Source organism: Natator depressus, chromosome 3, assembly GCF_965152275.1.
Source record: "Natator depressus isolate rNatDep1 chromosome 3, rNatDep2.hap1, whole genome shotgun sequence".
NCBI classification, from domain to species: domain Eukaryota; kingdom Metazoa; phylum Chordata; order Testudines; family Cheloniidae; genus Natator; species Natator depressus.
This window is the reverse complement of record NC_134236.1, coordinates 166124288-166246682: the sequence shown is the minus strand read 5'-3', so window position 1 is coordinate 166246682 and position 122395 is coordinate 166124288. Positions and strand designations below refer to the sequence as shown.

At 41.9% G+C, this 122395-nt stretch overlaps 1 protein-coding gene across 2 annotated transcripts; it reads left to right on the top strand.

Moving 5' to 3' along the window:
* The first annotated feature begins 11593 nt into the window (after positions 1-11593).
* On the top strand, positions 11594-82843 carry CENPF (centromere protein F). Of its 2 annotated transcripts, XM_074949264.1 has the most exons (19): positions 11594-11731; positions 17485-17691; positions 20019-20215; positions 26547-26662; positions 27857-27948; positions 29671-29962; positions 32100-32302; positions 42844-42969; positions 47748-47876; positions 50154-50276; positions 53680-53815; positions 55461-59023; positions 67121-69430; positions 71478-71654; positions 73204-73365; positions 74902-75064; positions 76809-77282; positions 78481-78674; positions 81458-82843. In XM_074949264.1, exons 2-19 carry the CDS (start codon positions 17530-17532, stop codon positions 81665-81667), a joined length of 8829 nt encoding a protein of 2942 aa, XP_074805365.1. In that variant the 5' UTR covers positions 11594-11731; positions 17485-17529; the 3' UTR covers positions 81668-82843. The 2 variants fall into 2 exon arrangements, with proteins under 2 accessions (XP_074805365.1, XP_074805366.1); XM_074949265.1 differs by lacking the exon at positions 47748-47876.
* Positions 82844-122395: the final 39552 nt, after the last annotated feature.

The window sequence follows — 122395 nt, the reverse complement described above, 5'->3', positions numbered from 1 at the left end:
CACTGGATTTTATGACAACTACAATAATATAAATATTAAATAATTATACTTTTTCTTTTCATTAGTGATGAATTCAGAATATGATCATATGGTTTTCTGATATATAATAAAGCCATTTTAGAATGTTGAGAGACTGAGATTTAAAAATTGGTGGTTATATGTGCTTCACTTTAATTTCCACAAAATGTTAAGTATTGTCAGTATGTGACCAATTCGGCTTCATACCATTCCGAGTCATTGCAATCTATCTGGTCAATGATTCATGAACTAAGAGTGATTTAATCAATAGTCTGTAATGAACATCAGGCCAAAAAATGCATTTCTACATAGCTTCTATCATTTAGAGTTTTAATTCATAGAGACATGATTCCAATAAATACAAGTGACAAGTGTATTGAGCAAGTGATACCATTTGTCAAAAAGGTGAAGTGTGATATAGGGAACTGGTAGTGGGATTAAACCCTTTTACCTCATGATCAGTGATTTGAATCTGACCCAAATTGTTGTTAGTGACTGAAAGTTGTTACTGCCTGATGGCTCTTTTTATCTGGGGCCTATGTAAATTAGTTAATGGCCTGAGTCCACTTCTCAATGGACAGATTTCCACATTACAGATGGCCAGTTTGCCAGCGGTCTTAGCAGAAAGGCCGGTTAAGACTCAGTGGATTTTCAGACTGACTCACCCTCAGATTCCTAGATGTGGTCTGATAAAGAACAGCATTGAGGCACATTAATGGAATTGTGCAGGGAACTTCGAAACTGCCTACAGTAGATAAGTTTCAGAGTAACAGCCGTGTTAGTCTGTATTCGCAAAAAGAAAAGGAGTACTTGTGTCACCTTAGAGACTAACCAATTTATTTAAGCATAAGCTTTCGTGAGCTACAGCTCACTTCATCGGATGCATACTGTGAATGTATGCATCCGATGAAGTGAGCTGTAGCTCAAGCTTATGCTCAAATAAATTGGTTAGTCTCTAAGGTGCCACAAGTACTCCTTTTCTTTTTACAGTAGATAAATGATTTCAGTTTCCAGCTGTGGAGAATTGGGCATCTTTCATGATCATTAAATGATTTAAAAAATTTCATAGCAACATCCAGATCAAACCAATACCTTTTACAGATATACTATATGTTTTTAAAATAAATACACTATATATTTAGAGTTCCAGCTGAACTTCTAACTTGATCTCATCCTAAGCACTAGCCTGTCCCACCAGTGTTACATACTATACCAGGGATGGTCAAACATACTGGCCTTCCGAGCCCCATCTGACAATCTTCAGAAGTTCAAGAGCCGGGACACACCTGCTAGGGGCTGGGCCTTGGGGCTTCAGCCCTGCGGGAGGTGTCTGACGGGGCTCGGGGCTTCAGCCCTGCTCCTGCTGAAGCCTCAAGCCCTGGGAAGTGTGTCCTGCAGGGCTGAAGCCCCAAGACCCCCTTCCCCGCTAGGCACAAGCCCATACCCCAGCACCCTGCTGCAAGGCAGGGGTCCCGAGCACCCCCACCCATTCTAGTAGGTGGAGAATGGTGGGGGGGATGTGGCGGGCTCTGAGAGCCACACTTTAAGGGTAAAAGAGCTGCATGTGGCTCGAGAGCCACAGTTTGGCCACCCCGTACTATACCATAACTTACGCAATGCCTGGATACGCTATAGCAAATTAAAGTGAATGTTAAAGTGAAGACAGAGGGCCAAATGTTTCCCCCCTGCTGAAAAATCTGCGGAGAAGTGCTGAGAGAACTTTGGCAACTTGGTGAATTTAAGCTTCCTAAGAATGTTCCCCTCAGGGAGAGGGATTGCAAGCCTCAGAGAGGGAGCAAGGGATGTGGCCTTGAAAAAGAAGTCACAGTCAATCCCACAGATCCTGTAAGGAAGACCAGCCCTCTAGCACCTATATAGCATGGTGACTGGTGTCCTATCTTATGTAGCCAATCCCTGGGCTCCCCTCTCCTTGAAGAGACAAGTAGTAACTCCCACATAGATTTTCAATCAGAAATTGGCCTACTCCAACTAAACGTACCATGTAAAGCAACTGGTGTATGCAGCTACAAAATGTTGATATTTTCTCTGTTCTGCACTTTTACATTTCTAAGAACTCTCCGTGTGTACAGAAATCAGCAGTAATTCTCAGAGCTTGCTACAGACTGTCAGGAGAGACACATATGCTGTTCTCATCAAGACTTTATTTTTGTTCTTTCTTTTTCCAAGGGCAGCAGAGAATGGGAGTGGAGCCAGCCAGCAGGAGTTGAGGTAGCCAAGCCAGAGCATGCCAGAAGTGCTCTGCCCAAAGTGTCCAGATAGGAACAGAACCACATAAGGAGAATTGAGCCAGACAGAAAAAACTGGAGGAAGGACAGTTTTGGGTGGTGCTTGGAAGAGCCCCACCAGTTTTTTTCCCCCAGTCTGGAAAAGGTATTGTCAGGAAGGTATTGGGACCAGTAACATATCTAGTTGCTAGGAAGTAATACAAACTGTATTAACCAGGTGTACTAGATAAAAGGCGCAGAACAGGAAATAAATAACTGAAGTTAGAGCTGAAGATTATGTAATTAGTGTAAAGGGAAATGATTGTTTATCAGACTAGAGATGATGTAGGTAAAAATGTTACTGAAGGTGAATCACAAAATGCAGATGGAGGAACTGGAGCAAGAACAACTGCTAACCATGCTTATTATGCACCTTCCACAAAGCCTTTTTTTTTTTTAAAGTTACAAGAGTAAAGTGTAGTGTATATAGCTGTGAAAGTGTTATGCCTTGTGTGACAGAGTGACAATATATTGTAATATCCTGAACAAACCTGATGGAATCAAGATAAACTTTATCGAATTAAATTATTGAATTAGGGTTAATAACTTTGGCTTACATTGTATTAAAAATGCAATTGTGGATGTGTTATTGTGGTATTGTATGTACCTTCTCCAGTAGGGAGGAGGATGCTAATGTCCTGCATTATCAGCCTTTTGAAGCCACCCTCCTGGAAAGGTCCACATATACTAGTTCAAATTGTATTCTCCAGGGACTAACAGACAAAGAAAGGATTGTTGGATAAATAGCCTGGTTTTAACCTGGCACGGGGCCTTCTTCCTTATCCAGCAAATGAACAGGACCCCTGATCCATGGAGAGCCCCAATCCGTAGAGTAGGGTTGGAAGGACTGAAGCTGTGATGAACTTGTGGCCACAAAGAAAATTCCTTGGGTGCAGTGTTGAAGGACTACTCCTGCTAGAGCCCCTGTTAGAGCTGGGGTGATGTCTGGTGAGCTTATTAGCAAGTGTGTAGGATTTTTAATTGTATTTAATATTTTTTCTGTAGTGCTTTTACCCTAATAATAAAATTAGTCTTGCATAAAAAGAGCTATGTGGTGCCTTATAACTGTAGCAATTACACATGTTAACCATCTCTGAGGAGAAAGCAAGCAGGTGTCCTTGGACAACCTGTCTGCACTGGGAGTAACACAGTGAAGCCAAGGAACTGTGCAGCCTGGAAGTACCCCAGTCAGAAGGGGGAGAGATGTGGGTCTCCACCCAAGAAAGGCAATGGCTGGGGAACAGGAAGCCTAGGAGTGGGTGCCCTTACCGGACCACTGGGGGGAAATACAGGTGCAGTTGCCCTGAAATGTGACACCTTGTAGTGCACTTGTAAATTTCAGAACCACTCTTCCTGTGTTCAGAGTTCAGTTGCTAGTTTGTTGTTGGAGCTGAGCTCCTTATGGATTGTCAGATGATGTACATGCTGTTTGTTCACATGGAGACTTTTTTTCTCTTGTTTAGCTTTTCACTTAAACTAAAAGTCATTCATACCAAATGTCTCTATCTGCTCTTTGACTGGATTCCCACACAAAGGAACCAGAATCTGCTTACCTTTACACCTGTCACCACATTGACTTTTGTGTGGTTGCAGTGGTGTAAGTGGGCCCTAATTCTGCAACTCACAGTCTGATCCAGTCTCCTCTGCTGGGAGTGGACTGGAGCAGGGGACAACTCATAGTTGTTCCCCTACCCCAGCAGCTAGCAGGCTTGAATGTTATAAAGTTTGTATTAAAGTTTCTCCTTTATCTTAAATACCATTGACACCATTAAACAGAGTGCAGCTCTTATTGATACTGATTATTTTAGAATTCACAAGAAAATACGGTATGGGCCTAATAAAGATCCTTAAATACGGTATCTTTTTTTTTTTCTTCTAAAATTCCAACTTTATTTGCAGTTCAAGCATTGGTAATTTACAGCCCTACAAAAGAACTGAAGACTTAGCTGTATCATTTCATAATGTAACTGTCATAATTATTTATAATTTCATTCTCATACTAAATCCATGAGCGTTACTGAGGTATTCATAGCCTTGCTCTGCTAGCACTCATTTATAGTAACTCTGAACAGCATAAATAGAATATCTTTGTGGGTTTGCTCTTATTGCAATCACAGCATTGCTGTGGCCATGTAACTTGCCAAACTCCCCTTCTGACTGACTGGGCATTTTTAAAAAACATTGCTGTTAGGCTCATTATTACTTTCTTTCCAGAGCATAGGGAATCACCTAGTGGCAGCTGTAGAAAATTCTCATGATGTAGTTCATGTTACTAACATTTACATTATTGAGTTGCATTTATGTAATATATTACTGACAATCAAATAGAAATGCTAAGATTTTAGCAGGTGTTTGTGGGATAATACAAGATAAATTTTAGCTAAAAGTTACATCAAAGTTACAAGGGAATATTTTCCTATGTTCATAACTAAGGTTGTGAGTCTTTCACGGAGGTCACCGAAGTCACGGATTCCATGACTTTCCAGGACCTCCGTGACTTCTGCAGCGGCCAGTGGGTCTGACACCAGAGCCGCTGGGGGGCGGTCCCAGGGCCAGCTGCACCAGCCACTGCTCGGGCTACCTGGGGCAGCTGGTCCTAGGCGCTACCATGGAGCAGCGATCCAGGAGCAGTAGCAGTGGCCTGCAGGGCCCGGGGCTGAGCAGTAGTGGCAGGGCCCTGGGCCACCCCTTCCCCTAGCAGGATCCCGCCTTCCCCCACCCCCCAACAGCAGCAGTGGTGGCATGCCGGAGCCTCCCTCCTCCTCCGCCACCCGACCAACAGCAGCTGCAAGAGGTCCCTCCCCCCGAGCACCTAAGTTTTAGTCGGGGCATTTATATAGTACAAGTCATGGACAGGTCACGGGACAGGCCATGGCTTTTTGTTTATTGCCCATGACCTGTCCATGACTTTTACTAAAAATACCCATGACTAAATTGTAGCCTTATTCATAACTATTCACAGTAATTTTACCTAAAAGTTATCAGATTTTTCCATACTTTTTTAAAGTGAAAGCAGCAACCATAAGACCTTATATAAATGCTAAGTGGAAAGTTCCAAAACAAAGAAATACAAGTTAGCCCACACGGCAAAGCTGAATTAATCAAATCACCCACTATCACAGCAGTTCTCAACCAGGGGTCCGGGGCTGCCAGAAGGTTTCAGGGGCTCTGCTAAACTAAACCAGAGAGCAGGGTCAGTGTTAGACTCCCTGGGGCTCAGGGCAGAAAGCTGAAGCCCAAGCCACGTGGGGCTGAAGCCAAAGCCCAAGCAGCTCAGTTTTGCAGGGCCCCCTGTGGTGTGGGGCCACAGACAATTGCCCTGCTTGCTACCCCTTAACACCAGCCCTGGCTTTTAATCTACCGGATGTGCAGAAAAACAGTTATTGTGGCACAGGTGGGCCATAGAGGTTTTTATAGCATGTTGTGGGGCCTTAGAAAGAAAAAGGTTGAGAACCCCTGCCCATCATACATGATAGAAAGGCGCTATCATCTAGTGGTTAGATCACAGGCTTAGCTTCTAGTCCCACTTCTACACAATTCACTATGTGACCTTAAACAAGTCATGTCACCTCACTAACCTCTATACAGTAGAACCTCAAAGTTATGAACACTTCGGGAATTGAGGTTATTTGTAACTCTGAAATGGTCGTACCTCTGAACAAAACGTTATGGTTGTTCTTTCAAAAGTTTACAGTGGAACATAGACTTAATACAGCTTTGAAACTTCTATGCAGAAGGAAAATGCTCCTTTTAATCATCTTAATTTAAATGAAACAAGCACAGAAACAGTTTCCTTACCCAGGGGCAGCAGGTTTGTATAATTTTTGGTGGTGCCCAGAACAGGTCCAAGTCCCCGCCCCACACACACACACGCATACCTGCCTAAGGCTCTGGGAGGGAGTTTGGGTGTGGGAGGAGGTTTGGGCTGCAGGGTCTGGGGGGAAGTTTCGGTGCGGGAGGGGTGCGGGCTCTGGGAGGGAGTTTGGGTGCTGGGTGCGGGCTCCGGGCTGGGGTAGGGGGTGGGGTGCAGGAGGGGGTGCGGGCTCTGGGAGGGAGTTTGGGTGCAGGAGGGGGCTTGGGGTGTAGGCGCTGGGGAAGAGTTTGGGTGTGGGTGGGGTGCAGGCTCTGGGAGGGAGTTTGGGTGCTGGGTGCGGGCTCCGGGCTGGGACAGGGGGTTGGGGTGCGGGAGGGGATTTATCGTGCTGGGTGCGGGAGGGGGTTTGGGTGCTGGGTGCAGGCTCTGGACTAGGACAGAGGGTTGGGGGTGTGGGGAGGGGGTGTGGGGCATGGGGCTGGGCTGGGGATGAGGAGTTTGGGGTGCAGCAGGCTGGGGTGCGGAGCCAAAGAGGAGGACTCCCCCCAGCTGGCAGCAGCGAGCTCTTGGGGGAGAGGTCCCTTCCCTGGCCCCCCGCAGCATAACACTCACCCAAGCCCCCCCCCAGGCTCCTGCTCAGGAGGTCCAGCCAGGAAAAGCCCCCGCCCCTTGGAGTCGCCTGCTGGGGGGGGGCTATACGCCTCCTCCCTCCACGGGTGCAGCAGCTGCCTCAATCTGCCCCCGGCGATGCTCCCTTGTAGCTGGCAGTGGCTGGCAAGGGAGCGCAGCATGGAACTTCAGGGGGAAGCCACTCGCTGCCCAGGACAGGCAGGGACACTCGGAGGAGGGGGTGCATGGAGGCAGCAAGCGGGGCCGGGGGAGAGACCCGGCCCCACACATTGGTGAAGCTGGGTCCCCTGGGCCCTGAATTTGCTAGAGCCCGGGCACCATGGGCCAATACAACTTGCCGCCCCGTCCTTACCTTGTCAAATCCTTTTTTTTAAACTTTCCTTTTTTTTTTTCGTAGTTTATATTGAACACAATACTGTACTGTATAGTACTTGATTTTTGTGTGTGTGTGGTCTCTGCTGCCTGACTGCGTACTTCCTATTCCAAATGAGGTGTGTGGTTATCCAGTCAGTTCGTAACTCTGGTGTTCGTAATGCTGAGGTTCTGTTTTGCTAGGAAATTTTACTAATGCTGTCCAATAGGTTGTTTTCAGTGGTGCTAGGACTGAACTAAATACTACAATATACCAGATGTGGACATTTTTACTACTTAATGTGTGCACACAGTCTATATTAATACCTCCATTAGTGTTAGCAGCAGGGCTGTTTGGGAATACTAGGTGAGAAATTTGCTGGCTGAGATGCACCCAAAGGGTGCAAATGAACCATGACTCAGAATTATTTAATGTAGAGTGGACCTAGTCATGTTCAGAACCATTTCTGAAACTTATGGTTGAGCTTTGCTTGAACCAAGTCTTTTGGATACAGTGTTGGAAACAGTTTGTTCCTGTCTATTATTATTTATTAAGATAGCTCCCAGAGGATCAGCCCCCTGATGTACTAAACACTGCACAAACACAGAGAAAGATGTGGTTCCTGCTGCAGAGGGAAATTATACTAGCACTTAAACTGTTAACACCAGTGCAGCTGACCTAGCTGCTGATGAATGCAGAGTATGCCAGTGTAAACAAGGCGTCTATGACTCAGATTCCACATCTGTAAAAGAGAGATAACATTTATCCACCTTTGTAAAGTGCTTTTGAGAAAAGCGCTATACAAATGCAAAGTATTAGGCCTTGTCTACACAGGAAATGTTTTCAGTGTAGCCTAAGGTCTGAATTTAAACCAATATTGTTATAGCTGTACAACACCCTGTGAAGATGCTCTTATTTCAACGTAAGTGTGCCTTTTTCAGTTCAGCTTCTGTAGCTTGGGAAGGGGATTAAACTGTACTGAAAAAAGCCACTCATGTCGGAATAAGAGTGTCCACATGATGTGTTTTACCAGTATACTAAATCAGTGAAACTGGTAAAACTTTCCCACATAGACACGGTCATAGCTCATCATTCATCATAAGGGATGGTCTTTCATTTTGTTCCTGAACTCTGAAAGGCCTTACAGATCAATTAATTGTTATTCAAGCACTGCCCAGGGTCCATATACAGTATTCCAAACAACAACACAGCCTGAGGCAGTGGTATCAAGATGTTCTTGTTTTTTAATGTCACGTTGTCCCAAAGCAGCTTTTCCCTCTTAAAAAAAACTGTAGAGGATTGGATAAAATAGTTCCGTAATGAGACTCACTCCTGACCTTGGTGTTATAAACTTCAGAACCTACCTTAAAAGGTTTTACAAAACTAGTAACAATTGGTCTGTTTTACATGCATCACCAAAGTTTCTGTGGGCTGGAGCACCCACAGAAAAAAAATAGTGCGTGCTCAGCATCCACCAGCCACCGGCTGAACAGCTGTTCGGCAAGTCCCACCCATCAGCTGCTTGGGGGATCCAGCCACTCAGATGCTCGGTGGACCCCACCCATCCGCTGTTCAGTGGGTGGGTGGGAGGCACTGTGGGGAGAGGGCAGAGCAGGAGTGGGAAAAGGCAGAGCAAGGGTGGGGCGTTGGGGGATGGGGTGGAATGGGAGCGGGGTCTCGGAGCGGTGCAGGGGTGGAGCACCCACCGGAAAGAAGAAAGTTGGCACCTGTGGCTGCCTGCTAGCGTCAGCTGGAAACTTTTCAGACAAAAAAATAAATGCAGAAGTGCAGAAAAACCCTTAAGTGCAAATGATATTACTGAAAGGCCTAAATTCTTACTTGAGTTATATGGGAAAAGATCTCTTATGAGGTTTGGGGAAAAAAAATTAACTGATGTATGCGCAAGCTCAATTTCATAGCCTTCAAAATATGCTATGGTATACGTCTGTATATTTGAGGCTAGTAGTTGCACTGTAGTTGGTTTTTCAGTATAGTGGGAATTATTCTGAGTTTCTGTTTATAACAAATTTCGAATTAATCCTGAATTTGGTTTGCATCTTTTAACTGACTGTTGCTATACTGATTATTATTAGGATAATAATAATTAGAGGGTGTCTTTCTCAGGATAAGAATGATAGGATTTTGCTTTGTTTTTGCCATTTCAGGCCTATTCTGTACAATAGGTTTGTGTCCAATGTTATATGTTGTTGGTGGATGTAAGGGTGGGTCTGCTCAGAGGGATTAAAGCTAAGTGGACAAATTATTGGTTAAAGGAGGAGGAGGAGTGAATATAGGGGGAGCTGGTTGTAACCCCTCAAGTTAGACTGTCCAACACTTTCTGTTATAAAGGATTTTTGAGATCATTCCTTTGAGAAGTTCTCACACCTCTATTGTTTGCAGTGGTCTGTTAACATTCAACAGTGAGACTACCCTTAGCCTAGGAAAGTGCCTTTTCTTTGTCCCCTGAAATTCCTTTCAGCTTTTCCTGATGTACAAACAGTTAAAAATCAGCAGGCTTTTAAGAAAATGTTATACAAACATCTATCAGGGATGGTCTAAGCCTGCCTCATCATGGAGGGATAGACTAGATGATCCCTTGAGGTCTTTTTCTATTATTTCTTTCTTTCACTTGTGTTCCTCAATAAACTGTTGGCAGTAGGCTAAAAGAATAACCAAACACAACATTTGAAGGTTGGGCATATACATCCACCAAAGCAGTAGCAGCAGCAGAGTCAGATATATGGCAATGCCTGAGAACAGCCAGCTAAGCTATAGTGGCATGGGAGTTAAGGGGAAAGAGAGCTGATCAGCATGAGCTCCCACCCCTTTGGATCTCATACAACGCCTCTGGAGACACCATATGGGACTTCCTCCCCACATTCCTCTGGATCCTGCCAGACTCAGCATCTGGCCTCAGTAGTTCATTTCCTACGCACACACCTCAGGGACTACTATGTGGGACTGGAGTTCTGCCAACTGCAAAGGAGGGTGGGAAGGGAGAGAGAGATGGGCCACACTCCCCACAAACAACTCCTGGATTTAGCACATGGCTTCAAGTGCCCACCCCCCCTGCAGGGGTACCACAAGGGCAGGAGCTGCACCAGTTTCTTGGGGAACAGGGAGAGAGGGAGAGAGAGAGAAAGAAATACCAGTGTTGAGCTCAACTCTCCCCTTTGACCACACCCAAGACCCAGACAGCAGCTAGACCCATTGGTCCATTTCCTCCTCTGGAATAACAGCTTTCTCCTGTTGCCAGCTATAGTCCTATGTTGCTAAAGGTTAAAGTCCCACTGGTGATGGCAGGGGGATTGTTATAGTTGCACAATCAGATTTACAGTTACTTGTGCAACCTTAATTCAGTCCCCTTGTGCCTGAGGCATTACGATACTGTCCTTAATTACATGATAACACACAGTGTTTGTCACAGGACCCTGCCTCATTCACTGCACAGGATGGATGCACAAGGGGCAGAATTAGGTTGCATGAGCATCCTTAAACTTGGCATTTCTTAACTTTTGAGTGCTTGACTTTCCAACCTAAATAACACCATTTTAATGCATTTTTGTGTGTAATTTATATTAAGATAGCACCCAAAGACCTATGGGCCCATTGTGCTGGGTGGTGTATAAACACAGAAAAGACACACTCCCTGCCCTAAAAGGCTTACTAATTCAAAATACAAACAGAGGACAGGTAGAGGATGTAAAGTATGGTGAAGAGTTGGCAGAGTTTTCTTAGTAACTTGTATTGTGGAAAGAAAAGGAGGACTTGTGGCACCTTAAAGACTAACAAATGTATTAGAGCATAAGCTTTCGTGAGCTACAGCTCACTTCATGCTACTCTGAAACCTTATATTGTGGAGGTGTTTTTTTCCCCTTTAAATGGGGGTTAGAGGAAGGAAAGAACTGAGAAGGGAAAGGAAAGGAATAGGCACAGCTTTTCACCTCTCTAGCCAAGATCAGCAGGCTGGGGTTTGTAGGCACCATGACAAGCAGCTGATCTTTATGCAAGAGTCCCACTGAGGTAAATATGAGTTCGGACTGCAGGATCAACCCTTATGGTGTGGTGTGGAAAGGGGGTGGGGGGTGGAGGCAGATGTGGACAGTTAGAAGCACCGCTCACTATCGTGTCACCATATCGTTTCCATGCGACCTTTCTTTTTCCTGCCCCTTCACAGCACCATAGAACCCAGCCCTGGTTTTGGTGAGGGATCTACCCATCCCATTGGACATACTGGCTGACGTGTTGCTTCTGAACCTCCCTAATAAACAGCCATTAACGCCCATGCCCGCCGCGATTGCTGCCTATTTGCGCCGACAGCCCGCCCCAGCCAGCGCTGCAGCCTCAGAGCCAATCACACCCCACCCTCCTCCCGAAGCCAATGGAGTTTGAATTATTCCGAACAACAGCCAATGGAGTTTGAATTATTCCGAACGCACCAATCGAAGAGGCTCTGCCCTGCGGCTTGAGCCCATTGGTCCAACGGAGAGGGCTGGTGTGTGAGCGGCTGCGCTAATGGCCAATCAGCGCTATCCTGGGATGTGTGTAACTGACCGTGCGGCAGCAGCTTTTCGAACCTCGGCGCTGGGGAAGGGAGCGGGGTCCGGGGATCCAGCAGCCCCGGGCGCTGCGGTGAGTGTGGGGCTGAGGGGAGCCGGGTGCTAGCGGGCGGGCGGGCGGGCGCTGCCGTCTCCCGTTGGGGTCTGGAGAGGGGCGGGGGGTGGGGTAAAGGAGCGGGAGCCGGTCCCCGCGCAGGCAGCGGGGCTGGGGGGCGCCTCGGCCCGGCCCTTCTCTGCCTCTTTCTTGGTTCCCCCAGGGCGGCTCTCGCCGCTCACCTGTGCGGGCACCGCCGGGTCTCCGGCCCGCTGCCTGCGGGCGCTCATAGATCGCTTCTCCCCCTGCCTCTGGGCTACGGTTTAGGCTTCGTCCCTGGAAAGGCTCGCGTAAAACTGGCTCCTGCCTGGAGACAAGGGCGGCCGGGGGGCGGGAGGGCTCTGCCTTGCCCCAGCTTGGCTCTGCCCTGCTGTATATCGATCCCCCTCCCCGAGCCTCCCGCTGCAGCCCCGGCTTCAGCTGCGTGTGTAAGCGTGGCCCATAGCAGGCCGCTTGTGCTCGCCGGGAGTGTGCTGTGCTGGCCCAGCCTGGACAGGGCTCTGGCCACTAGGAGCAGATTTGGGGCGGGTACTCCAGAGCAAGTGCCAGCAGGTCACCGTTTCTCAAACCCCCTTGTGTACCCTCCTCCTTGGAAAAACTGATCGTTTGTGTGCAGATCTCTTTGCTTAGCATCTTCTGACTCCTGTTGCACTGTTTTTTCTTGTGACTGCTGTCAACTGTGGTGAGAAAACGTCTTTCTTTGTAGCAAATGGTGAGCAATTTGGCCTGCTGGTAGGATGTTATCATTTTTCCTAGTACCACCGTGGATGACTTGTCCAAAGTCTTTACAGGTTTGTATGATTAGGGCCAAAGTGCTGTTTATTAAATTGTTGAGGATTTCACTTTAGATCTTCATGGAAAGCCTCCCAGAATGTCTAGATCTTCTGGGATAAGACTCAGTGGTAGAGCTCAGGACACAGCTAATCTAGGGCATGTCTTCGCTAGGGTTTTATAACACATGTAACCCCAGCTGTGAGGCTTGGCTTAAGACTTCTCTCTGTTGCTTGCTGCTTGGAGTAGCTTCTCACCTCAGGGGTATGGGCCCTGTGGGCTCAGCTGCTGGCTCCGGCCCCTGCCTCTGGCCCAAGACCTGCCCTCCCCCGCCAGCTGCAGCCCCAGCCTTGGCCCCCTTACTCCTATATGCGTCCCCTCTCCCTACCCCCCTTCCCCCCATTGGAGCCACAGCTTTGGTCCTGGCCCCACCTCTGGGAGAATGCAGCGGGGGGGGGGGGAGGGGGGAGGAGTAGTGCAACCGTCAAAAGTTTAGGGACTGCTGTTCTATCCTATAATTTTCAGGCCTTTTTAAAAATTCCACAAAGCTGCATGGTCCTCCTCGCTGTCCGCGATCTCTGACAGAAGCATGGAACGCGCACAGCTCTGCACTATTTTCATAAGCATTGCAAGCACAGGACACATGATCCTCCAGTATTTCTAGAGCCATAAGAAGAATCGAATCAGTGGGGAACATGACTTTCTTGGAGGACAGATTGCTGTGGGACATAGTCAGAACCAATTCAAGGTGGTTGGTGATGTTCCTGTAGCACTGGTTCTGAGGCTGAGAAATGAGGATTAACTGGTGAGGTTGCATTGTAATTCAGGTTTGGGATGACTAGCAGTGGCTGCAGAACTCTTGGATGTGCAAGGCCACATTGCTGGATCTATGGGCTGAGCTCACCTCAGCCCTCTGGTGCAGGGAGACCAAAATGAGAGCTGCACTGAGAGTGGAGAAGTGAGTGGTGATTGTGCTGTGGAAACTTGTAACACTGGATTGGTGTTGGTCAGTGGGAAATCATTTTGAAGTCGGAAAATCCATTGTGGGGGCCCTTGTCATGTAAGTGTACAGGGCCATTTATCTCCTCCTATGCAGGACTATGACTCTTGGCAATGTGCAGGACATAGTGGATGGATTTGCAGCAATGAGATTCCCAAACTGGTGGGGTGATAGATGGCACGCATATCCCTGTTTTGGCACCTTGCCACAGGGTACATCAACAGAAAGGGCTACTTTTATATGGTTATGCAAGCATTGGTGGATCTCCAGAAATGCTTCACCAACATCAGTGTTGGCTGGTCAGAGAAGGTGCATGATGCTTGCATTGTTAAGAACACAGGACTGTTGAAAGTTGAAATCAGCTACTTTCTTGACTGGCAGATTACTATGGGCAATGTTGAAATGTGAGTAGTGATACTGGGGGGGACCCAACCTATCTCTTTTTCTCTTAACTCATGAAGCCATCCACCTCAACAGCACCAAGGAAAGATTCAGCTACCAGCTCAGGCATGTGTGGAATGACAGTTGAATGTGCTTTTGGTAGATAGAAGGGGCACTGGTGATGTTTAATCACAAGATTGGATCTCGGGACGGGGGACCCATGGTTTAGCTGACTGCTGTGTCCTGCATAATATCTGTGAAGCAAAGGGGGAAAAGTTGCCACTAGGTTGGCGGTGGAGTGGCTGACTGCTGAGTTTGACTAGCTAGACATGAGGGCTGTTAGAGTTCAAAGTGAAGCTATACGGCTCAGGGAGGCTTTGAAAGAGCACTTTAACATTGAGCCATAGTAATACGTTGTGTACTGTGTTCAACCTGGTCCTGCTGTTTTGGGGCCTTTTGGGAATTGTGTGGTGCTTGGTGTACATCTATAAATATTACACTGTCACCGATTCTATTAGTTGTCACGCTGTACAGTAACAAATCCGTTACTCTGGTGTTCTATGGGTGTGGAGAGGGAACCTTTCAAGGCTGCAACAGCAGCAGGTTCAGATAAAACACATAGGTACCATTGTTGATATATAGTAGAACCTCAGAGTTACAAACACCAGAGTTAAGAACTGACCAGGCAGCCACACACCACATTTGGAACCGGAAGTACACAATCTGGCAGCAGAGACCAAAAAAAAAAAAAAAAAAAAGGCAAATACAGTATAGTAGTGTGTTAAATGTAAACTACTTACAACAAAACAAAAAAAGGGAAAGCAGCATTTTTCTTCCGCATAGTAAAGTTTCAAAGCTGCATTAAGTCAATGTTCAGCTGTAAACTTTTGAAAGAACAACCATAATGTTTTGTTCAGAGTTATGAACAACCTCCATTCCCAACCCTGAGGTTCTACCATAGTCACATTGGAAAGTGCAAGTTACAATTCAGAACTCCCTTCCCTTGCTCCCTTAAAGTTTTAAATGAGATGTACTTACTGACACTTCATTAGAGTGCTTGTGCACAGCATCACTCAGAGCAACAGCCATGCTGAGTACAGCCTGCTAGGGGTGAAGGAATTGCTCAGTGGCATGAAACTGAGTTCAGGGCAACGCTACTGAATACTGGCACCATTTTCTACAGGTGGTGGTGATTTTTAGGTAATAGCTCGCTCCTGAGGGTAACAAAGATCTAGGGAGCACAGCTGCTGCTGGCGTTCTGAAGCTGTCCGCGTGTTGCTAGCCTGGGTACTGCAGTGATGCCTTCCAAAGTTATCACGGACTGGCATGGGAAAGCATCCTACTATGGAGGAAGAAATAAGGCTTCCATCCCAAACCGTTGGCAGAGGATTAAAACTTTCACGGAGATACTCTTCATTGCGCTGTCTCGGGAGGATACAAGGAACCATCCCTGTGTATGTAAACAAACTGCTCCACCTAGCCTCTCTTGCCTAATTCTACAAGGGGAATGAAAAGCAGATAATGCTACCTCTTTGTTATACCGCTTCCTCTCTAATATGAGTGAATTAATGAAGTCGATAGCTGTGCCCTGTTAAATTGGGGATGCCATAAGTACACAATTGTAATAGGAAAAACAAACGCTTACCTAAGGTTCCTTACCCTGCATTGGGCTTGCCTGTGCTCAGCTGCTGGGACTGACTGGGCTGCGGTGGAATCTCAAACAGGTCCTGGCTCATGGCATAGCTGGATCCCCCCGGTTGCATGGTTTTCATCCTTCACTTCCCCTCCACCTCCTTGTCCTCACTGTTCACACCAGGGGCCTGTAGCTTGGGCTCCTCTGAGTTATCCACGATGGTTTGTGGGGTGGTGATGGCAGATTGACTGCTGGCCTCTCTGGCCTTCTGATATGCCTGGTGCAGTTTCTTTGCTTTCACATGGCACTGCTGCTAGTCCCTGTCGCACCTCTTCTCCTGAATTTCCCCCATGCAGCCTGCTCATAGGTGTCCACATTTCTGTGGCTGGTACACAGCTGTGTTTACACAGCCTTTTCTTCCCAGAGGCCCAGGAGATCCAGTATCTCCTGTTTACTCCAAGCTGGAGCACATGTGGCTGGCATGTTCAGCTGGGCAGTTGCACACAGGAATAAAGAAATGCTAGGGAGTCAGTCAAGAAAAAGGCATTTCAAAAAGTTGCGGGACTTTAACAGGGAGGGGGTGGCATTCTGGTCTCTGATCCCTGGGCAATGGAGTTTGCAGCTCTGACTAGAGCAGTCATTGTCAGGCATTGTGGGACAGCTGCTGGAGGATTGTTAGTGCCGACAAAGGTAACGCAGCATCTATACTTGTTCTGCATTGACCTAGTATGTTGACCATGGTTCAGCGTCGCTTGGGGAGGTGATGTTACTGTGTTGCTGTAATGGGGCGCTTACATCAGTGGGAGAGACATTTAAGTGTAAATACATGCACAACTAGGTCGACAACTAGGCTTAACATCAGCCTAACTTGTTAGTGTACACCATACCTAAGTGCTTATTTTCATTTGGTAGTACAATAGCTTCTCAACAAAGAAAAAGTTTGTTAGTTATGAAGCACTGCAAATAACTGCCAGGAAAGCAGATATAGATTTTTCTGTCTTAATAATCTCAAAAATCTGATTACTTTATTTGCCATTACATCAAAATACAGTTCATCTTGAAGAAACAGGTAATCCTACAGCTGCATCAATACGCACAGCAGTTGAATGCATGTTTACATTTGAGTGCTTGCCTCAGGCTGGCAGAAACAGTGCTTACAAACTATTTTTGTACTCCGCTACTCAGCTATTTTGCTTTCCAAAAACTGTAAAACTTGTAAAGAGAAAAGCACAGCAGACACCTAAAATGAAGGTATAATTTTTCTCAGCAGAGAAAGCAAGGCTTTCAGAGTGAACACGTGTGTGTGTGTGTGTGTGTGTTTTGCATGCATAGCAACACATCAATGGAAAGATCTTTAGCAAACTGTTTTTGTGTGATCATAAAAATAACATAGTAGGAGGCATCTTTCTGAAATGCATCTCAAGTGTGGGGTCCAGTAGAGGTAAAATTATCCCTATAGGAGATGGAAGTCACTTTCCTTTTTCCAACTTAATTTAATAAGCTATGTCTCCACTAGTACTTTTGTCAGTAAAACTTTTGTTGTTCACCAACAAAAGTGCCAATGTGGGCTGCGCTGTGTCTCCCACTGACATAGCTACTGCTACTTATTGGGAGTGTTTTAATTATGCTGATGGGAGAATTCTCTGCTGTCCGCATAGAGCAGCTATATGGGAGACCTTACAGCAGTAATGCTGTAAGGTCTCTAGTATAGATATAGCCTAAGGAATCAGAATGTCAAATTAGAAGTTATGCTCCAGATATAAATTGCTAACCCTGGTTCAAGAGACCGGAATGGGATCCAACGTTGTAACAGTTTCATAGAGTAAAATTCTTTCGAGCCCTGTCTTAATTATTATGAAAGTGAGGAGTAATTTTAAAATAACATCAAAATTTTGAAACCTAAGCCTTTTAAAAATCAGTTTTAGTAATGTTCTCCTTGTGTTTCAGGTTCAGTGATATTCACTTTGTATTAAGGAAAAAAGCAGATATAAAATGAGCTGGGTTGTGGAAGAGTGGAAAGAAGGCCTTTCCACAAGGGCCCTTCAGAAGATTCAAGAGCTTGAAAGTCAAGTAGACAAGCTTAAAAAAGAACGGCAGCAAAGACAGTTTCAGCTTGAATCGCTGGAGGCAGCTTTGCAAAAGCAGAAGCAGAAGGTAATAGTTTTAATGCACCATGTAACTTTTTTAATGCAGTTTTGTTCTGCTCGTATCCATTCAGAGTGCTGCTGCAAAGATTCTCCTGCCTGTCACTTTGACCATGTCACCTCTCTTGGCACCCCTCTGTTCTCTATAGCAAAAAACAAGCTGCTTGTCTTCACTTCCAAGCTCCTTCATGGCCTACCCCAACCTAGGCATCCTTTTTTTTTTTCATTCGCTATTGAAATGTCAACTCCTGCATCCAATCGGCCCATAATACATCCATTTGTTAAATTTTTCAACAAGCACCTTTGTGCTTTCTCCCATGCTGACTGTCAACTTATGCTTGGGAGGAGCTCCCCATAACCATCCGCAAAGTCCCTTCATCTTCTTGCAAAGCCCTCCTTGCAACTATCCTTTGCTGTGATGCCTACAAAAACTTAACAGTTAGGCGGCGGTCTCAGTACACAAGCCGCCTATCCTAGTGACCAATGTTTTCTCATTGTTTCCTTGTACTCTGCCCTTTTTCCTTGTCTTGTACTTAAATTGTAAGCTCTTTGGGGTAGGGATCGTCTTATTGTTCTGTTTGTACAGCGCTTAACACGGGGGGGTACTGGTCCATGACGAGGGCTCCTAGGTGCTACGGTAATAGCAAACCATCACTTATACAATGCGTCTAGAGTGCTGTGCAAACATTAATCTTATGAGACACAGTGGAAAAAGTACAATTTTTTAAAAAGACCTTTATGTAAATTGTTTTGATTATACAGGATGCTTTGTAAAACAAATTTCTACAAATGGACATCTGTGAACACTCATCACTTCATAGAAAATTTTTATAAACATACCAAAATTGTCATGTTGATGATTTGCGCCCAGTTTCTCATATCAGATACTCACTGGTATTTTGTGAACGATTAGCTCAACTTATTTTGTACCCAGCAACAGGCTCATTCAGAATTTACACAAACTTGTCTGTATATGTGTGGTGGTTTTAAAGTACTGGAGTAAACTCTGTTACAATGCCTATTAAAAACTGCTGCTTTTATTTTCTTAGATTCCTAGGCCAGAAGGGAGCATTGTGATCATCCGTTATTTTATATAAAAGATCAGATGTCTCAGAACCTTCCAGGAATTATTTCTGGAGCATATCTTCTAGAGAAACATCCAATCTTCACTTAAAAATTTAAAAATATTATGTACAACTGTAATAATCCCTCATTTATGCATCATCAGCATAGTTTGAACCCCAAACCTTATCATTATTAGCACAGACTATCACTTGAGCTAAAAGGACTTAACTCTTTGGTATAGAGCCTCCAATTTAATCAGGGCTTTAGTGACAAAAAAGCCATAACACCTAGGTTTATAGCTGATCAGATTAATATTTGCAAAACATCAATGCTGCTATCAAAAAATTAACTTACCAGTAAAATGTAGACTACTCACTAACAGTTTTTTGTGCTAATAATCACTCTGAGCAGTGATTCACACCTGTGTAAAGTAGTGAATAAAAATTACACTAGCCCACTATCCAGGCCTTGCTATGTGTTCAGTCTTAAACTGTGACTGGCCTCTTGCTCTGGTAGTGCTTTTTTGGGACCATTCTACCAGGGATAGGAATGTATGCCGTATACTTTGCAAAGGCTGGAAATATCAAATCTGTTTTCCAATGCTACATAACACAACACAGATCATGAGAGAGAGGGATCTTGAAATTGCATTATTCTGATTACTATCTTGCATCCCTACTTCAAATCAGACATGGCTGCTCCAGCTGCTATCCTGAGGCAATGCAACTTGAGCATTGATTTCTAACTCTAGTCATTCAGGAAATACTGGTTGCTAAAACTGACAGATTTGAAGGGAGAGGGGCAAGATGATGATCAGAGTCATATCAGTTTAGCTCGTCTGATGATGTGCAAGAGCTGTAGGCACTTTACAGTCTGGATAGGTGTTTTTATAGCCAATAAACTCTCCCAAGAACTGGTGTGGGGCCACTGATTAGAGAAATCGTTTTAATATTAATACCTAGGTGGAAATTAACAGACTTGTGGTGACTATATTTTGATTTTAAATGTTACACAGGGAAGACTTTTCAAAAATGTGATATGGACATTATTAGAATAGCAAAATAGCTTTGTGTGTAACTGAAATTTTCAGTGCTGTCAGGCCTTTGAAATGTAGTGAATAAAAATATTCAAGTACTACTTTATAATAAAGCAGAAATTGTTTATTTTGTAAGTGGTCTCCACGCTTAACTCTGAATAAAGAGGTTTATTCTCAGGCTTGATCAAAATTTTAAAATAAGATTTTTTTTTTTTATAATTGACTAATCAAATTAGGTCGAAAATGAAAAAAACGAAGGAGCAACACTAAAAAGAGAAAACCAGAGCTTGATGGAACTGTGTGATAATCTTGAGAAAACAAAGCAGAAAATTTCACATGATCTTCAAGTAAAAGAATCACAAGTTAATTATCAAGCGGGACAACTAACTTCAAGTAAGAAACAAATTGAAAGATTAGAACAAGAACTTAAAAGGTGAGACCATACTGTTCTGCTTTAATTTAAGTGTGGCTGTTATCCCATTTAAATATTATTTTGCTTAGACATGTAAATGACTGTGAAATTACTGTCTTTGTCCACTTTATCTTATTTTAATTTAACTGTATTCCATATTTAAATAGAAGTTTGAATTTGTGGCCAAAATTTTCAAACCTGGGTGCCTAAAACAAGGCTCCTAAAGTCCCACCTTTAGGCCTCTGATTATCTAATGTAATGCACACCTGGAACTCCTACTGAGCTCAGTGGAATTCATAGGTACTCAGCACATTTGAATATTTGGCTCTTTCTTTGTTGGGCAAAAAAGTTTTGTTTCAAACCTGTTAGCTTAACAGGATTGAAAAAAATATATATACTTTTTTTGCCTGTCAAGATAAGGCCTTGTTAAATAAGTGACTAAACACTTGAAAGTTGTCTTGGCAAAATTCATCTTTTATAGCACAACTTGGTGGGTGTCCACATTTAATTTTCTCTACTCCAACAAAATCTTCTGCTTTCTCTGGCATTAATTATTTCTCTTTTTCAGAGTGACGTAAGTCCCCTGCCAGTATAGTTCTTATGGATGCACATGTACCTGTACCAGTATAAGCTGTCCCCTACCTTCAATCCCACAATGCAACTTTCCCTTCCAGAGTGACTGTCTGTCTGGTAGCACTCTTGAACTCCACTGTCCAGGGTGCAGCAACCTGGAAGTTGTCCTCCCCTCGCTTTTAAATGCCAATATGTTTCTTGTTCCCTGCTACATTTTCACTGAGTGTAGGTTCCTAGTTCTGTCTCATGCTGCTGTCTATTCCAAGAGAGGGGGTGCTCAGTTTCCTTGCATTGTGTGGGGAGGAGCATGGGCAGGCACATCTACAACACTCCTGATGGAAGAAGAATATTTACAGCAATTGGGTGAAGGCTATGGCAAAATTCAGCCTTGTCAGAGAGGAATTTCAGTGCTACACAAAGAAAAAGGAGCTGAGGCAGTAGTACCAGAAGGTGAAGAAAAGATGAATTTTGGAGTCACCTGCATGACCTGTCTCTCATAGTGAGCTGGCTACTATATTCTGGAGGGGCCCTACCTCCTCCCCGTAACCCTGTGGACACTCCACGTCCTGGTGAGGAGAAGGTAATCCCTCCCTGTAGTAATGGATGAGCAAGAGGTATCTGGCCCTGACCAGGAAGGTGGGGACAAGGAGGGATACAGCAAGGCAGGTGACAGCCAGGAGCTGTTTCATACCTAGCCGTGACATGCATCAATGTTTCCTCTTTGGGTGAAGGCAGAGTGTGATAGGTGAAAGTGGTTAATATCCCATTAAATAAACTATTGTTTGCTGATATGACTTGTGTGCAGACAGTGAGGTGGTATTTCCCATATATCCTCCGCATACCCCCCCATGATGGCTGCAAACAGTCAGCCATTACTCCACATTCCCCACTTTGTCAGTCATCCGTAACAGACACTCTGGTGTGGGTTTTTCCATTCTCAACCTTCCCAAATTGATCTGCCCCTCACCTAGTTTCTATCAGGAGCTGTACCCAAATCTAGATCTAGTGCCCACATTATATCAAATCTTCCTCTCAAAAAGACAGACCAGCATACAGTGTACTGAAAACGTCTCTTTAAAACAAGATTTTTTTTACTGCAAAGGTTCTAACTGCATCAACAGTAACAGGAGGCAGAATTGTTTGTAGTAAAGTCAATGAGAGACAATTGACAATAACTAGCTTCATTAAGTTGATATCTTAGGATTACAATTACATACAGAATCTATGTACATACGTTCTCTAATAACAAATCTGCACTTTAAGGCATTACATGTAGCTTGACAAAGCACTATAAACCATGAATTGAAACACAGAGTGCACTCTAGGCTTAGAAATTCAAGACCACACGACCTACACTTCCTTTCAGTTGAGATAGCACTGCAATGTTACTGATCTGATGGCAGTATATACAGTGTGGAAAGTCATCCTGAACTGCAAGTGCATACATACCACGTGGATCGGATACAGTGGGCACAAAGGGGAGACATGTTCAATTTTAAACGTTTCAAGGAGCAGTATGGCCAGAGAAAGGAAGCAAGTTGGCACGCCATCAGTTGGTGTCTTGCGGTGCTTTGAGGTACAGACAGAGTAGCCAGTTAATTTTTACACACAAAGCTTTCTGGTTTGTGGGCACAATTTCACAGAACTTTTTTTCAGGGAGTAGTATGTAAGGCTTACCCAAACATTATGTTGAAGATACGCTTTGGCCAGCCCACCATGGTATGACACATCCCCATGCCACTTTGCCAGGACCTCTGAGGGAGATTATTGCAGAAAACAGCATGACTGCATGCTTCCATGGGCATACTAAGGCCTCTTAAACAGCTCCTTCTTTGCCACTTTAGGATCATTTCAGGAAGTCATGCCCCTTGCTAAGTGCAGTTGTCTTTATTAAATGCTATCCTTTTTATATATCAGAACGAACCCCACCACCTCCCCAAGGCACTGGGTTAAGAAACCTGCCCTACTCTCCATGAAAGGTCTAGCACTCATTTTGCGTTAGTAATTTAGAGGCAATCCACATAGTTATGATGTACAAGGTAGGAAAATCTGAGGAGCTGCAACAATTATGTCATGGAAGGCCACCTCCCTTCCTCTCCACCTAACAGTTCTCTCTTTATCACTAACCTTGATAGTGGGACTCTCCTCAAGATTCTCCCTAACACCTGTGCAGATGTCTGGTCGCTGTCAGAGCCAAAAGGAAGTGCACAGAGAAGGACGTGCTCTGTGAGGTTATGCAGGTGTAAAAGTGAAATACAAGAGCAATAAGGCGGGGGAGTGAACAGCTGCTGAAGGAGTAGAGGGAGGACAAAGATGCAAAAAGAAATGCTGCTGCTGACCCAGCTGCTCAAATACATTGTTGATCAGGGAGCATTAAGGATCTCACTGAATTAGTTCACCCAGTCCAAAGCATGGATAAATATGGGGTGTTGGCAGGGATCATAGACACCTCATCCCCTTGTGTCAGTTCCTTCTGTATTCTACTCCCATGGACAACATGTTAGGGAACAAAGAACTTTGATTACACATACAGTCATCTGTGATGCACTGACATCTAGTCTGCATGTTGTACTTGTACCTAGTCAAGGTATATAGCTAGTAAAGTTATTTATAAGTAATCTTTTTTTTTTTTTAAATGTCTAGCATGCCATGGTGTTAATAAAGTACATACTTGAAAGTTGGTGCAACTTTCTTGTGACTCTTTGGTATTGCAGTGCTAGAAAGTAATACAACCAGAAAGGCTTCCATACCTCTCAAAAAAGTCAATACATGTATATTACAGAAGTGCTAGCCTTTATTTAGTCTAGAAATACACTACCTGTACTATACTGATGGTCATAGAAACACTGTTAATCTTCCATACTTCAATAACAAATTCCTTAAAAGTCATGTGTATCTCAAAAAACCCACACATGTTCTATTAATAGCCTAACCCCGTTTCTTTTAAACTATTACCTACTGTCGAAGTAAGCTTTTAAAGCTTCCCTTACCTGAACCGCATTAGCAATGCAACTGTTAGCTAGCCTATTTTAGATCCAGCCTGTCCACCTCACTCATCCACCCTGGCAATAGGGTCTCATCAGATAGTGCTGAATGCTGTGCATTGCATAAGAACTGAGAATGTTTTACTTGTTGATATGGAGCTTTGGCATGAGACCCTTCCACCTATCCTATTGTCTTCCAACTCTGTCCACTTTACATTCCTTCTTCAGCTGCACAGGTGAGAGTCAAATCTTTCTTTGCTTCTGTCCAGCTTGCTAGTATATGGTTTCTTAAGCCAGAGAATTAAGGGTAGGCAGTTTCCATAAACTATGATTGGCACAGAAACGTCATTAATTCCAGTTGGATGGAGTGGGGAGTCTGCTTTCAATACGTCAAAAAGCACAGTGTTTCTAAAAATGGTGGGTGTCCTGAATTTTTCTGAACCAGCTAGTGTTTGTCAGCAACCTTTCCCTTGTGATCTACCAAGGCCTGCATACATTTTGAAATTACCGTTTTTTTTTTGTTTGTTTTTTTTAATGCTCAGAAGCTGGGCAGGGGGAGCACAGAATGGGGATATATTCCCCACCTGTAACCCCACCATATTTAGGGGAACCCAGCTTATTGAATCCATTTATTCTTTTTTTTTGCACACTTGCCTAGCCTAACTACCCTGTACAGCAGGGTATGCTTTATTGTCTTGCATACCTCAATGATGAGTGTCCTTACCATTGATCTTTTTTTGTAACACCAAATTGATTACCCCACTAATTGATAGCAAACTGGTGTTGTAAGATACCATAGGGCAATCACCATTTGTTTCCCCACTGTGTAAGGGCAGCTTTCACCTTGCTGTTTCTGTGTTGAGGGATTGGGGTGAGCTGAGCATGCAACTCTAGGAATGAACTTCTGCATCTAAAAGTTCTAGAACCACCGATTGTCCCAGCTTTGTGACAATTTGGGCCCACCACTCATTAGACAGGCTCAAAACTGCCACTCCACCAAATGTGGTTGTTCCATGAATACCCTCTGCATTTATTTTCCAGTTATCCTTAGTTGAGTCTTTGAATGCCGAGTCTTTGGGAATATAGCACTGGAATGCCTCTCCAGAGTGCAATGTGTTTTTGCCAGTATAATTCAATGCTATTTAGACATATCATGCCAGCAGAAGTGGCAGAGTGTAAAATGCACTTTGCCAAAATAGTTTTGGCAGTGTCACTATGACGACAGAATTTTTACCACTGCAGCTTTCTAGTGCAACTTTTTAGAGAGACAGGCTTGAAAATGTTGACCTAACGCTCTAACTTTATCACTCTCATTAATATAATATAAAGAGTTTGGAGGTGATATGACCCTTAAGGGGATTGTTGTACATATAGCAGTAGCTTCATAAAATGGAATCTTAATAAAACAATGTAATTATGAACATTTGGGGAATCTGCCTATGTACAGTTTATGAATTGTTTGATATTGGGGACCCTGTGTCAGACTGCAAACTCCGTTTTGAATGTGGATCTTTTAGCCTCTGTCTTTTTACCTCCGTCTTGGACTAAAATTCCAAGTGGTGCGGGCACAAAGCAAACAATGACAGACTGTTAAACTCGGATGATCATTTAACTGGAGCATTTAGCATTTAACTAAAGCCCTGGGACAAAGCAAGGGCTACCATCCAGGCCAAACTAGTTTTTTCAAAATCTGAATTCTAGGCATGATGGTAACTAAGCAACAGAATCTGTGGTAAGGTACTTTAATTAGCTGATGAGGCTTATTGGGAGTCACCTGAGAAAGTGGGGGGAGATAATAAGAGGGTCTCTAACTAGCCCTAGGGAGGGGGGCAAGGAGAGAAAAGACTACAGATACTCCATGATTCAGAGGAGAAACCATGTGCAGGAGGGCAGAGAGAGAGGAAGAATCCTGAACTAGAGGACTCTGAGCTAGGTCCAAAGAATGCTCTAAGAGTGGTGAGGAAATTGAGGAAGGGAATTGTGTATAGGGTTTGTTTGTTTTTTTGGCCAGATCTGAATACTTATTGTGCTTGCTAACAGAGTGGTTTTTGGGAACACTTGTAAAGTCTGTGTGTCTGTGTTCAGCTACCACATGTCACTGAAGAGGTGAACTGTGTACCCAGAGTGCCCACAATGTTGGAGCTCTGGGGAAACCGGTGTGTTTGTCGGCGGGGTCAGTGCTGGCCTGGATGCCTAAGACAGCTAGGTTGTGTGGTCCCATTTCTGTGAAGTGGAACTAAGAGCTTGTGCCCTGGAAGTGTACCAGAGAAGCCAAAGGAAAAGGCAGTGCTGCAGCCTATTCAGACCAAGGGAAGCTCAAGAGCACAAATCTAGCATATTGGGACCCAAACGCAGCAGTCTTGTGAATGTCCAGCAGAGGAAGCTTTATCAGAACTGACTGATCTTAATACTGTATAATCATTGTAATTCTTTTTCATCCATGTGTCCTTTTTGTGTATAATTCTTTTCGTTTTGAGTCTTCTGAAATCTTAAATCTTGAGTGTGTATCTAAAATATAAACAAATTGTCTTTCATATAAGAATAAATTTAAATAACCAAATATCACTAGAAGTGAAAGTACAAATTCCAATATTTATTTGAAGGTGTCGTATTGTAATCTAGAATTGATATATAAATCATATTTTTAGTGATATATCTTTATTGTGCCCAATTTTATATTCCTTGAGTAACCAAAATTGCCATTCAATGTACATTTTGGGCTCTTAAAAATGTATGATTGGGCCCTATTTGTTTCTGTAACTAATTCCTTGAACTTCTAATTTTCTTTTAAACAGGTACAAATCTGAACTTGAGAGAAGTCAGCAAACATTGATTACAGGAGACTTATCATTCAGTAGTACACCACAGAAGAATTTTGCTGCTCCTTTAACACCAAATCAAAATCACAATGGTAATTTTCCCCCCGTGTCTAGTAAACAATTGAATAAAATGTAAATTCCTTTGAAAATACATGTCACTCCAGAAGCATAAAAGAAAACAGAAGGTGAATGAAGAAAACAGCTGACCATGTGTTTGGCTTATAATCTGTTAATGTCTATAAATTTCCAATATTTGAAAATTAGTTCTCATGATTGAACATGTAAGAATTTAAGTGAGCGTGCTTTGAGAGTCCAAGAATATGCTCTGTCTTGATTCAGGGGAGGGTACAAATGCAGATACTAATATAGACATAACATATGTACATCCTAATTATGTTCTATAACAAAATATTCAGGTGAAGGTTCATTAAAAATAATTGAAATTCAGTTTCGCTGGCTGGTGAATCGGGGTCTTGAGGGATTTAGTAGTAAGTGCTCAGATTTCAAAATGTTTGCCAGTGGCAATGTACATCACACAATTTGTTTGTGTTTAGGGTTGTGAAATTCAGAATCTACAATACAAAACAAACACATTTGATGGACACTAAAACAAGGTACTGCCAAAAACTTGCATTTGGCTACCTGACTAACTGGAAGTGGAGATCAGTCCTTGTTCTCATTTGAAAGCTGAGATTTCAGATGCTTTTGGAAGATGCAAAGCATTCTGGCTATGGTGTTGCTTGAGAAAGTGGCTGCTACAGTTATGTAGGAATTAAAGTGGAAAGAAGCAAGATAGGAATCTGAGTGATGTGACTTTAAGCTGAGATTTTCAAATATGTGGTGATTCCCATTAGCAAGAAATTAGGTGTCCAAGTCCCACTGGTTTTTCTTTTTAAGCTCCTTTGAATATCTGGATCTCAATGCCTGATATTTCAGTCATGCTACAAATGAATGTTAATTCCAGGGGAGCAATGGGGAAAAAATTCTTCATTCAGGTGATATTACAATATACACTTATAGCCCTGGTATTGGTCCCTCAGTCTAGTGGTTGCATTTTCATTGTGGCACTGAGTTCCAGATCTCAGTTTTCAGTCCCTGAAATACTCAGTTTTATTGGTTTTAGAAGAACTCCCCTTGAGTTGTTGTCTTTTATATATCACTAGAGGTTAATGAGGGCTGTTGCTTTTATTACCCTTGTCTAATATTAGGCATAAGAAATGGTATAAGAAAGATATTATGTATGAAATGAGCCAGATTAACAACAAATATTCATTGTCAATTTGTAGATTCCAAGTTTGAAGAACTCCAAGAAAAATACAATAAAGAAGTTGAAGAAAGAAAAAGGCTGGAGGCAGAACTGAGAAATATCCAGATTAAAGTAAGTATCATTTGAAATGGGGTATAGAGTATCTCAGAATTATAATCTCATTTCTTGTCTGAAATAGAGAAAGGTTCAGTTCTTCAAAATTAGCCATATGATTTTTCAGGGAAACTGGTAAAATTAAATTTGTTCACTGTTCATGCCACTGAGATTAAAGTGTAGATTTAAGAAGAGTAAGTAGTTGATATGGTTAATTTCCTGACAGCATTTTCAAAAAGTTAGTACGAATCAGAATACACAAAAAGGATTTTTTAAACATATTGTTTTCATCTAAATAATCACACATGACTGAGAATTTCTCATTACCCACAGTTATAAAGAGGGATAGAATTTATGAGGAATGTATATGTTTTTGCATTCAAAATCTGAAAATGACCTCTTCTGTTTTAAAAACAGAACAAACAAAAAACCTAACCTACTCAAGTTGGGCACAGTTGTTTTACCACCTTAAGAATATTTATACTACTTCAACATGCTTAAATCCTTTTTTAGGAAATGTGTATTGAAAAGCTACAAACAAAATTAATACAATACTTGTACAATCACTTTCTAGTAAATTTAAAAGTTTATTTACACAATAAACTCAGTGTAAATATCCAGGAGTATTCCCATTAAAGTTTTTCAGTTGGTGCTTCCTTTGTTGAAGTTTTAAAGACTGATAGTGCTGCCACGGAAGTCAGGGATTACATTCTTGTTAATTTTGGGGGACCAGTATTGGGGCCCCTAGTGCTTTAGTCACAAACTCCATTCAAATGTTAGACATATTGACAAACCAAGTTCAGTAAGTACCAATAGCAGCTTTCTTGTATTTTTAGAACATAATGGCCCTAATGGATCAGACCAATGATCCATCTAGCCCATTATCCTGGCTTCTGGATGATGCCAGATGGTTCAGAGGGAATGAACAGAACAGGGCAATTTACTGAGTGATCCATCCCCTGTCATCCAGTCCTGGCTTCTGGCTGTCAGAGGTTTAGGGACACAGAGATTGTCGAGTGAAAGAAAAATGTCTGATATTAGAGCCTAAACATGTTTTTTGAGTCCAGGTATTTTGTAAAAGTAAGTGCAAATAATCTCTCTCTTGTGTGTGGAACGATTTACATGTAGAATTCTTGCTAATGGGATCACCACACATTTGAAGATGAATAGAGCCCATAGTCTAAAATTGTATCTATATTTTTCCACAGAACACAAATGAGTATCAGATAGAATTTACAGTAAGTCTAGAACAAAGTACATAAATGAATGTTATGCGTGTCAACAGCTAGCTTTACAAAACTGATCTGATTGTGAGGAATGTGGAGGGAAGTACCTCAGCGTTAATTGATAGGACGCCTCTCTTAAAAAAACAAAACAAAAAACCTGATATGCTCAATATAAGGAACCACAAGTCAAACTTCTTGTCATTGAGATGCTGGCCAGCTTAGATGTATTTGAACTGCAGATAGTACTATCCCAACCCTGTTCAGCTGCCTGTGATGTTAATCGGCAAAGTATTCCAGTCAGTTGACTGCTGGGGGTATAAAAGCAGACTGGTGTGATTTGTATAGTACTTTGTGCTGATGGATGATCTGTGTTGCTGACTCTGTTATCAAAAATTGTAACTGACAGCTTGACCTACTGCCCTATCTTATTTCCACCATACAGTAGTGAATGAATTTTTATAAATTGTCAGCTGTGTAAAGGTAGATATGCTTTCCCCCCCTCTTTTTTAAATAGAAAATAAATCATTCTCATCCTCAAAGTACTAAGAGTCACAGAGAGATTGCTCGGCATCAGGCTTCTTCATCAGTATTCTCGTGGCAACAAGAGAAGACACCAAGCTGTCCTTCATCCAGCAGTCAAGAAACCCCTTTAAAGAGAGGTTTTACTTCATCCCATTTTCCATGGGAACAAGAGGCAACTCCTAGCCACTGTGGCTTAAGATCAAAGAAGACAGATTTCAGCAACAGTTTCTCTGACAATTGTGATAATTCTTCTGTCATCGAGCAGTTAAAAACACAGAACCAAGGTATCTTGCAAGTATAGTTATGACTTGCAATCTATTTTATAAATAAGAACATCATTTTTTAAAGATAATTAAAACCCTCTGTGTTTAAGGACTTCATTGAAGGCTGTTTTATATATAAAATGTGGGTAAAATACTTACTCAACTTGTAAGACTTTTTGAGATCTCTGGGTAAAAAACACTATATATGTGTTTATTAATTATTTTATTGATTTATAAAGTTTTTCCAGTATGAAAAAATTAACTGAGGTAATAAACTGACTTGTTTTATTGTGTTTTGAATTTAATTCTTTGGAAGATTCTGTAGAGTAATCTGCTCTATCAAGAAGTCATTTTTCATGGAGATCCTTGCCTGGTTAAACTAAAACCATAGTAGAATGAGCATTTGGAGCTTCTTCAACTGAGAAGTGTCGTGTCGTCCCCCTCCCATCCCCCCCCGACTATGGCTACACTAGAGAGTTTAGAGCTGCATTGGTGCAACTGTTCCGCTTTAAGCTCTTTAGTGTAGCCACTCTAAGCTGATGGGATAGAGGTCTCCCGTCAGCTTAATTACTCCAGGCCCCGCAAGCAATGGTAGCTATGTCGGCAGGAGACGCGCTCCCGCCAACATAGTGCTGTCCACGCTGACGCTTAAGTCTGTGTAAGTTACGTCGCTCAGGTGGGTGGCTAATTCACACCGCTGAACAACATACCTTATGTTGACTTAAGCTGTAGTGTAGCCATAGCCTCAGTTCAGCTGTGCAGGATATCCACTCGGAAGTCTTTGTAGACATTTAATAAACACTATAGGATGAACCTTATCTTCAGCAGATAAGGTGACAGGTGACTTAGGGCCATTTCATAACTTGTGCTCTGTCATTCTGTCTTCAGCTTTTCTGTCGGTTAATTTTCTTACATTGTTGGAAGTGTTTAGGACAGTCTGGATCCTCCATTTTTTTCAGTGAATGGATGGGCCTCCTTTCTTAGATTTCTACTTTAATCCAATTAAGCCAAAATTGTTGGCAAGTGGTCTTCAGAAAAGATAATTTTTTAAATGGTAATGCTGTTCTGCAGGGTAGTTGTATCAATTCAAACACTCACCCTTTCCTTACTGTTAGTTCAATTGGGTAGAGTTTTCATTCAATGTTTAGCTTATATGCATGGTCACATCGTAAAGTTCATTGCAAACCTAAACTGAAGTTTCAGCTTTGGAAGACTGAAGGGTTTTTTGGGGGCTGGGGCAGGGAGAAGGGTCAGAGACTGAAAAAAGGAAAATTCTCAACTGCTATTGGCTGCCATCTGTTTGTTTGCAGCTAGAGTACCAGTGGAATAGGTCCTCATTAAAGAATGATCAGATAATTTATTTCACATGCTAATAATCTGTAATTGCTGACTACTGTTCTTCATGTATAAAATTCCATTGAAGAGTGTGGAAAAGAAACTGTATAGATTCTGAGCCTCCCCAAACACACACACGTGTATCATGACAAAAGCAGTTTTGATTTGTAAATACGCAATGTTTTAGTGATGTGAAAAAAAGACCATAGATTGTATTTACTAAGAGCCCATAGATTGTATTTACTAAAGGACCCTTCCAAAAAGAGAGACATGCATTGAATAAGCTAAACGAACACTATTTGGTTAAATTTGGCCCAAAACATAGGTTTGTAATAGCTTTTCTTAAGAAGCAGCTTTTTCAAAACTTAAGACTAAGCAGAAATGTTTCAATAACTTTTTAGAAAATTCCAGTGGAGGTAGTTCTTAAAAACAAAGAGCCTCTGCAAAATTGGTGACCTAAACACTGCAACGTTGTGCCAATGCATAAAAATTGGAAAATGAAGCTAGTAAAAAACAAAGTGAAACTGATCTATAGTCACTATCCAAGCTCAAAAAATAAACATAAATTGTGCCAACTAGACTTTTAAAGGCCTTTCAATTTTCCTAATTTGATAATAGATTTTTAAAATTTTTATATTGCTACATATTTAATCTGATAAGCAGTTTTTAAATAGTTTTTATTTGCATTTGATAGGTGCCTGAAGTCTTATCAAGTGCATAGAATATGTCTAATTAGAATGTGTAGGCTGCTTTAAAGTACTAATACAGTAAATACCTTTTTAAGTAGAAGGCATCATATTAATCCTTTTTGTTTTAAATTAAGAATTAAGCTCCAGAGTTCAAGAACTAGAGCATCAGCTACAAGATCAAGAAAAAGAAAAGAAATTCCATATGAACAAACTTCAAGAAACTCAACTCCAACTGGAGAAAACAAAACTGGAATTCACGGACAAAGATTCTATTTTGCACAAAATTAGAGATGAATTGAATAGAATGACAGCACAACGTGATCAAGCTACTGCCCAGGTACCATGTTGCACCAGGCCTCTTCTGGCTGCTTTTATAATTATTGTTAGCAGTAGTGTGTGCAAACATTCAGTCATATTTACAAGATTCAAGATATTGAATAATGTTTCTTAGAACATCCTGAGGATAATGAATTGAAAGTACGTATTATGTTGGACAACCTAAAGTTCTTAATTAGCTTGCCATTTTCTGCAAGGTTCCAAGCACTTCTTAGCAGGTACTTAGCATCTTGCAGCCTCATGCCTTTGGGCATGATTCACTAGAGATCTGGAACATCTTCTCCGGTAAGTAGGGCCCTACCAAATTCACGGCCATGAAAAACACATCACAGACCGTGAAATCTGGTCCGTATAGAACAGGGTAAAAGTACACAAAAGATTTCACAGGGGAGACCAGCATTTCTGCAAATCTAGAGAAGCCCTGCTCCAAATTTACTTAATGGGTAAAGCAATGAGACTAGCTTCAGGACCTGGGTCATATAACCGTTCTGTAAATGCCTTCTCTGCTCCTTAGAGTGCTAGTACTGGGTCCTTAACTTCCTGGGCCTCATCAGCAACATCCTGTTTCAAAATCTGGCATGTTGGACAAGAAGCTTTCTGTGAAAAAGGTACAGAGATGGAAGAGTACAGAGATGATCCCAGACTAAGATCTCCTCAAATAGAAGGGTGGAGAAATCCAAGCTTTTATGCAGATCCAACTTATGCTATCTTATGTCCGGACAAAGTGTGTTTAGGACACATCCTGTGTTCCTACTGACAGTTGTCACAGACTTACATCTGAACTAGCAGATTCATCTGCCTATATTTTTCTTTGAACCACCTGCTTCTAAGGCTCATGCTATGCTCCATATGTTGAATGTCAGACATGCTTTGGCATGTTGTTTGCATGTTGTTTCTGCCCCTCCATAAACACTTAGCCCTGGTCTACACTACGAGCTTAGGTCGAATTTAGCAGAGTTAGATCGATTTAACCCTGCATCCGTCCACACAACGAAGCCATTTTTGTCGACTTAATGGGCTCTTAAAATCGATTTCTGTACTCCTCCCCGACGAGGGGATTAGCGCTGAAATCGACATCGCCGGGTCGAATTTGGGTTAGTGTGGACCCAATTTGATGGTATTGGCCTCTGGGAGCTATCCCAGAGTGCTTCATTGTGACCGCTCTAGACAGCACTCTCAACTCGGATGCACTGGCCAGGTAGACAGGAAAAGGCCCGCGAACTTTTGAATTTCACTTCCTATTTGGCCAGCGTGGCAAGCTGATCAGCACAGGTGACCATGCAGATCTCATCAGCAGAGGTGACCATGGAGTCCCAGAATCGCAAAAGAGCTCCAGCATGGACTGAACGGGAGGTACTGGATCTGATCGCTGTATGGGGAGATGAATCCGTGCTATCAGAACTATGTTCAAAAAGATGAAATGCCAAAATATTTGAAAAAATCTCCAAGGGCATGAAGGACAGAGGCTATAACAGGGACCCGCAGCAGTGCCGTGTGAAACTTAAGGAGCTCAGGCAAGCCTACCAAAAAAACAAAGAGGCAAACGCCCACTTGGGGTTAGAACCCCAGACATGCTGCTTCTATGATGAGCTGCATGCAATTCTAGGGGGTGCCCCTACAACTACCCCACACCTGTTCGTGGACTCCTGCAAGGGAGTCTCACGCAACAGGGATGAGGATTTTGGGGACAAGGAAGATGATGAGGAGGGGGAGGCTGAAGATAGCGCACACCAGGCAAGCGGAGAAACGGTTCTCCCCGACAGCCAGGAACTGTTTATCACCCTGGAGACAGTACCCTCCCAACCCGGGCTCCCGGACATTGAAGGCGGACAAAGCACCTGTGGTGAGTGTACCTTTGTAAATACAATACACAGTTTAAAAGCAAGCATGTTTAATGATTAATTTTCCCTGAAGACTTGGGATGCATTCGCGGCCAGTACAGCTACTGGAAAAGTCTGTTAACGTGTCTGGGGGTGGAGCGGAAATCCTCCAGGGACATCTCAATGAAGCTCTCCTGGAGGTACTCCCAAAGCCTTTGCAAAAGGTTTCTGGGGAGAGCAGCCTTATTGCGTCCTCCATGATAGGACACTTTACCATGGCAGGCCAGTAGCATGTAATCTGGAATCATTGCATAAGAAAGCATGGCAGCGTGTGGTCCCGGTGTTGGCAGGCATTCAAGCAACATCCGTTCTTTATCTCTCTGTGTTATCCTCAGGAGAGTGAAATCATTCATGGTCACCTGGTTGAAATAGGGGAATTTTATTAAGGGGACATTCAGAGGTGGCCGTTCCTGCTGGGCTGTTTGCCTGTGGCTGAAAAGAAATCATCCCTGCTGTTAGCCACGCGGTGTGGGGAGGGGTGAAGTGATCAGCCCAGAGAATTGGGTGTGTGGGGGGGGTTAGTTGGGTTTGTGCTGCACATTAACCCGAAAACATCAGCCCCTCCTTTTAAATGGCCAATATGTCTTTTTCAGTTTTACTCTCCCTTTTTTTCCCTCCTGTAGCTGCAAATGTTTCAACACTGCCACTAGCATCTCTGTCCCAGAGGCTAGCGCAGATAAGAAGGCGAAAAAACCGCACTAGCGATTAAATGTTTTCTGCGCTCGTGCCGTCCACCCAAACTAGAAAGAGCCCAGCAGAATGCATAGAGGCAGACAATGGCAGAGTCCAGGAAAGCACAAAATGAATGCGAGGACAGGAGGGACGCACGAGAGGACAGGTGGCGGGAGCAACAGGAGAGGTGGCGGGACCAAAGGAAAGGTGGCGGCAGCATGATGAGAGGAGGCAGGATACAATACTGAGGCTACTGGAGGATCAAACTGATATGCTCCGGCATATGGTTGAGGTGCAGGAAAGGCACAGACCGCCACTGCAGCCCCTGTGTAACCAACTGCCCTCCTCCCCAAGTTCCATAGCCTCCTCACCCAGACACCCAAGAACGCACGGGGAGGGGCCTCCAGGCACCCAACCACTCCATCCCAGAGGACTGCCCAAGCAACAGAAGGCTGGCATTCAATAAGTTTTGAAGTGCAGCGTGGCCTTGTCCTTCCCTCCTCACCCACCCCTCGCGGGCTACCTTGGCAGTTATCCCCCTATTTGTGTGACGAATTAATAAAGAATGCATTAATTTGAAACAATGACGACTTTATTGCCTCTGCAAGTGGTGATCGAAGCGGGGAAGGGAGGGCAGTTGGCTACAGGGAAGTAGAGTGAACCAAGGGGGCGGGTTTTCATCAAGGAGAAATAAACAAAAACAAAGTGGTTTTCAAAACTTCTCTGATGCGCAGCGCACCCTGCTGCGCTCTTCTAATCTCCCTGGTGTCTGGCTGTGTGTAATCAGCAGCCAGGCAATTTGCCTCAACTTCCCACCCCGCCATAAACGTCTCCCCCTTACTCTCACAGATATTGTGGAGCACACAGCAAGAATTAATAACAATGGGAATATTGGTTTCGCTGAGGTCTAACTGAGTTGGTAAACTGCACCAGCGGGCTTTTAAACGTCCAAATGCACATTCTACCACCATTCGGCACTTGCTCAGCCTACATTTGAACAGCTCCTGACTACTGTCCAGGGTGCCTGTGTATGGCTTCATGAGCCATGGCATTAAAGGGTAAGCTGGGTCCCCAAGGATAACTATAGGCATTTCAACATCCCCAACGGTTATTTTCTGATCTGGAAAGTAAGTCCCTTGCTGCAGCTGTTCATAAAGACAAGAGTTCCTGAAGATGCGAGCGTCTTGTACCTTTCCCAGCCATCCCACGTTGATGTTGGTGAAACGTCCCTTGTGATCCACCAGTGCTTGCAGCACCATTGAAAAGTACCCCTTTCGGTTTATGTACTGGCTGCCTTGGTGCTCCGGTGCCAAGATAGGGATATGGGTTCCGTCTATGGCCCCACCACAGTTAGGGAATCCCATTGCAGCAAAGCCATCCACTATGACCTGCACATTTCCTAGAGTCACTACCCTTGATAGAAGCAACTCAGTGATTGCGTTGGCTACTTGGATCACAGCAGCCCCCACAGTAGATTTGCCCACTCCAATTTGATTCCTGACTGACCGGTAGCTGTCTGGCTTTGCAAGCTTCCAGAGGGCTAGCGCCACTCGCTTGTGAACTGTGAGGGCTGGTATAATATAATACTTCTCATCTTGGTATTCTTGTGCTTCAGGGCGGGGGAAAGCAAGTCACAAAGTTCCATGAAAGTGCCCTTACGCATGCAAAAGTTGCGCAGCCAGTGGGAACCATCCCAGACCTGCAACATTATGCGGTCCCACCAGTCTGTGCTTGTTTCCCGGTCCCAGAATTGGCATTCCACAGCATGAGCCTGACCCATTGCCACCAGGATGGCCAAACTGCCAGGGCCCCTACTTTAAGAGAAGTCTGTGTCCATGTCCTCACAACTCTCGTCACCGCGCTGCCATCGCCTCCTCACCTGCTTTAGCAGGTTCTGGTTCTGCATATACTGCATGATAATGCATGAGGTGTTTACAATGCTCATAACTGTTGCAGTGATCTGAGCGGGCTCCATGCTTCTTGTGGTATGGCGTGAGCAGGAGAGCAGAGTTGCACAGGAAGCGGTGGTTGGATGACCAGTTTTGCAGACCTACTGTACCATCTGCTGCCAGGACAACAGCTGAGTGGGCTGCATGCTTGCCGTGGTATGGCGACACAAGAGCAGCCGAGCAGAGTTGCAGCAGAAGTGGCGGATGACAACAATCATACACAGGACCTGCGAGACCACCAGGAGAGCAGAGTGGTAGCGGAAGCGGTCGTTCGATGACGATGGTTTCCAGACCTAGTGCACCGTCTGCTGCCGGGACAGAGCAGCCGAGCAGAGTTGCAGCGGAAGCGGCCCTGTGAGACCACCAGGAGAGCAGAGTGGCAGTGGAAGCGGTTGTTCCATGACGACGGTTTGCAGACCTACTGCACCATCTGCTGAAAGCAGTATGGCACCCGCATGGAAAAAAGGCACAAAACGATTGTCTGCCATTGCTTTCACGGAGGGAGGGGCAACTGACAACATGTACCCAAAACCACCTGCGACAATGTTTTTGCCCCATCAGGCATTGGGAGCTTAGCCCAGAATTCCAATGGGTGGCGGAGACTGCAGGAACTGTGGGATAGCTACCTACAGTGCAATGCTCTGAAAGTCAATGCTAGCCTCGGTACTGTGGACACACTCCGCCGACCTAATGCACTTAGTGGGGACACGCACAATCGACGGTATAAAATTGCTTCCTAAATATCGACTTCTATAAATTCGACCTAATTTTGTAGTGTAGACATACCCTTAGATTAAAGAAGTTATGTTGCCCTGGGGAAAGGAGCCACCACATGTGTCTTCTGTGGGTGTGATGGTTGTCACCTACCCTTTCCTGTCAGGGTTTTTATGAATGCATGCAGATTCTGCTGCCTACCTAAGAATGTTAGAAAATTCTGCTGCTTCCTACATCCCATATACAGGATGCTGAAGATTATACTGTCACATGAATGGGGATTAAGAATTTGCCTCTGGAGAGATACAGCAATGATGGTTGTTTGCTACCTCTGTGAGGACCCCATTGAGAGATGGTCTTGGCTGGGAGTAGGTTGAGGCCTGAGACATTGAGCCAATCCAGTGTTATTACCATGTTTGTATACAGATGTTCAAGTAATTTAACAATGAGAACTTTTGACCTGTGACTAGGCCCTCTCCACTTCACTGACAGCAAACTGGAGAGGAAAGATTGATTGGTTGCTAGTTCTGATGTCACAATAATGCTACTTATGAATCACCGGAGTTACTGGCACAGTTCTGTCACCATAACCTCTAGATGTGACTGTTAAGAGCTTTTCTTATTACAATCCAGCTTCTTTAAATGAGTTTTAAATCTGATTTAATTACAAATTATAGTATTAAATTTGGAACATATGAAGAGCCTGTGGTGGTCTATCGTTGAGCTAATCAAAGCCAAGAATAAGGTGAGAGAACAAGTGGTGAATTTTATTAATATTGTGATCTTAAAAAAATTAGTTTTCTCTGGCAAAGTAAGAAACTATTTTATGCAGAAAATTAATATGTCATTTAAAGTGTAACTCTGCTAAACTTGGAAAATAGATTAATTTATTATACTGTGAAACAAGGATTTTTAGTTCCGCTTTAAATGCCAATGTCAACCTGTTGGGTGAGAATCAGATCTTCTTCAATTTAGGCTTAAACAATTTATTTTAGCCTTTATTATATATGTTTTAAGACAATGCTACTATCACCTATGAATTACATAAACATGCAAAAAAAGGTAAGGCAAGAAAAGGAAATGCTCAGGTCCCCTTTCTTGGGGACAGGGTGACTCTTCAAATCTCTGCTATGCTTGGCTATTTTTCCCCTGTATCTTCTCCACTATTATGTCAATTATCTATTTTTTTTTTTTAATCCTCTGTTCTGTAACTTTGCGCAGACTCAGTATAGGAACCTACCTCATCTCTGTCTTTATACATTGTGATAAAGTTCCTCCTCCGCCTTGGTGGGTCCTGCACTTATTGGCGGATTTGCTCGCCTCAGAGGTTCACGGCAGCCCTCAGTTTGGCCACTTTCGTGGCTCAAATCTGCCATTCACTCAGTTCGCCTCATCAATGGCCAACATGGGGAAAAGAAGAACAATCCCCACAGTCTCTGCTGATCCACGTAGTGGATCGGGGAACAGGTCAGAGACCTTCCCCTGTGGTGGAACCCACAGTCCAGGTCAACTCCTCCGGTATCAAGTAGGGAGTTGGAGGGATGGGGGGAATCCGGGCCCGCCCTCTACTCGGTTCCAGCCCAGGGCCCTGTGGATTGCAGCTGTCTACAGTGACTCCTGTAACAGCTGCGTGACAGCTACAACTCCCTGGACTACTTCCCCATGGCCTCCTCCCAACACCTTCTTTATTCTTACCACAGGACCTTCCTCCTGATGTCTGATGATGCTTGTACTTCTCAGTCTTCCAGTAGTACGCCTTTTCACTCTCAGCTTCTTGCGCCTCTTGCTCCCAGCTCCTCGCACGTGCACCACAAACTGAAGTGAGCTCCTTTTTTAAACCCAGGTGCCCTGATTAGCCTGCCTGTCTTAATTGATTCTAGCAGCTCCTTGATTGGCTGCAGGTGTTCTAATCAGCCTGTCTGCCTTAATTGTTCCAGAAAGTTCCTGATTGTTCTGGAACCTTCCCTGTTACCTTACCCAGGGAAAAGGGACTTACTTAACCTGGGGCTAATATATCTGTCTTCTGTCACTCTCCTGTAGCCATCTTGCCTGACCCTGTCACACCATATACATTCCATTCTAACCCGCTACTTAAAAGATTCTCCTGCATAAATCACAATAACTAACCCAATTTAATACATCTTTTGCTTATCTTGCTAAAACTTACTTATATCTGTGTAGTTCCCAACACATCTATTCCTTGCTGTCACGGCCACTGGCTCCATCCAGTTGTACTTACTTTACAGCAATTTTTATTCTTACTCATCTGTTTTTGTGGCTTTGAGTTTTTACTTGTTAGCTGGTCGAATGGATGGGTGGAGGGTGAGGGATTGTACCTGACTTACTGAAAGCTAACAGCTCTCTTCTCAAGCCTGCTATCCGCTTGGCCAAGAATTTTATATATGAGAGACACAACCCAGTTTTCTGATTTACAAACTGTTTCAGCAAAATCTGACCATCTAAAGCATCAGAAATTCATACAAAAAGCAAAAATTCCTTCATATTTTCTTATAGGATTATATATAATATTAATTTCTCTAACATTACTTAGTACATATTTGACTAACACAGTTCATTACACAGTTCTTCAACAAAGCTTAACTTTGTACGTGCTTGCTAATGGTGGCTCCATAATTTACAGTAGAACTTCAGAGTTACGAACACCAGAGTTATGAACTGATCAGTCAACCCCACAAAGCTCATTTGGAACCAGAAGTACACAATTAGGCAGCAGCAGAGACACCTCCCCCCCCCCCCCCAAAAAGGCAAATACAGTACAGTACTGTGTTAAACATAAACTATTAAAAAATAAAGGGAAAGCAGCGTTTTTTCTTCTGCATAGTTAAGTTTTAAAGCTGTATTAAGTCAATGTTCAGTTGTAAACTTTTGAAAGAACAACCATAACATTTTGTTCAGAGTTACGAACAGCGTCCATTCAAGTTGTTCGTAACTCTTGAGGTTCTACTGTTTATTTAAGTCCACCATTTTCCTCCATTTCCCTCTGCCCTTAAAAAATTTAAAATAAATATCTTTACATGAGCTAAAACATCTTGTACTTTTGCTTATGCAGCACCAGCACAGGCAGAAGTTAATAAACCCTATTCGTAGAACTGTAATGCAGTCTGTAAAGCTGATACATAAACAAGGAAACAGAATAGTGCTATCCACTTAGAGTCACAGACCTGCATGATCCAGGACAGAATTTTTCTATATCCTTTGGACCCTCTAAATACTAGCGGTACCTCTGGATCCCTTCCATGATAGGAAGGAATTTACACACCATACTGAAGAGTTTTAAAGTGCTCAGAATGCAAGATCTTGGGTCTTTCCAAGACCTCTACATTTTGCTCCAGAAGAATCGAAGGGAAAAAGGGCCTCTTGTATTCAGTGCAAAGAAGCCCAAGAAATTTCTGTGGCTATAGTACTGATATAATTGAAATGTTGAAATAATTTGCATTAGTGGAGCAAACGTGTATTAATCATATAAAATGGATTTTTTTTTTTGCTAGCTAAAACAGATGCCAGACAGCTGTACACTGATAAGAGTAAAGAAATTAAGCCAGTCAAACCCAGCCTTTCATTAAGAGATAAATCCCTCTTTGGCCCCTGTCTTCCCATACCCATGAAGGGACCTACACTTTGCTAATGGGAGAGGGTGGGCAAGATTTCAGCAGCCTGCACAACACTTCCTTTCTCTGCAGGAGCTTCCTTGCCACTGCATGTGGTGGTTGTTTGGTTTAGTGGATCAGCCACTGCACTGCTATACTGGACAACAGAGCAGGAGAACCATGGAAACTAGTGGATCATCTTCTGCTCTATGCCTTTTGGGATTAGTGATTGGTTCCTTTTTTTTCCCTACCTTCTCCCTTTCAGAAATTCCCAGCACCCATCCCAGCTATGTGGGAGGGTGCTGTGGGGAAAATCTGCACCTTGAAAACTTTTCCTTTATGGATAAGTTGCTCTGATAGACTGAACAAATAGTAGGCCAACTCTCTAATGAGGCAGCCAGCAATGCAGTACTGTTGTTGTGGTAGAGTGAATAACTATAACAAACACCTAAGAAACACAGTCATTTTATATATACTAAAGCCATTTGAAAGTGTCATAAAAAGACATTTTAACAGCACCACTGTCTCCTTCTTTGAAAATCATTGGCTTTTCACCATAATTACGTTCCATAAATACATCAAAGCTGAAGCAACAGGAGATGCTCTTGTCACAACGTTCTATTCCATTAATATTCTAATTCATTTATGTGTAAGCAGGACCTCACTTCAACAAAGCATAAATTAAAATGAAATATAACTCCACATATGCCAGTAACATTGTCACATCCCTTTAAAACTATATTCAGATAAATTGTTCATCTGCTTTAAAAGTATCCAACCATGAAGTTGATTTAAATCTTATCAGTGGTTCACTTTTTTATTACCTTTAAGAATAGTTGCTTGCCGTAAAGAAAAGATTTCAGAAAATAAAAATGTGTTCCGTAGAGAGAAAAAAACAGTTATTCTGCTAGGACAGCTTTCTGGTAAATTGGTTGTAAGTCTCCCTAACATGCTGCGAACATAATGAAACTGTAAGAGGCAAAGGAGTAGTAGCATTACAAACAGTAGTATTGTGTTCTGAGAAAATGCATAGTAGTGTGCTTTCGGCAACTTTCAGACTTATATCAGCAGATTGTTTTCACAATAGAAATTACACTGGGAATTTATTAAATGGGGTTTCAGTGTACTCTGGTTCTTTATAGACCACCAAAATTACAAGCAATATATTATTTTAATAAAATGACAGATAAACTGAAACACTTCTAATAGGAGAATTTCCTCTCAAAAGGAAATTCTTAGCATATTGATTTTCAGTTTAAAATTTCAGTCTAACCTACTTTAAACAATGAAAATTGTTCTGTTCTTGCTGTTCAAAATAGTTCAGTAGTGTTTTTCTGTTGAATCAATGTGCTGATTCACTGTAAATTGAGTTGCATTGAATTTATCTCCTGTGCCTAAACACTTCTAGTTTTTTTCAGTTTTTGCTGCTCACTTATTGAAACTTAGCACACACTTGTACTATAGCCAAGTGTAATTGGTTATCAGTTTGGTATGAGATACCTATGTAGGTGTCCACTGCGTCATGGAAGACTGTAAGCAGTTTTGGGGCAAAGACCATGACTTCCTCGTATGAATGTATGGTTTTTTTGTTTTTTGTTTTTTTAAGGTGCCTACTAAAGTGGGGTTTCAATCCTGATTGGGGGGGCGGGATTGCTATTGTAGTACAAATAATAAATATTCCCCTTGCATCGCTGTGATTTATGATGAAACTTTTTGTAGTATGAAATGGTGGAGCAAAAGATGAAAAAACTGTCAGAAGAACTGAATTGTCAAAGACAAAATGCTGAAAGTGCTCGTCGCTCATTAGAACAGAAAGTAAAAGAAAAGGAAAAGGAATACCAAAAGGTAAGACGAGACCCATTTTTTCACAAGTTTAAAGTTGCCTCCAGACTGCTATTATCAGAGTGAACAAGTTGTTCATTGAGTATTTGTCCATGTAGATCCCACTCTAGGTGCATATGTGCCTCAGGCATGCAAGATTGGATACTTCTTCTTTGAGTGCTTGCTCATGTCGATTCCATGTTTGATGTGTGCGCGCCCTTGTGCACGCTCTCAGAAATTTTTCCCCTAGTGGTACCCCTAGGGCTGGCTTTGGCAAACTCTGGAGCCCCGTGCTTATGTGCCAGTATATTGGGCCCTGCTGGCCCCACGCCCTCTCAGTTCCTTCTTTCCACCAGTGATGGTTGTTGGAATGCTCCTTGTTTTCACAAATCCGATAGTGGTTTCTCTAACTTTGGACTCTTTGAGTTTTTCTGGTATATAGTTACTGTAGTGTTAGTATTATAGTTAGTAGTAGTTAGCATTTAGGAGCGGAGTCCCGTTAGGGACATAGCCCCAGGGACAGGGTATGCCCTGGTCCCTGGGGTTTAAACCGTGTGCTGGGTGCAGCAAACCTATGCCTATTAGTGACCTGCACAAGAGCTGCCTTAAGTGCCTCAGAGAGGCGCATATTAAAGAGAAGTGCAGGATCTGCAAAAACTTCAGACCTCACACTCTTAAAGACAGGGACAGCCGATTTAAAAGCCCTGTTGACGGAGGCTGCCCTGTGCCCCGCGTTGGAACCATGCCGCTCCGACTCTGCATCGAGCACCTTGGCGTTGGTGCGGAGTGCCCCTCCAACACCGGGATCTTCCTGGTGCCGCTTCCCTTCTCCCCAGCCTAAGAAGAGGCATAAGAAGTCATGGTTGGAACGAGGTCATTCTCCGGCACCATACATAGCTACCTGGGAGTGCCCACACGAGTTGAGACCTGCACAGGGCTGCTCGATTTCCCCAGAGCCAAATCTGGCAGCGGCCACACCACGTAGGGCACCGAGGCCAAATTGGGAACCACCACCTACTCCTGGGAGCCGTCGGGGCCCACAACATTTCATGACACCTTCAATGTTGGAGGCATTCCGAGGACCAAGAGACTTGATGTCTCTCCCTGTGCCACCCATGCCTCGGAACCTAGGCCCATCTTTGGAAGACACCTTGAAGGCTGTTCCCTCTAAAGGGAAACCTGTGATGAGGCTACCTTCTGGGCCTCCGATGTGGCACCGCTCCCCAGCCTGTCGCTCCCCATCACCACGTCACTGCTCGCCACTTCGCTGGTCTCCACCTTCCCGGCACCAGTTCTCAGTATCACGAAGCACATCTCCAGCTCGGAGACACCGGTCACCTTCCCCTCGGTGCTGCTCCCTGGTGCAATGGTGATCCCCAGCAAGCCATGGCTACCAGCATGAGGCCACCTCAGCTCCACCCTAGTCTCCTAGAGAGGAATCTTCCTCGGGGTCCGAGAGTGAGCCCTCCCGAACCCAGAGGCATCATCAGCACCAGTCTTACGGGCTGGAGCCCGCAGCAGGCCTGCCATCAGGTCCCTGGCCATCCACCCAATGGCCACCCCAGTGGCTGTATTGGACCCTTTGGGGGTTCCCTCCCATGCTGTGCTCATATTCTCTCCAGGCACCCTTGGTAGTTCCTGAGGGCCAGGCCTTGGCTACAGTGCCACTGGAATCCGGCTCAGAACCAGACTCTGGCACCGAGACTCCGGCGGCCCCTGCACAGTCAGCACCAGCAGTTGAGGATGAACCGGCTACAACGCCCATGGCTGCCTCCTTCCCCGACGAGGCAGTGGCTGGACCTGCCAACCTTTTGCCACCCGACAATTTCTGTGCCCACCAGGAGCTGCTTAAAAGAGTGGCCTCCAACTTGGGGCTAGAGATTGTGGTGCTCAAGGAGCCGACTGACAACCTGTTCGACATTTTGGCTGCAGCAACTACACTTCCTGAAATGAGGGACTTTCCTGGGACCAAAGTATTGTATTCCTGGACCTAATGGTCCCCCCCGTCCCTGTTAAGAGCCTTTAGCATCATGTTCCTTATCACCTCTCTATGAAAACAGGATATTTGGTGGCTGTTATCTCCGCTCACAGGATAAGCTAGATTTAGGCATTAATGGCAGGACCTCTTTTACTATATTTCACAAAGACAAGATGACTCTTCTTTGATCTCGCCCTAGGTTCTTATTCAGAGTGGTCTCAGGCTTTTGTTTGCATCAATGCATACGCCTTCAGTGTTTTCCCCCAAACCTCATTTGACTCCTAGAGGGGCAAAACTTCATATGAGTGATGTCTTTAGGGCACTTTTCTACTACCTCCATAGAACAAAGCCTTTCCATAACTGGCCTAGAACTTTTTTTTGCAATATTTGGGACAGGTCTAGAGGGCTCGTTATTTCAACCCAGAGACTCTTGAAGTGGATATTTGATTTCATAAAGATCTTCTGTGAACTAAATAAATTAGATCCACCTTCTTATATTAAAGCAAACTATACTAGGGCTTAAGTGACACACACATGCTTGAGGAATGTTCCTATGTCAGAAATTTGCAAAGGAGTCACTGGGAGCTCATTGCATACTTTTATTCAGCACTACTCACTAGTTGCAACTCCTAGTTCTGATGCCCAGTTTATTAGAGCAGTCCTGCACTCTTTATGTAAATTGGACTCTTGACATTCCCCTCCATAGGGAGATAACTGCTAGTCACCTAAAGGTGAGATCCATGTTAACAGATACTTGGAGACAAAACCCCAATTACTTACCTTACAGTAATTCTGGTTCTTCAGGCTGTTCTGCCCACATGGACCCCATGACCAGTCCTCTTTCTCCACTACTGTGAAATCCATTAGTTTTGGGATTCTGTATTGGCAAAGAAACGGAGAAGTGGCTGGGCCTGCTCTGCCTGCAAGTGTGTGGGTGTGTGCGTGCATATTAAGATACTTGCTGATGCTACATCTGCACACTGTCAACCAAAAGAATCCAATATCATGGACCTGGGGCACATGCACGCCTAGAGCAGGATCCATGTAGACAAAACATCTCAAAAGAAACCAGTTAGTGTAAGGAAAACAACTGTTTTTGTCACATGATATTCTAGTTGTGCTACTAAGGGGCAAATTTTAGTAGCTCATATGCAAATTGAGGGAAACTTAGAGGGAAAATATTTTAAGTATCTCCACTCTGACCTTCCTCCTTTCATTTTTTTTCTCCTTTGTCACACTCTCTTGCTACGTTTATTTGGATTTTTTCTTTTATTTTAGTTTGGCAGCTGGATGGATCTGCATTTGTTATTGAAACAATTTATTGGCCTACCACGAATTAAACTGACTAAAACTATGTTCCCTAGCTGTTGATAATAGTAGTCTGGTGGTTATAACTTGGTGGAAGTGAATCCATTTTTTTTCTTCAAGATAGGCTGGGCGGGCAGGCTACCAATTTGTTCACCTTAATTTATAGTTAGATGAAAAAAAATCAGAAAAAAGTTTGAACGTTTTGCTAGTAACTGGCTCACTTATTCCTGAGTGTGAACCTCCCCACCTGCATTCTTCTGCTCCTGGCAGGCCAGCCCAGGGTAGGAGTGGGTCTTTGGAAAGGGTATGAGAGTAGAGAGCCTGGGAGTAAATTGGGAAGAGACAGATATTTTGGGAAATGGATCACTGGGAGCCAAGAGGGTTGGGGACTTCATAGGACAGGTCTCTGGCTGGCAGTGAGAGTGGGAACAGGCTGTGGGGGTACTTGAGGACATGGGCTGGAACAGGTGTCTTGCAGGAGGATAGGAGGGTGCTTAGGAGAAAGCAGAGGGGAAGCACTAGTACTTCACTACCTTCTCCATCTGACAAACCTGCTGTGATTTGTTAGAGGGGAGTCCTGCAGCTGCTGCCAAGAGAAGTTTGGCAGAGAGGTTTGTTGCCAGGAGAAGCCACTAGTGCTTTCCCTCCCCTATCTTCCTCTGCTTTCTGCTCCCCTACTTAGCCCTCTCTTCTCCTTACCAACTCCAACACGCCCTTCTAAAAGTCCCATGCCCTTCAGAGCCCTATTCCCCCACATAAATCCCCTCTCAAATTCATGTAGATCCCCAACCATAAGGACTGTGGGGCTGGGAAGAAGCCTCAGAAAAGAATGATACCTGGATGGATATCTACTTTGCATCTCCTAAAGATTGCAGGAGATGGGCTAGATTCCTAAGGATCTTAGGAGGTGTGCATTAGTGAAGTTCTGCTCCCCCAGACCTGAGGAGGGAGGAGTGAATGCCCCTCTACCAAACTTCTGTTGCTGCTCAGTCTTATGTTAAGTCAAATTGAAAAAAACTAAGGCATTTTCCCCACGAAAAACATTGTTACAGCAATAAGTTAAACATGTAACCATAGCAAAGAAGGGAATTTTTTTCCCCAAAGGACCATGGTTATTGAGGATTAGTCTGGTTGCTTAGTTGTAATGCTCAATGTTATATCGATTCAAAAGAAGATCTCCATATAAGCTTCATTCCATTATTTGCTAGTATTTTTTTTTATCCACCTGTTTTGGTGTAACAGATTAAGTAGGCTACTCTGATTGATTGGCCAAATTGAGTCAGGACCCATTAGTGGCCATAACAGAATTTATGCTTTACTTGAAATTGGTTTTTAAACTCTTTTTGATTCTGTAAGAGAGGGCCTTAGTATAATTAGTAATTATTTAGAGACTATTTACAGGGATTATTTACAGTCCCTCACCCACGTTTTCCAGTGTTAATAGTTACAGTAACTTGACTAGAAACATGTGACAGGAGTGTGTTTCTGCCCCCCACCCCAACATCTAAATTTCTAGGAACTGTTTCGTCAGCAACATTCCTTACAGACAGTGGATCAGCAGTGCAACCAGATAAAAGCCAAACTGAACCAGGACTTGCAGCAAGCCAAGAATGACTACAATGCTCTACAGGCAGAACTTGACAAAGTAGGATTTTTAATATCTGAACTATTCAAATGGAAGGGTGATGCTGAGTTTTTATTTTAAGTAAAATTTAACTGTCCTCTTTTCTGTGTTTAAAGATATATACATGACTAATATTTAAGTGCAACTAAATAATCAAAGGTCAGAGCAAGCTGCGGTATGCTCCTGTCACAGGGTGAGTTGGTCCATTAAAAGACTGGGGCACAGCTGCACCTTTTGTCAGGTTTAGCGCATCTCCCTGTATGATGGGAATAAATACAAGGATCAATACAGAAGCATGCATTTAAACCAGGCCTGCTGGCAGGTAAAAGGGCAGCCTGTGGTCATTCAAGAAAGAGACACACCCCCCCCCCCCGCCCCAAAAGTTCAGAGAGACATACTCGCTCCTTAGCTCCCAGGCAGGTAGCCTGTGAAGAGGGCAGGTGACAATTTTCCAGAACTCCAAGGCAGAAGACTTTTGGGGGAAGAGATTTGCAAGGAACTGGAAACTGTGCAGGGATAAGCCTCCATTGATGGACCTGCAGGATGAAGAAGTTGCAGCTAGGAGAGGGGTTGGACTACAAGGATGGGCATGCTCTGATAAAACTTACGAGGCATTATAAACTGAAAGGAATAATTGAGGCTGGTAAGAGTGTGTTTGAGTATTGTGTTATGATAATAAACCAAACTGGAAGAGAGCACTACTGTAAAATCGCCACATGATAGCTGGTTTGATGAAAGATTGAAGGTAAACTGAGGTAACAGATGGGCCCAAAGGCAGTCTGGGCGTAATGCCCTGCAACAGTTCCCTTTAGCCTTGTTCTGATTTGAGCACTGCTTTTTCTCCACCCGCACCCTTTAACAGAAAACTGCTTTTTTATTTATGATTTATGATACACACGGTCTACACTGACTTAATACAGAGGTTCTAAATTTGTCCATGATAGCTGTCCTGCATAGCTATGTGTCATCCTAGCTGTCTGAGCACATTAATCAAACATTTTCTACAGAGGTGGTTGGTATTTTCTCTACACATACTCTTCTTTCCATTCATACTGAAACTTGGATGTCTATAGATTTTTATCCAGAAAAGCGTGCTCCTTTCTAGAATGGAACTAGATGATTTCATTCTCATTTTTTTCCTCTTGATGTTGGTAATAAATGTACTTCCTTTTTAATTTGGAGTACTATAGAGCTATTGTGACAGATATAAACAGATGATAAAGGTTGAAAACCAGTTAGAATTTGGTGGTGTTACAGTTATGATCCTTTTAACTTTCTGGTTTCGATAGTGGTATAAAGTCATAACATAAAATTAAGGTAGAGGATAGCACTACACTAATTTCCCTTACCCCCGAAGACTGTAGTTATGGAGACAGAGGTGGAAGCTGAATGTCTTGGTTGGTTCATAAATGCAGAAAATTAAGGTGTACAAATATTGGTTTTTAAGAACATGTAATCTATTCCTTGAATATATAGTAAGTGGAAAAGGTAGAGTAATTTGTCAATCTCTTGGTATTTGGATTATACAGAATTGAGTCTAGTTTGGTATTGATCCTTTCCATTTGTTGGCTGTTCAATGGCATATTTGGTGATAGCTGATCATCAGTCCAACACCTAAATGTTACCTCTCAAATGAGCAGTTGAGGACTAAGTGGGAATGGGGAAGCATCTTCTAAACCTAATAGGTGCTTGCTTTGACAAAGTATGTTACTTTGTAAAAATTGAGAGCAAGTGTTAAATCTGCTGCCCTTATGATTGAACTTAAAAGAAAGCACTGGTTAGGATTCCCAATGATTAACATACTGTACTATAAATATAGCTTAAATTATGAATATATTTATACATTACAACTATATTATTGAAAATTTGCCTGAAAATATTTTTCATATCCTTGCCCAGTCTTGAATTAAAGATTTGTGTTACCTTAACATGTACTGTTTTTGGTATGGTTGACTTTAACAGTTGTGAGGGAAATACAAAATCTAGACCCCGGGATTGGGCAGTGAAAGGAGGATGGATGTTTCAGATATCTGGGCTATTTTTAATTGCATTTTTTTAAAGCCATCATGCTGAGTTTCAAGGTTTAGGGCCAAATTCTTCTTAGTCATACAACACTGAAGTTAACAGTTACTTCAGACTTCTCTTTCTGTAAGAGGAAGCAGAACATAGCTTATTCTTTTCGATTTGTTTTATAACATATCTTCGGAGCTCATCATTTAAAGGGACATCAGGAATTTTTAATTTTTTAAAATAGATTAAATATGACTACAAATAAAATGTGATGTGTTTTCCTCATAGGTAATAGCAGTGAAACAACGTTTGGAAAACAACTCCAGTGAACTTACACAGAAGCTGTGCAGAGCAGAACAGGCTTTACTAGCAAACCAGTCAAAGGAAAATGACATGAGGAGAAACTTTGAGGTAAATAAATCAAAGCGGCAACTGGAATAATTAATAATTTAAACTGGGAATCAGTAAGAACTGGTGCCCCATATATGCCTTACTTACTCACAGGGGAACTCTGCAAGCTGTATGTTGGAGAATAGTGTATTTCCACCAGAAGTTGTGTTTTGATACTGTCTTATTCTGGCTGTACTTTTTTGGACCATCTTAAAAGACCTATAGTTGTGATACAAAATAAGGCCCTGATCTTGCAGTTTTTGCAATTGATTCCATGTGGACTAACCCCATGTGCAAAATTGGTTGTATGATCAGGGTTTAAAAAAATAATTTTGCCCCAGCATACTACAGATAGGGTTACAGTTCATGTGGAAAGAGAACAGGAGAACTTGTGGCACCTTAGAGACTAACAAATTTATTTGAGCATAAGCTTTCGTGGGATACAGCCCACTTCATCAAATGCATAGAATGGAACATCTAGTAAGAAGATATATATACGCACATACAGAGAACATGAAAAGGTGGAAGTAGCCATACCAACTGTAAGAGGCTAATTAATTAAGATGAGCTATTATCAGCAGGAGAAAAAAACTTTTGTAGTGATTAATCAAGATGGCCCATTTAGACAGTTGACAAGAAGATGTGAGGATACTTAACATGGGGAAATAGATTCAATATGTGTAATGACCCAGCCACTCCCAGTCTCTATTCAAACCCAAGTTAATGATATCTAGTTTGCATATTAATGTGGAGTTCATGTGGAGTTATTTGTCTAATCTAATTATGTAGTATGGTTCAAGAGACTCTTTCTATGTTTAGTCCTAAAAATAAAACATTTTAAATATCTGTTTGAGTTCATTTGGAAATTCTAGAATCATGAGCTGCTTCCTAAGCTTTGTGTTTTGCCTAATTCCAAGATTTCATGGTGGAATGGGTACTTTTTTGGTCACACAGTCAATTTAAAGCAAGAGAAAATCCCCAAAATGATTTTTATAAATAAAGAATCCCTGGGAGGTACTGCCAAACTCTTTGCCTCTTTGCATTCACATGGGTAAGTCTCCTCCTCCAGTATAATGTTCCATTACATGTCTTTTTAGTTATATTTGCTTTGCTAACAACCAAAACAAGTGCATTTTTACTTTTGTGAGCACTATAGACCAGCATTATCAACAAAATTCTAGCTATGAAGCCAGATCCTGACTTGGCATATATTAGCATAGCTCCATTGAAATGAATAAAGTTATTCTAATTTACACTGCAAGGATCTGGCTGTAAGTTTTGATTTATAAAAAACCTTGATTGTTGATTAAAAGATTTTTCCTTTAATTTGTAGTTAGAAGGAAAATGAAAGGGACGAGAGCTCAGAATAGTCATAGAAGGAACATCAGAGATTGTTGTTTTTTAAGTTCCTATATTGTGCCAATTGCTGTTGTATCTGAATGCTTTCCAGACTTAAGAATAATTAAGGTGACTAGAATCTGTCATTTGAGGTTTCTATTTCTCCCATATACCCCAGAGCAGTGGTTTTCAACCTGTGGTCCACAAACCCCTGGGAGTTCACAGACTATCTAAGGGGTCCTTGAAAGGTTGTCGTTACAATGGGACAGTGGTTTTCAACCTGTGGTCTGTGGACCACTGGGGGTCCACAGACTATGTCTAAGATTTCCAAAGGGGTCTGCACCTCCATCTGAAATTTTCTAGGGTCTGCAAATGGAAAAGAGGTTGAAAACCACTGTCCTAGAGGGTAAAGGGTGTGCGTGGCGGGGAGTAAATATGAAAAATGGTGATGTATGTTGTCATTCTAAGTTTTTGCAGGAGTCAATTTCATAGTATTGGGCCAGCTCCTGAAAAAGCCCTGTCTCCTGCATATGCTAGTTTTACTGCTGATGTGTAGACAGTTGTTCTTGAACACAGCTACTGAAGTCTGAGAGAGTAAGATGGTATTTTGGGCCCATGTTCTTTATAGCTTTGAAAATAGCTTTGAGTCTTGATTCAGTGTTCTGTTGGGGAATCAGAGAGTGAGTGAAGCATAGGACTGATGTACTCAAGTGAACCTGTATTACTGAGAAGGTATGCTGCTGTGTTCTGTAACTGTTGCAGATTTTTCAGGGCTGATGCAGTCAAGTCTAAATACATTGGATTTCATTTATTCAACCAGGAGTTAATGAAGGCCTATGTGATTTGAGGCCAAATTGTAATCCCAAATGATGGGATGTAGCCTTACCAGATTAAGGTGGGAGAATGCATTTCTTGCAAATGATTTTGTGAAAGTCCAGCATCAGAGCATGGGATTTTTTTGCAGCTATGTTAGGTTGTTTGTTCCAGGTTTGTGTTGAATGCTTCTTAATCAGAGCCACTTGTGCAGAGTCACAGCAAGAGGGGCGGGCATTTTAGCCATTTAAACCCCTTGAATTTCATTGGTATTTTGAACACAGGAAGCTCAGAATTCATACAGCTTTGAAACATTTGTCATACATCAGCATTGCCTGAAAATTGTGTCTCTTGACACCTGTGTGTTTTAGAGTGATTGATAGCAGAGAGTGTGTGTGTGTTTCGGTATAACAGTTGGATATTTTGGATTAGGAAGTTGTGAGAGGAAAGGAAAATAACTAGAAGCAGCCACGGTTTTATTTATGTTCTTTGGGTGACTTGTTTAAATAGCTGAAAATACAGACCTGCTGTGCCAGCAAGGTTTTAATTTGTTTTCCATCCAGACCCTCCCTTTTCTTGAATTTGGCTTCTGTGCACTGGTGCCATCTGCTAGTAGTAAGTAGATGAATAAATGATGGCTTGCGTCCAATAGAGTCCCACCAATGCCATGCCATCTGTTACCCAGCAATGCAGGAGTTTGGGTAGAAGGAGTTAGTTTTTTAGAAATAACTTTTATTTAAGTTCCCAGGTAGGACATAGTTGTATGGGGCATTTTAACTTTTCTTAACTTATTTGGAAAAAAGATACTTAGAAAATGTACTATCCTGAACCCCCAGGTATTACTGACTAATAATACTTTACATCTAATGCTATCTTGCTGACGAGCAATTTCATATATTTGAATTATCCACACTGAGAGATGGGTGGTCTGAGAACAGGAGCTGGAACTGGAAACTTCTCCTGAGTTCTGATACTGGCAGTGAAATTGACTCAGCTCTGTGGCTTTGGGCAAGTCACTTAACTTCACTGACTCAGTTTTTGTGGGGTGGATTCTATCCAGTGTCAAGATCTGCTATGGGCAGGCAACAGAGAACTGGTTGCAGCTCCCTGGTTCCATACCCTGAGCCACTTAAGTACTGCTGTGATCTGTGCCAGCTGAAACCAAGGCCCAACTTTCCAGTCTTCATGGGACTCAGATGGGTAGTATACCACATTACACTGCTCTAAGTTTATTTACTTAATCAACTGTTTTGTAACTAATGTTTTGTTGTAGGAAATGAAGAAGGAAAAAAACCTTCTTCGCTGCCAGTCTGATCAAAAGTCACGAGAAATCCATCAGCTGGAAGAACAACTAAAAACAGCCAAACAGTTTCTAAAGGAGAGCCAGAATTATGCTGAAGAAATGAAAAGTGAGTTACAGATTTCTACCTATTAAATCCTATTACAAACCATTACTTTAGTGTGAAGGATCTGTAAACCTCATTATAAATGGTGATTTGAAGCATACCCAAGGAAAAAAAGTTCCCACTGTGTGATATAGTTAAATTAACTTTTAGCTAATACACGCAATTTTCTTTCCAAACTGAGATGGAACTTTTTTATACAAATATTCTAACTCATAAAATTATATGGTTTTAAAGCTATTTAAAATGAGGAATAAATATGTCCCAAACAAAACTATATGGTCAGCAAATTAAATACTACAATGTGCTCCTGTGTTTTAAAATCCCAAGCAAACAAATACACCTCAAATTATTATTCTTTAGCTTGAATATGGACTCCATCAAGCTAAAATGTGATGAAATATTACCTGCCAAGCCCTAATTTGACTTTTCCCTACATTTGTATATTTTGTTGGGAAAATGCATTTTGCATACTGTGGTTTAAGAGAACCGGTAATTCTGCTAAATAGACATTGAAAAGGAGACTGCTCCTGCTTATCTCTGTAGAAGTCTAACCTCACTTAATGAGATTTCAAAATTAAATTTATGGAACCAGTCCTGCTCCCATTTTAATCAGTATTTCTGCACTCTCCAATCCATGAGTCCATCCAAATAACTGCTTTGTGTTTTGATCTTATTTCTGGCATGTGGCAGCACTTTTGGCTAGCTAATAAAATGTAATGCCGTCTAAGTCCATTTTCTTGCTTTCACTATCTTCTATCTGTGGTTCTTACTCTACCTCTAGTAAGGTGTCAAATGGTAGCATTATCTCAGTTTTCTGGAGGGAATAGTTATGAACAAAAAATAAGTCAGAAGATGTTTGTGCTGTAGCTCTGCATTGCAACCAATAATAACTTGTCCTAATTGAAACATAACTGAATGTGGGTGCCCAGAGTCCTAGGCTGTCACCTTTAACCCCCGGACAGTTTTTCCTCTCTAATTAGTCTCTGATTATCCTCTCTAGTTATACCTTTTTTCCCCCTTTGAATCGCCAAATTCTGGGGTATTGGAGAAATTGAATTTTCCTTGTCCTGTTGGAAGGGAATGCGTGGTCTTGTTTTATATGGTAAGTTGGTGTTATTCAATAGAATTCTCTTTGCAATACAGGAAATCTCTTGTATTGTCTGCACCTCTTAATTTTACTTCATAAATCAGTCCATCGAACACCTTGATTATTTTTATATATTCTGGATCCTGAAGAGAGGAAAATGGACAAATAGGGCACCAAAATTCTTCATCTGGTACTGTTACCTGTCAACCATGCGTTTCAGAGTACAAGCCATCAGACCTCAGTAAAAATGGGCTGTAGAAACAGAGATACAACTGTGAAGCATAGAGCAAGTTGACTAGCAGCAGTATGTTCTTTCTGCAAAACTGAATTCTGGCAATGCTGAAATTGTCTCAGCTATACAATTTCATGGTTTGGGAATAAAGGCAGTTTTGGAACACATATGTAATTATATTCTGAAATTCTAAGAAAATTTACTGCTAGGTGAAAAATTGAAAAATGTCAATATTGCCATTTTATGGTGTTACCCATAAAAGCTACTATTGCATATTTGACATAGTTTGCTTTCACAAATTAACCACTTAATTTTTTTTATTACTATAGATAAGAGTTTGTCTCAGGAAGAAGACCTAAAGATACTCCAAGAGAAACTCAACAAACAAGATGCCTCTCTCACTTTGGAGAAATTGAAATTAGCTATAGCTGATCTGGAAAAGCAACGAGACTCCATTCAACATCTGCTGAAGCAAAGAGAAAGCCATACTGAGGAACTAAACAGTAAGATAAGTAAAATGGAGAAGGAATCAGAAGCCTTGCTGAAAGTTGTTGGATTAAAGGAGGGAGAATGTGAAGAACTAAAAAAGGAGTTTACTATTCTTTCTCAATGGAAAAATGAAAATGAACAACTTGTGAATAAGCTTGAGTCTGAAAAGGAAGAATTGCTGAGCAAAATTAATGACTTGGAAAGTTTTCTCAAGATTCAACAAGTTAAAAGTAATGAAAGTAGTGAGACTGTCAGAATAATGGTAAATGAGAAAGAAAAATATAGTTTAGAGATTAAAAATCTCAGAGACATGGTGGAATATAAAAGTGAAAAACTAGAGGCACAGAAAAAAGCTTATGATGAACTTCAACAAAAAGCGGAATGTTCAGATCAAAAATATCGGAAAGAAATAGAAAATATGACCTGGAAAATATCTCAGCTCACCAACCAAGTTGAAATTCTAGAACAAAAGCTACAGTTAGCAGCAAACGAAGTACTGGAAAAGGATCAATGTTATCATGAGTTGCATGGTAAATATGAGAAAATTTGCTATCTTGTAAAATCAAAAGATATTTCTGAAGTAACAGAAGACAGAGAACTACATTTACAGAATAAACATTGCAGGACTGTTTTGGGTGGTGAAGAACAACTTCCAGTGAAAAATTCCATCACAGATGTATTAATGAGAGAACCTGGAACAATCAGTGAGGATTGGGAAGACCATTGTGCAAAAGCTGTCCTAGATACAGATAAAAATGATGGACAGGATATGTCAATCCTACAAGATCAGGTCTCTTCTCTTGAGATTTCATTAATGGCTCAAAAGCAGTTTAAGTCACTTTTGCAGAAACCCTATGAAAACTTGGTAGAAATCAAAGGTGAGACAGAAAAAAAGCTAGTTGAAGCAGAACAGATGCATGGAAGTTTTGTAACAGAGACTAAAAACCATATTCATAACTTGCAAGGGGATACTTTTGCTCAGCAAGATTGTGTTGATAAAACATTAGCTGCCCTTGAGGAAAAGGACAAGCAATTGCACACTTTGAACAAAGAATTAGAAACTCAACAAGCAGAGATTTGGGATTTAAAAATCAATAATAAATTGCTTGAGGATTCAGTAAAGCAGCTACAACTTGTGTGTGACACATGGAATTTCAAGAAAAAAGACATGTCTACAATGCTTTCCTTACGTGAAAAAGAAATTGAGGACCTTACTGAAGAAAATGGAACCCTTAAGGGCATTAACAAGGCTTTAGAACAAGAAAAAGTAGACTTACTAGAAACAAACATAATTTTTTCTAATAGTTTAAAGGAAAGAGAGGAAAGCATTTCTGAGTTGTCCAGAAGACACAAGGAGGAAAGACTGTCACTCATAGAAAGATATGAAGAAATTGAAAAAGAACTTGTAGATCTACAAGGAAAATACAAATCAATGGAAGAAAAAAATGCCAACACAGAAGGCATTTTAAGACAGCAAAAAAGTCACTTTCAGGAGAGTAAAGCAGAATCAGAACGACAAGAGAAACAGCTTAGGGATGAGCGTAATGAATTCTTCTCTAAACTAGTGTCCTTAGAGGGAAAAAATAAAGATTTGATTCAGGAACTTGAGAAAGTGCAGTCAGAGTTGCAATTTAAACAATCTGAGATTGCTCACATCCAAAATGTATCTTCAGCTGAGTTGGATTGTTTGAGACAGGAAATGTTAAATGTCAGGGCAGAACAAAACAAAATGCAAGAAGAACATAACGTCTTGCTTCAAGAGAATGAGCAATTGAGCAAGGTAATAAAAACAAAGAATGAATCTCTAGCGTGTGACTTAGTTCATGACAGAAGGCCTACATCAGAACAGTTGAGAGTGTCCATGGAAGAAAAAGAGAACGAGCTGAATAAATATCAGGTTAAACTTGAGCTACTTCAGATGGATCTTGAGGACAGAGAAGTCTCTGTAGAAAACTACAGCACACAGGTAATGCAGTTGGAGGCTGCTTTAAAAAGTGTGGAAAGAAAACTTGAGGAAAGTGAAAAGGAAAAAGAGAGGATGCAGCAAGAATTACAAACTATTAAAGAAGAATTGGAAACTCCAGATCCTAAGCTTATAGTGGTGGATAAGAATGACCAATCAGTGGAGTCTGTTGTTGATGCTGATTCCCAGGTCAACTCTAAAAGAGAAATAGATGAAAAGTACTCTTTGGTTCTTCATGAGCTGACAACAAGCCAGAATGATGATGTCCAACTAGTATCCTCTTTACAGATGACAATGAACAGACTAAATGAATTGGAGAAAATGTGTGAAATGCTGCAGATTGAAAAGTTAGTGTTAACATCCGAACTTAATGACTCAAAAACTGAATGCACCACTACTGATAAAATGGCAGAAGAGGTAGAAAAAATAGTGAGTGAAGTTAAAATATTAAAAGATGAAAAAGCTATTTTTCCTGATGAATTAATGGATCAGAGTGTTGAAAATGAAGTAGGAATACACTTTGATAATGAGCAAATGTCTTTCAAATCTCTGGAATGTAGCACTGAACCTAACTATAACTATGAAGATTTAAAACTGTCCAACAAAGAAGTTAAAATGCACTTTGCTGAAGTAAAAGAGAAAATTTTCTCTTTACAAAGAGAGCATAAAATCTTACATGAGCAACACTGTAGTATGATCTTCAAAGTGTCTGAGCTACAGTCCTGTATTAAAACTCTTAAGGCAGAAAATTCTGCATTGTCAACAAGTCTGAATAAAGTTAATGCTGATTCAGTGGAAGTGCAGGTGACTTCTCGCCAAAAAGATGGAGAATTTAAATTAGAGGAAACCAAGTCCACATTTTCTCCATCATGTCTTAATGAGATGCCATATTTTCCAGAAGCAAATCTTTTGGAGTTGTCCTTTGATAGCGATCTGTGCAAATGGAGAGAAGAAAGTATTTGGCTGAATATTTCTCAAGAATCTGTTCTAGGAGATAAAACAGAAATTAGTTTAGTTGAAGAGCCCCATAATGATCAGGCATTGGACTTCATTGCAAAGAGAGAGAGCATTATACATAGAAAATCTAATCTGGAGAGTAAAATTAGAGAACTTCAGATGATATGTCAGACATATGAAAAGTCCATCAAGAGCTTTGAAGAGCAATTTCAGTCTCGTGAAAATATGAAAAATGAGATACAAGAGCTAAAACAACTAATTATTTATGAAAGGAAAGAATCAGATGACCTCAGAAAGCAAAATATATCTGACAATGAACAGTGGCAACAAAAACTGAGTAATGTGACAATGGAGATGGAATATAAACTGGCAGCAGAGAAGAAACAGATTGAGCACTTGTCTCTGGAGCTAGAAGTAGCAAGACTCCAGCTACAAGGCCTTGATTTAAGTTCACGTTCCCTGCTATGCATAGATATTGAAGATGTAAGTAAGAAATTTTGTGTGCATCATTGTTTTCATTTGATTTACAGTAAAACCAAAACCAGATTCACTTAGGTAAAATGGAAACTATTCAAAATGATTTGTCCTATATCTTAGTTGAAATGGTACAATACAGAAAATAACAAAGCCATGTTATTTTCAGTCTCTGTTATCAATGCTGGATAAGAGCAATATCAATATCCTTTGCTGACAGTTAATAAGGCATTTTATAGTTAAGCTTTTAAGAGCAAAAATATTAAATTGTGTCCTTTTTAATATCTATTCTCATATAACATTTGATATAACTGCTTCATTAGTAGTATTGAAATCTGATTAAATCTGTTATCTTATAAACTTCTGGCTATCAAAGATACAAGAGGTCTTTAGCGGGACACCTGAAAACATGCTAAAATGTGCACATTTTGTTTGTTCTGCTGCCCAGCTTTTCTCCTCATTCGTAACAAAGCGGTGATGCCTCTCACCTGTAGAACTGGGAGGTGGACCAGTGTTGTTGCTGAAGGCTCCAGCACTGAGCTCCACCCTTGAACTCAGGCCACCAGAAATTGTGTCCAGCAGCAGAAAAAGTTGGCGGTTCAGTTTCTCCCAACAACTTTGTTTTATAACTAATTTTTGTTCATTTTTCTGCAATACTAATTTCATTTCAACTTCTTGCTCCTCTCTCCCTCCCCTCAAGTAAGTTCTCTGGATCTGCAAATGCAGCACCTCTCAGTAACTCCCTTTGACCGCTATTGCAGTGGTAGAAAAGCCCTGTAAGATCAAGCTAAGTCCAAGCAGTGCAGTGGGCAGCTTTTTAGGAGTCGGGTATGTCTATACTACCTACTGAATTGGTGGGCAGTGATCGATCCAGCGGGGGTCGATTTATTGTGTCTACTCTAGATGCGATAAATTGACCCCTGAGCACTCTCCCATCGACTCCTGTACTCCACCGGCGCGAGAGGCGCAGGCAGAGTCGATGGGGGAGCGTCAGCAGTCGACTCACCACAGTGAAGACACCGAGGTGAGTAGATTTAAGTACGTCGACTTCAGCTACGTTATTCACGTAGCTGAAGTTGTGTAACTTAGATTGATCATCCCTCTTCCCCTCCCCCCCCCCCCCACCAGTGTAGACCAGGCCTTAGAGGGTGACCTATGTTCTGCTGCTACAAGCCACCAATCCTTGCTCTGTGAGGGGATGGGGCTCTGTTGGACCAGCGTACTAGCGCCATGCATGCGCACATAACACACCTATTTGAAGCCCTGATTCCATTGTGAGAAGGCTTGATGAGGAGAATGAGGATTCTCTAGTTGATGAGAACCCCACGTAGCCTGCTCAGGAATAACACTTGGAAACTCCATATGCTCGGGGTCCCAAAAAGACGAAAGGAATTGTCCCCTTTGTAAGGAAGTCATATGTATAATTAATGAGCAGGTTGTATAAACATCAGGCTTTAAACTTTTTCTCTTGCCTTCCCACTCTTAGGATGCGTTTGCTGGGGTTTTCTCCTATATACGGGTCTCCTGGAGTGCTCTGTATCAGGGTCACTGCCCCCTCCTACCCTGGAGTATATCTGGGCATGCAGAGACACGTTACTTCTGTGAAGCCCTGTCTGAGGTGGCAGGGTAATGTAAATTGTTTATCTCTGCTTTTCAGCCTGGGACCCTCTTTCAACCAGGGAAGGGGCCCCAAATTTTAGGTCACAATGGAGTGGGAATTGTTCCTGTCCATCTATCAGGTCAAGGACGCACGCTTTACCAGGGAAAGGAGTTTGGAGTCTCCTCCCCCTCTCCATAGGCTTGCTCAGCATTGAAGTCTAAGGAGCTTTCAGACAGTGTGTGCCCAGAACAGAGGCACTTAAGAATTCCATTCCTTATGTACCTGCACCATCAGGGGATTACAGAGGCGTCAAGGAGAAATCCCTTCCCATGTTCAAAATGGCTCCTGCTTTACTGAGTAAAAAGCCCCAAGTGGTACTAATTTTCTTTGGAAGTACTTACCTGGGTTCTTGCTTGGCCAGCCTGAGGGTGTAGACAGAACCCTTTCAGGCACCTGGGGCCATCTAGCAGGCTATTCCAACAATCAGCATTTGTCTCAGTATCCCTCCTTAGTTGAGAAATCCCCAGATCAGGATGATTACGCTACCTCACTTCTGTAAACAATTGGGGGAAGTACCCCATGTACACCACCACACAGAAAAAAACCCCAAATCCAGATGACTCTCTCAGCACTGGAAACCAGTGTCTTGAAAAAAACCTCTATAATAAACTATCTAGTTTTTCATACTTTCCTCCTTTGAGATCATCATTTCCAGTTAAAACTAGATGTTAAACTAAAATGTTATATAAAAATATAAGGAAAATTTGTAAATTTGGGGAACCTAAGTGAAGCAGTAATCATACCAGAAAGAGACACAGCCATGCCCCCAGAAGGGGGTTCCTTCCAAAAGATTCCATTTACCAAAAGAGTGAGGACACGACATCAAAATTTCAAAACTTCAACTGTGGCTATTTCTTATACCTAGTAAGGAAAACTACTTGGTGGCAAGCAAGTGGGTCATAGTCTCTAGGGCAGGGGAATATACTATTCCCACAAGAAAGGTTGGGGACCACTGCTCTAGGATATGATCCTCAATTTGAGTGTGAGAGTTCTCTGGGTTACAGTCTAGTCAAATCCTTGAAGTGGTGTGCAAGATACTCTTTCATGGCAATTTTTCCTCTATCTTGATGTGATTTGTGTCAAACCATCCTTACTCTCTGGCTATAAGGAAACTGTTTACACTCATGAACATGAAAAAAATCATCCATACCCTGTGCATCCACATTTACAAGTGGAAGGCTATTTGGGGAACCAGCAAAATTAGTCACTGAGATAACAGAAGCCTGAACCCTCCTTGTCAAAGCCAGCATAGTAATCTGTTGGTCACTGCCGACACCAAAGGTATTCATGAAGGGAGTGTTTGCCTAGCAGAGGGAAAAGTGTGAAGCAGACACTCACATGGAAGACCTAAATATTTTTCTTCCCAAACAATTAAATCTTCAGCATCACACAGACAAAATGATCATTTGTGTGTGAAGACTTTACAACTCCTATACAACACTCTTCGTTTTGACCTACCCTCTGTGTCCAGAGGTTTAAATGACTGGTAGTAGTCATAGCAAGGCTGAGGTCCCATGTTACACAACCCGATCCATTTATAGATAACATCACTGTTTGTGCCCTGTCCAGAGAAACAGATCCATTTATAACTTGCCAGCTGCTAGAAAGGATTCTAACCCACCTGGAGTTCAAAATCAAGAATATTCTGAATCCAGTGCAGGAAATTGTTCAACCAGGTTAAAAATAGGCATGGCTTTGACTATAAATTTACCACTATGGTAAAGATTTACAAAGACCCAAAACTTCATCTCATCAGTTGTATCCTGGCAGCAGTCACCCTGTAGCCAGTCTTCTCCAGTGACCAGGTTTGCTGATGCCATGCATTGGCACTGTCTTCTGAGTGGGATTTCACAATGTGCCTCCAGAAATTCCTTTTGTGGACACGTCATTCTCAGATCCTGTCCAAATGTCTCTTTTGGGGCAGGTAAGTACAAGCAACATACTTTAAGCCAACCCAGTTTTCACTTTGGCCCTTGGATGATTGCTACAGGAACAAACCTCACTTGGTGAAGAGCATACCTGGAAGGCAAGATGACCCTGGGTTATGGTCCCTCACTCAGAAAAAAGAGCATCCAGCTTTCTCAACCTCACAACTTGTGCTGTACAGTTTTTCAGTATGTCAGGGTACACTTCCTTTTAGTTTACTTTTACAGAATTCAATAGTGTTGGAACAAAAACATAGGAATGGACAGATGGGATCAAACCAGTGGTCCATTGAGTCGTCTGTCATCTGACAGTGGCCAATAGCAGTTGCTTCAAAGGAAGGTTCAAGAAACCCTGTAGAGGGCAGTTAAGGAATAACTGACCCACAAGGGAAATTTCTTCCTATCTCCTGTTAGAGGTTGACTTGTGCTCTGAAGTATGAATGTTTAAATCCCTTTCAACATAAGTGAGCAACCAGAGGTCAGAACTTTTCTCTCAGAGGCCATGGAAATGTCAGATGTAGAGAAGAATCTGCTGCTTTACAAGACAGTTTACATAAATGGAACAGGAAAGAGCTGAAGTCATCCTTCTAGTTCTTCACTCGCAAGAAGTCCTGGGAATTTTTGGACATGATTGATAGCTAAGGAAACTCCACTATAGCTGCAGAAGAACCAGATCGCTTGAAGCATGGGCCCCCATTTCATCTGTACCTGAGCTGCCTATAATTTAACAGCCTGGATGTCAAAAGAAAAGTGCAGTTCAGCAGAGATTATCCATTAGCCCAGTGATTCTCAAACTTTTGTGCTGGTGACCCCTTTCACATAGCAAGCCTCTGAGTGTGATCCCCCCTTATAAATTAAAAACACTTTTTTAGCCTCACTGATACATTTTGGTATCCAGACAGAATTCAATCAGGAAATTTCATTCATTGTTCTGGTAAAGTTTCACTTATGGTGCAAAGGAAACAATACATTTTTGGGTGCAGGGACTATCTCTTTGTTATATATTTTTGTGGTACCCAGCACAATCGGGCCCTGGTGTCTAATTAGTACAAAAAATTAATAATGATCACAACATTTGGATGATCTTAGCTACACTGGAGTTTCTCCCATATGGTTGGTTAGAGACCTACAACCAAACACCATAATAAGTTTGGGTACTAGCCATAAGTGTTCTTTATGCAGGTATATCAAACTCCCAACTGAGCACCAAATGTCAAGTTTCATCAGACTGGCCAGCAGTTGGCTTTTCTAGTTGCTATTGGTTCCAAAAGTCAGGTTTTGGAATGATTTCTTGCAGCTTGGTCGATCGGTCGTAAAGAAAGGTTTCTGGGCTGTAAGAATAACCTTTTCTGCCCAAGGTAAATTCCTCTTTCCACAATTCTTGGAAATTAGTTGGTTTCAACTTTAATTTTGGAAAGGTTGTGGCATTATCGGGGATTCTTAGATCTCTAAAAGATGTATCTTAAGCATATAGAATATACATGCCAGTCATACATTCATCATCTCTTGCCATCCAAAATGCAGGACCTTGGGGTTTCAAAGTTGCTACAGACAAGATATTAAAATCCTTCACTAGTTGGCACCCTAGGCATTTGAGAAACCATTCACTGAGTGAATCAAGGCTCTCTCCATAAGGTCCCTAGTGGTACTGTGGGACAAAAATATCAGCCTCATCTGAGGAAGATTTGCAAAGTAGGATCCCATTTCTCTGCAGAGGCATCCTTTTGTAGGTTGCTCCTTGGTTGATTCCCAAATAATTCCCTCAATATGAAGCTTTTGCTTTATATGGGGTGAACTCCTAATTCTGTCCTATTCTAACAAAAGCGAAAATTCTGATTTATCCTTTTTCCCTCCCACACACACTTCTGTGAATCACTGCTTGCTATTTCCCATTTGTGATGAATGAAGAGAAGTTCTTCAGCATAATGAGAAATTTCAAGGGCTTGTCAAGCGATTAAAAAAATTAATCACACTGTTAATAATAGTGCTTAATAATAGAACTCTCTTTATCATGAAAGTTGAACTTAAAAATGTAGAATTATGTACAAAAGACTGCATTCAAAAACAAAACAATGTCGAACTTCAGAGCCTACAAGTTCACCCAGTCCTACTTCTTGTTCAGCCAGTCACTCAGAGAAACAAGTTTATTTACATTTTCAGGAGATAATGCTGCCCACTTCTTGTTTACAATGTCACGTGAAAGTGAAAACAGGCATTTGCATGGCACTGTTGTAGCCAGCGTTGCAAGGTATTTATGTACCAGATGTGCTGAAGATTCATATCTCCCTTCATGCTTCAACCACCATTCCAATGGACATGCATCCATGCTGATGATAGGTTCTGCTCAATAATGATCCGACGCATATTCATTTTCATCCTCTGAGTCAGATGCCACCAGTAGAAGGTTGATTTTCTTTTTTGGTGGTTCGGGTGCTGTAGTTTCCGCATCATAGTGTTGCTCTTTTAAGACTTCTGAAAGCATGCTCCATACCTCGTCTCTCTCAGATTTTGGATGGCACTTCATATTCTTAAACCTTGGGTCAAGTGCTATAGCTATTTTTAGAAATCTCACATTGGTACCTTCATTGCATTTTTGTCAAATCTGCAGTGACAGTGTTCGTAAATCAAACAACATGTGCTGGGTCATCATCCGAGACTGCTATAACAAGAAATATATGGCAGAATGTGGCTAAAACAGAGCAGGGGACATACAATTCTTACCCAAGATGTACAGTCACAAATTTAATTAATGCACTATATTTTTAACAAACATCATCAGCGTGGAAGCATGTCCTCCAGAATAGTGGTGTCACAGAGCGAGACTCACCCCTGCGGCACCTCCTGCTGGTCCCTCAGGGAATTAGCTCTTCCAGCCTCTGGAGCGCCCTCTGCAGGCCGTTGTCCCACGTGCCACTGGCCCCCGTGTCCATCCTGGACCCCGGTGCCCCTTTTACCCAGGGTGCTGCCCCCTAGCAGTAACCCCACAGTCTCTGGGTCTCCCCTCCCCGGGGAACCCCCACCCACTATCCCTACCTCGCCTCAGTCTTTGGCTACTGCCAGTCACCATCTAGCCCCCACACACTGGGGCAGACTGCAGTGTACAAACCACTCATCACAGGCAAGGGGGGGTTTGGACCTGCTGCCTCTGCCTACCCTTGGGCTGTCCCCTGCAACTCCAGTACCTATTCGGCCTTATACTAGGCCACAGCCTGGGGGGTTTCCAGGCCGGAACTCCCCAGCTCCTCTGGCCTTCCCCCAGCCCTGCTCCACCTTAGGTACATAGGTATGCTCCCCAGCAGCCAGGCTCTTCTCCCTCTAAAGGCAGAGAGAGCAAGCTCCTAGCCCACTGCCCTCTTACGAGGGCCAGCTGAACTCTGATTGGGGCGTGGCCACAACTGAGGCTGCTTCCCCAATCAGCCCAGGAGCTGCTTGCCCCCAGCCACAACCCTCTCCTGGACTGTTTTAAGCCCCTAAGGGCAGGAGCAGGTGACCACCCCGCTACAGGTGGCTGAAGCATGAAGGGGCACACAAATGTTTAGCATATCTGGCACATAAATACCGTGCAAGGCCGGCTACAAAAGTGCCACGCAAACACCTGTTTTCACTTTCAGGTGACATTGTAAATAAGAAGCAGGCAGCAGTACCTCCCGTAAATGTAAACAAACTTGTTTGTGTAAGCCATTGGCTGAACAAGAAGTAGGACTGAGTGGACTTGTAGGTTCTAAAGTTTTACATTGTTTTGTTTTTGAGTGCAGCTATGTAACAAAAAAAAATCTACATTTTTTTAGTTGCACTTCATGATAAAGAGATTGCATTACGATACTTGTATGAGGTAATTGAAAAATACTATTTCTTTTGTTTATCATTTATACAGTGCAAATATTTGTAATAAAATAATGTAAAGTGAGCACTGTACACTTTGTATTCTGTGTTGTAATTGAAATCAGTATATTTGAAAATGTAGAAAAACATCCAAAAATATTTAATACATTTCAGTTGGTGTTCTATTGTTTTAACAGTGCAATTAAAACTGTGATTGATCGTGATTAATTTTTTAAATTTAATCGTGTGAGTTAATTGCGATTAATCGACAGCCCTAGAAATTTCTTACCTGATCATTTTCTTTCTACTAGTAGCATCTCTTCATTCAGCCCACTGTCCTTATCTGATAAATGAACATGACACAATTTATAGAAAATTGGAATATTTTTTCTAAAGGGAGATTTAAATATATAATCATCTTAACATTAGTTATTATAATTTCAGGTTGTCTTAAGGTTAGTAATAGTTTGCGAGAGTTTTCCTATAGCTTTGGAATAACTCTTGTAATGGCCTGAGTTGAAGGGTGAGGCTTAATCCTGTAGCCTCCAGCAACAATACTGGATCAAATTGCACAGGAGAGTGACATTACCAATTTGTTCGGAACAAGAGAAGTTGCTAGCGGAAAATTACCCGGTAAGAAATTTCTCTGTGTTCTTTGTAGACTCACTCTTGTTTTTCACTGATTTTTACCAATTGCAGACTTCTCCTAATGAACAAGAAAATAATGGCGTGCATCCGTTGCAAGTGCATAGTTTGCCTAATGAAAACTTGGCACCCAAGCGAGAGAAACCTGAGATAAGACTATGTGAACAAATTACTATAGAAAAGAACTCTGAATGTGAAAATGTAGCTGAGGTCACGGAAGCAAGATCTGCAGAAGAATGTCCAGCAAAACTGATCTCTGAGACTGAATATAGAAATACATCGGAGAAAAAGACAGACTGCCACAGTGAATCATCATTTTCCAATCACAACATATCTCTAACACCTCTGGATTTCTTGGAAAATCAGGTAACAATTGAAACTCTTCAGCTACAGATAAAGCAGACATCTAGTGAAAACCTGAAGCTGCTCCATGGCATAGAAGAAAGCAATAAAAAGGTTGATGCTCTGCTCATGGAAATCAAAGAATTAAACTCAAGGTTGGATTTGCAGCATACAGAACTAACTGCAAAGGTAACTGCTTATGCAGAACTAGAAAAAACAGTTCTAGTACTTAAAAAAGAAAACTCGGACTTAAATGAGAAATTTGAATCTGTTTCTTTTGATAAGCACCAGATAGCTTATAAAGTTATGATTCTAGAAAAAGAACTTGACAAGGCAAAGTCTGACGTGGACGTGTACAAAGTTAGATTATCTGATGTAACAGACATGCTGGAGGACTTAGAAGTGACCAAAGGAGACTGGCATGAGAAGTTCCTTCAGTCTGAAAACGAATTGAGGAGAACAAAATCTGAGAAAGAGAACATTCAGAACCATGCCCTGTCCATAGAAGGTGACATAGAGGAACTTCAGAGAAAAAATCAGCAGTTAGAAAAAGACAGTGAAAATAAACTGAAAACTATTTCAACTCTTCAAGAGCAACTTGCTGTAATCACAAGGGAGAGAAACCAACTCGGTCAAGAACTGAGCATTTTGTCAGAGAACAAAGAGGAGTTGGATCAATTGTATCAAACACTGCAGGAGAAAATAAAAGAGCTAGAGTCAAATAAAGTGGATGCTACTGAATTTATCAGGATATTAGAGGCTGAAGCTAAGACACAAACCAAACTGCTTCAGACCACAAAATCTGATGTAGATCAGTTATCAAGGGAAAAAGACTATCTTGTGCAGCAATTGCAGAATATGGAAAAGGATACAGAGGTTCTCACATTAGAAAAAGAAAAGTTGCAAAACCAAATGCAGGATCTGGAGGAGGAAAAAAAATTGATTCTAGGGGAGCCTGAAATGTTGCAGACTAAGTTAAGTGAATCAGAAATGGAAAACTCTAAGCTTTCCAAAACTTTGGAAGGCTCATTAATTGAAAAAGGAGAACTTGCTGCTAGACTGAACTCAACACAAGAAGAGGTGGATCAACTGCGATATGGAATTGAGAAGTTGAAAATGAAAATAGAATCTGATGAGAAGAAAAGGCGCCACACAGTTGAAAAACTGAAAGAGAGTGAACGGAAAGCAGACTTTCTTCTGGACAAAACTGAGAAGCTTGAAAGAGAATTGCAGATGTCAGAAGAAAATCTAGAAGATGCAATTCTGCAGGCAGAGACTGCTAACACAGAGACAGAAACATTAAAAATTGAGATGGAAGAGATGGCTGAAAGGTTGAAAAGTTTAGAATTAGCAGTCAATGCCTTCAGGTCAGAAAAAGAAGGTTTGACTAAAGAACTACAAGAAAAACAAGAAAAGATATCTGAATTAGAATCTTCTAACTCTAACGTTGTAAGACTGCTGGAAGAAAAGGAGAAAGAAAATATGCAAATTAAAGAAGAGTCTGAAAATGTCACGGTATTGATAAAATCTCAGCTGAAAAATGCAAGTGAGGAAATAAAGCTTTCTTTCAATGAGCTAGAAATTTGTAAGGCAAAAGAACAAGACTTAATTTATCAAGTGGGTTGTCTTGAACATGATAAAACACAACTATTACTGGAACTTCAGGAAGTAAGAAACATCAGTACCAAACTAGAACAATCACTGGAAGCATTTGTACAGGAACTTGCAGACTGTAAACAAACCCTGGATGAGAAGATCCAAGAAAATGGTGCGCTACAAAAGAAGATTAAAGATGTAGAGCAGCTTTTTGTACAGCTGTCACATGCGGAAAGTGAACGTGAATGCTGGAAGCAGGAAAAAGAAGGGCTGCAGAATTTGATAGTTGAATTGAAGCAGAAGGTTCAACATCTATCTAATAATGAAATTTTGCAGACTATCCTAGAAAATCTAAAAGCATCTCATAAAGATCTTGAGAAGGAGCTGGAGTCCACACTGTCTGAAAAAAATGCTCTTGTTGAAAAGGTAATTCAATTTAAGCTATTGTACAGTCCTCTTTGTAAGAATGGAGATAGAAAGTCCTCTGGGCTGACCGCTTCCTTGACAAATTAAAGTCCAGACGAGTTTAAACTGAGGGTTGTACAGTAATCACTGACAAAAATTTGTGGTGCTGTGGAAACAATAGGTCTGATTTTCAGTGAATGTTTGTCTCACAGGGAGTTGTTCTATAATAGCTATTTGTGATTAACTCCCTATGTGGATACTTCTACTCTGGAATAAGACCATCCTTGCAGGGAGTTAATCAGGAATAACTATGCCACTATAAATTCATACCCTACCATAATCCGAATTAATTCCTCAATGTAGAAAAGCCATAAGATTGTATGTGTGCACTTGCAAGTCTACAAAGATTTGGGTGTATGCACTAACAGATAGGCATTCACTTACCAGGTAATGTGTATGCAATGTAGGTGTTTGTTTGCCTATACCCACAGACCTACTGAAAGCTGTGTGTGTTTTGTATTTAGGGTTTTTGTATATGTGGTACCGTTGGCAGCTTTAGGGCACAAGTCAGAGTCCATGGAAGTTGATGGGAAGACTCCTATTGACTTCACTGGGCTTTGAATCAGATTCTTATTGCCTATTTAACAAATGGCCCTTTTAAAATGTATCCTGGATCAAGGTATTCCGGGAGGGTTATAGAGCTGGAGACTGCCACTAGGGTGTGGAGAGATGACTCGGAGCTAGAGAAACAGGAGAGAGAGCGTGAGGAAGAGCAAGTGTAATGCCAGAATCTTTCTCTTCCCTGAGAAGGGAAGAGGAGAAAGGACAATGAAATTAACATTGGGGGGCAAGGGGGGGGAGTAAAGGTAGTCTGGGGAAAAAGCAGTCAGAAAGATGAATAATCTTCAGGAACAGAGGGAAAACAGCCAAGTTCGTTACTGTATGAGGAATTGACTTTTCCAAGTTTGAGGGCCAGATGCTCAGCTGGTGTAAATCTGTGTATCTTCATTGAAATCCATGGATCTCTGCCAGTTTAAAGCAACTGAGGTTCTGGCTCCAACATTTTAGGAAATTTAATACTCTGTTAATATTCTCCTCTAATACAGAATGAAGATGAGCTCACTGTTCTTTCCCTTTCCTTCATACTTTGTATTTGAAAACTGTTTCACTGGAAATGGGAGGCCTCAGGATGTCATCCTGGAAAGGCTGCTATGACAAAGGGCTCTTCTCTATTTCAGGCATTTATATGTCTTCCATCAGCAGAGTATCTGAGATGAATTTGATAACAAGTATAATGTTTCTCAAGTACTCATTTTTTAAAAATAAACTTTTTGACAGCTCTCTAGGGTAGATAAAATCTAGGTTCATATTTAAGCCTCTTATTCTAAAGTGCTCATATTTCATTCTCCACGTTTGATGTCTTACAAATCATATGAAGTGCAGCCTTGCTTTCGTTTATGTAACCATTGCTTCTAATTTAAATAGGCATGTTAGCTGCAGAAACCGTGTGCAAAACTACATGGCTATGGGCCTGTTCCTGGATGTCAATAAATGTTTTGCCATGAATTTCAGTGTGACTTTTAGGAATCAGACCCAGAATTAACTCTCTATATCCTAATATGTCCACAGAATAGTCACAAAAATAGACAGCTCAAATACTTCAGATTGTTGCAACATCTTTGTCATGGTGAGACTAATGACCCTGAACGTCTCAGAACACTCTCAGTAGGAACAATTGCTGTATATGTTGTGAAGTTAGCTTTGGCTTTAATGCTAACATCATTCGTGGGATGAAGCTTCTTGTACAACCCAGAGCTAAAATGCCTTTGTAAATGACAGAGAGGCCCATCTTCTCTGTAATCTTGTATGCTACTGTTTTGTGTTTAAAAAGTTTGAGTCTGGGACTACAGTACTGTACTTATACAGCCGTTAAATAGTTTTCTCTTACCTTGTCAGTTTTTGACATTTAAAGATTTTTCCAGATGCAAAGCCAAATTGTCTAATATGTCAGCTATTTCGCAATCTATAAAAATGTAATTACCAAAGACTGAGCAACTTTTGTTTGTAGATTCAACTGGATCCAACTACTTCAGAAAAAAATGAACCAAATAAGAGTTTGGATGGGGTTCAGAAAGAGCTGGAGGAAAAAAAGAGAGAAATGAAAAGAGAAATATCCGAATATCAAAGCAGACTTCTTCAGGTGGAGAAAAATCATCAGGCTCTTCTGGCAGAAGCAAACAGAAAGGTAAAGCAAACAAGAAAAGGGCACGGGGGATCTTAAGGAAGATTTGAATATTCAGCAAACAACTTATGTGTATATAATATCCCCTAGAAAGAGGTTGTCTTTGCTATAGTATTTCAAAGCACTTACTTCCGATAATTACTATGGGGGAAAATGAATGTGTATAGTCTGTCATAAACTTAATACTTTGAATGCTGTGTTCACACATCTTCACTGGGACTACTCCAGGGAGGAAGGGCTTGTTAGAGTGGGTCTAATATTATGGTAATCTAGGTAAAGACAAAGGTTACAGCATTGGGGATTGTGAGGAAAGAGTCAATTGTGATTAAAAGGAGGACGTGGCAGGATTTGAGAAGAGACTGAATATGAGGGAGAGAAAAGAGTTGAAGGTGACAGGATAGCGGTGTAATAATACTAGTCCTTCTATCCTAGGATTTCATTGTTTCACAAACAATTATTTAAGCCACAAAACATCCCTGTGAAGTAGGTGTCTCATTGTATCAGAGGTGATAGAGGTGGAATGTGGTGGAAATTAATTAATAGCAAAGATATAAAGGGCCAGATTCTCTGTGTGCTGCATTGTGTGGTAGTCGTCTACACCAGTGTAAAGTAACTTTGCAGTGGGGTAAATGACAACACAAGGTGCAGGGCAGCAGAATCTGACCCAAGAACTTCAGATTTGAAGAGACTGAGCTGGAGCCTGTGTGGCATCCAAGCAGAAGATTTGAGAGGCAGCTGGAGAAGTGAGAGCAAATAGAAGGGAGAACCTTGAGGAGTAGTATTTCTACATTTAGCTTAGTAATGCAAGAATTGGAGGCTTTTAGTAGGAATGCTAACACAACTTTTAACTGTTTGGTCTTACAGAGAGCCCACATAGATCCCATACAGAAAAGCTAGTAAAATATGAATGATTGGTCTGAACCTATGAAAACAGGAAAAAGCATGATCTGCTAGATCTGCCAGTGTTGTACAACACTTTGATTTGTTTACGGATCTCTTCTCATCTTTAAGTGTAATGTTTGGCTTTTGTGAGCTTAAGTCACACTGAATGTTACTGTAACTTAGTTCTATAGATTTTTCAAAATAGTTATACTTTACAAATTGTACTGAAAAATACAAGGCTTAAGAACACTTCAGAATATATATTTACTCAATAGTCATTAAAAAGTCCTCCTTTTGAAAGAGTTGTCTGCTTATCTGCAAAAATGTGTACCTGGAAGCTTTTCAGATACTCAGTGCCCTAGTTCATGTAATAAATAACCCATTTGAAATTATTTGTGTCTTTTTATTCTTTTCATTCCTATGAATTAAAAACGTTGTTTGTTTGTTTTTAAACAAGAATTCTAGTAAACTATTCTTTTTAAAATATTGTAGAATTCTTCCAGTTTTACACATAAAGCAAATTGGTCTTTCCCATTTTAAATTCAAAATAAACATTTATATTATGCAAGCTTACTGCAAAGCTCCCGCAGACAATAAGTACATTTTCTGTGTAGTATTTTGTAGGGGGCCTTTTAAAAATTGTACTTGTTATCTATTTATTTGCCTATAGAATGAAGTAGAAATTCAGGCCTGTCAAGAGAAATTGAATTCATTGGAGCAGTGTCTTAGTGAACAAAAGTTGGAAATGGAGCTCTTGAAGTCAAGTAAAGAGGAATTAAATAATTCTCTGAAAGATGCTAACCAGACAATAGAAGAACTTAAGAATATTAAGGTATGTATTTTCCCTATAAGCTGTTTCATTTTTGACTTTCGAACTAAATTGCAATGTAGTATCTAGAAAGAGGCATAGTATAATGGTATAAGCACAGAACTGGAAGTAAAGAGCTCCTGAGCTGACCTCTGGCTTTGACTCTGCCTTAATTTCACCAACTAAAATGAAGATAATACCTTATTTGCCAGGGTCTGTATTTGAAAATTACACCGTGTTTAAACATGTCTTTTCACTCTGCCCCAAGGTTAACCATAACTGACTGATGTGATATTAAACATAACAGTGCAGTGTCGACACTGCATGTTGTAACATCATGTTAATTAACACATTAATTAATACCTTATGAAACTTTCCAGTGTAGACATGCCCCTATTGTCTTTAAATCAGTCTGATAATAGATGCTGGCTACTACCTTAAGTATTAGTGTTTCATTATGTCACACTCACTTTGTGCGAGCATATCAGTCCTGATGTATGCAGAATTTCCATCTAAATTATTTAGTGATTCTTCTTATGACAGCACTATTTTTGCTAATAATTTAGATAGGAGTGTGAACAATTCCACGTCATTGCAAAAAAAAATCTGATAATGACTGTATGAAGTTTTACCTGTAATGCACATAGGTTGGGTGTTTACTGCCAATCAGAAGGGGCAAAGTTTTTAAACCTGTCCATCTAGCTGAATTTTTTTCTTATCAATTCCCTCTGCATTTTCTAGCGTGCAGTCTTTTTCTACTTCCATTTGTGGTGAATGACGGACTGTAGTTCTGTGCTCTCACTTCAGAAATAAACACATCAAAAAGCACTCATGTAGCACACTGTGGAGCCAATATTGTGGCAAGCAGGCACTGAGTTACAATACTCACTCCATGCCCAGCTAATGGAGCACTGTGCTTGATATTTATGTATCCTGAGGTGTGTTTTATAAGGCTGCTAGATATCCACCATCCATTTATTTTGGCATTCCAATGCACATAGGGTGGACAAACCTGCCTGGACCATGTGCTTTTCAGCTGGGTTTTGTCATTTGTTTATTTCAAATATTATATTTAATTATTATTTCTCTATCAAGGAAATCTACATGCGTAGCTTTCCAATAAACATGGCTTTAATGTTTCTCTGTTGGAATTAGAAGCTGCTATAATTCAATTAAAAGAAAAGAAGTACTTGTGGCACCTTAGAGACTAACAGATTTATTTGAGCATAAGCTGTATTTTCCACTGAATGCATCCGATGAAGTGAGCTGTAGCTCACGAAAGCTTATGCTCAAATAAATCTGTTACTCTCTAAGGTGCCACAAATACTCCTTTTCTTTTTGCGAATACAGACTAACACGGCTGCTACTCTGAAACCTATAATTCAATTGTATATTACTAAGTGAAGTCTACTGTACAAATTCATATTATAATTTTTGTCTGGTTTTTTAGTTGCACTGAACTTTTACTGGCAGATGAGATGTCATTAGTGAGCGTATAATGCTTAGACAGAAGAATGGAGTTTCCTATTAGCAACTAAAAATAATATTTTTATTTTATAGGTGGACAATCTGAAGTGTATAGTTCAACTGAAGAAGCAAAATGAATTTGCTTGTAGTAAAATGGAGATATGGATGAAATCCTGTAAACAGCTAAAGCAGGAAAAAGAAATGTTGCAGAAACAAATTGCTGAACGTGGTGCTCTGTTAAAGAAACAAAAGCCAAGTATGTGGTCGTTTAATAAGGAAATGCTATACTAGAATGTCATTATAAGTGAATCATAATTAAGGCTGCAAATCATTCACGAAAGTCACAGTTTCCGTGACCTCCGTGAATTTTGCAGCGCTGGTGCAGCTGACCCCAGGACCACCCCAACAGCTGGGGAAGCCCAGGAGCCAACATCACCAGCCACTGCTCTGGCAGCCCCAGGCAGTTGGTCCCTTGCGCCGCCCTGGAGCAGCAGTCTGGGACCAGCAGTGGCGGGGCCCCTGGCCACACCCCTGCCTCCCCCTCCCCCCCCCCGCAGCAGCATCACCCTGCTCTGTCCTCCCGCCCTGCAGCAGTCTTCAGGAGCACCCCCCCTCCCAGTAGGTGAGATTTAGTCATGGGTATTTTTAGTAAAAGTCATAGACAGGTCACGGGGACGTGACTTTTTGTTTATTGCCTGTGACCTGTCCGTGAGTTTCACTTAAAATACTCGTGGCTAAAACACAGCCTTAATCATGATCCTGTTTCTAGCCTTAATGTATTCATTTATAAAACATGTTTTCAAAACATCCATTATTACATTTGATTCAGATGAGGGGCCAGATCCTCAGCTGGTGTAAATCAGTATAGCTTCTGAAGCTATGCCATTCACACCAGCTGAGAATCTGGCCCAAGATCTGTCTCCTCAAATTTCAGAGTCTTCTTATATGTTATGAATATAAATTTCCAACATCTATGTTTTGAAATCGAAAATGACCTTAGGATGAAAGGGAGCCTATTTTTTTAAACAACAGTAGAGTGTGGTGTGTAACTTCTTACAATGCTTTGTTTGAGACATTTACTACTGACAGAATGTAAAATGTTGGAGTGTGTCTGTTCTTTCCGTTGCTGACCATAACAACAAAGAAAATTCACATTCTGGGTATAGATGGCTGATAGTTCAGCATCCACCACGGAAAAATTTACATCTTTTAGAGTTTATATATATATGTCCTTCCCAACAGCTTTTGGTGTCCTCCTGGATTGTAGACAGTGAGAGAGGAGCAGCTCTTAAAGTGTTATGCTTCAGATAGTACCTCCATTTTCTAAATATCATCAGCCTGGTACTAGTTGCAGCTTTCTGGGACCAGGAAGTGCTGGAGTTTATTAATTTGAACAAATAATGTTTTTTAAGACACATACATAGGGGTTTTATTGATCACAAGCTTCAATCATTTCAAGAGTTGTCAGGGACTAAGTACAGAGCTAAATAGGACAACAATTTAAAGTGATCACCACAATGTGTAAAATACTACAACTTGACTGCCATTATCTAGGGTAAGTTAGGCTAGCAAATATTCATGAGTGTCCAATAAGCAGAATCACTAGTGGTATAAAAAGGGATCCATATTTCTGAGGTAAGCTATATTCAATTATATAAACAAAAACTGTTAAAATAATGGTAAGGTGGTAATGTTAAGCACTTAAAAGTTAAGAAATGCCAGAATTAATGTTGCCCATGCATTGTGTGTCAGGAACAGATTCCAAAGAATTGGGGTACATGGCATCCTTACAGTAAATATGGTATCAACGGAGATCTCTTCTGTAAAGTAACCTCTACATGATGTCTGTTTTATTTGGTATAGTTTATTGTGGTTGCACAAGGATACACCTTATGTACTTAATTAACAAATGAATGATTGAGATCATTGCATTGTAAACTCATCTTTCCAGAGTCTCCTTAAAGTTATTTGTACAGGTAATGACTCTTTCCTTTGGTCAGGTGCTGATGAGGTTGCCAGTGCAGAAGAAATGAGGTTGAAGCTGGAAGAAATAAAAGAATCTGTAGAAGAGAAAACCAAGGAAGCAGAAGAAAACCTGGAGAAGTACTGCACTCTGATTATTAAGAACTATAAACTAGAGGAAGAAAATGAGATGTTAAAAACGCAGGTCTCTCTGCTGAGTGCTCAGCTGAAACAACCAGCAAATGCTGTTAATTCTCCTTCACAAAATTCAGATAATCCAGTAACACTTAACAATCAGTCAGTTACAGAGAAGAGGTCAGATGAAGACCCTACTAAGCTTTCAGGTAAAAGACAAAGATGCCAAGAAACCAAGAAAGATGATGGGGAACCAAAATCCCCTATACCAGAGACCTTATCTAAAAAAATGAAAAAGGGAGCATTCTACCAACATTCACTGACCCATGAGAATACTGAGTATGAGCCAGACGGACTCCCAGAGGTGGTGAAAAAAGGTAATTGTTACTACTTTAGAGGAGAACTGTCCACATTTGTGGGGAGTGTGTGCGTGCATGCTTATCTAAATAATCGTGTTGTCATATGTGTGACCTGGAAGCATTGTAAAAACTTGGATATCACTGGCCAAATTCAGTCCTGGTATAGGCTGCATAACTCCATTAAACTCAACTGCTTGTCAGAGCTGAGTTTAGCCCCATATGTTTTTAAAAAAGCTCTATTATACAATTAAGGCTATAAGGGGACAGTATCTTTTGTTGTAGGTGTATGTAATTTTTAGTGGTTTTGTCTTTTAGTCTGTGTGATGTCTGCCCATCTGTACAGTTTTGTAGTAGTTGATGACAAAAGGAAAACAGCCAAAAATTCTGAAATCCAGAATCCTAATATCAGGTTGTAGTTTTGAAAATCAGTCTAGATAAATTTTGTTGACTTTGGGACTCCTCCAAAAACTTTGCAAAAGTCCTCTGGCAAAAAGAGAGGGATTCCAGGCCCAGTCATTCCCAATATAAAACACCCCTTCCTTCTGGTTGATAGGAAGGGGGAATATTTTTGATTAAATATTTTTGACTAAATGTTTTTTTCATTGAAATATGCTGTATTGTCAAAGCCGAAATGTTTCACGGAGATGTATTGATTCTGACAAAGTTTTCGCTGGGAAGGTTTCTGAGGTGCAAAGTGAACTCTTGCAGGGAGGAAGGCCCCCAAATTGAAAACCTGATGTTTCTGATACAATTTCATTTTGTGAAAGCATTTGAAAGGCTTTTGTTTTCATTCCAATCCAGGAAAAAAATGAATTCTGAAACCTCGAAAGGTGTCGCAAAACAGAATTGTCACCCTCTGGCCAGCTCTACTTAGAACAATAGAAAAGACATCATTTTCAGATGGAAATTATTTTCCAGTTAATGGTGTCCCTTTAAAGGAAAAAGGGAACATTTTCTTGGGGAAAACTCTTTTTGCCTTTTTAGTAGAGTTGTTGGAGAGATCCACACCCTTGCCTGAGTTCATATATAAAATTCTGGAAACACAAAATAGTCCTAATAATTCCCCCATTATATTTTATTCAGTGAGTAAATGCCATTTTACTTTCTTATATTATTATCTGTTGTCATCTCCATATTGAAATGAGCAAGATCAAATTGATTTGAACAATAAAATAATTTAATCAACTGTGGTTAATTGAAGCTGTTTATTTTTCAGGGTTTGCTGATATTCCTGTTGAGAAAATCAGTCCTTATGTTTTGCGTAGAACAACTCTAAACCTAAGGACCAGTCCCCATCTTGCTGCCCAAAGCCAAAGATTGTCACCAAGTGCCCAAAGTTTACAAAAAGGCAGTTCAGATAATCTTGCAGAGATCTCTAAACTGACAGCTGGTGGCAGCAAATCACAAAAGGTAACTGATCTTAAAAAAGTATCTAAATATGCAGGCCATGGGAAATCCACATTATGTATTTATCTATCCAAGTGAGTTTGAAGATATGCCGTGGTATGTCTGCCATGAATATACTGAAGACAAGGTCATAAATGTAAATACAATGAATAAAGCTTGGCATAACAAAGGTCTGGGCATAATTGGTAAACTTAGAATTGTTGGTATGATCAAATCTGTGATCTCATGCCAAGTGCTCATTAATTTGGTAAATGGAAATGAGGTAAATCTTCCTACTTTAATGCTCATCACAAATATTTGATTATTTCTTGAAAGACCTGGATGCCTAGAGCAGGGTGTGTGTGTGTGCGTGCATGCGTATATGGATTACACGCAAAAGCACTCAAAAGTTCAGATATGCCAGAATTAAGGCTCCTTGTCCCAGTCTCTCTGCTCAGCCAGTCCCAGTTTTCCTCTCCTCCCCTTAGCTCTGTCTTCTCTCAGTGTCTTCTCCACATTTCTCCCCCTCCTTTCTCTCACAACCAGTCCTAGCCTTGCCTACCAGCTCCCTGTCCTTAGCCCCCTTCCCCTGCCCCCCATTCCAGTCCCAGTCTTGCCAAAATCCTTGTCCCAGTCTGCCCTATCTCACCCCCCTCACCCCCTTTTGCCCTCTCTGCACTTGAGTCCCGTATCTTCCTCCTCCACTGTGCTTCTGCACCAGCTTGGAGGGGTCATTGGGAGTACAGGAGAGAGAGGTTCCTGCTCTCAGTTCTGGTTCCTGGCCCAAAGAAGCTGGGATGAGCAGTTGCAGGAAAACTCTGGCTTTGACCCCTGTAGGTCTGGGCTGGAGCATAGTCAGTTGCTCTGTGGGGATGGCACAGTGCTGTGTTTTCACATCCAGGAGCTGTGGGGAAATGGCACATGTGCAGTCACTCTGTGGGGAATAGCTCATGCACAGTTTGGTTAACACTGAGAGCTGTGCGAGATTCAAGTATACTCAGCGAGGGAGAAATCTTCAGAGATTTTAGCTGCTAAAAAATCTAAGAATTCTCTCTACTGAGCATCTGTGAACTGTGATTTTTTTCAAAGGCTTATAACCTGCCCAAATTCGGGCAGGTTTTCATGGGGATGGCAAAAGGCACATTCTCTGACACAAAGGCCACCCCCTGCAAATTACACATTCCTGCTCCAATGCATAGGTGCATTTAGAACTTTTCAAAGAAAAGTTGCCAGAATATTTTAATATGAGAAAAATGTATATTTCCCTAGCCTTGATCTTGGGAATGGCTTAACCATTTTGGCTGAAATTCTGCCTCTGCCCCCAACCCCTGAAGAAAAAGAGCATGAGGCAGACATAAAGGCATGGAAAATTTCAGCCAAAACAATTAAGGTTTGTAAAGTTTTATAAGCAACAGAAAACAGGGTCTTGTAATGGGAGGAGTCAGGTAACCTTAATAATAAGTGATGCTACTAGCTTCGCCCGTAATATATATTGGTAACAATTTTGTTTTTGCTGTTGCATTGCTGTGAACATAGCCAATTTAAACAACACACAAAATCATTCTTTAAATAACAGTCTCTACAAAAACAATCATACTTCAACAAATTGTTTAAAGAGAGATTCTTTTCCCAGTTTTCTCATTTTTAGGGCCAGACCCTGAAGTCTTTTCTCAGTCCTTATGCAAACTTGATCTTATTTTTTTTCCTTTGCTTTTTATTATTGAAGACACTGGAATGAAAACTGATCTCTTTCTTTAGAAGTTCTGGTACTGAACTTTGTCTTAATGCTTGTATTGTGATAGCCTCAACCAGACACTGGAAACTGCATGTCTACAATCTGAGACTTTGCCCATTGCTAGAAAAACACTGTTAGAGTGAAGGAACAATTACAGAGGTGGCACAGTATCTCTACAACTCTTAGGTCTAAAAAGTCCTGATTCTCATCTCTCACACAGGACCCACATCAGTGTAAGTGGGATCAGAATTGGGGCCAATTACCTATACTATCAAAAGCTTTGGCATTCAGGTTTCAATTGTCATGAAGCACACATTTATAACTATTAAAGTTTTAGCTAACTGATGCTAAAATCATGTCAATTTGGTGGGGAGTGCAGGGAAGACAAGGAAAATTGTAATAGCAGTGGGGACTGGAATTTGAGATAACCAAAAGGTATAAATATTGTGAAATTTTTTCAGCAGTTTTACAAAGCTAGTGTTGAACAGTACAACAAAAATATTGTGAAGATTATGTTAAACATTTAGAATGACATGACATTCTATTGAATATTTCATGATACATTGGACAAGATATCCTCTGCAGGCCAGCGTAAATGCTTCAGGACTAAACAACTTTTTCAAGTGCTATTATTTTTACAGAATAAACTACAGGGCATTTACAAATTCATTATGAAATATCAGTAATTAAACTTAAATTACATATCTCAAAATACAGTTCTGCTGATTAGTGATTGAGCAAGAAGAGACTAGACAAGGAACTACTGTGTACTACTCCTTAGCTTTGCCTACACCTTGTTATATCATGTGACTTGCCATCTGTAAAACACGGATGATAATGCCCATTCTAAACTTGAATGTGGTGAGGAATAGGTAGTTGCTGTAAAGCATTCTGTATAGCACTGCTGTATTTTAAAAGTGATAAATATAAACATTGAAGATTCTTGCTTTTAGAGTGTGTCTGCTAATTCATGCTATTCAGTCGCTTGGAATGGGTCTCTCACTTCCTGCTGGTAATTAACAAGGTTCTCCCATACCACTAAAGCATGAGACTTTTTTTGTTTATGTTGCAGGTAGCTGATACTCAACAGTGCCAAGCGGAAACAGCTATTGAACCCATGGAATCTAGTTCAAGATCTCCTCTTTGCATAAATAAGCAAACCACAAAAGCTGTTGCTGAGATCTCTAGGGAGAATCTTAACACACACAAAGGCAGATGTTCCCTGAGCACACAAACATTGTCTGATCAAAATGAACAAGAAAAAAACTGTATGGTACAGTAAACCTGCAGTTATATCACTTCAGATCAAAATAACCTTTGGAAGATAAATAGTTTTCATGACTAGGTATGAAAACTATATGCCCACTATTTTTTGTCAAAAGCATTTGTATACTACTTTGAACACTAAATCATTTTTACAGGACTTGTTGTTAAACACTTACTGATATCTATGTCAGTAAAGCTACGTTGAAAGAATGGACATATCCATTTTTATTTCTCAATATGTTGGTAATGTAGGTGATCATTGTACAATGTTCTGTAAATAAGTCTATAGAAACTTGTCTGAAATAAAGTTTAATAGAAATGCAGTTAAATACCAAACCACACATTACATTACATTACATTAGCAGCATGTGTGACCATGTCTTTTCATGATAAGATCTATCCGTCTCTTTGGAGGTCGGCCGAGTGATCATTTCAGTTCCCGTGAGTACCACTTAGTGACAGCTGCAGTCCATCGATTGTCAGTGAGCCTCACTATATGCCCAGCCCATCGCATTTTACTATGCCTGCTCTCAACAACAACATCCTGCACTCCACTCTGCTGTCTGATCACTTCATGGAGACTCGGATGTGGATTGAAATTCCCAGAATTCTTCTTTCCATCGCCCTCTCCATGACAGACAGTTGCTGCCCCTCTGTCAGTGCCTGTGTTTTGCTGCCGTACAACATTGCAGTACTGTTCCGTTGAAGAGGCTGGTATGTGTTGCCTTGTTGATTTTTCCTTGAGGACATCCTTGATAGAATTGAATGAGCACCAACATGCTTGCTTTCTTTGTGAGAGTTCACCATCCTCATCGTGGAGCATCTTAATTTCTTGGCCCAAATAGACATATTGCTCTACTTCTTCTATTTGTTCTCCCTTGATTGTTATTTGAGCTTTTGGCAAGGTATCAAACTGCATAAATTTAGTTTTGGAGTGGTTAATTTTCAGTCCAACTTGGCTGTTTTTTGTGTTGAGTTCTCGCAGCATTTTCTGTAGTTTGATAGTATTTTTGGCAATCAACACAATATAGTCCATGAATCCAAGATGGTTAAACTGTTCTCCGTTGATGTTGATTCCACCCTTCTAATTCATGTGCCTCATTACCATTTCAAGGCAAGCTGTGAAGAGTTTTGGTGAAACCATGTTGCCTTGTTTCACACCGTTCTTAACTGGGATGTGAAGGGGAGTATCAAATAAGGTTATATCTGTAGTGTCATCAGAATTTGCTTCCTTTAATAGTTTGATATAGTTTGCGTTGATGCCCTGCTCTGCAAGAGCATTCAACACTGTATTGATGTCTATGCTGTCCAGCGCTATTAATTTCATTAGGTGACCCCTGGTTCTTGGGTTATGTGAAGGAATAAATAACTCTTCCTTATTCACTTTCTCCACATATGATTTTCTCAACATTTGCCTTGATAGCTACAGTCCACCTAGCAACTCAGTTCATTCATGTCCAACAGTATACATATATAGTTCCCAACTGAACTAAACGCATTTACCAAACCTATGCTACTTTTTGAAGCGCCAGTATTCAAAGGGAACACCAGACTGCCTTGTTGTGTACACCACTGCAGTAGGTAATGCTAGCTATACATTACGCTCTTCACAAGAATTTACTAGTCCTGTAAGAATTTTTCTTGAGAAGGGGAAGAAATGCCTTAACACCATCCATCTTGTTGCTTTTTCTGCTTCTCTCTGTCTGCTGCTGGTTTTGATTGCACACAATTGTGTCACATGTTAAGGAGAAAATATTAATAACATATTAGGTGGAGCTGCTATCTATATCTGAAACCTGGGCAGATTCAGATGTGTACATTGGAATATAATTCCACGTAGTCCTACAATTCTTAGAAGAAGATCAGAGAGGGAACTAGAACATGTGTACTAAACTGGATTTTCTTTACATTATGAATTACAAATGTGCTCATTTTACAAATGAAAACTTAGCAGACTAAGGTAAATGTGCCCTGTCCTGAAGAAAGACATTGGCCCTTGGTGTAGATTACAGCCATTCTCTATATATTTGCCCCTGTGACTGGTTTTGTGTGGCTGCTTCATGTTCCTGTTCATTAGGACTTAGGCCAACTTGACCCTTGTAATGGCTTTAATTCCCATCACCACTATGAAGCAAAACATGTCCTACATAGCAACAGCCTTATTAAGCAAGATATACTAAGGCTTTCATTCCTCTGTGGAGAGTTCAGTTCAAAACAATTTTTTAAACTTTCTGGCAATGCTGATGAGTATTTATTTGGTTGTCTTCTATAAAATGTGGATTACAATATAATCTCAACCATGATAGTACTGAAATTGATTTTATAAACCCATAGTAAATTCCTGGATTTGCATCAAAATGGAACTGTTAAGATTGCGGTTCCAAAGATGGTACAATTATATATAAAGCTTTTCAATGTGTAATGTGCTCAGAAACTGAACAGCACTTTGAAAAGCTAGAGGGTAGCTTTAAAACAATTCAGTGTCCTCAAATATATTTGCATTGTTTTGTCTTCTTTGAATGCCTGACAAATCAATCTATATTCATAATTCAAGCTTTCAGATCTTTTTGTGAATGCTTCTGAGACTGATCTGTGCACTGCAAAATCCGCAGCCCTCAGTGTTCTCCTCTCTATGTCCCATTTTATAAATTAAATAGAAAGATGATAGATTAGTGAGAGTCTGTTTTCAATATTCCATACTGTCTTCTGAGAGTTGCGAGTTCCTTGAAGGGAGCCACTTAGAGTAGGTGTGGAACGTGATGTATGCACCTCTAATAACATTGCTGAAAAGACAAACATTTAACTTACAGGTTTCAGAGTAGCAGCCGTGTTAGTCTGTATTCGCAAAAAGAAAAGGAGTACTTGGGGCACCTTAGAAACTAACAAATTTATTTGAGCGTAAGCTTTCGTGAGCTACAGCTCACTTCATCGGATGCATTCAGTGGAAAATACAGCAGGGAGATTTATATACATAGACAACATGAAACAATGGGTGTTACCATACACACTGTAACAAGAGTGATCAGGTAAGGTGAGCATTAAGTAGGGGGGGGGGGAACCTTTTGTAGTGATAATCAAGGTGGGCCATTTCCAGCAGTTGACAAGAATGTCTGAGGAACAGGGGGTGGGGGTGAATAAACATGGGGAAATAGTTTCACTTTGTGTAATGACCCATCCACTCCCACTCTTTATTCAAGCCTAAGTTAATTGTATCCAGGTTGTAAATTAATTCCAATTCAGCAGTCTCTCGTTGGAGTCTGTTTTTGAAGTTTTTTTTATTGAAGAATTGCAACTTTTAGGTCTGTAATCAAGTGACCAAAGAGACTGAAGAGTTCTCCAACGGGTTTTTGAATGTTATAATTCTTGATGTCTGATTTGTGTCCATTTATTCTTTTACGTAGAGACTGTCCAGTTTGGCCAATGTACATGGCAGAGGGGCATTGCTGGCACATGATGGCATATGTCACATTGGTAGATGTGCAGGTGAACGAGCCTCTGATAATGTGGCTGATGTGATTAGGCCCTATGATGGTGTCCCCTGAATAGATATGTGGACAGAACTGGCAACGGGCTTTGTTGCAAGGATAGGTTCCTGGGTTAGTGGTTCTATTGTGTGGTGTGTGGTTGCTGGTCAGTATTTGCTTCAGGTTGGGGGGCTGTCTCCCAAGATCTGTGAGAGTGATGGGTCGTCCTTCAGGATAGGTTGTAGATCCTTGATGATGCGTTGAAGAGGTTTTAGTTGGGGGCTGAAGGTGATGGCTAGTGGCTTTCTGTTATTTTCTTTGTTGGGCCTCTCCTGTAGTAGGTGACTTCTGGGTACTCTTCTGGCTCTGTCGATCTGTTTCTTCACTTCAGCAGGTGGGTATTGTAGTTGTAAGAATGCTTGATAGAGATCTTGTAGGTGTTTGTCTCTGTCTGAGAGATCGGAGCAAATGCGGTTGTATCGCAGAGCTTGGCTGTAGACAATGGATTGTGTGGTGTGGTCTGGATGAAAGCTGGAGGTATGTAGGTAGGAATAGCGGTCAGTAGGTTTCCGGTACAGGGTGGTGTTTATGTGACCATCGCTTATTAGCACCGTAGTGTCCAGGAAGTGGATCTCTTGTGTGGACTGCTCCATGCTGAGGTTGATGGTGGGATGGAAATTGTTGAAATCATGGTGGAATTCCTCCAGGGCTTCTTTTCTGTGAGTCCAGATGCTGAAGATGTCATCAGTGTAGGGCAAGTAGAGTAGGGGCATTAGAGGACGAGAGCTGAGGAAACATTGTTCTAAGTCAGCCATAAAAATGTTGGCATACTGTGGGGCCATGCGGGTACCCATAGCAGTGCCGCTGATTTGAAGGTATACATCGTCCCCAAATGTGAAATAGTTATGGGTGAGGACAAAGTCACAAAGTTCAGCCACCAGGTTTGCCATGACATTATCAGGGACACTGTTCCTGACAGCTTGTAGTCCATCTTTGTGTGGAATGTTGGTGTAGAGGGCTTCTACATCCATAGTGGCCAGGATGGTGTGTTCAGGAAGATCACCGATGGATTGTAGTTTCCTCAGGAAGTCAGTGGTGTCTCGAAGATAGCTGGGAGTGCTGGTAGCGTAGGGCCTGAGGTGGGAGTCTACATAGCTAGACAATCCTGCTGTCCGGGTGCCAATGCCTGGGATGATGGGGCGTCCAGGATTTCCAGGTTTATGGATCTTGGGTAGCAGATAGAAAACCCCAGGTCAGGGTCCCAGGGGTGTGTCTGTGCGGATTTGGCCCAACTTGATTATCACTGCAAAAGGTCCCCCCCCAACCCCGCTCTCCTGCTTAATAGCTGACCTTAAGTGATCACTCTCGTTAACAGTGTGTATGGTCACACCCATTGTTTCATGTTCTCTGTGTATATAAATCTCCCCGCTGTACTTTCCACTGAATGTATCCGATGAAGTGAGCTGTAGCTCACAAAAGCTTATGCTCAAATAAATTTGTTAGTCTCTAAGGTGCCACAAGTACTCCTTTTCTTTTTATTTAATTTACAGACACTTAGGCAATCATCCAGACCAGATTAACATGTTCTACATTTTGGTTTTCATTGTCCTACATCTTTTAGAAGCAAATGAGACAGAATTGTTTTTTTTCCATTGATTTGCACTGAAATAAGTATTTGTGTTTATTCTTTCAGGCTTGTGTTAAGTAACTCTCAATACACTGTGCTACTACTGATTTTTCAAAGTATGAATGGCCTGGATTTATTATATAATTGAAAAATAACCTATCAGTAGTTTTGGTCAGCAGTGATCAATTAGGGTCCTCAATTCTTCTGAGAAAGTCAAAAAGAAATATTAGCAGGAGTGTAGTAAGCAAAACACAAGAAGTAATTCTACCACTCTGTTCAGCACTGATAAGACCCCAGCTGGAGTATTGTGGCAAGTTATAGACACCACACTCTGGCAACGAAGTGGACAAACTGGAGAAAGGGCTGAGGAGAGCAACAAAAATGATTCAAGGTCTAGAAAACGTGACCTATGAGGAAAAATTGAAAAAATGGGGTTTGTTTAGTCTGGAGAAGAGAAGACTCCCATGGAGGTGCCACTCCAGGGGTCGCTGGGGCGCTCCCCCCTAGGGGTACTGCTAGGGGAAAAACTTCCAGTGCATGTGGCGAGCACGCAAACCTATTGTGGAATAGACATGAGCAACACATCTCGAAGAACACCAGTTACAGAAAAGGTAACTGTCTTTTCCCATGTATTCGGCATTGGTGAGGCCTCATCTGGAGTACTGTGTTCAGTTTTGGGCCCCACACTACAAGGAGGATGTGGAAAAATGGGAAAGAGTCCTCGGGAGGTCATCTAGTCCAACCCCTGCACAAAGCAGGACCAATCCCCAACTAAATCATCCCAGCCAGGGCTTTGTCAAGCCTGACCTTAAAAAAATCTCTAAGAAAGGAGATTCCACCACTTCCCTAGGTAATGCATTCCAGTGCTTCACCACCCTTCTAGTGAAAAAGTTAGTTTTTCCTAATATCCAACCTAAACCTCCCCCACTGCAACTTGAGACCATTACTCCTCATTCTGTCAACTGCTACCACTGAGAACAGTCTAGATCCATCCTCTTTGGAACCCCCCTTTTAGGTAATTGAAAGCAGCATCAAATCCCCCCTCATTCTTCTCTTCCACAGACTAAACAATCCCAGTTCCCTCAGCTTCTCCTCATAGGTCATGTGTTCCAGTCCCCTAATCATTTTTGTTGCCCTCTGCTGGACGCTTTCCAATTTTTTCACATCCTTCTTGTAGCATGGGGCCCAAAACTGGGGACACTACTCCAGATGAGACCTCACCAATGTCGAATAGAGGGGAATGATCACATCCCTCAATCTGCTGGCAATGCCCCTACTTATACAGCCCAAAATACCATTAGCCTTCTTGGTAACAAGGGCATACTGTTGACTCATATCCAGCTTCGTCCACTATAGCCCCTAGGTCCTTTTCTGCAGAACTGCTGTCTTGCCATTCGGTCCCTAGTCTGTAGCGGTGCATGAGATTCTTCCGTCCTAAGTGCAGGACTCTGCACTTGTCCTTGTTGAACCTCATCAGATTTCTTTTGGCCCAATCCTCTAATTTGTCTAGGGCGCTCTGTATCCTATCCCTACTCGCCAGCGTATCTACCTCTCCTCCCAGTTTAGTGTCATCTGCAAACTTGCTGAGGGTGCAATCCACGCCATCCTCCGGATCATTAATGAAGATATTGAACAAAACCGGCCCGAGGACCGACCCGGGGGCACTCCGCTTGATACAGGCTGCCAACTAGACATGGAGCCATTGATCACTACCTGTTGAGCCTGACAATCTAGCCAGCTTTCTATCCACCTTATCGTCCATTCATCCAGCCCATACTTCTTTAACTTGCTGGCAAGAATACTGTGGGAGACCATGCCAAAAGCTTTGCTAAAGTCAAGGAATAACAAGTCCACGGCTTTCCTCTCTTCCACAGAGCCAGATATCTCGTCATAGAAGGCAATTAGATTAGTCAGGCATGACTTGCCCTTGGTGAATCCATGTTGACTGTTCCTGATCACTTTCCTCTCCTCTAAGTGCTTCAGAATTGATTCCTTGAGGACCTGCTCCATGATTTTTCCAGGGACTGAGGTGAGGCTGACCGGCCTGTAGTTCCCTGGATCCTCCTCCTTCCCTTTTTTAAAGATGGGCACTAAATTAGCCTTTTTCCAGTCATCTGGGACCTCCCCCGATCGCCATGAGTTTTCAAAGATAATGGCCAATGGCTCTGCAATCACATCCTCCTTATGATTTGCTGGGGATGAGAGGGTTTAATATACTCACTTTTCATGACTGCTGAGCTAGGGAATTGGGAGAAATAAGTTTCTCACTTCAATTGGACATGATTGGCCATCTGTGCATAGGGGGCCCAAAACTGAAACTGCAAGTCAAGGAGGAGGTGTACTGCTAGAACAGTCTGAGAAGCTTACACAGCAGCTGGCTGGTGCCTTGTATTAAAACCATTATTTTCAGTTCCTAAAGTCACATAAAAATAGAAAGGCAACTGAATTGACTAGAATGAGATTATGTCCTTAGTATGGCTGCGAGAGCCTCTAAATGTAAACGTGGCCTCGGGTCGAGCTCCTTCGTATTTGGGTAAGCTGAATTCTGGGCAGCAGCACTCTGAGACGGACTGCATAAACATGTGGCAAGTACTATGCCTGTTGATCCTGTGCTACAGCTGAGATTGATGCCAGTACTCTCCTGTCTCAGAGGGTGGAGTGAAGCTCAACTTGTAAGAAGCTTTGAGCTGCTAAAATGAAAGATGCTGCAACTGCGAAATTTCATTGGGCATTTCCTTCCATTTTGTTTCCGAGCACACATCCTTTACTGTGAGTGGAAATGATTTGATTACAGCCTGCCTAGGAACTAATAGACCATTTTCTGTCACTGCAGTTATAGCTGTTGCATCTAGTATATTCTACGAATTTTGCTGGGAATGCTATTCTCCTGTCCTCTATCCAAGCTGGCCCTGTTGCTGGGTTACCCTTAGCAAGCAGAGGGAGTTCACAAAATTCTTATTTTGTCTTTAGGACACTGGAGAGATTTCTACAAACTCACCAATTCAGCAGCCAGTACTGTACAGCAGTTCCCGGTCAAACATCTTACTTACACTGCTGGATGATGAAAAGTACATCATTCAGCACTCCTATTCATTCTTCCCCTCCGCCCCCCAAATTATTTGAAAGCCGTGTTAACATCTGATTTTTGGCAGTACATCATTGCTTTAAAATATGCCTTCTATGCTAATTTCTCTCTATACTCAATTGGCTTCAGAAAAGCAAACTGGAATAAGGTTTCAATCAGTGTACATACTATTTTTCCCTCACCATCTCATTCATTTATATCTTTTAGCTCATTAAAAGGAGACTCAGTGACTGGATATCTTTCTTTTTATTCAACACCTTTCATCTACAGGCCTCCCAAAGAGATTTCCACCCCACTATTCAGACTACATAGCCCAGGTTCACTTCAATCAGCAACAAAATGCAGCCAGTGCTGGGGTGAAATATAATAGCCATTTAACAGAGTACAGCAGCAGTATACAATAGCGTGGTGTGGGAAGTGAAAAGTTCTATTGTATCAAGTTGAAACTGTAGAGTGAGTTTAAGTAAGCGAAATGTAACTACTTGTGGCAGAAGACTGTCCTCATGGCATTTTCTAACCAGAGAATAACCGCAGCATGTTGATGAAAGAATTGCAGGACATTCTGTGATTGTTCCGGGGGAACCAATTTTAAGTCTATCAGCACCAATGTGCTTTCTATCTACACTAGAACGGCAACATGGCTAGCAGCAAGAATTCTTTTAAAGAGGTGTAATTGTAACTACTGGCAGTGCTTGTGAACCACTGCAAGCGTCGTTGTTTTTTTGGTGTGCACAGACACATGGTTTCTTACCAAGCATGGCAGATGTTTGCAATTCCAAAATTCTCTAGTGTAGATCAGATTTTTCTGTGCTATCCTGTGACCGACTTTCGTCCACTGCAACCTTACAAGTTATGGGATATGTGCTAAATGCATCTATGATCCAGCATAATAGGTGAGCAAGAGAAAAGATTGATTTGAAGGCGTGTCAACAGAAGATTAGATTCCTTGCAGTAAGTGGACCCACCAATAGGTTATTCTTACAGACTAGTAAGGAGCCCTACTCATAGCACTATTCTATATTTAAATAGTGCCTTTCATCACACAGGCATTCACATACCAAGCTGATCAGTGCTATTTTAAATATATGAGTGACAGATTCCAGAGAATCAGAAAGTGCTCTGCAAATGTAAAGTCTGATCCTACAACCTTTACTCAACTTGCAGGGCACTACTTGCATGAACTCATCTGGAGAGAAGGGTTGTAGGATTGGGCCCGCAGGGCCTGATCCCACTGAAGTCAATGGGAAAACTGACTGCAATAGTAACTGAATGGCACAGAGGGTTCACTATGTCCACCAACAAAATGCATGAAATGAGGCAAGTTTAACAGTATATAGCAGTGCTCTACCCTAGGTCAGGGCAGGCAGTGAAGAACAGTGTATCCATACAAAACCTCAAAGAGAATATAAGTAAGCAAAATGTAATCACTCAAGCTAGAATTTGGCTAGGACAGAAAGGATAATGCTCCTGCTCTTACAGAGAAGTACAATGGTATCATTAATGGGCATAAGATCCCTGTTTTTAAGTCTCATCATGAAGATGCAACCTCCAGCAGGAAAGTACCGTGCTGGGGCCATTGCTTCTTTATTGACTCGAAGAAAAGAGTTCCATTTACTGGCTCGCTGGCAGAATTTTCTGTAAGTCAAAAAACAGTACAGAATTCTATCTGGTGAGGATACAAACTGCAACAGATCAACAGTTGGACCCTGTTTTAGTTTCACAGCAGGAATATTTTGATATGTACTGTTATCTATCTTTAAAATACCTCTGAATACCACGTCCAGTTACAGCATATAAGAAAACCAAGTTGTTGTTACCTTGGATTTAAACAATACCAGTACATGATGCTGAAAATGTTTGTTGTAAATGCTTATAAGTTTTGATGATTAAGCTGGTAATTAATTGCTTTCACACATCTCAAGTTATGCTGGCCAGCAGCTATACTTTCTTATATTGTGATCCCGTTAGCTCTGCCAAGCCTAAGCAAGGGAGGGGTTAGTACTGGGATAGAGGAAAACCAGAGAACCCTAGGAGACAGTATTGAGGGATTCAATACAGGCATTCTTTCTTCTGCTTCAGTACTGAAGCAATGAGCCAGCATAGTATTAGCACTGTGATTCTAGCTGGACCATCTTTTAGATATAAGGTACTAAAACTATGGTCCTGACCACTTATGACTATTAAAATCCCATAGTGCTTTCTGCAGGACGTTGAATGTCCTACACAAATTCCAGATCTAGTAATTACTTTCTGCCTAGTTAAATGGCTCCCTGCACTATCAACTAGATGAGGCATTCAGCTGCCTATAATATTCTTCACTTCCTATCCTAAAATGTTTAGTAACATTGCTAAGTGCTGTTTAACAGCTGCTGTGCTTCACCCCCAGGCTAGCTGGAGTGGTGTCTGGCTACCCTTGGTTGAGAGAGCACTTCAGGATCAGCTGAAATTAAAGGCATTCCATAAATGTCAGATATTGCTACACTGTCTTCTAAATCTATTTATCTTTTGGTTTCTATGACAAATTTCCAGGAAAGGAGTTACTTGGAATGAGCTGTTTTGCAGAAGAAGAGCCACCAGAGCTGCCGTGCCCCCCCAACAGCTGCTGTTATTTACCAGCCATTTCACAAAATGGTATGCTGTACTGACAAACATATTGCAGCAGCTAGCTTAGGGCTAAGAGTGACATTTTCCAGCTTGTTGAATTCCTAGAAGCCCTCTTTTTGGCTCCTAACATGAGAAGATATGTTTTTTTAAAGAAAATTTCCCATGGAAGTTATGGCTTCTTGAATTAAATCTGAGCATGGAACAGATTTTGAGAATGATTTTCTGCATCGCTAATGTACTTCTAAGGGTTAATGGACTCCCAAATTTAATTTTTGATCGGGGGGTAAAGGTAAGCAGCCCTTAAGGCAGTAATTTCCAATCAGGATGACCCTTACTGCAGAAAATAGGGACAATGTCTCTCCATAAAAAGCTGTCAGAAAACTCCTGAATTCCTTAATGTTAAAGATAAAAGGCTGTCATAAAGCCCAAGGAAATATCTATGAACATCCAGGGCTGGAGAGGTGCAAATAGTTCGGAATTATGTGCTCCTCATGCAAGAACATTAATTCCAAAGGCAAACAAAATTGCTCCTCTGAAGTATTTGGCTGAGCCTGGGATGAAAGCGGTGTCAGGGTGGAGACTAGTGAAGGGACTGAACTCCACCAGACAGAGTACTTCCTTTTGTGCCTCCACTTGCCACTGATAAATACATAGTCTATATGAATCAGCCACTATGGCACTATTCGTGGGTGTTTTATTTTAACACTTCTTAAATATTTTAACTTCCTGTGGCTCCAGTGTTTGTCCTTCCTTCACTTTCCTTCCCAGGGTACCTTCTAGTATATTGTTCCCTGTGTCATTCTACACACTTTCCCTCCCTCCCAGCTTTTCCATTCTCCTCTTTCTTTTCTAAGCTATCTGTTCAAACTCTCATCTCCCCTAACATCCACTAAAGCACATAATCTCCTTCCCTAACTTGGCTATGATTCTGCTCTATCTTGCCTCTTCTCCAGAGATTGGGAGGAGGCTACTGCTGCTGCAGATGCTTGTTTCCTCATGTAATATGGCTCCACTCACCACACTGGTGGCTGCTGCAGTTGTATTGGGGATTAGCTTCGCAGATCAGTATGCCCACTCCTGGTGGTTCCTCACCTGCCATCGCTTCTGCTCTCAGAGCCCACATTACTCCAAGGACTACAGCATTGTCTTCATAACACAGTCTTCCAGCCATGTCATGAACTGTGTTACCCCATTCTAAGGGCAAGGGTTGCAGTCCAACTGTCCCGCCATTTCCACAGTGGTGACTGCAGCCAATTGTCCAGCCACCTCCCTGTGGCCCCAGCACCTTCTTCACCCTTGCCTCAGCCTGCAAAACCCAGCAACCAGTCAGGAGCTCTTCTCTATCTCCCCTGGTCCTTGCTAGCAGCACTGCTCTGTCCAGGGTGATAGCTTCCTTCTGCCTGCCAGGCACCCAGTTCTCCCTCCGTGAGCACCAGGGAGTAGCTGATCTTGCTCTGCCCTGCAGCTCTTCTTATATGGGCCTGCTGTGCCCAGATTGGCTGTTCCTTGCAGCTCCTCTTGCATGCTACTGTGGGGTGGATGCCCTATCACACCTAGTAAATAAGAGGAAGAGCTTCAAGCCAAATTGGGTGGCACATGAGGCTCAGCAGAGGCAAGTTAAAAGAACAATGGGCAAGGCCACCCAATTCACCTTAGCTCCCTGGTGATCCACCCATAGCAAGAGTCCACAGTAGGTGCTGTTTCTACGTTTTTAGGTCTGAGGCATTGTGCTGTACATTCAGCTGCCATCAGGAATAGAGAGATCCACGCTGACTTTGGAGAGTATGTGTATGGGAGGAGCTGACCAGCCTTGTAGCTTAAAGAAGTAACCACCCTACTAGTCAAATGACTAGTTGCCTAGAAGTCCAACTGGGCTTGCAGACATCCTCTGGAAAGGGTTGTGTGTCTAAAAAGATGTTAAGTGAAAACAAATGCTTTGTTTTAAAGACAAATAGAAACTGGAAGTGGAGAAGATCTAGATCATCAAGGCCCTGACAATGCAGGATTCTTCTCTAAAGAGCTGATGGGGACAATGCATTAAAGTCTCAAAGTAAGTGGGCTTTCATCACCTCCCTTGTGTGGGGATGGAGGGTAAGCGAAACTATTCTCCAATCTTATCTGTATCAGCAAGTTTCTGATAATCAGAGTACATTTCTCATTTATTTAATCTAATCCTTATTTATACCCTTTTATATGATACCTCTCCCTCCTTGGTATTTACACTTTTCAAACTCATCTAGATGATCTTGCTGTTCCCCAGCAAACACTGCTTAGCCAACCTCAGTTATACCTGACATTTTAAAAACTCTTCCTTATAAATCAATTCCTCCTCTGCTCTAATAATTTTTGTTGTTCTTTTCTGAATTCACTCTAGTTAGTTAATAATTTTGATAGGAATATGCCCAGACCTCAACTTCTTAGTCTGGGGACAGTACAGTAAATTCTTGGGTAACAAATACAGTGCAGTGGGATACAATAAAAAAAAAATCCACTACCATTTAAGGACCCTATCCTTAGAAGTGCTGAGTGCCTCCAGAGAGGAATAAAGCCCCCTCCAGTTCCCACTGGAGTTGACGGTGCACAGTATCTCAACATATGGCATTCAGGATCTTGTAGGATTAGACCTTAAGGAATATACACTCGGCATTGTCTAGTCAGGACTAAATTACAGATCCTTTCAATTTAATGCATCACTTCAGAAAGTTCCTTTGTCTATGAAATTAACCTAGAATTCACTAACTTCAGCTTTGATAGTTCTTCAATAGCCTTTTCCCTGCCTACTGACTGTCACTCAGACTAATGTCTAAACTGCTACCAAAAACACCCATTCTAGCTGAATTGAGGCACTTCAAAAGAGACAATTACGTTTTGCATTCCAATTACTTTGTAATTATCTAGATTGCTATTTAATCTTCATGCAAGGCACATGGTTTAACTCCCACATAACCCACTGCTTAAGAGAGTACACCAGGCAGCACTCCAAAACTATGGAAACAAGTAAGCAAAGACAGCCCTACAGTTTTAAAGGACATTGCATGCCAATTCCTCAAAAACTGATTCTACCTGAATCTATTGCAGCAGTGTGAGTTTTAAGCAACAATACCCTAAACCTTACGTCATTAACTCCAGTTGATCAGTAAACCCTAGGAAATTCCATGTATTAAGGTCTTAGTCATTATTGTTTGTTTGTGTGATATTCAATTTAGCTCTGTTATTTATATATATTCTTATAACATGCCCCGTATTTCTGAAGAATGAATGCCTGGTGCATCAATAATAAATACTATTAATTTATACGTGTCTCTTCCTTTCATCTGAAAAGATGCCAGAGCACAGTACATAAATACACAAAGTCATACTCAAAAGGGCACACTACACACTGAACTATAAGGGGCTTTGAGGGCGTAGAGTGTTGGTCAAGGATATAGTGACTAATCTTTTCTCCTGTGAAAGGACCCATGAAGTCTTAGTTGTCCACTCAGAAGAGAAACTCAATTTTTAAATTTCTCACCCAAGGGAACCCCATGCAGTGAGCTGTATGAATACCCTGTCATATTTTAGCACTTTGTGCTTAGCACAACAGGGCCCTATTCATTGACTGGCAACCTCTAGATGCTACCAGAATGCAAATAACAACATAGCTATGATGGAAAGATACAGCAGTTAGCCAGTCTGACGCTGCTAATCATTTAGTTCTTGGGCATTCTGACCACTAATGCAAGTGCAGAGGACACAGGTTAGAGAAGATGGGCCTAGGGGAATGCGGTTTCTTTAACATTCTCCCTTTTCATTGCCTTTGAGTCTCATTGGAAAGCTGTTTCTTCCAGGGGCAGAGAATTGAATACTAAAATCTTTAACGTCTGTGAGAAAGTTTCTAACACAGATGTTTCAGTGGCATAACGTGAGCGACATGGATCTCCTGGATCAGATATATGCACAAACAAAAAACACTGATGCCAGTGTGCAGCAGTCAGCAGTACCGCCAATGAGAAGGACCCAGAACTTTGATTTCCATAAAGATAAGTACCACACTCTAGCGCAAGAGAAGAAAATGACAGCTACTTTTTTCTAAATGTGACGTTCACCACTTTAAGGATCCAGGTGTTTTGGGGGGTCCTGGACCACACACGCCATGAGACCTCCAGCCCCAGTTTTATCCTGGTTGAGAACCACTGGTATGGGGGGGCTTATACACCTAGATCGGCTTTGTGGGTCACAGTGTTGGTTCCTGTGATTTTTCTAGGTGTCTAAAAGTTAGGCACTGCCAGGCTCAGCATTGTAATGCCTCAGTCTCCTCATGGATCCCATTCTAAGTGACTTGCCAAAGTTCACACAGGCAGTCTGTGTCACAGGAGAGACCTGAACCCAGTCTCCCAAATCCCAGGCCAGTGCTCTAACCACTGGACCATTCTTCCTCCTCTTTTTCACCCCCCTAAGTGGTTATCAACTAACTTTACAATCCAGTATGGGTCAGTCCTAGAGCTGGACAAACCATTTCCAGAGAACAATGTATTACTTTAAACCCCTCTTTCTGTTTGTGTTATCCACAAGGAGGCTTCAATCTTTTCAGATTATCTCATTATTTGACATTATTTGTGTGAGTGTATTGCTGCATATGGGTTGCTCACAAACTCTTTGTCAGGGCTTTTGCTTAAAATGTTTTCTCTTAGTAATTTGCTATTTGCAGTGACTGGTTGCCAGTCCTGTTATTTATTTGAATGGCATAATGTGGCCAGTCCACTGGAGTGCAATGCAGGAGACCGGGGTTCTATTCTTGACTTGGCCACTGGCCTGCTCAGTGGCCTTCAGTAAGTTACATCACCCCTTCTGTGCCTCAGTTTCCCCATCTGTAAAATAGGGGATTGATCCTTACCTCCTTGGTAAAGCACCTGGAGCTCTACCGATGAAGAACACTAAAGAAGAGCTAGATGGTGTGTTATTGGTGCCTGGGAGCCCCAGCCATGGGTCAGAACCCCATTTTGCTAGATGCTGCATAAATATAGAACAAAAAGATTGTTCCAGTCCCACAGACTTTACACATGCTGACTGCTATCTGACTGGATGACTCCAAAATCTTCAAAATGGCTGCCAAACACATGCAGCATGGATGCATACTCATAGCTCTTTTAGAGTTTTCTGCAAATGAACATTTGCTTAGATGAATACCCAGCGAGTGAAAACAAAAGGGGTCACCAATAGCATTCAGGCAGATTTGCAGTTCTTGTCTAAATTAATGTTCATGATGCTTTGCAGTATTTATTTGGCTTCACTCAGCCTGCACTTTGGTCCACAACATGCTGCAAGGAATGGGTTTTGAAGCTGAGGGAACTTCAGAGTTTGTTGCTGAGCTTTGAAGTTCATCCTTCTATCGACCCACTTTCAAAACATTGGGGTACAAATCCTCCCTTGCTTTGTCTGCTACAGCAATGGCAGAAAGAGCAGAAATCTGTAGAGACAAACACTTGCACAGAGGCCCTGTGCAATTTAAACTAATCTGAACATTAAGTACTTTATTAAAAGCTTTTGGGAAGCCACAATAGAAATGTACGTAAAGCGGACAGGAAAAATTTTGTTTTGCTAGCTCTAGCTATAACACACCCTGTAGCTGTTGCCTTTTGTTGGAACAGGGTTTCTTCTCTCCCTGCCCCCTCACCTCTTTTCATTTTAAATTGCGTAGGAGTCAGAATGGTATAAATTGTTGCGCACTGATATTAAAATATTTCTCCTGCTCTGGGTGACAGAGTATTTAATAATAATTTTTGCTCACCTCATCAAGGTCATGGCTTCTACTTCTAATGTGCATTTGAAATACATCCTCTATTGCCTTAGAAAGAGAACACCCCCCCCCATCATCAGCACAAAAAAAGACCACACGAAAGACAATATATTTGCAAATAAAAAATACTGATTGGTCCATCTTTCAAATCTTTATAGATGCATCCTAACTTTTCACTTTTATTCTAGGTTCCCTACTTTTCTACCAAAGGTATAATCACATTTTTTTTAACCTCACAAGTATTTGAATTTTTTTAAAAAAAAATTCTAATCCCCTTCATTCTGAAGTACACACATCAATCAGTGAGAGTTCTGTCTGGGATGAAATACAACCAGATAACAACAGGGCTCCCACTTCGTGCTTTTAATTTCAATTCCTATATATTCCTTTCATCCACCTTTAATGGAGGGTCTGTCTATGGTACCAATATAACACTCAATTGCAACATGGTGGCCCCCTTATAACACTTGTATTGCGGGTGGGATCTAAGTCCCAGTAAGCTGCCTCAGGCTGTCCTGCTATGTCCCAACCACACCACAAATTGTAACTGTGGTGCCAAAGGATGATTGTACCCTTTGTCCCAGCTATTCCTGGACACACCAGAACCTGACAGCAAGACCTATGAGTTTATGAGTCAGAGTGATCAGTAAGATGCCCACCCAACAACTGAACCCATGGAGGAAGGCTCCTTGGAATAGCTCAGGTAAATAGACTATAAAAAGCAGAGGTCAAGGTAGTTGTAATGGGGTAGGAACTGCCCTGGGGTTGCGTAAATCTAAACAGGAGACTTATAGCTGTTTTTTTTCTGAAAATCTCTCAACAACTTCAAGAAAAGGAGTACTTGTGGCACCTTAGAGACTAACAAATTTATTTGAGCATAAGCTTTCGTGAGCTACAGCTCACTTCATCGGATGCATGTAGTGGAAAATACAGTGGGGAGATTTTATATACAGAGAACATGAAACAATGGGTGTTACCATACACACTGTAACGAGAGTGATCAGGTAAGGTGAGCTATTACCAGCAGGAGAGAGGAGGGAAAAAAACAAACAAACAAAAAAACAAACAAAAAAAACCTCTTTTGTAGTGATAATCAAGGTGGGCCATTTCAAGCAGTTGATAAGAACGTGTGAGGAACAGTGGGAGGAGGGGGGAAATAAACACAGGGAAATAGTTTTACTTTGTGTAATGACACATCACTCCCACTCTTTATTCAAGCCTAATGTAATGGTGTCCAGTTTGCAAATTAATTCCAATTCAGCAGTCTCTCGTTGGAGTCTGTTTTTGAAGTTTTTTTGTTGAAGAATTGTGACTTTTGGTCTGTAATCGAGTGACCAAAGAGATTGAAGTGTTCTCTGACTGCTTTTTGAATGTGATAATTCTTGACGTCTGACTTGTGTCCATTTATTCTTTTACGTAGAGACTGTCCAGTTTGGCCAATGTACATGGCAGAGGGGCATTGCTGGCACATGATGGCATATATCAAATTGGTAGATGTGCAGGTGAATGAGCCTCTGATAGTGTGGCTGATGTGATTAGGCCCTATGATGGTGTCCCCGAATAGATCTGTGGACACAGTTGGCAACGGGCTTTGTTGCAAGGATAGGTTCCTGGGTTAGTGGTTCTGTTGTGTGGAGCGTGGTTGCTGGTGAGTATTTGCTTCAGGTTGGGGGGCTGTCTGTTAGCAAGGACTGGCCTGTCTCCCAAGATCTGTGAGAGTGATGGGTCGTCCTTCAGGATAGGTTGTAGATCCTTGATGATGCGTTGGAGAGGTTTTACTTGGGGTCTGAAGGTGATGGCTAGTGGCGTTCTGTTATTTTCTTTGTTGGGCCTGTCCTGTAGTAGGTGACTTCTGGGTACTCTTCTGGCTCTGTCGATCTGTTTCTTCACTTCAGCAGGTGGGTATTGTAGTTGTAAGAATGCTTGATAGAGATCTTGTAGGTGTTTGTCTCTGTCTGAGAGATCGGAGCAAATGCGGTTGTATCGTAGAGCTTGGCTGTAGACAATGGATTGTGTGGTGTGGTCTGGATGAAAGCTGGAGGCATGTAGGTAAGTATAGTGGTCAGTAGGTTTCCGGTATAGGGTGGTGGTTATGTGACCATCGCTTATTAGCACTGTAGTGTCCAGGAAGTGGATCTCTTATGTGGACTGGTTCAGGCTGAGGTTGATGGTGGGATAGAAATTGTTGAAATTATGGTGAATTTCCTCCAGGGCTTCTTTTCCATGGATCCAGATGATGAAGATGTCATCAGTGTAGCGCAAGTAGAGTAGGGGCATTAGAGGACGAGAGCTGAGGAAGCGTTGTTCTAAGTCAGCCATAGAAATGTTGGCATACTGTGGGGCCATGTGGGTACCCATAGCAGTGCCGCTGATTTGAAGGTATACATCGTCCCCAAACGTGAAATAGTTATGGGTGAGGATAAAGTCACAATGTTCAGCCACCAGGTTTGCCATGACATTATCGGGGATACTGTTCCTGACGGCTTGTAGTCCATCTTTGTGTGGAATGTTGGTGTAGAGGGCTTCTACATCCATAGTGGCTAGGATGATGATTTCAGGAAGATCACTGATGACAACACCTTTCTAGAGACCTGTGAAAACCTATACAACGGTAGCACAGTAGGGGTGAATCTATCATGCATCAGTTGTTTTGGCTCATGTCTGAGACGCAGAGCTCACAGAGGAGACCCCAGATAAAAACAAAATGGAAGAATGAACCAGCTCGGACCTTGTAATTGTCATGGGTCACAGCATTCTTTTTCCACAGGCTGCTGTAGAGCGTGTTTAACCATGTGACTATAAAACTTGTTTTTGTTTAAATTTGTCACTATGAACATCTTCTCTATACTCGTGTTAGTAAAAGAGATTATAACTGTCATATCTACACAGGAGGCTCAGTTAAAGAAAATATACTATGCCCCCGGGAAAGTTGGAAGCTACGGAAGGTGAGCCCTCTTTTTCAAGCAGCCAAAAAACCTAGTAAAACTTTGCATAGAAGACAGGGAACAGCTTGGCTTTCAGACCAGGATACTTACACTTTACAGAAACTGGTACGAACACGTGTCAAAAGAAACAAGACCGTTGTTTCAGATGTGGATGCACAATGGCAGGAAGATTTGGTGGATATGCAGCAGGTCTCCCCACACAACAGTGGTTTTAAGTATATCCTAACAGCGATAGACATTATATTTAAACATGCTTAGGTCCTACTCCTAAAAGACAATATGGGAGGTGAAGTATCCAAGACCTTTAAAACTATTTTCAGCGAAGGTCTCATGCCTCAAAAATTACAAACCAAATGGGGGAAAGAATTTTAAGTAAACTGCTAAAGCAACATAATGTTCAGCATTTTGTTACTAATACTGAAGTTAAAGCAGGGGTTGTATAGCCGTTTAACATAACCTTAAAATCTAAGATGTGGAGATATTTTACAACCCACAACACGTTTCACTACGTTGACGTGTTACCAGAGTTTATAAACAGTTACAACTAAAACTTTCACAGAATTATATGTATCAGACCTGCTGACATTAATCCCTCAAATTCTCTGAAGGTATGAAAAATGTTTTTTGAAGAGAGTTTTAAAATAAAGAAGATTGGTGCCTCTTTTAGAAAAGGCGACAGAATGCAACCATCTAAAAGCAAAGGAGCTGTTGAAACAGGTTATGAAGAAACGTTTACTGATGAAATATTCAAAGAGGATGAAGCCTTAACCAAGGAATAGAGAACTATATGCCGATTAAAAGATTATGGGGGTGAGAAAATTCCTGGCTCTTTTTACCCTGAACAAGTACAAAAAATTAACCCCAAACGGGACAGGATTTACAGGATTTTAAAAAAAGTTCTAAATGAGAAAAGAAAGGGGAGAAAAAAGTGGCTACTGGTGAAATGGTTAGGGTGGCCCAGTAAGAGTTGGGCGAAAGGTTCTCAACTGTGTGACATTTAGATGTGAAAGGAAACAATTATTCCTGTAAGAAGCGAAAAAATGAGTGACAAAGTTTTTTACACTTGCACCAATTGGTCACATTGCTCTTGGGGAGGACCTACAGTGCTGAAACCATTTCCATTTGGTAGAGAGCAGTGGAGAGAGTGGAGAGACCCTTTTTAGAAGGGTCACATACTATCCTTTCCTTCCTGACACGTGCTAATCTCTGCCCTGGAAGTAATACACCATGGGAGGGTCTTATGGAGCGTGGCGGGGGCCTTATGGACTCAGGGGGCAGGATCAGCATTTGAGTGACATTGTACCTTTACAATACTTACAAGCTATCACTTTAAATCCTAAGGATTTCTTGGTCTTGCTTGCAGGCTAGGGAATCTCCGAGGGAAGCACGTGATCTGGGTCCTCTGCAATAGTCTGCAAAAGAGCCAGTCTGGAGAAACGTGGGTTGAATTGTGCCCTTTTGCCTTAAGTGACAGCCGGCTATATCGCTCTCTGTGTTTGATTGTTGTGTGTTAGAGTACTGATGTTTTGTTTCTAACTCTGTGTGTACATGCTGCAAACATAGCGCTATTCAGACAAGAATGTTTGGATTTCAAAATGTATTACCTTTTGGTATCCACATATGCCATTTGTAGGTTCGCTCTCTAAACAGGCTTCTCTTTCAATAACTCTTAAGGGACTCACTAAGGGGAGAATTTTCATAGCTCAAATCCTTGTTAACCTGAACACAACCTCTTACACTTTATACTACAAGGTGTGTTCTGCTGTGAAAATGCTTTCAGAATGTGTTTCTTACCCCAGTATGTAAATCTCTATTTTTCAAGATGGCTGTGACAAATATAAAAGAAACACTAATGGAAACAGGTTTCAGAGTAACAGCCGTGTTAGTCTGTATTCGTAAAAAGAAAAAAGAAAAGGAGTACTTGTGGCACCTTAGAGACTAACCAGTTTATTTGAGCATGAGCTTTCGTGAGCTACAGCTCACTTCATCAGATGCATAGCATATTGTGGAAACTGCAGAAGACATTATATACACACAGAGACCATGAAACAAAACTTCCTCCCACCCCACTGTCCTGCTCGTAACAGCTTATCTAAAGTGATCATCAAGGAGGACCATTTCCAGCACAAATCCAGGTTTTCTCACCCTTCCCCCCCCCCCCCACAGACACACATACAAACTCACTCTCCTGCTGGTAATAGCCCATCCCTCTTTGAAACCTCTCTTTATAATGCGCATGATAATCAAGGTGGGTCATTTCCAGCACTAATCCAGGTTTTCTCACCACCCCCACCCCCCCCACACACACACCCCCTCCAAAAACCACACACACAAACTCACTCTCCTGCTGGCAATAGCTCATCTTACAATGTGCACAGCAATAATCCAAGTTTAACCAGAACGTCTTGGGGGGGGGGGGGGGGGGTTTGTAGGAAAAAAACAAGGGGAGATAGGCTACCTTGCATAATGACTTAGCCACTCCCAGTCTCTATTCAAGCCCAAATTAATAGTATCCAATTTGCAAATGAATTCCAATTCAGCAGTTTCTCGCTGGAGTCTGGATTTGAAGTTTTTTTGCTTTAAGATAGCGACCCTCATGTCTGTGATTGCGTGACCAGAGAGATTGAAGTGTTCTCCGACTGGTTTATGAATGTTATAATTCTTAACATCTGATTTGTGTCCATTTATTCTTTTACGTAGAGACTGTCCAGTTTGACCAATGTACATGGCAGAGGGGCATTGCTGGCACATGATGGCATATATCACATTGGTGGATGTGCAGGTGAACGAGCCTCTGATAGTGTGGCTGATGTTGTTAGGCCCTGTGATGGTGTTCCCTGAATAGATATGTGGGCACAGTTGGCAACGGGCTTTGTTGCAAGGATAGGTTCCTGGGTTAGTGGTTCTGTTGTGTGGTATGTGGTTGTTGGTGAGTATTCGCTTCAGGTTGGGGGGATGTTAAGAATTATAACATTCATAAACCAGTCGGAGAACACTTCAATCTCTCTGGTCATGCAATCACAGACATGAGGGTCGCTATCTTAAAGCAAAAAAACTTCAAATCCAGACTCCAGCGAGAAACTGCTGAATTGGAATTCATTTGCAAATTGGATACTATTAATTTGGGCTTGAATAGAGACTGGGAGTGGCTAAGTCATTATGCAAGGTAGCCTATCTCCCCTTGTTTTTTTCCTACAAACCCCCCCCCCCCCCAAGACGTTCTGGTTAAACTTGGATTATTGCTGTGCACATTGTAAGATGAGCTATTGCCAGCAGGAGAGTGAGTTTGTGTGTGTGGTTTTTGGAGGGGGTGTGTGTGTGGGGTGGGGGTGGGGGTGGTGAGAAAACCTGGATTAGTGCTGGAAATGACCCACCTTGATTATCATGCGCATTATAAAGAGAGGTTTCAAAGAGGGATGGGCTATTACCAGCAGGAGAGTGAGTTTGTATGTGTGTCTGTGGGGGGGGGGGGGGGAAGGGTGAGAAAACCTGGATTTGTGCTGGAAATGGCCCTCCTTGATGATCACTTTAGATAAGCTGTTACGAGCAGGACAGTGGGGTGGGAGGAAGTTTTGTTTCATGGTCTCTGTGTGTATATAATGTCTTCTGCAGTTTCCACAATATGCTATGCATCTGATGAAGTGAGCTGTAGCTCACGAAAGCTCATGCTCAAATAAACTGGTTAGTCTCTAAGGTGCCACAAGTACTCCTTTTCTTTTTTCTTTTTACTAATGGAAACAGGTAGACATAAGAAATAAGGGTTTAACTGAATCGGGAAATTAGAACTTCAAGTTCTGCAATCGTAATTCAGATCTAGTTCTGCCCCAGTGATTGCATAACTGTAATGAACTAGAAGTCGCAGTCAAATTCTTCAAGCATTATACTTATACTGCATATCTGAACTGGGTATTTTCCTTTGGAGATACTGAGCTAAATGAGGGGAGTCTTTAAAACGTACATCTATTATATTCATTCTGCAAGAAATCAGCCAAGGCCACCAGTTGTACCTTTTATAGGCTCTCCTTAAAATCAATTTAGCAATTCAACTCTGAGTTTTTAAAAAGAGACCATTACTGACCAGAAGTTTTAATCTTCAAGGAGATTAAATGTTGTTGTTAGAGATTTACCAGAACCATACTGGGTCACTATTCACTTTTTATAATATATCTATCTTAGAGTTTTATTCTGCCACTCATCACCATAGTATCTGAGTGCCTTCAACAGAAAATCAACAGGGAAGTCCCCAGCAGACTTTGGTTCACGCACCCGGTAGGCCTGTAGTGTGGACAACCTGCATCAAACCACATGTCCCAAGACCCCTGTATGTTCAGAGAGCAAAAGGGCAAACGTGGCCTTGAGTTGTGGGGAAGTGAGGCTGTGCACTGGTGGCTGTTCCCAAGGACACTGTGATACAGAAAGGTAAGATATCTATGGGAGCCCCACAAAGCAGCACCTGTGGCTATGTCAATGTGCAGGGTGTGGGGCACACTCTTCTCTCATTCCCATACACCAGCTCAGCTCTACTGGCCAATGGAAACAGGGAAAGAAGGATGGTGGCCTCATCCCACCTTCTTTAAGGAATCTAGCTCTGCTCTGGGTGTTAAGATCCCCCAGTCCTTGCAGGACTGAGGTGCTATACTGGGATTGTGTCTATCTCCCACATTGCAGAGGATAGGCACCCTGCACCCTCTGTGCACCCAGACAGGACAAGGCATAATCTAGTACTACGTATGCCTAGGGAAAAGCTAAAAGGTGATCTGGCAAAGAGAGCCACTTGTGACTGTTTTAGGAAACCACAGTAAAGAAGGTTAATGTAGCTACAGTTGTGTGATTTTTATCTGATGATATTATTTGTGGTATTTTCTGATGGACACCAATCCTTCCAATTCATTTAGTTGCTGCCAGTGCACGCTTTAAAATAATATCTAAGTTACAAATATATTCATAGGCACACAAAATATTTAATTAATTGCAACTTCCCAAACCTAGCAAAGCTTCAGTATTTTTTAAACAAATGATGAATGTTCCTAGGCAATTAAAAATGTAAACTGATATAAACCAGTGCATAGAAGTGTGCTTTCCGCTGAGCCTAAGGTTGTCAGAGACCTGTTCCATTTATCCTTGATGGGGCAGGAAGAAAACCCTGAACTTTAAGTGATTTCTCAAAAAAATCCAACAAGAACCAAAACCTCACAATTGTGTTAATGGCTGGTTTTTTGTTGTTGTTTTTTCTTAATTTCAATCTTAAAGACTTTGGCTGGAGTCTGCTAGAAGGAAAATGAAAGATTCTGATTTGGTGTCAGTGACTAAAACAACTAGGAAATCCTAGCATTAATTCAACAGAAAAGAACTGCATTCTGCAACTGGCAAAATGATTCCTCTAACCAACGAAAACATGAGGCTTACCACCTGCTCAAAGCTGAAGTCCAAAGGAGGCTATGAGACAACAAAAATAAGTGGTGGCAAGAGATCTTCTGAGATCCAGGGTTTCATGGACCAGGATGACATAAGAAGCTTCTTTCAAGCAATAAAAGCTATATATGGGCCAAGCTCCAACAGCCCAACCCCTTTATGTTCCCAGGATGACTCCACCCTCCTCAAGGACAATGCGCCATTAAACAACGCTAGAAGGAGCACTTTGAGAGCCTACTAAACCGTGAATCCACAGTCTCTGAAGACACCATGGAGTCTATTCCACAATGCTTGGCAATGGAACACCTTGCTGATCCCCCATCTTCTGAGGAAATCCAGTGTGCCATCACCAAGACAAAAAATTCACAAGACACAAGGCCCAGAAGGCATCCTAGCTGAGGTTTTTAAAGACAGTGGAACAATGCTCCAACACAAACTTTTGCAACTCCTCGACATTCTGGACCTTTGAAGAAATTCCACCTGACTTTAAGAATGTGAACATTGTTACAAAATTCAAGAAAGGGGACAAATCTTTGTGTGGGAATTACAGAGGTATTGCCCTTCTCTCTATCACAGGGAAGATCCTTGCCCAGATCCTACTAAACTGCCTTCTCCCCATTGCTGAGGAACTTCTCCCCGAATCACAGTGTGGCTTCAGGCCATCCCGAGGCACAACTGACTTGATCTTTGTGGCATGACAGATTCAGTAGAAGTGCAGAGAGCAACACCAGGAACTGTTCATGGCATTCATTGATCTAACCAAGGCCTTTGTCTCTATCCATCGGGATGCCCTATGGAAGGTACTGTGTAGGTTTGGCTGTCCACAGAAATTCATTTCCATCATCAGACTATTCCATGATGGGACAACTGCCATCACTCTGCAATGGCTCAGAGACCAAACCATTCATCATTCGCACTGGTGTCAACCAAGGCTGTCTCATTACTCCAACACTCTTCTCCATTTACCTTGCTGTGATCCTGATTCTCATTCATGACCGCCTTCCTGATGGAATCGGGATTGAGCATTGTATGGATGGTGAACTCTTCAATCTCTGACGTCTCCAAACAAAATCTAAGATCACAAGAATAGGCATCACTGACCTTCAGTATGCAGATGACTGTGTCATTCCTACGCACACACACACAGGCCAATCTGCAAAGTCCCTAAATCTTTTTGCAGATGCCTATCACAGCCTGGGTCTCTCTCTCAACACCAGGAAAACCAAGGTACTCTCACCTCACCTGCACAAACTACTCTTCGTATTCCACAAATCTCCATCAGCGGAGAACCCTTGGAGAAAATGTGGACCATTTTCCATACCTTGGCAGCCACCTCTCCCAAAGAAGCAGCATTGACACAGAAATGGAATACAGGATACGCTGTGTCAGCACATCCTTTGGAAGACCACTCAAACAAGTCTTCAATGATAGGGATCTACAAACAGGCACCAAGACCTTGGTTTACAAGGCAGTTGTCACCCTCACCCTTCTCTATGAGTGTGAGACTTGGGTAATCTACAGATGACATCTCAAGTGACTGGAATGGTTCCAACAGCGCTGCCTCTCAGGATCAGCTGGGAAGATCGACACACTGACATCAGCGTTCTCTCTGCAGCCCACATCAGCAGTAGAGAGGCACAGGTCATAAAACTCCGCTGGGCTGGCCGCTGTGTATGTATGCCTGACACTTGCCTCCTGAAGCATGTACTCTTCTCTCAGTTAAGTCAGGCAAGAAGGGTTCATGGTGGGCAGCGGAAGTGCTTCAAAGACGTATGAAAGTACACCTTAAAAAGGGAGGCATCAACCCAACAAACTGAGAAGACTCGGTGTGGAACAGAACACAGCGGCGCCACATCATACACCAAACCACAGCTCATTTTGAGGAGAACAGACATTCTCATGAGACAGAGAAATGACAAAGGAGGAAAGAAAGGGCACAACAGTCCAGCCAACAACTATGTCTCCTCCAAGATTACACCTGTCACTTCTGTGGAAAAATCTGCACGAATCGGGCTCCTCAGCCACTTAAAAACCCATCAGTGAGCCCCCCTTGGCAGACCTTATCCTCGCATCAAGGGATAGCCGAAGAAGACGACATGACTGATTGTGAGGGTTGGCACCTCTCCCTTCTCTAGATGGCACTTCACAAAGATCCAGGCCTAAACATGCTTGCAGTTAAATTCTCTCTCATCCTTACAGACAAAACACCTTCTAGTTAAGGTGCAGGTCATCAAGTAGAATAGGAGAGGGCAGACTTACATTAAAGTACATTTTGTCATGCTTGGATTCACTGAGGGCAAACAGGGAAGTGTGGTTTATCAGAACCTTCCACAATCTTCATTATTAGAAATGTAAAACAGTGTAAGAGTGTAAATGCATAATTTAAATTAGGCAACATGAAAACTGCACATGATGCAACAGTTAGGTACCTGCGTTGGCTGGGCATATTAGTTTTTTATCTTCATTAATGATTTAATAAGAGAAGTCAAGTGGAATGATGCATTGTATACTCTAAAGAAAAAAGCATTGCTATATAGATATTAATTTATTCCACCTTTTTTGTTCTTGTGTTGGGGAGAAAAAGCCCCCTGTGCAAAACCTCCTTCTCTGAGGCACTTTATTACAGAAGACTCAATGTAGCTCTGTGTTACTTTATCTAGGCTCTGAGAAACCAATTAAAACCAGAACTGGAACACAGAGCCATCACTATAACAACAATGCATCTCACCATTTTATGCAATGGCTCAGTCCTACGAATAGACTCTGAGAACATAATGTCTGTTTACATCTACTCTACGTTATCAGGAAATAGGAAGATCACTGCAAATATTTCCCATTTTGCATCTCAGCTGTGGGTGTTATTGGCGATTCTATTACAAAGTGTAAAAGCCAGGAAAAAAAAAAGGACAAATCAAAGGAATTGATTTCAAGAATAGCATTATGGCCTTCATCTTCACAAGTCCTCCAATACTTCATACTGATTATAAAATTAGTCACAATTTCTTTCTTCAGATGAATAAATAAGAAGAAATGTCAAGTTACTTACTCCTTGAGGTAACAACTTCTAATCAAAATATCATTTGTAACTTCTTGAAGAAACTGAAGGTATTTCAACTCTTCTTCTCTGTACAAACATGAAACAGACCATCAGCATCAATATTCCCAGACAAGACAGGGCTTTGTGTTTTATTTCCGTCCTTTTTTAATGTAAACAGAAGACAAACCAACTTGCAGTACTAATGAGTGTGATCTTATTTCAACAAAGGTGGCTTTCATTTTTTACTACTGATTGCATTTTAAAGGCTTGTCTTCATTAGGAAATCTTATTGTGTTTCAGTACAGCTTTGAAGAGTCAAGTTAGCAGAGTTCACACTGGTCACCATATTATCCTTGTCTACCCTGACCAGTTTGTTGTAAAGAGAGACAAACCCTAAGAGGCTTTGTTAAAATGTTAACAAAAGTTCAAAGGTATCTAGTAAAGTAAGCTTATGTGCCAACTCTGAGCATGGACAATGCACCCTTTCCCAGGGATGCAGACAGGAAAACAGAGCTTTTGGGGATGTCCCTGATCCTATATGGAGGGCTTGCTGTCTGCCAATTGTTCCTATTTGCAAGAATTGTAAATATGCTGGCTGTTCTGAGATATAGGCCTTTCTTTCTTTGATCATTGCTCGTCCAGGAGAGCAGTTCATGCTAGTCAGTGGTCTCCACACACACACCCTCCCTTTATCACTCATCAGTATCTTAGCATGGTGCTTTTTCCAGGCCATTGTCAATATTCTCTTACTGCAATGCCAATACCACTGATTTTAACATTCAAAAGAGAGGCTTTGTTTTATTTGCAGCTCTTGTTTAAGGACTGATTTTATTGAGCAATCCTATGGACGAAAACGTTTACTGAAGAACATTCCCAGAAAGTTCTTATTTGGCTGGCGTTCACGGTGATTACAAGACATTTCTAATAAAGAATTTGGTCAAGATTTTCAGTAGTGACTACTGATTTTTGCATCCAATGAAGTAAGTTGTAGCTCACGAAAGCTTATGCTCAAATAAATTTGTTAGTCTCTAAGGTGCCACAAGTACTCTTTTTCTTTTTATTGATTTTTGGGTGTCCCCACTTTTGGGTGCCCAACCTGCAAGAGCTGGGGCCTGATTTTCAGAGGCAGGGAGCTTTGAACTTTCTGAAAATCAAGCTTCTTTAAAATGTTTAAAGTTGGGCACCCAAATATTACTTTGAAAAATCTTCGCCTTTTATGTATAACCTATTTAAGAAAAATAATAGCAACATCCAGGGGTATGGTTACTGTGAGATAATCCCCCATCTACATGACAAAAATCTGTATCATTTGTGTTGTCACTTCTGCTTACTGCATTGTACCCGTTTCCTGGTAGTTAAACAAGCTCTGGTGATATGGTTTCAATTTTCTGTTAGCTTCTTACTTTAAATATTTCAACACACAATAAAAAATAATTGAAAGGGAGAACAAATAATTCACTTACTTCTCCTTAAGTTGTGATCTTAGAGAATGAGGAGTTTGAGGCTTCAAAAACCACAATTCATGTTCCTATCATTTTCAAATGAAGAGAAATAAGATTCTTTAATACTGCTATATTAACATTTTATATTCCCAATGAAATTGTCAGGGGAAAATGATTTGGGCTTGAAACACATATAAGAGCACTCCAGTTCTGTTGCTTTTACACAGCAGCACACTGAAGCAACAGACCGATTCATACACAGTAGATGACTCAGTGGCATATGAAACCCCCGGGAATGATAATCAGTATGAGCAAAGTACAGGGTAAATATATCATTTAAAGCAGAATGTGTCTATGCAGATAGAGAAACAAACATATACAACCTGATATGAAGGATACAAGCACTACAATAATTTGAAATGGCAGGTTTTGAGAAATGGAGAACAGTTGAGGAGTTTCCTAAAATAATTTCAAGACTTTTTTTTTCCAGGATGCATCCTAAAATACATTTCTTTATCTATAAAAGAGAGTGTGAGAAAGTGGGAATTTTTGTATTTTTTTTAATGAAGCTGATGTATGCCTCAGTTTCCCCTATGTACTGCAGTGTTACCTAGGGAGTAGAAAGGGTTGTTTGCTTTCCATAAAGGCTCAGAGACTTGGGGCTGAATGGCTCCTAGCTGTCTAGGGTTTGGGCCCCATATCAAAGGAGCTTTTGAGGAGACAATGGCAACTCTACTCAGCGGGACTTTGATACCTGGCAACCAACAACCACGGATGGCCCACTTCACTTCAAGAAGGCCAGCACCGTTTGCCCATTTGGAGAACAAAGGACTGGGAAGGTGCTGGGGATGGTGGGTAAAGGTTGGCTGCTGAGGGTTTCTGGCACACACCTGAACTAGCACAAAGAGAGGGACAGGGCTTTGAGCTCTGCTGACCAAGATGGACTATGCTGTAACTTTCTTTCCTCTATGCTAACCAAGGACTTCCTATGCTGTGTTCCAGTCGACTAATAAACCCTACTGTTTGACAATGCTGGCTGAGTGTCCCTGCAGCTATTGGAAGAGGTGCCTTGCTCCCTAAGATTGTACAAGTCTCCCTCAGGTGTTTGCCTCAGCTGGACTCGCTGAACGGAGCTCACATTGTGAAGCAGAGGTCTGAAGGATCTGAGGTCCAGCTTAGAGAGGTGGTGAAGCTGCGTGGCTTCCCCTGGAGGAAGAGTGAGACCCCCAGCGGGTCTGGCTCTCTGAAGGGGTCCTCCCAGAGACTGTTCCAAATCTGGGGCCATAGCACCAATCCTTTGGATCTATGACAGAGAGACACAAAACACTAATGAGGAAGGGAGTTGTATGTGACACATCTCTCACCGGAAGGTGCACAAGGGCTTAGCAGTTGGGAGCAGGGTTGAGTTTAAGGAGGGTGCAGGAAGGTTTTTGCAAATGGATTAGGAATATGGAACAGCCCAAACTCCATTGCATTCCTGTGTGCTTAATGTTTCAACAGAGTGCTTCTGGGCTCCTAATCTTCGGAGTGGAGGCCATCAGGAGGTCAGCAGGGCCAAGGGGCTTCAGAGAAAGGACGGTTAGTAATGGGGGATGTTGGCCAGCTAGGACAAGGGAAAAGTTCACTTACAGCAGAATGGGCTTGTTCATTCTCAGACAACCAGGGCATCTGGGTCCAATCCAATGCATAAAGCATCTTCATCATACTGCAGGAGGGATGAGACTCTGCATTTTTTATATCCCTGAACTAAAACAACTGCCCACTGTGTGAAGCTGTGCTAGCTTACCATTAGAGCGGCTTTGCTTAGCAGTACATCTCCACTCATCAGTCTTATCTAACTGCTACATTACAAGATGCATACAATGCTATTGTCTCACAAGGATTTAGAAGCATCTACTAAAAATACCAGTCCTTGCTCTAATGGGTTAAGAAACCAAATTCAGTAAATGTTGCTCATTTCCCAGAGCTCTGTGAGTTCCTTCCTAGCTGTGAATTCTATTTTCATCAACTTGGCAGAGAATAAGATTCACTTCATTACACATACACTGTAGATACACTTGGCTTTTGATTTGAGATCACTCTTGCTGTCTTTGAAAATCCTTTGGAACTCTTCAGAGTACATGCAATCCCCACTGCCTTTGCAATATTCAAGACTGGCCAAATGGAAAAGAAATAGGGGACGCTCTGCAAGATGGTTTCAGACTTCTTGTTCGCTGTTCTTGTTCCCTGTCACTTTGACATCTCAAAAGCAAAATAAATATAGGATAGCGTTTGACATTAAGAAAATAGGACTTGTAGAATAGAAACGGAATTGTGCATTTTCCCATCTGATAATTAACTATATTAGTCTAGTTTCACACACAAATATGCCTTCACATTCATTCCCTGCGTAAAGAACTCAAGGTGCTGGAATATATTGAGCTATTATTTTTATTTGCCTCAGAGCCTAATTTGTGTTTTTCAAAGAACTCAGTTATTTTAGCTGTTTCTATTGTAACCACACACACCTATTGTCATTATCTAGCCTAACATGCTAGATTCCTCAGATTTCTCACTTCTCAATAGCTTACATATCCTGTTTAAATAAATGAAACCTTATAACATGATTCAAGTTTGTCACTCTCTCCTTTAGCTATGTCCCATGAAGCCCCATTATGTTATCAATTGTTCTAAAAGCACATTACACTCAGAACCAAGTCAGCTTTTGTCTCTGAATAGTGCTGCCATATATTTTCACCTCATACCAAATGGGTACAATAACCTTAACTGGATGCCGCGTGGAGCAATCTGCATCAGATCTCAGATGTGCATCTTCTACAGATCTGAAAGATTAAATGAAAAATGCTCAATAAAGATGACTGCAGTTTTAAATGATTTTCTTGGAAACGAAATCATTTAATTTTTAGCATTAATGTGCAAACAGAAGAGAGAAGTACCCCTTTTCTTCCAGTATTTTACCTGCATAACTCTCTTGCCTTACACTGTATGTTCCAGTTGATCTAAGAGATGGTCTTCCAGGTGAGATGCTCTTCATTTTGTGGGGAGGATTATAATACCTGTACTTTGAAAGAAACGATTGACTTGATGTCTTTAAAATTTGGGGGGCAAAAGGCTGTTTTTTTTTCTGTGAACCAATCAGAATGTTTGTCAAGGAGGTCGCCACTATATGTTTTCTTCTGAGGGTCTTGAAATGTTGTCTTCCTGCTGCAAACCACCGCACACAGGTGAGCCTAGCTATGTGGTGTAGTGGATAGTTTGAGCATATTAGATCTGTGAACAGGAGTCTGAGACAAAGCTTGCTGAACAGTGTCTTGAATAGTCTCTCGTGCAGTTAAAACTGGTGATGGAATTCTTGAGGGGGGCTTCTGAAAGGGTACAGGTGAGCGCTGTTCTTCCTGAGTCACGGAGCAGACTTTCCCACGTGGTGCCAAATACAGGCGACTCTTATCCGGCCACTGCAGTTCAGAGAACAAAACAGATGAGACACAAATGCCGCAGCTTACAAAAGACAGAGTGTCTCTAACGAATCCATTTCACCATAGTGTTCTGTTTAAGAATGATTAAGAGGAGGCTCACTGCTCCAGAAGGAGCTCTACATGGCCTTGGGTCACAATGACTTCCAGAGCTCTGGGGGCTGCAATGGAAGCAAAGCTGCTGTGCCACCCTTACACCTGGTCATGGCCTTGCCCCCAACTCTATGCCCTTTATGGAGGTTAAGGCTGGTAGTAACACTAGCTCTGGAGAGCCACTGCTCTCCCTCAGCTCAAGAGCTCCTGGTATGCTGGGCCTGGCTCAAGGAGAGGGATTGGAAGAGGGGAAAGGCTCTTCCTTCTCCACAGGCTTCTGTGTATTCCCGCTTGTGGAACTTGTGCCCCCTGGAAACAAGCTCACAGACTCTCTACCAAAACAGAATCCACTGGGACTGCATCATCCACTTTCTGCCTTATATACACATGCAGGTGTTAGCACAACTGGTCCCCAGTGTTTGAATTCAAATAGGAAGTCATATGCTGTCTGATTGCTCTAAACATAAATGGTGAAATCCTGGCCCCACTGAAGTCAATGGGAGATTTGAGACTGGCTTCAATGAAGTCAGGATTTCATCTGTCATGTGTTGCTTACCCCTTACATAATTCAGATGCTTGCAACACGCTCTATGGCATAACTCCATGAACAGAGCCAATGGGAATTTGAAGGATGTAAGAAATGTAACTTTCTTGTACAGTTGTACTGAAATGAATAAAGTACTGATTTAAGTCAAAGCAGGAGTTCAGGTCTGGTGGTGCAATGGGGTTATTATGCTAACCTTCCACCTCTTCAGACAGACTGTATGTCACAGTTAAGATTTTAACGTCAGGGAACACCACTAGATCATCAAGTCTGACCTACTGTATACACAGGCGATAGAATGTCACCCAGTTACCCTTGTGTTCAGACTAAAGCATATCTTCCAGAAAGGCACCCAGCCTTGTCTCATCCAAGTTCCAGGTAAACATTTGTCATACCACAAAGAAACAAATGAAAATTCCAAACCCTCTAAGAAAACCTGAACCTCACAATGTACTTGCTAAGCAATTTCTGCTCAAGACAGAGTCAGGGACTGGTAGTAGAATTGTAGTGGGCTTGCAGGTTAGAAGTGAAGTCCTTTAGCAGAGTTTGGTGTGGAAGATTTCACAGCACCTACCCACAGTGATACAAGTCTCTGCATGCTGTGGTAATTGACAGGTAAACACGTAGACAGATTAAGCAAATTCTATTTGTCTTCATTTCTTCCTGAAATAATGAAATTACTGTATGGTGAATGGCACAACTAGTTGAAAGACTGTATTCAAAGAGTAATCATCAACGGTTCCAGCTGCGAGGACATATCAAATGGGGTCCCAGAGGAGTCAATCTTGGGTCCAGAACTGTTCAATATTTTCCTTAATGACTTGGATGAAGGAGTGGAAAGTACGCTTATAAACTTTATGGCCAACGTTAAGTTCGGAGAGGTGCAATCACTTTGGAGGACAGGGTTAGCATTCAAAATGATCTTGATCATATTGGAGAATTGGTCTGAAATCAATAAGATGAAATTCAATAAAGACTATTGTAAAGTACAACATTTAAGAAGGAAAAATCAAATGCTCAGTTATAAAGTGGGAAATAACTGGCTAGGAAGTAGGTATGCTGAAAAGGATTTGGGGACTGCAGTAGATCACAAATTGAATATGAGTCAATAGTATGATGCTGTGACAAAATGGGCAAATGTCATTTTTGGATGTATTAACAGGAGTGTTGTATGTAAGAGAAGGCAGGTAGTTGTCCCGGTCTATTCGGCAATGGTGAGCCCCAAGTACAGTGTCCAGTTTTGGGCATCAAAGGATGTGGACAAATTGGGGAGAGCTTATAAGAGAGCAATAAAAATGATCAGAAGTTTAGAAAACATGATCTGTAAGGAAAGATTGAAAGAATTGGGCATGTTTAGTCTAGAGAAGAGAAGGCTATGATTGGACAAAACAATCTTCAAATATGTAAAGGTTGTTATAAAGAAGACGGTGATCAATTGTTCTCCATGTCTACCGAGGATAGGATGAGAAGTAACCAGCTTAGTTTCTAGCAAGGGAGATTAGAGTTAAATATTAGGGATGAAAATTTGTAACTGATCACTTTGCATTGATGCTTGGGGCTAATGAGTCAATATCAAAGTTGGAAAACAAAAATGAAGTGCCATTAGATGTTAAAGAATCATTTGAAATAATTCACTTGTCAAAAATTAACGATGTACTTTCCATCACTGCTATGAGGAAGTACTAGTTTTGTAAGAATACATTTTCAAAAGAACTAAATGTCAGTCATTTCCATAGCATGCACACAAAAAATACAATAGCTTTTTCTTGTATCATACTTTATAGAATCATAGAAATGTAGGGCTAGAAAGGACCTCAAATGCTGAGGTAGCATTATGCATACCTAGATCATCTCTCACACATATTTCTCTGACTTGTTCTTAAAAACGTCCAGTGTCAGGAATTCTACAACCTTCTTAGGTAACCTGTTCCAGGGCTTAAGTATCTTTCCTGGGCTGAACATTAAAACACCATGGCTCAAATGAGCAAACGTGTGTTTCAGGAAGACCTATTTTGTCAGTGATGAGGCCAAGTAAGGATTAGAACAGTGAGATGAGTAGGTTGCAGTAGGCATAAGCTGTAGCTATCATCAAAAATGACTAAGGCAGTGTATTACAGCTTGTGTCAAAAAATCATGGTGGTTTAGTTTTATTCAGCATGAGAGTAGCAAAGGAGCTTTGGGGTTTTTTTTAGTTTGTTCCCCAAACTTAAATCAAATATTATTCCTGATTTAATAAACTATGTTAAACAATACTAATACAGTTGTTTGGTTAACACATAAACAAGCCACAGGTAATAAAACTGCATTTACTACTGCACTACATGCCTTTCAGACTACAGCCGTTTGAGAGAAAGCTTGTGTCTCCTTTGCATGCACTTCAATGCCATCTTAGTGCAAATGTACTCAGATCCTACAACAACAGCCGGCAAGGAATATGCTTACCTTCTGCTGTTTTGTGGAAACACTCCTGCAGTTAAATTTGGGGGCAGAAACTATCCATACAAGTTCCTTCTTACATTTTTCAACCGCTTTGACAAGTCTTTCTTTTTTTTTGCTGATCCCTGTCTGTACATGTGAGAATGCAAAAGGAACCGTTACAAGGCTAAGCAATGGTCAAGTGACAGAATATTAGTATTTGCCCCCCAGGTGATATCACCTTCTTTTGACACCCACTTACATACAGAATTGGCAAATCCCCTGTCTCCGGAGGGTTTCATCGGCAAGTTCACTCAGGTACTCCCCAGAGCTCACCAAAAAAGCATTGTATTTGGGGTGAAATTCAGCCCAGAGCCTTGCATGAGCCATCTACACTGGGGAGATTTTGTCACTGGACAGTGAATAGAAACTGCATTCTCTAGTCTCCTCCACTCAGTCTAAAGCGGTCGAAGGACAAGGGCTTGGGGAAATGGATGGGAACCGAATTAGGCCAGAATGGAGTGCTTTGAAAATCCCACTCTTAAAAACCATACATTAGAAGGAACTGGGAATCAAATGAACATTGAAGTCTGTGGGAGCAGATTTAAGCCTTCACTGAGTACTTTTGAAAATCCCATCGTTAATGTTATCTGGTCTTTTTAGCTTTTCAAAACTATCAGCGGACACAATAATTAATCACCAAAGGTCTGATTCAGCTCCCACTGAATGAAAGTCTCTCCACTGATTTAAATGGGAGGTGGTTATGGTCCAAAGTACAGTAAACAACTTCCTGATACTTTGTATATCAACACTGCTCCTCAGTGACCTGTTATGATGACCATTCAGTGAGCTTAATGTGAGGTGATCCATTACTAGCTGAAACACAAACGTGTTTGTCAATTGTTGCAGTCCAAGGTTTGCAGTTTCTTTGAGGATCACCAGTGACAACGGTTTCAGATTTCTATGCAATCAAACAGACATACATGCCATGTCAATTTTTGTATTAATACCTACCTGATGAGCTACTTCTGTCATTTATTTGTAAGGTTAGCAGAATTTGATATTCATTGATAATTTTGATGGATAATATCAGTGTTTATTTTTAAGCATTTTTTTCAATTTTTATCTTTTTAAATTTTCATGATTGCAGATCATTATAGGTTTTAAGCATGTTTTTTTTTAGTCTTTTAATCACTCAATCTAAATTTTCACAGTTAGTGACAACAGACCAGGGGTGGGCAAACTACGGCCCGCGGGCCACATGCGGCTCGCAGGCCCGTCCTGCTTGGCCCCTGAGCTCCCGGCAGGGAGACTAGCCCCCAGCCCCTCCCCCGCCATTTCCCCCTTCCCTAGAGCCACTCTGCCGCACGGGTAATGCTCTGGGGGGGCGGGGCGGGGCTGCGCGCTCCTGCAGGGCAGCGCGTCTAGCTCCGTCCAGGCCACACACAGCATGGTAAGGGGGCCGGGGCTGGGCGGTTGAATAAGGAGCAGGGAGTCCCGGGGGGCAGTCAGGGGACAGAGAGCAGGGGGTGGTTGGATGGGGTGGAGGTTCTGGGGGGGCAGTCAGGGGACAGGGAACGGGGGGGGAGTTCGACAGGGCGTGGGAGTCCCGTAGGGCCTGGGTGTGGATAGGAGTCAGGGCAACCAGGGAGCAGAGGGGGTTGGGTAGGGGGTGGGGTCTTGGGAGGCAATTAGGGTGGGGGTCTAGGGAGGGGGTGGTCAGGGGACAGAGAGCAGGGGGCTTATATAGGGGGTGGTTCACAAACCACTTGCATTCAATATTATGTTCATTAGCATTTAATACTGTATGGTCATCAACATTATGCATTAACATTTGGCATGAATGCCCACCAGTGGAAAGTCATGACTGCCAGCACTGCAGCTTTAAGGAAGCTGAATGGATTTATTTGATTATCCATAACCCTGTTTTCTCATTAGTGTGAAACTTAATTAATAAAAGCAGGGGGCATACGTGGGGCAGCCTGTTTTTCCTGTCACCAGTCCACTACTCGTTTGGGAGCACATCAGGAGAACGCTGTTACAGTCTATGAAAACAAGTACACAACTTACTCTACAACAGCTTACTTTGCACCTTAAAACTACAAAAGCAAAGACATCTTGAGTTTAAAATGCCACAGACCATTGAGCCCTTTTCTCCTTATGCCTTGAATGTAAGACCTATTTATGTAGCTAGCTATAGCAACCATCTGCTTACCTTGCATCTTTTTGCCTACTTTATCTCAGTAGCTACTCTATCAAGTTACCTTCCTACTAAATCTACATTGAGGGAGAAATCCTGATCCTATGACATCAATGACAAAATTCCCATTGACTTCAGTGGAGCCAGGATTTCATCTCCAATGTGTCTTCCATGTGGCATCTGAGCATTGTTTTTTAGTTTTCTAAATGAAAGGGATATATCTGAATGAGTTGTGATATGTAAGAAAACTCTGTCTCTTTATAACGTTATTTATATTACAGTAACATTTAGGGCCTCTCACCGACATTGTGCTAAATGCTTCACAAACCCATGATAAGAGACAGATCCTGCCCTGAGTTTACAATCTAAAAGAGAAATAACATACAAAAACCAGAAACACACAGAGGTGAAGTGACTCTCCCAAGGTCATGTAATAGGTTTGTGGCAGGAACAGAACTCACGTTTCCTGACTGTGACTAGACTAAACTGCCTGCACATTATAATTAAAATAAAAATTATATAATGAGGACTAATTGTGCTGGTTGCTGTGCAAACACAGATAAAAGCTCAAGATATTAAACTCTGAATGATAGTTACTGAACATTTGTTACTTTTCCCGATGGGTTTTATAATCCTTTTGCTTTCCATTGATCTGAATAAGATTTAGCATTCTCATCATGTTCTTAATAGGATGATGCTATGATCGCACGTCCTTACAAGGCTGAAGGGAAAACTGATTTCACCAATTTTAGCTATTGTTCATAGCTATTACTTTTTTCAGTGCACCAAAAACCCTTCAGCCACTTTAAAGAGCCATTCTCAGCCAGTCTATGCCCAAAATGATGCCTATTACCAAATTGCCTTTTGGATTCTAAACATCTAACTGCTTTTTAAAAAAATCAACTATTTCTTCTACAAGAAAACAGAAATATTACTTTTTGTAGGACCTACTTTAGAAAGTTTTTAACACTTCTGCTTATTCAGCAGCAGCACTTCATGCTGAGTTCAATGACACTTTAACAAGGCATTGACCCACTCCTGCAGTACGTTGGTGGTGCTTTGGCCAGGTGTAACGCCTTGGCTCTGACACACCACTACAGAAATGCACTGCGACTTCTCTCACTTCAAAGCAATGTGTGATATCAAAAGACGCCTGTCAGGAAATCTCCTGGGCTGGCTTTTCTAGCCATTTCCAGCCCTCTTCCCCAACAGTCAACAGACTGTTTTTTCCAGTCAGCAAGGATGCTGCTTACACACCTCACCAGCACAAAGCCATTTGGAAATGGCTGGCGTGCGTGTCCAAGCTGCCTGACAACTCCCACAATGGGCCCCCCTTGCTTTGCTCGTTCGCCTACAAGCCCTCCTAGCAGTGCCCTCTCCAGCTTTTCTCTTCTTTCAGATGATCCTTCCCATCTGTTTCTCTCCCTGTGCTCCTTCTCCACATCTCATTGCTCCAGTACTGCTAAAGCCCTCATACCCATACTGCCCCCTCCAATTCACTGTGCAATGCTCTTTGCTCCCCACCTTTCCTGCACTCCCCTCCCATGCAACAGTGTGAACTGTCTCCTGGGCAGAAAAGGAGGAAAAGAAAACACAGGAAGCTGACTCCAATTAACTACTCTCTCTGAGGCTGCTGGGAGGGGGAGCAGTCTGGGGTCTATGTAAGCCAGACCCAGTTCATTCTAGAAAGAGAGGAGAGGAGGAGAGGCAACACTTAAGACTGAAGGAGTGCCAAGGGGAAAACAGTTCTGGAATGAGGCAGGAGAGACAAACCCCTTAGGGAAAAGGTATTGAATTTGGGGAGAGCAGGGCAGAGGCTGGGGCCTGCCTCCTTAGGAGACTTTGGACTTGGCTGACAGATAAGAGAACTTTTAGGAAACTGGGGCTAAATACTTTAGGTGTGGATGATGGTGTTTTGGAACTATGTTTTCTGTAGCTTCCTTGTTTTTTTCTGACCATTACAGAAAGGGTTGGGGGAAGTCATCCTGGCCTACCAGGCAATGGCTAGGTGACATTTGGAGCTGTGGGATTTGGGGTTTAGCAGGAGGACCAAGTCACCTTGGTGATTGTCTACCAAAGTCATCATAGAATATCAGGGTTGGAAGGGACCTCAGGAGGTCATCTAGTCCAACCCCCTGCTCAAAGCAGGACCAATCCCCAATTTTTGCCCCAGATCCCTAAATGGCCCCCTCAAGGATTGAACTCACAACCCGGGGTTTAGCAGGCCAATGCTCAAACCACTGAGCTATCCCTCCCCCTCAGTCCCTGGGGCTGGTGAGAATACAACGGTTCACCCCTCCAACCCAAATGTGGTAGCACTGCCTACTTTGTCATCATAGATCACTATTAAATTTATCAATGAAAGGGTTAAAAGTGGAAGCCCCTTTTGCTTCCATCTGGTTATCACTTTTTTTCAAACACATGCACCAGTTCTCTTCAGGTTATGCAGTAATGTGCTCTCTGAGTGTTATCTACTATCTTATCAAGCTCAACTGCTCAAGCTATTTAGGTTGCACTGCTCACAAGCAAGAATTTTCTAAGGACACTAGGATCATCTGTCTGTCTCTACTGCTTTCATATAACCATTGTCAATGCCAAAGAATTAAAAAAAAAAACCACCTGTAAAA

What these genes read in the sequence shown, in the direction of transcription:
- CENPF (XM_074949264.1), top strand. Translation starts at nt 17,530, where the DNA reads ATGAGCTGGGTTGTGGAAGAGTGGAAAGAAGGCCTTTCCACAAGGGCC. An exon ending in TTAGAACAAGAACTTAAAAG is followed by an intron (nt 20,216 to 26,546) that starts GTGAGACCATAC and finishes TCTTTTAAACAG; the next exon opens with GTACAAATCTGAACTTGAGA. An exon ending in AAGAACTTAAGAATATTAAG is followed by an intron (nt 73,366 to 74,901) that starts GTATGTATTTTC and finishes TTTATTTTATAG; the next exon opens with GTGGACAATCTGAAGTGTAT.